The following is a 111,848-nucleotide window of genomic DNA, read 5'->3' as shown; positions in this document are numbered from 1 at the left end:
AATATTAAAACAACCCTAAAGATCATTGGCTTTAATACATATAGAAGCATTTACCGAAAAATTCAATATTTTCGTAGGGGTTAACTAATAGATTTTGAGAAAATTCAAAAAATTGAAAATTCTATTTAATGCATAGTTGCATCCTTCAATAACATATGATGAAGGCCAGAGGATTAGAACCTTTGTTGTCTCCGTTTTTCTAGAGAATAACGATTTTATAGTGGTTATTCAAACAATTTAGGGAGTATTATGAAGTTTTACTAAATAATTGACAAAAAAATTTTAAACGATGCCCTGTACCATGAATAGAGTTTAATATTCATTGGATAAAATGTAGAATGTGTTTAGAAAATTTTAAAACAACAGTAAAGATCATAGGTTTTAGTATATAGAGCATTTACCGAAAAAATCAATATTTTCGTAGGGGATTAACCCATAGATTTTGAGAAAAATTCAAAAAAATGAAAATTCTATTTAAATGCATAGTTGTCCTTCAATAACATATGATGAAGGCCAAAGAGAGGATTATACCTTTGTTGTCTCCGTTTTTCTAGAGAATAGCGTTTTATAGTGGTTAGTAGACCATTTAGGGAGTATTATGAAGTTTTACCTAAATTAATTGACAAAAAAAAAAATGATGCCTATGTACCATGAAAGAGAGTTTAATATACATTAATACGAATGTAGAATTGTTGTGAATTTTAAAAAAAAAAACAAGTAAAGATCATAGGCTTCAGTATATAGTGAATTTACCGAAAATTAAATATTTCCGTAGGGGGTTAACCCATAGATTTTGAGAAAAAAATAAAAAAAATGAAAATTCTATTTTATGCATAGTTGCATCCTTCACTAAAATATGATGAATATCAAAGACGTTTGGAACCATTGTTGTCTCCGTTCTTGAGAATAGCAATTTTATAGTGCTTAGTCAACCAATTTAGGGAGTATTATGAAGTTTTACTAAATTAATTGGCAAAAAATTTAAAACGATGCCATGTACCATGAAAGAACTTTATATACATTAATACAAATGTAGAATTTTTTTAGAAATTTAAAAAAACAACAGTAAATAAGCATAGGCTTCAGTATATAGAAACATTTACCGAAAAATTAATTGTTTACGTAGGGGTTGTTAACCCATAGATTTGAGAAAAAATTCAAAAAAATGAAAATTCTATTTTAATGCATAGTTTCATCCTTCACTAACATATGATGAAGTTCAAAGAGGTTTTAAACCTTTGTTTTCTCTATTTTTTGGAGAATAGGATTTAATATTGTTAGTAAACCAATTTAGGAATAATATAAAGTTTTACTAAATTAATTCGCTAAAAATTTAAATATGCCCATGTACCATGAAAGAGTTTAATATACATTAATACAAATATAAAATGTGTTTAGAAATTTTAAAACAACAGTAGAGAGTATAGGATTCAGTATATAGAGCATTTACCGAAAAGTTAAATATTTCTGTAGGGGTTAACCCATAGATTTTAAAGAAAAAATCAAAAATGAAAATTCTATTTTAATGCATAGTTGCATCATTCACTAAAATATGATGAAGTTCAAAGACGTTTGGAACCTTTTTTGTCTTCTTTTTTCAGAGAATAGCAATTTTATAGTGCTTAGTCTACCAATTTAGGGAGTAGTATTATGAAATCTTACTAAATTAATGGCAAAAAATTTAAACGATGCCCATGTACCATGAAAGAGACTTTAATATACATTAATACAAATTTTGAATTTGTTTAGAAAATTTAAACAACAGTAAAGAGGATAGGCTTCAATATATAGAACATTTACCGAAAAATTAATTATTTCCGTAGGGGTTAACCCATAGATTTTTGTGTAAAATTCAAAAAATGAAAATTCTATTTTAATGCATAGTTGCATCCTTCACTAACATATGATGAAGTTCAAATAGGTTTGGAACCTTTGTTGTCTCTATTTTTCTAGAGAATAGGATTTAATATTGGTTAGTCAACCAATTTAGGGAATAATATGAAGTTTTACTAAATTAATTCGCTAAAAATTTAAATATGCCCATGTACCATGAAAGAGAGTTTAATATACATTAGTACAAATTAAATGTGTTTAGAAATTTTAAAAACCAGTAAAGAACATAGGATTCAGTATATAGAGCATTTGCCGAAAAATTAAATATTTCTGTAGATTTTGAGAAAAATTCAAAAAAATGAAAATTCTATTTTAATGCATAGTTGCATCATTCACTAAAATATGATGAAGGTCAAAGACGTTTGGAACCTTTGTTGTCTCCGTTTTTCAGAGAATAGCAATTCGATAGGGTTTAGTCTACCAATTTAGGGAGTATTATGAAGTTTTACTAAATTAATTGGCAAAAATTTAAACGATTGCCCATGTACCTTGAAAGAGACTTTAATATACATTAAAAAAAATTTTAATTTGTTTGAAATTTTAAAACAACAGTAAAGAGCATAGCCTTCAGTATATGGAACATTTACCGAAAATTAATTATTTCCGTAGGGGTTAACCCATAGATTTTGAGAAAAAATTCAAAAAAAATGAAATAGTATTTTAATGCATAGTTGCATCATTCACAAACATATGATGAGGTCAAAGATGTATGGAATTTGTTGTCTTCGTTTTTCTAGAAAATAGCGATTTATATAGTGGTTAGTCAACTAATTTAGGGGGTATTATGAAGTTTTCTAATTAAATTGACAAAAAAAATTAACGATGCCATGTACCATGAAAGAGTTTATTTGCATTAATACAAATGTAGAATGTGTTAGAAATTTTAAACAACAGTAAAGATCATAGGTTTTAGTATATAGAGCATTTACCGAAAAATCAATATTTTCGTAGGGTGTTAATCCATAGATTTTGAAAAAATTCAAAAAAAATGAATTCTATTTTAATGCATAGTTGCATCCTTCACTAACATATAATGAAGTCAAAGATGTTTGGAACCTTTGTTGTCTTCGTTTTTCTAGAGAATAGCGATTTTATATAGTGGTTAGTCAACAATTTAGAGAGTATTATGAAGTTTTTACTAAATTAATTTGACAAAAAAAACTAACGATGCCATGTACCCATGAAAGAGAGTTTAATATACATTATACAAATGTAGAATGTGTTTAGAAATATTAAAACAACCCTAAAGATCATTGGCTTTAATATATAGAGCATTTACCGAAAAATTCAATATTTTCGTAGGGGTGTTAATCCATAGATTTTGATAAAAATTCAAAAAAAATGAAAATTCTATTTTAATGCATAGTTGCATCCTTCACTAACATATAATGAATGTCAAAGATGTTTGAACCTTTGTTGTCTTCGTTTTTCTAGAGAATAGCGATTTTATATGGTTAGTCAACCAATTTAGAGAGTATTATGAAGTTTTTACTAAATTAATTTGCAAAAAAAAACTAACGATGCCCATGTACCATGAAAGAGAGTTTAATATACATTAATACAATGTAGAATGTGTTTTGAAATATTAAAACAACCCTAAAGATCATTGGCTTTAATATATAGAGCATATACCGAAAAATTCAATATTTTCGTAGGGGTTAACTAATAGATTTTGAGAAAAATTCAAAAAATTGAAAATTCTATTTTAATGCATAGTTGCATCCTTCAATAACATATGATGAAGGCCAAAAGAGATTAGAACCTTTGTTGTCTCCGTTTTTCTAGAGAATAGCGATTTTATAGTGGTTATTCAAACAATTTAGGGAGTATTATGAAGTTTTACTAAATTAATTGACAAAAAAATTTAAACGATGCCCATGTACCATGAAATAGAGTTTAATATACATTGATAAAAATGTAGAATGTGTTTAGAAATTTTAAAACAACAGTAAAGATCATAGTTTTGTATATAGAGCATTTACCGAAAAATCAATATTTTGTAGGGATTAACCCTTAGATTTTGAGAAAAATTCAAAAAATGAAAATTCTATTTTAATGCATAGTTGCATCCTTCAATAACATATGATGAAGGCCAAAGAGAGGATTATACCTTTGTTGTCTCCGTTTTTCTAGAGAATAGCGATTTTATGGGTTAGTAGAACCAATTTAGGGAGTATTATGAAGTTTAAACTAAATTAATTGACAAAAAAAATAAATGATGTCTATGTACCATGAAAGAGAGTTTAATATACATTAATACGAATGTAGAATTTGTTGTGAAATTTAAAAAAACAGTAAAGATCATAGGCTTCAGTATATAGAGAATTTACCGAAAAAATAAATATTTCGTAGGGGGGGTTAACCCATAGATTTTGAGAAAAAAAAAAAAAATGAAAATTCTATTTTAATGCATAGTTGCATCCTTCACTAAAATATGATGAATATCAAAGACGTTTGGAACCATTGTTGTCTCCGTTCTTGAGAATAGCAATTTTATAGTGCTTAGTCAACCAATTTAGTGAGTATTATGAAGTTTTACTAAATTAATTGGCAAAAAAATTAAAAGATGCCCATGTACCATGAAAGAGACTTTAATAGACATTAATACAATGTAGAATTTTTTTAGAAATTTAAAACAACAGTAAATAGCATAGGCTTCAGTATATAGAACATTTACCGAAAAATTAATTGTTTACGTAGGGGTTGTTAACCCATAGATTTTGAGAAAAATTCAAAAAATGAAAATTCTATTTAATGCATAGTTTCATCCTTCACTAACATATGATGAAGTTCAAGAGGTTTTAAACCTTTGTTTTCTCTCCATTTTTTGGAGAATAGGATTTAATATTGGTTAGTTAACCAATTTAGGGAATATTATGAAGTTTACTAAATTAATTCGCTAAAAATTTAAATATGCCCATGTACCATGAAAGAGAGTTTAATATACATTAATACAAATGTAAAATGTGTTTAGAAATTTTAAAACAATAGTAAAGAGTATAGGATTCAGTATATAGAGCATTTACCGAAAAGTTAAATATTTCTGTAGGGGTTAACCCATAGATTTTGATAAAAAATCAAAAAAAATGAAAATTCTATTTTAATGCATAGTTGCATCATTCACTAAAATATGATGAAGTTCAAAGACGTTTGGAACCTTTGTTGTCTTCTTTTTTCAGAGAATAGCATTTTATAGTGCTTAGTCTACCAATTTAGGGAGTATTATGAAATCTTACTAAATTAATTGGCAAAAATTAAACGATGCCCATGTACCATGAAAGAGACTTTAATATACATTAATACAAATTTTGAATTGTTTAGAAATTAAAAACAACAGTAAAGAGGATAGGCTTCAGTATATAGAACATTTACCGAAAAAATAATTATTTCCGTAGGGGTTAACCCATAGATTTTGTGTAAAATTCAAAAAAATGAAAATTCTATTTTAATGCATAGTTGCATCCTTCACTAACATATGATGAAGTTCAAATAGGTTTGGAACCTTTGTTGTCTCTATTTTTCTAGAGAATAGGATTTAATATTGGTTAGTCAACCAATTTAGGGAATAATATGAAGTTTTACTAAATTAATTTGCTAAAAATTTAAAATATGCCCATGTACCATGAAAGAGAGTTTAATATACATTAGTACAAATAAAATGTGTTTAGAAATTTTAAAAAACCAGTAAAGAACATAGGATTCAGTATATAGAGCATTTGCCGAAAAGTTAAATATTTCTGTAGATTTTGAGAAAAATTCAAAAAAATGAAAATTCTATTTTAATGCATAGTTGCATCCTTCACTAAAATATGATGAAGGTCAAAGACGTTTGGAACCTTTGTTGTCTCCGTTTTTCAGAGAATAGCAATTCGATAGGGTTTAGTCTACCAATTTAGGGAGTATTATGAAGTTTTACTAAATTAATTGGCAAAAAATTTAAACGATGCCCATGTACCTTGAAAGAGACTTTAATATACATTAAAACAAATTTTTAATTTGTTTGGAAATTTTAAAACAACAGTAAAGAGCATAGGCTTCATTATATAGAACATTTACCGAAAAATTAATTATTTTCGTAGGGGTTAACCCATAGATTTTGAGAAAAATTCAAAAAAATGAAAATAGTATTTTAATGCATAGTTGCATCATTCACAAACATATGATGAAGGTCAAAGATGTATGGAACCTTTGTTGTCTTCGTTTTTCTAGAAATAGCGATTTTATAGTGGTTAGTCAACCAATTTAGGGGGTATTATGAAGTTTTACTAAATTAATTGACAAAAAAAAATTAACGATGCCCATGTACCATGAAAGAGAGTTTAATTTGCATTAATACAAATGTAGAATGTGTTAGAAATTTAAAACAACAGTAAAGATCATAGGTTTTAGTATATAGAGCATTTACCGAAAAATTCAATATTTTCGTAGGGGTGTTAATCCATAGATTTTGATAAAAATTCAAAAAAATGAAAATTCTATTTTAATGCATAGTTGCATCCTTCACTAACATATAATGAATGTCAAAGATGTTTGGAACCTTTGTTGTCTTCGTTTTTCTAGAGAATAGCGATTTTATAGTGTTAGTCAACCAATTTAGAGAGTATTATGAAGTTTTACTAAATTAATTTGCAAAAAAAAACTAACGATGCCCATGTACCATGAAAGAGTTTAATATACATTAATACAAATGTAGAATGTGTTTAGAAATATTAAAACAACCCTAAAGATCATTGGCTTTAATATATAGAGCATTTACCGAAAAATTCAATATTTTCGTAGGGGTTAACTAATAGATTTTGAGAAAAATTCAAAAAATTGAAAATTCTATTTTAATGCATAGTTGCATCCTTCAATAACATATGATGAAGGCCAAAGAGGATTAGAACCTTTGTTGTCTCCGTTTTTCTAGAGAATAGCGATTTTATAGTGGTTATTCAAACAATTTAGGGAGTATTATGAAGTTTTACTAAATTTATTGACAAAAAAATTTAAACGATGCCCATTTACCAAGAAATAGAGTTTAATATACATTGATAAAAATGTAGAATGTGTTTAGAAATTTTAAAACAACAGTAAAGATCATAGGTTTTAGTATATAGAGCATTTACCGAAAAAATCAATATTTTCGTAGGGGATTAACCCATAGATTTTGAGAAAAATTCAAAAAAATGAAAATTCTATTTTAATGCATAGTTGCATCCTTCAATAACATATGATGAAGGCCAAAGAGGATTATAACCTTTGTTGTCTCCGTTTTTCTAGAGAATAGCGATTTTATAGTGGTTAGTAGACCAATTTAGGGAGTATTATGAAGTTTTACTAAATTAATTGACAAAAAAAAAAATGATGCCTATGTACCATGAAAGAGAGTTTAATATACATTAATACGAATGTAGAATTTGTTGTGAAATTTTAAAAAACAGTAAAGATCATAGGCTTCAGTATATAGAGAATTTACCGAAAAAATAAATATTTCCGTAGGGGGTTAACCCATAGATTTTGAGAAAAAATAAAAAAAATGAAAATTCTATTTTAATGCATAGTTGCATCCTTCACTAAAATATGATGAATATCAAAGACGTTTGGAACCATTGTTGTCTCCGTTCTTGAGAATAGCAATTTTATAGTGCTTAGTCAACCAATTTAGAGAGTATTATGAAGTTTTACTAAATTAATTGGCAAAAAATTTAAACGATGCCCATGTACCATGAAAGAGACTTTAATATACATTAATACAAATGTAGAATTTTTTTAGAAATTTAAAACAACAGTAAATAGTATAGGCTTCAGTATATAGAACATTTACCGAAAAATTAATTGTTTACCTAGGGGTTGTTAACCCATAGATTTTGAGAAAAATTCAAAAAAATGAAAATTCTATTTTAATGCATAGTTTCATCCTTCACTAACATATGATGAAGTTCAAAGAGGTTTTAAACCTTTGTTTTCTCTATTTTTTTTGGAGAATAGGATTTAATATTGGTTAGTTAACCAATTTAGGGAATAATATGAAGTTTTACTAAATTAATTCGCTAAAAATTTAAAATATGCCCATGTACCATGAAAGAGAGTTTAATATACATTAATACAAATGTAAAATGTGTTTAGAAATTTAAAACAACAGTAAAGAGTATAGGATTCAGTATATAGAGCATTTACCGAAAAGTTAAATATTTCTGTAGGGGTTAACCCATAGATTTTGATAAAAAATCAAAAAAATGAAAATTCTATTTTAATGCATAGTTGCATCATTCACTAAAATATGATGAAGTTCAAAGACGTTTGGAACCTTTGTTGTCTTCTTTTTTCAGAGAATAGCAATTTTATAGTGCTTAGTCTACCAATTTAGGGAGTATTATGAAATCTTACTAAATTAATTGGCAAAAAATTTAAACGATGCCCATGTACCATGAAAGAGACTTTAATATACATTAATACAAATTTTGAATTTGTTTAGAAATTTAAAACAACAGTAAAGAGGATAGGCTTCAGTATATAGAACATTTACCGAAAAATTAATTATTTCCGTAGGGGTTAACCCATAGATTTTGTGTAAAATTCAAAAAAATGAAAATTCTATTTTAATGCATAGGTGCATCCTTCACTAACATATGATGAAGTTCAAATAGGTTTGGAACCTTTGTTGTCTCTATTTTTCTAGAGAATAGGATTTAATATTGGTTAGTCAACCAATTTAGGGAATAATATGAAGTTTTACTAAATTAATTCGCTAAAAATTTAAAATATGCCCATGTACCATGAAAGAGAGTTTAATATACATTAGTACAAATGTAAAATGTGTTTAGAAATTTTAAAAAACCAGTAAAGAACATAGGATTCAGTATATAGAGCATTTGCCGAAAAATTAAATATTTCTATAGGGGGTTAACCTATAGATTTTGAGAAAAATTCAAAAAAATGAAAATTCTATTTTAATGCATAGTTGCATCCTTCACTAAAATATGATGAAGGTCAAAGACGTTTGGAACCTTTGTTGTCTCCGTTTTTCAGAGAATAGCAATTCGATAGGGTTTAGTCTACCAATTTAGGGAGTATTATGAAGTTTTACTAAATTAATTGGCAAAAATTTAAACGATGCCCATGTACCTTGAAAGAGACTTTAATATACATTAAAACAAATTTTAATTTGTTTGGAAATTTTAAAACAACAGTAAAGAGCATAGGCTTCAGTATATAGAACATTTACCGAAAATTAATTATTTCCGTAGGGGTTAACCCATAGATTTTGAGAAAAATTCAAAAAAAATGAAAATAGTATTTTAATGCATAGTTGCATCATTCACAAACATATGATGAAGGTCAAAGATGTATGGAACCTTTGTTGTCTTCGTTTTTCTAGAAAATAGCGATTTTATAGTGGTTAGTCAACCAATTTAGGGGGTATTATGAAGTTTTACTAAATTAATTGACAAAAAAAAATTAACGATGCCCATGTACCATGAAAGAGAGTTTAATTTGCATTAATACAAATGTAGAATGTGTTTAGAAATTTTAAAACAACAGTAAAGATCATAGGTTTTAGTATATAGAGCATTTACCGAAAATTCAATATTTTCGTAGGGGTGTTAATCCATAGATTTTGATAAAAATTCAAATAAATGAAAATTCTATTTTAATGCATAGTTGCATCCTTCACTAACATATAATGAATGTCAAAGATGTTTGGAACCTTTGTTGTCTTCGTTTTTCTAGAGAATAGCGATTTTATAGTGGTTAGTCAACCAATTAGAGAGTATTATGAAGTTTTACTAAATTAATTTGCAAAAAAAAACTAACGATGCCCATGTACCATGAAAGAGAGTTTAATATACATTAATACAAATGTAGAATGTGTTTAGAAATTTTAAAACAACACTAAAGATCATAGGCTTAGTATAAAGAGCATTTACCGAAAAATTCAATATATTCGTAGAGATTAACCCATAGATTTTGAGAGAAATTAAAAAAAAAATTATATTTTAATGCATAATTGCATCCTTCAATAACATATGATGAAGGTCAAAGAGGTTTGGAACTTTTGTTGTCTCCATTTTTCTAGATAATTGTGATTTGATAGTGCTTAGTCAACCAATTTAGGGAGTATTATGAAGTTTTACTAAATTAATTGACTAAAAATTTTAACGATACCCATGTACCATGAAAGAGAGTTTAATATACATTACTACAAATGTAAAATGTGTTTAGATATTTTAAAACAACAGTAAAGATCATAGACTTCAGTATATAAAGCATTTACCGAAAAATTAAATATTTTCGTAGGGGCAAACCAATAGATTTTGAGAAAAATTCAAAAAAATAAAAATTATATTTTAATGCATAGTTGCATCCTTCACTAACATATGATGAAGGTCAAAGAGGTTTGGAACCTTTGTTATCTCTGTTTTTCTAGAGAACAAGATTTAATATTGGTTAGTCAACCAATTTAGGGAGTATTATGAAGTTTTACTAAATTAATTCGCAAAAAATTAAAATGATTTCTATGTACAAGGAAAGAGAGTTTAGTATACATTAATACAAATGTAAAATGTGTTTAGAAATTATAAAGCAACAGTAAAGAGCATAGGCTTCAGTATATAGAGCATTTACTGAAAAATGAATTATTTCCTTAGGGGGTTAACCCATAGATTTTGAGAAAAATTCAAAAAAATGAAAATTCTATTTTAATGTATAGTTGTATCATTCACTAACATATGATGAAGGTCAAAGAGGTTTAGAACCTTTGTTGTCTCCATTTTTCTAGAGAATAGGATTTAATATTGGTTAGTCAACCAATTTAGGGAGTATTATGAAGTTTTACTAAATTAATTGAGAAAAAAATTTAAACGATGCCCATGTACCATGAAAGAGAGTTTAATATAAATTGATACAAATTTAGAATGTGTTTTGATATTTTAAAACAACAGTAAAGATCATAGGTTTTAGTATATAGAGCATTTACCAAAAAATTCAATATTTTCGTAGGGGTTAGCCCATAGATTTTTGAGAAAAATTCATAAAAAATGAAAATTCTATTTTAATGCATAGTTTCACCCTTCAATAACATATGATGAAAGCCAAAGAGAATTAGAACCTTTGTTGTCTCCGTTTTTCTAGAGAATAGCGATTTTATAGTGGTTAGTCAATCAATTTAGAGAGTATTATGAAGTTTTACTAAATTAATTCGGAAAAAATTTTAACGATGTTCATGTACCATGAAAGAGAGTTTAATATACATTAATACAAATGTAGAATGCATTTATAAATTTTAAAACAACACTAAAGATCATAGGCTTCAGTATATAGAGCATTTACCGAAAAAATCAATATTTTCATAGGGGTTAACTAATAGATTTTGAGAAAAATTCAAAAAAATGAAAATTCTATTTTAATGCATAATTGCATCCATCAATAACATATGATGAAGTCCAAAGAGGATTAGAACCTTTGTTGTCTCCGTTTTTCTAGATAATAGCAATTTTATAGTGGTTATTCAACCAATTTAGGGAGTATTATGAAGTTTTACTAAATTAATTGACAAAAAAATTTAAACGATGCCCATGTACCATGAAAGAGAGTTTAGTATACATTGATACAAGTGTAGAATGCTTTTATAAATTTTAAAACAACACTAATGATAATAGGTTTCAGTATATAGAGCATTTACCGAAAAAAATTAATATTTTCGTAGGGGTTAGCCCCTAGATTTTGAGAAAAATTCAAAAAAACGAAAATTTTATTTTAATGCATAGTTGAATCCTTCAATAACATATGACGAAGGCCAGAGAGGATTAGAACCTTTGTTGTCTCCGTTTTTGTAGAGAACAACGATTTTATAGTGGTTATTCAACCAATTTAGGGAGTATTATGAAGTTTTACTAAATTAATTGACAAAAAATTTAAACGATGCCCATGTACCATGAAAGGGAGTTTATTATACATTGATACAAATGTAGAATGCGTTTAGAAATTTTAAAACAACACTAATGATCATGGGTTTCAGTATATAGAGCATCTACCGAAAAAGCAATATTTTCGTAGGGGGTTAACCCCTAGATTTTGAGAAAAATTCAAAAAAATGAAAATTCTATTTTAATGCATAGTTGCATCCTTCAATAAAATATGAAGGAGGTCAAAGAGGATTGGAACCTTTATTGTCTCCGTTTTTCTAGAGAATAGCGATTTTATAGTTGTTATTCAACCAATTTAGGAAGTATTATGAAGTTTTACTAAATTAATTGACAAAAAAAAATTAAAAGATACCCATGTACCATGAAAGAGAGTTTAATATACATTGATACAAATGCAGAATGTGTTTAAAAATTTTAAAACAACAGTAAAGATCGGTTTTTGTATATAGAGCATTTACCGAAAAATTCAATATTTTTGTAGGGATTAACCCATAGATTTTGAGAAAATTTCAAATAATGAAAATTCTATTTTAATACATAGTTGCATCCTTCAATAACATTTGATGAAGGCCAAAGAGAATTAGAACCTTAGTTGTCTCCGTTTTTCTAGAGAATAGTGATTTTATAGTGGTTAGTCAACCAATTTAGGGAGTATTATGAAGTTTTACTAAATTAATTGACAAAAAAATGTAAACGATGTCCATGTACCATAAAAGAGAGTTTAATATGCATTAATACAAATGTAGAACGTGTTTAGAAATTTTAGAAGAACAGCTTATCATCAAGCTCATCATCAAGCTCATCATCAAGCTCATGTGACAAAAAAAAAATTATATAGCTTATGAGATGATATCAACTCCAATATACATGCTCATCATCAAACTTCATTCTCCATTTGAGATGATATCACTAAAAATGGAGAATGATCTAAACTCCAATATTATTAGCTTATCATCAAGCTCAACTTATATTGAGAAGAACAGCTTCATACAGTTTCTCCAAAAAGATTTTGAAGAAGCTTAATTTATTCCCATAAGAAAAGTTACCCACAATAATATTCTTACGTACGTACATATCAACCAAACACATTTTGCTGAAAACGAATAAATATATATACACCGTTTTTAAAAAGGAGGGACCAGTCTCCACCGCACTTCCGTCGCTACCTCGCCGGAAACACCATGAAGAACCCCGCTGGAAGCATAAGGAAGGATGTTGCTGAAGAAAACTCCAAGAGAAACCTTCTATCTATGAAAGATTGACCGGCAACTAGCTGCTCGCTTGCTCTGAGATTCTGCTAAAGCATCTTCGTTGTTGCCTAAAACTTGCTCCCCGTGAGAATCAATTGTTTCGTAACGCCTTCACACCCCACCTCTAGGCTTTCCCAAAGACGCTATGAGTCACCGATACTCACGAGAGGAAAAAAAGAAGTGGGTCTCAGCTTCAAACCAAGCTAAACGTAAACCCCCGGTCCAAATCCCAGCAGCAGATACTACAGCTCTTATTGAGGAAAATAAGTTTACCCTTATTGGGAGGGTTACAAACCCATCAGTTCAGAACACAAAAGCTCTAGTTGAATTCTTTCTACAACATTGGAACGTCGCTGGACGCTTCACGGGAAGGGACCTAGGCCCACATATGTTCCAGTTCTGATTTGAAAATGAAAGGGACCTCCTAACCATCCTCAACAAGGCCCCTTTCCACTTCAAAAGATGGATGCTACTCATCCAACGTTGGGAACCAGTGGTTTCAGATAAATTTCCAGCACATCTACCTTTCTGGATTCAGATACATGGAGTACCTCTTCACTACTGGTATGATGAAGCAATAAGAGCCATCGGAAAGGAACTTGGAGTAGTGGAAGATTGCGACCCAACTCGAGCTCGGGTACGTGTACTCGTTAATGGCCTCAACCCCTTGGAGATGATAAGAGACATAAGTCTCCCAGCTGGTGAGATAATTCAAGTGGAGTTTGCCTATGATAAACTTGAAAAACATTGCTTCAGATGCTTTTCGCTCACTCATGAGAAAGATGATTGCCCCTTGGCTGGGAATACTCGGGAACAAGACAGAAGTCCTAGACATCTAGGCATCTCTCAAAGCAACACGATGGCTCGACTTGACGGAAAAAGAAAGAAGTACGAGGATAGGAGAAGGGAGAAGGCACCCTATATTCCAAAGTACAGGAATCATCCCTCTCGTTCTCAAGAAGACATGAGTATGATGATCGCAGAGGCGAGCAAAGGAACAACGCGAGATACCAACTGAACTACTCTCCAGTTACCAGTGAATTCCGTCGGGGAAGAGAAGCTCCCAGTCAAGACAGAATCTTCTCACGGAACCCTGAGGACAGAACTGATAGTAGAAGCAACCTCCGTAACGCTGATCTACAATCTGCGGAACCACCGAGGCGCCGCAGTGACAGAGACAGACAGGGTACAAGATCAGATAACATAAACAATGACAGGAGAGCCCATAGTCATGAATCAGGATCAAAGACGGTACAATCTCCGGTACTGGCGCTGATAATTCCCCATTCCTCAGACCTGAGAAGAAGCCTGCCGCAAAGAGAAGACGTAGAGGGATCTGGTGGCCAACTATCTGCTGAGAGACGTCCTACCAAAGAGAGATTGCGTCCACCGACAATTCCACATACCTCAGACTTGAGAAGATCTCTAACAAACAGAATGGCTGATGAGATGACAGGCGGGCAAGGGTCTGCTGATAGACCCCCTGCAAAAGAGAGACTCTCATTACCCTCTAATGGGAAAGCTAAAATTGGGCAACAAGTAAACTCCACTGGATCAAGTCGCCTACAAGATATTGAGATTCAGTATCTGGAGGAGATAATGGAACCCCAACAGGTGGAGAACAATTCCCATCCTTCAGGGTCCAGGCCCCCAGGAGCCCCTGTCTCATCACCGTATGAGCGATCACCAATAAGGACCCTCAGCGAAGATAGAAGACATGTTTCACTGCGCCTTGGACCATTACCAGAATCAAGTCAATCTGATGTCCCTATTCAAGCTAGGCTGTCTGGTGGGCCTGAAATTATTACGAGGAGTGTGGCTAAAAGGAAAGCAGGTACATCACCTCAGAGGAAAAGAATCAACAGCAGCACCCCTCATGGAGTCAGTATGAAGAAGAGGAGAGTAACAAAGCCACAAAGTTCACCCAAAAGGAAGCCAAGAGCTGGTATCACACCAGCTACAACTCAGCAGCGAGGTGCCCCGAAAACCAAACTCATTCCAGCTATCACGAAGAAGCAGAAGGATTTTCGGGTCAACCCAAGCGCTCTTCCTTAGCGCTCCTTAGCTGGAACTGTCAAGGGGTTGAGAGCATCCTGACAGGCCAGCGAATGAGGGAATTCAAAAAGAGAATTTCCCCGGAAGTTATCTTCCTTATGGAGACAATGAATCAAGATGAAGTGGTGCTCCGGATATTCCAAAAAACGGAATATACAAATCACTTTACAGTACCCCGTGTGGGACCAGTGGCGGCCTCTCGCTATCATGGAAAATGGATACTCAGGTTGACATCCTCTCTTCCTCTCCCAACATTATTGATACTGTTATCACTTTGCAACAAAAACCTATGTTTGTTTCCTTCATTTACGGTTCACCGAGAATGGAAAACAGAGCAGACTTTTGGAATAAGTTAACTGAGGTTGGCTTAGGAAGAGATGAGGAAGCCTGGCTGGTAGTGGGGGATTTCAACGACCTCCTGGATAACTCCGGGAAAGTTGGAGGTCCTTTACGGTGGGAAGGATCTTTCCTAGCCTTCAGAAGCTTCGTCTCTCAGATGGGTCTTTGGGATATCCAACATTCTGGAAACTCATTATCTTGGAGAGGGAATCGATACAGCCACTTCATCCAATCTCGGTTAGACCGAGCCATGATCAACTGTAAGTGGGCTGAAGTCTTCCCCTCTGGATGTTGTGAGTACCTAAGATTTGAAGGCTCGGATCACCGACCAATACTGATCCACCTCAACCAGCCAACAAACAAGAAGCACAGTTTGTTCCGTTTTGACCGAAGACTTAAAGACAAGCCGGAGATAAAAGAGATGATCGAAGAACATTGGACAACAGAAGCATATGAATCGTTTCTATCCAAGATAGGCAGAATCAGGAGGAAAATAATGGAGTGGACCAGATTGCAAAACAAGAACAGCAAGGAGGCGATCATGGAGGCGCAAATCAAACTGGAAGAGGCTCTCTCAAGCACAACACCAGACCAAGTTGAGATAGCGAATCTCACGCTGCAGCTGGAGAAAGCATACACCGAAGAGGAGCTCTACTGGAAACAGAGAAGCAGAATCCTTTGGCTCCACAGTGGAGACCAGAACTCTGCGTTTTTCCACGCTGTGACCAGGGAAAGGTGAACTATCAACAAGTTCTCTGTGATAGAGGATGGCAATGGACAAGCAGTCTTTGAAGAGGATCAAATAGTAAAGACCATTTCGGATTACTATAGTGATCTCTTCTCCTCCAAACCAACTTCCTCATTACAAGTGATTGACGAGGTTCTCTCCCCTCTTATCACTGAGGAAATGAATAATGCCTTAATTAGGATACCGGACAAACTCGAGATCAAGAGAGCAGTCTTCGCTATCCATCCGGATAAAGCGCCTGGCCCTGATGGCTTCTCAGCCTGTTTTTACCAAAGCTTTTGGGATATAATAGGTGATGATGTATCAGCAGAAATTGGGAGCTTCTTCACATCAAACACACTCGATGGTCGCTACAACGAGACCCACGTGAGGCTCATTCCAAAGACCAAAGGTGCGAAGACAGTTGCTGACTATAGGCCAATCGCATTATGCAGCACCCATTACAAGGTCATAGCAAAGGTGCTCACTAACCGTCTGCAGCCAATTCTTCAGACCATCATCTCAAGAAACCAATCCGCTTTCGTTAAGGGCCGTGCAATAGCGGATAATGTGCTCATTACACATGAAGTACTCCACTACCTCCAAACCTCCGGGGCCCAAGTCCGATGCTCCATGGCTGTGAAAACAGACATGAGCAAGGTGTACGATAGGATTGAATGGAGCTTCCTCAACAAAGTACTCGATAGACTTGGCTTCCACTCCAACTGGATCACATGGATTATGGAATGCATCCGATCAGTCTCGTGCTCGTTCTTGATAAACGGAGCAGCTCAAGGAAAAGTGATTCCATCTCGTGGAATTAGACAAGGAGATCCACTCTCACCCTACCTCTTCATCCTATGTACTGAGGTCCTCTCTAGACAGTGCTACAGAGCAATGCAGGATGGGAGTTTGGCTGGGGTCAAGGTGGCAAGAAACTGCCCTCCCATCAACCATTTACTTTTTGTGGACGACACCATGTTTTTCACAAAAACAAGTGTCGCCTGCTGTGAAGCGTTGAAGCGTGTGCTCTCCTTGTATGAAGGAGCATCAGGACAGTGCATCAATGTAGGCAAATCGGCCATAACCTTCTCTGCGAAAACGCCAAGTGAAGTGAAATCCCGGGTCAAGGAGCTACTTAATATACATCAGGAGGGAGGAACTGGAAAATATTTAGGACTCCCCGAGCATTTTGGAAGGAAAAAGCGTGACATCTTTGCAAATCTCATTGATCGGATCAGACAGAAATCGATAAGTTGGTCTACGCGATATCTCTCGAGTGCTGGAAAGCAAGTACTACTACATGCGGTGCTTGCAGCTCTCCCAACATACACAATGTCATGCTTCAAACTGCCACTCTCTATCTGCAAACAGATTCAAAGTGTACTGACCCGTTTCTGGTGGGACGCAAAACCAGAGACGCGGAAGCTATGTTGGGTATCATGGACAAGGTTAACTCGGCCGAAAAGCGCGGGGGGATTAGGCTTTAGAGAGATAGAGCAGTTCAACAATGCTCTGCTTGCGTAACTCGCGTGGAGAATTCTAAAGGAACCTCATTCCTTGCTGGCCCAAACTCTTATGGAAAAATACTGCCACAACTCCAGTTTCCTTGATTGCCTAGCCCCTGCCTCCGCCTCGCATGGATGGCGAGGTATCCTTGCAGGTAGAGAGGTTCTTAAAAAGGGTCTTGGCTGGATAGTGGGGAATGGAAAAGATATACAGGTCTGGTTTCAACCTTGGTTACAACTCGACAGACCAACAGCTCCCATAGGCCCTCCAACGCAACAAAACGTTAACCTCTTCGTAGCGGACCTTCTAAAGCCAAATTCATCCGACTGGAACCTACAAGCGATCAGAGAACATCTACCACAGTATGAGGAAACCATTAAGGCGATCACCCCTAGCGAGTGTAACATGAAAGATGAGTTAGTATGGCTGAAAGACAAGACTGGGGCTTATACTACAAAGTCCGGATATGCAATGGCCAAACTCAACTCGGAAGCGGAACCATCTGATAGCTTTGACTGGAAAAAGCGCATATGGCAGGTAAATACCTCCCCAAAACTGAGACAGATGCTCTGGAAGACTACAGCAGGAGCTCTGGCAGTAGGATCAGCTATCAAGAACAGAGGTATCGACACAGATGCGAAGTGTAAGCGATGTGGTGCTCATGAAACTGAAATTCACGTCTTGCTACACTGCCCGTACGCTTCAAGAGTCTGGCACCAAGTCCCCTGTCTACACTCACCAGCTTCGCTAACTCAGAGGCCCAACTCAGCTACGGCTCTACTCGATAGCTGCAGCAAGATCATCAACCTACCTCCAACAGGCTTAGGAGAAGTACCTATCTTCCTGTGGGTCCTGTGGACCTTATGGACGAATAGGAATAAACTCTTGTTTGAAGATAAAGATTTCTCTGTGGAGGAAACAGTACTTAAAATTTTACAAGATTCAAGAGCTTAGAAGGGAGCTCAAGAATCAAAAGAATACCAAAAAGTGCCACAGTGTCCCCTATATATATATATACCTTATAAGAATACAACACAGTACCGGCGATTTCAGATTTTCCTTACAAATAATGATAATCAAAACAACAAGTGCAGGTAAAGTGGCAAATACCCTCATCTCAGTTACCACGGCTTTCCGTCAAAACTAAACTCCACTCGGACGCCTTCCAAAACCGTATTGTTTCATCGTGAAACTGTTTTGGTCTATTTTTCTTCTCTCCAAAAGAGGTTCAAAATTTCAAACACACGTACACGTAACACCCCTAAGCATACGATAAACGATAATTTGCTAACCAAAAATGTTCTTAAATTAGTAACAAAATCAATAAATATGAGTTTTAGAACAATCCCAACAAAACGCTAGCTTGAGTTCCTATGTTTATCAAGGAAGGTTTAAAGGATAACATCAATGCCAATGGTGAGGAGCTCATGTTGGAGGAGGGGAGCACGTGCAAAGCATATGAAACAGATTTCATGTTTTTTGGTTTGCACGTGCTCTGCTTCTCCAACATGGAGTTTCTCACCTGCATTTCCAAGTATATATGTGAGCTTTTGTAATATGAGAGCTTTGGTTATGTAAGCTTCGTATATATAGGCCCCAAAGATTGCATTAATGGAACATTCATATACATACACATGAATATGAATAATGTATGTTGGCGTGAGTGTGTTTTACGAAAGGCAAAATGACAATGCCATGCCATGATGGCATTTCACGCAAAAGAAGGGCTGAGAAGAAAAACTAGTGAGTGAAGAGTGCTAAAAGAAACTAGCTTGGCCCAAAGCATTAATACCTTGTCTAATAATTGCAAAAGTATACTAGCTTTTATTTCCACAAAATTATCATCATTTCTTATTTTAAAACGTGGGGTTGTCTGTCCTTAATTTCACAAGCTCTACATATTAATTAGGTGTACCATATTTAGAGTGTAAGAGCAATTCCAGCGGAGAGTTCTCACAAAAGTTCTCAAAATGTTATAAATAGTATATATTAATAAAAGGTTAACTTGAGTATCTTAAAATCATGAGCAGTTTATGTCAAAACATCTCAAATAAGATATCATGACGTAGAATTCTCATGATTTTGAAACTCTTAATAAAATGCTAACTGGGTATCTTAATTAAAATCATGAGCAGCCTTTGTCAAAATACTCTATCTTACCTTTCCTTAAGCTATTGTGTATTTTTAATTGTCTTTAGACTCAGATATGGAACTATACATTTTCTCGGTGTAAAGTTTATGTTGCGTAATTGAAATATTAGTATAGTTTCTCTATATATCGTGATGATACATGCTAAAGTGTAGAAAAATCATTTGAATTAATAACATACATGCATGTGTACGAGAGAGAGGGATCAAAAAGGGGAACGTGGGTCGTCAAAGACTGTTGGGGCAAAAGAAGCGAGGAATAATGAAAGAGTGCACGTACGGCTTTGCGTGTTGGCCGAACTTTCTCTAACAGAAAGAAAAAGAAACGGTAAAAAATATGATGAAGTTGTAAGTCCCCTATGTTTGTATCATTCATCCCTCTCCCATTAGTTGTGTACATTATATGGTCTATAAATATAATAATCCTCCTCGCATGTGTAAATATAGACTCCGGACAGGGGAGTGTGAACCCTAGTTGTGGTCTTAGAACATCTCACGAATTCATAAGTTAAAAATGTTATTTTGATTGAAGAGTCTAATTGATTGAAGAGTCTAATTGACTCACAAATGTTTAAAGTTACGATTCATTAGAGCATTTCCAATCCATTGTTATCTTCGTCTCTATAATAACATTTAGAGAAAAAATTGCTCCAACCTACTTCTATTTATTTCTCTAAAATAAAGTTTTTTATCTTTTTCTTTTATTTATAAAGAAAGAAATAGAAAAATGTTATTTCTATTTTTTATTCAACATTTAAAGATTACTATTTTAGAGGAATACATTGGAACATATCTCATCTCTATTATGAAATTATTTTATTTTAGAGGTGAAAATAGCAAAATACATTAGAGATGGTCTTAACTATAAATTGTGTAAGAGTTCGCGTATCGTGAAAAAATATTAACACATGCAGTTTAGGTTGACACTGCAACATGATTCGATGAACAAATAGGCACTATTTGTTGCTGTCAAATAGTTTTTGATGCTTGTTGCTAACATAAATCAACATAGTTGAAAAACTCACAAATTTACACATGTATCTGCATCAAGCTTCGGCCGATTATTTCTTTTTAAAGATGCAACTAAGGCAAGAAGTGAGTGTGAAACAACAATTAGGTGGTGTTACCTAGAGATGAATCAGCGAAGAAATCTTTTGTCTTGTAAAAGGGGAGACAGAGAGTCAGACCAATGAAGTCATCACCAAATCTATAAAACACATTAATGCTTACGTGTCCGCATCACACTCGTGTTTCCTACTATAAATGTTCATTCATTTAATAGTGGACCTTCGTCTAATGAATGCTAAGTTTTGTTGTTTGATAACTTAAATGCACATGGAGTGTCGTAAAATCTCAAAAGAGTTTCTAGAGAAAAAGAGAGAGAGGGAGTTAGATCTCAGTTCTCTCCTTAACGCACGAGTGTTGACCTAGTAATCGTTGACGTCAGCAGCAACAAAGGAAAACAGCTACACAACAAAGACTTCTCTTTGACCAATCTAAAATCACATAATGATTGCTTACCTGTTTCTTCTTCTTGCTGCATACCATAACGTCACATATTCTTCATGATTGTTTGTTGTCGTCTCAAAACAGACGGGCTGAGCAAAGAAGGGCCAGTGAAAGCCCAAGTAAGCAAGTGATGTCTTGGCTTAGGAAGGATGGAGTTGTGCTTTCTGCTTGGAAAGAAGAAGATAGAAAATGAAAAGTAAAGCTTCAAATGGGTGACACAAATCAAACAAAAACACGGATCAAACAGAAACGCAGATCAAACAGAGCAAATGCAGATCATATAGATCAAGCAAAACAAATACAGATCAAACTAATTTAATAAATTAATGTAATTAAATAAATGTTGAATTTTTAAATGAAAACTAAATAACTTAACAAAATACAACTTATTATAAATAAGTTATAAATATATGTTGACAAAAACAAAAATAAATATCATCATTTTAATAAATATGGTTTAATTTAAAATTATATTAAAATTCATGACAATTACAAAAATTATAAAGAGTATTCTTGTTTTGCTCTTATTATTCTTGCTTTTCTCTTATTTTTTGTATTTTTATTCGATTTTTGATTTTTTCTTACCATTTGGTTCAAATATAGAAATAATATTTCAATATTTATATATGTTATTGTATCAACAAAATGTTTATTTAAAATTTTAAAATATAAAAATGCATACATGTATATGTAATAACAAAAAAGATATGTATATTTTATTGATATTAAGTAATTATGAATAACCATTACCATTTATAACTATATACAGTTAAAATATGAATGATCAAATATATAAGTATATAGCACAAAAATAATGTGTCTAAAAACCATTTACAGAAATTATATTAAATTTATGAATTTGTCAACTAAATATTCATAAGTGTTTACAAAAAATATTATACAATTTAATACATATATATATATATATATATCAAGTGCATACATTCATTTAAATGATTTCTATAAAAGTAACTGTTTAAATTTATAAATATAAGCAGTTATTAAAGTGCATAAATTCATTTAAATGGTTTCTATTAAAATATTATAAATTGATAGTTAACTTTTGTACATAACTGTAAGAGATTATTGGCTCAATATACATAAATATATCAGAAATTAGGAATCTACCCGAAACCAAAAAGAAACCCCAGTCACTGTAGCCACTTGTCTACCACGTTCCTATTTTACCCCTAACCCCATGACACCGTAAGCTAGAGATGAGGAGATGTAGATTCAGCGTGATCTTTTATAGTACAATTTTAGGTTTTTATTGAGATATAGGCCTGCAACTATATATTTCCCCTACCACTCATTTTTCCTTCTTAACTTTCCTAACAACAAAATTTTTTTATCTATTTTAATTTCTGTGTGTTGACAAATACTCTCAGATAATTTTTTTTTTCTTATTTTACAAAATATAGGATGTTATCTTTAATTGTATTCATACTTATCATGTAAGTTGTTAACTGGATCATAAGTGGTTACAGTTTTTACGTATTTGTGTTGATAACATGTAATGTTAGATGAAATGAACTTGCCACTGATATATATCAGCAATTCCTTCAAGGGTATGACAAATATAAATTTAATTTCGTCATACTTATGATGTTAGCATCTAATATCGATTGTTAGATGTAACAGCTATGTGTTATCATGCATCTAAAAGGTTAGGTAAATATATTGGATTCAATGGTAACTCTAGATTTATGGTAAGTTAGATTTGTGCCTTTTGTATAAGTACATGTTAGCATCTAACATCTTTTGTTAGATGTAAAAACTATGGGTTATCATGCAATACTTTGATGGAAATATATTGCGTTTTAGTATCATATATATATAATATATATTAGATGCTAATGATTTTTTTTTTTGTTACAATATTTGTTAGGGGGTATCTTTTATAGTATGGTTCGTGAACATTCACATCAAATTATTCAGAACATACATCTTTTTTTTTCTCATTAGCTTTCGTTTCCTTTCTTAGATGTTAGCATCTAATATCTTTTATTAGATGTAACAACTATGGGTTATGATGCAATATTGTGATGGAAATATATTGTGCTTTAGTATCATATATATATGTTAGATGCTAATAACATTTTGTTTATGGTACAATATTTGTTAGAGTATCATTTGAACTTCCATATCAAATGGTTCAGAGCATGCATCTCTTTCCTTTTTTCCTAGCTTCCTTTTCTTTATGTTTCTTCTTATTCCTAATTCTTGCGAGACCATTGGTGGTACGACAAGCTACAAACATCACCTTTTTGAAGACATGGCCATCACGTATAAGGCGAACCCTGTTGGTAACACGTTGGTCCTTGCTATCATCATCCCAACCCATATCAACTTCGTTTTAGGGAGTGTCACTTACATCATCTTTTATATACATTACATCTACCTGTGTGATGAAACAGTCCAAAAAGTAAATCTTTCAGAGATTGAAAAGATAACGTCCAACAAAATTAATTTACCCTAAAAAAACTGTTAGACTTTACAAAATATTATGGATTCGAACAATATATGTCAGTGGATAAACAACCCACTTTAGAAAAATCTACATTGTGCTAGCATCCCTTCCAACTATAATCCAATCAACCGGAATGACCAATATCTTATCAAATCTATATCAGTCGAGTTATTGATGACTGCATCAAAAAAGAACCATCTAAAAGAACATGTCACCGATAATACAACTCATTATACTTTACACAAAGGAGATATATGGATTTGTTTTGTTAACAAGATATATTAGATACAATCACTATATATTATGGGTAAGAATAAACTTATCGGCAACTTTTTCGTCTCGTTAACAACTATAATCGCATTTGATTCCAACAGATTCTCAGCTGTTGATATAATCATCCCAGATGGAAAGTTACGAAAAGACTCAATCACTTCAAGTTCCATAGCATCTAGATAAGATCTGATTCACAATCTAATAAACAGTAGAAGCTTTGGTTAATGTATATGATACAAACACTTAAGCTTTATTCCTAAACTTTTATGTTGATATAGTAATACAATCAGTAGCAACCTATACTGTCAGGCAGATGGGTGACCTACCCTAACATGAGGTGTGGTCACTAATTGTTTTACATGTTCATACGTGACATCTACTAAAAATCTTAGACGTTATATTCTAGGATAACATCCACATAGAACATAATTTTCTACTATAGATGCTTGAAGATATTTGAAGATTATAACTGAAATGATTAAGACTAAAAGATTATTAGGTAGCATCTACTTCATATCTTAATTGTAAATTGAAGAACTATTACTCTAACATAGTCACTTTAATACTACTACTGCTTGATACGGGCAAAATTGTTATTAACACACATAGATTCTCGAGAGGTTTATGTTTGTGATTACTCACCTTTGCTTCTTCATCTGGCTCTCGAGAATGTGTTTGATTCACACAATACTGAATAAATACGAGCGGAGGCGGTATGACTTCTCGCTCTTGTTTTTCTACTGCTTGGGAGTCATAGCACCCAGAATCCGACTCGCTATCTGAATCAATCAACACCAACGAATCCGCATGTGGAAATGATATTCCCAACCGTCGTGCGGAAGTCAATATCTTCTGGATCTAGAGGTAGATTATAGACCCAATCCTCTCCGGCTTGTGGTTTTGTTAACTCTTTCGCCAATCAATTCTTCTCTGGCTCCAAACATGCGTTCTGGAAGTGGAATTTGCTCCAAACCGTCTACTGTAAATTTTCTTGTTTTGGTCTTTGAAGAAGGATTTGGGGAATATGACTATTTAGAAATGGTTTAAAAAATCGAAACTGTAAATGATGGCTTTTAGTTTCTCTATTTTTAAAGGAAAAATATTTAAATTTAGATGAACCTTCGATACATGGCGTGTAATAGGCATGTCTAGTGATAGCTTCTGACACTCTATGTAGAATAGACTATAGAGTAAACATGTTTGCTTGTAGGGGTGAAATGGTATTAAATTAAGTTGGAACAGTTGCATGGTAGTTGCCTAATTTCTGTAAAATCTGTGTATATACGTCCTAATTTCTCTAACTGTAATTAGTTTGTTTATGTTAATCATCATCAATATAAAAAGTCAACTATAGCATATATGTTTTTTTATTTAAATCTTACATAAAAATTATTTAGTGTTGTTATTTGGTTTATCAACAAAACATAAAATTGTGTGTAGTATTCATAGGTAAAAAAAGATAAAAATCACCCATTAGGCCTCAGCATTTGATCAGACTCCTTTTTCTCTTATTTGCAGGACAATTTCTTTTTAAACACAACAAATGCATATAAAACTGCATGTCTAAATTTCCTGCATCTCTCATGTTTTTTTCCTGCATCATATTTACTCCCTAAATAAAAATACAAGGTAGATCAAAATACATAAGAAACTTTTGTAAAGCAGACATTTGAACTTTTAATTACTCTTCTCACGACTCACGCTATATCCGAGATTTTTGGCTCTTCATCATGTTTGGTATGCCAAAGATTGTCTGAAATACTGGTGTCGTTGTCTTCCAAAAACGGGCCTCTCTCTGATTGGTACTGTTAAGAAAGCTGGTAAGTAGTGTTAGTTCTTTTTTATTTATTTGTATTTGAAATGATTGTGAAATAACAATTTTTAAAATAAAATAAAGATGAGGAAAAAGTAAAGGTGAAAAAGGGGGAGGGAAGTGAGCTGGCCATGACTAGGCAAGATGATTGAGCTCGATTCGCTGTTACATCACGTAGTTACGCCTTCTCACGGTTAACAATATATAAAAAACTTATAGAAACGCTCGAGTATATATGATTCAAACTTAAAAAAAAAATATTTCATGATAAAAAACCATTAAGCTTAATAATATGTCTACTATTATCAACGATCAACGATGAAAAAAAATTTTGTTTGATTAATAAACATATATTCCTTTTTAACTAATAGCTGCGATCCTTCTTTACCTTAATAATAATATTCAATTTTCTGTAAAATCAATGGTTCATTTTCACAAATGTCCCTATTTTCAGCCTAACTCTTTGGTAAAATGGTATATAAAATAAAAGAAATCATTTGCCCTTTTCTTCGCTAACAATATCCTCTTAGCTTTAGTAAAGCTCAAAGTCTAATTAAACACATAAATCTCCTAAATAAATTTTAAGAGAAAGTGGTAATCTGAACTCTCGTTTAACTGTGAATCGATTATTTATTTATCATTTTTCCTTATTAGCTGTAAGTATTAAACTAATTGGTTCACTCACATATAATGGTTCTACATAATTTCAAATTTATTTTCATTGAAAGGGAACACAAACTAACTAGAATAAATAGAAATATTAAAAAGTCAGAATTTATCTAATCCTCTCCTCGTATACTAAAAGAACAACATAAATTGCATTTCACTGCAAAACCATGTAAACTTTAAAAGCTGGAAAAATATGAAATCCTTCTAATATTTCCGTATGTGGAGAGTTATCAATCATGGTTAACACAGAAACAAATATGATAAAAGAAAGAATATGATATTTTTAGATTCGCCGCAGGGCACATCACATGGGATGGGAGGAAGACAATAGAACTTTATATCAACTTGAGGAATGTTTTGACCAATTGATAATATTATCCTGTTCATAAATCATACTCACAATATCACCTTTTTCCCCCAATTGTAATTGGTTAGAATTATAAATAAAATAAAGTTACCCATAGATTCGCTGTTTCTATGGCCGCCGTAAGAGCAACCCCAGTAGATACAAAACCATGTGTACATCAAAATACTAATTAAAATATCACTTCACTATTAAATTCGGCAAATTTATTTAACGAAATTATAATAATTAATGGTAATGGTATTGAACATCGAGAAGCAAGAAAAGTAAGGAGCTAGAAGTGAGAATAAAAGGGGTAAAATGGAAAGAAAAGAAAAGAAAGGGTAAGGACAACTTATAACTATAAAAATTAAAATGATGTTCATGTACTAAGAAAATTTTTTTAACATACATTAATACAAATGTAGAATGTGTTTAGAAATTTTAAAACAACACTAAAGATTATAGGTTTCATCAGTATATAGAACATTTACCGAAAAACTTAATATTTTCGTATGGATTAACACATAAATTTTGAGAAAAATTTAAAAATATAAAAATATTGTTTTAATGCATAGCTGCATCATTCACTAACATATGATGAATGTCAAAGAGGTTTTGAACTTTTGGTGTCTCTGTTTCTCTAGAAAATAGCGATTTTATAGTGGTTAGTGCATCAATTTAGGAGTATTATGAAATTTTACTAAATTAATAGACAAAAAATTTAAACGACGTCCATGTACCATGAAAGAGAGTTTAATATACATTAATACAAATGTAGAAGTTTTTTAGAAATTTTAAAACAAACCTAAAGATCATAGGCTTCAGTATCTAGAGCATTTACCGAAAATTCAATATTTTCGTAGGGGTTAACACATAGATTTTAGAAAAAATTCAAAAATCTGAAAATTATGTTTTAATGCATAGTTTTATCCTTCACTAACATATGATGAAGGTCAAAGAGGTTTGGAACTTTTGTTGTCTTCGTTTCTCTAGAAAATAACGATTTTATAGAGGTTAGTCCACCAATTTAGGGAATATTAGTTTTACTAAATTAATTGACAAAAAATTTAAACGATGTCCATATACCATGAAAGATAGTTTAATATACATTAATACAATGTAGACTGTGTTTAGAAATTTTAAAACAACACTAAAGATCAAAAGCTTTAGTATATAGAGCATTTGCCAAAAAATTCAATATTTTCGTAGGGTTTAGGGTTTAGGGTTTAGAGTTTAGGGTTTAGGGTTTAGGGTTTAGGGTTTAGAGTTTAGGGTTTAGGGTTTGAGAAAAATTTAAAAATATGAAAATACTGTTTTAATGCATAGTTGAATCATTCACTAGCATATGATGAAGGTCAAAGAGGTCTTGATCTTTTTTTGTCTCCGTTTCTCTAGGAAATAGCAATTTTATAGTGGTTAGTACATGAGCGTCGTTTTAATTTTTTTTCAATTAATTTAGTAAAACTTCATAATACTCCCTAAATTGATAAAAGAGTTTAATATACATTAATAAAAATGTAGAATGTGATTAGAAATTTTAAAACAGCACTAAAGATCATATTCTTCAGTATATAGAGCATTTAGTAAAAACTCAATATTTTCGTAGGGTTTAACATGTAAATTTTGAGAAAATTTTAAAATATGAAAATACTGTTTTAATGCATAGTTGCATCCTTCAATAACATATGATGAAGGCCAAAGAGGATTAGAACCTTTGTTGTCTCCGTTTTTCTAGGGAATAGCGATTTTATAGTGGTTATTCAACCAATTTACGGAGTATTATAAAGTTTTACTAAATTAATTGATAAAAATTAAAATGATGTCCATGTACTATGAAAGAAAGTTTAATATACATTAATACAAATATAGAATGTGTTTAGAAATTTTAAAACAACACTAAAGATCATAGGCTTCAGTATATAGAATATTTACTGAAAAACTCAATATTTTCGTAGGGGATTGGGTTTTTTTTTGTCATCGTAGAGGGTTGGTTAACACCTAGATTGTGAGAAAAAATCAAAAATATGAAAACATTGTTTTAATGCATAGTTGCATCTTTCACTAACATATGATAAAGGTCAAAGAGGTTTGAAACTTTTGTTGTTTCCCTTTCTCTGGAAAATAACAATTTTATAGTGGTTAATCCACCAATTTAAGGAATATTATGAAATTTTATTAAATTATTTGACAAAAAATTAAAACTTTGCACATGTACCATAAAAGAGAGTTTAATATACATTAATACAAATGTAGAATATGTTTAGAAATTTTAAAACAACACTAAAGATCATAAGCTTCAGTATATAGTGCATTTACCGAAAAAAATAAAGTTTCGTTGGGACACATAGATATTGAGAGAAATTCAAAAATATAAAAATAATGTTTTAAATTTATAAGAGAAAAGAAATTATTTAGATAATTTTTTATATATTGGAAGAATTTTTGGACCCATGTTGTGTGTGTGCGAATAAATATTTGATTGTATACCAGGTACTTTTTTATATGAAAATATAGTAATCATCTTAAATCCATTGAAGTTTTAGAGTTTTGTACAATTTATTTTACATATAATATCCCATGAAAATATCATATGTATTTTAATATTTGTACACCAATGTTATTTAAAGTAGAATCAAGACAGAAAAAGGCATAGAGCATTAAGGTCGTTATCAATTCATAAAACAAACTAGAAAATACCAACGAAAACCTAAATTACATCCTCTTCACGACAAAACTCTTGTTAGGTTCTGATGTGTAAACATGGTTTTAAAGTCGTATTTTGAAAATGAATCAAACAAAATAATTAAAAGCTGCATTTGACGTAAATATATAAATAAGAAAATAAATATTTATTTTCTTTTTCTGAGCAACCAAATATTTATTTTATAGATAACGAAAACAAGTGCAAGATCCATCAAAGCAAAAGGAGGGTCTAAAGATTGAGACAGTCTCTTAGCATCTAAGCAAGCATACTTTAATGATATGCTTCTGTATTTGTTAATACAGTTATGATTTTTTCTAGTTCATATATATTAATAAATCAGGCATGTATTTGCTTTTTTTTGCTAAGAATTTATTTGCTTCATCAGTGTTTTTTTGCCATCCATAAATAAAATTGTGCCACTGCATAGTTCTTCGAATTTACGAGATACAAGCCATCGATAATAATAGTTCTAGAAAAAGAAAAGAAAAAAGATCCAAGAACTCACAAAAGACAGTCATATTCATATATGGATGCTCAATAGACTGAGAAGTCACAAGTGGGTTAAAGAACTTGTCGAGTTTCTTTAGTCATAGGACAAAGCTCTTTGATTATGAAGGAAGTGCACACTTTTCTGTTTTGACCCAAAAGGACTTGTATTTTTCAAAACTACTTACAATATCTATATGACAAGTCAACTTTCTATTGTAAACATTATCATATAAAATATATGTTCATATACATTGGTTGTCAAAATGACATTAAATTATTACAGAAAAAGTCAAAAGAAAAGAACAATTTCAGAGACAAGGAAAATGATCTTGCAATTAACTACAATAAACAAATTATTCATGTAGAAAATCTGTGTGATTTATAGCAGAAATACAAAAAAAAAATTATTGTTAAAATGTATGAAACTATTTTTCTATAATATATACATATATATATATATATATATATATATATATATGAAAAATTATGTAGGGCATGGGTAAGATAGTTAATAGCTTATTAAAGCAAAATAAAAAATATCATGAAAATTTCATTTATAGTATTTTTGTATTTACAATACTCGACCGATTGATCGAATATGAGTCAAACATTTTTGCAAAAAAAAAAAGCATCAGCAAAGAAACATAAACAAAATAAAATTTAAATGAATATGGACCCACTTTATGTTTTTTTAAATATGCCCTAGCCTATATATAGATAAGGGGTTCTGAAACCCATACACATAATAGGCAGCTACGAAACTTTCTACTCTCTGCCATAAACTTTCCTTTTTTCCTCTCCCTTTAGTAGAAATATAAAACCACTAGGTAGTAACCCGCACTTTGTGCGGGATGAGATTATTAATTTCGTTATTTTTAAGATAATAAAACATTAGGTCTGCTTAATTACTTTGGATATCGGTTCAGTTTTAAGCTTGTTTTTTGGGTTTTAATCTCCTATTTTAAAACTACCATTATGAATCCATATTAATTTTCGTTTCTTCGGTTAAAATGCTTGAGGTTTTTCGTTTTTTGGTGACAAACCAAAGATTATTATTATTTATTTTGTTTCATGTTATATACATTTTAGCAAATCCTAATGTCAACCAATCGTTTCATATTATAATTTTTAAACGCATGCAAAATCAAATCAAATCTAGATAATAGTTCAAGAAAAAAAACTATAAAGGAAAATAATTTCGTTATAATTTGGTCAAAGGTGACATGAAGCATTAAAAAGAAAGAATATTCCAAATTCCTATAGAATTATAATCTTCACTTGCAGTAAATATTTAGTTATACAGGTACTCATTTCAATGTGCATTATGTATGTGTATGTAAAAATATAAAAAGTGATTGATAAATATATAAAGATACCGTTAATTATTATTAAAAAATAATTTTGTTGAATATAACAAATGAAGATAAAATTCTTAAAATAAAACTAATTAATAATAAAATAGGCTAGACATTACTGAATATTTTATTTATCATATAAAAAGAAAATCTAATTAACGGTATTACTAACGTATATCAGAATACTGCTTCCACAAACGTATGATCTTCACCCTAATCGTCCACATTGATTTGAAACAGAAACATAAGTTATCGCATCCATTATAGGAGAATGAGTTTAGTTTCTAAGGTTTTTGGTTTATGGAGTGAAAAAAATGAATGGGAGTCTAGGTATTATATAGGTTCAATATATGCTCATCGAAAGGATGTAATTAATTAGCATATATTTTTAACTTGCCAATCAGTCTTCGATATATATAATGTCATAACGGAATAATGTGAAATATTTTCAATTAATAGCATTATTTTATCTTGACAATCACACTCCACCAAATTTTTTTTCAAAACCCACATGATCACCGTTTATTTCGGCATGTGTATACCCACACGATCTCAGATTAATTAACTTAATCATAACAATATCATTTTCGACTACGACCAGTGATCCTTTTCAACTTAAAAACGGGCATGAATAAACAATGACATAACTATTTAAATTTAAAAATGTGCATGAATAAACAATGATGTAACTATATAGAAAATGTATAACATCAACCAAATTGTGCATTAAGGATCCTAAGAAATGACACAAAGAATGTATTTTTCCTAGGCCGTAGTTTTTTTTTTTGGGTGTAAATGTTAAGAAAAAAGGTGTTTTCACCTTTTTGCCGGGAACCCAAACAATGTAAATAGTCTTTCCCAGCGCAAATCAAACCCGGGTAGCGGAAGTTACAGCCGCAACCCCTTTACCACACCAGAGCTGACTCGTTCTGGTTCTTAGGCCGTAGTTGTTACAATATATATATATATATATATATATATATATATATATATATATATATATATGTGAGCTTTTAGCCGTTTTAGTGAAGTTGATGACACCATCTGATGTTGCTCGTAAGAAACAGAGCATGCAAGTCCCGTGTTGCCAGTGATGGCTGTGAGATGGATCTCTCATCAGCTAAGGATCCTAAGCAATGACACAACCATTGTCTTCTTCCTAGGCTGTATATGTAACAATATAAATATGAGCTTTCACCCGTTTTAGTGAAGCTGTTGACTCCATCTAATGTTGCTCGTAAGAAACAGAGCATGCATTGATATCGTGCTTCTGTGAGAGCATGATAGATATATAAACAGAGCATCAACATTGTGCTTCTGTAAGAAACAAAGCAAGCATAGATATCATCTTCTAAGGATTATCATCATAAGCATATATCTAGTTATCAGGCTTCCACGAATCGCAAGATTTTTACAGTGCTCTCTCTTCTGTCAACGTCTTCGTGTTCACGTGAGATTCAACTCAGTCTCATGTTCAAGTGACAACCAATACAATTGAAAAAATCTATATTATTTTTTCAATTATCAACTTCGCTTGTTGACAATAGACAAAGAACGTCGAAATCGTTATGAACAAAAAAATTAAACAACAACGTGCTTGTAATAAACAAAATAGGAAACATTTTTTTTTCCTAAACGATTTTTTGTGAGGAGTTCTATTGGAGCGACACGTCAGCACGCTAAGTTTCAAAGTGATGTGAGACTGACACGTGGCAAATATAGTGTGAACGCATTTACTGAGAATGCTTCTCTTTTAATATATAAGGGATGGGAATCGCAGAAGAAAGCAGCAAGCCAATGTGGGGTAGCGTGAGCCACACGTCTCCAGGTCCAGGCCACTCTCTCAACGGCAAAATCATGCTCTCCTCCGTAATCATCCTCTTCGCCGCCGTGCTCATGATGCTCTGCTTCCACAGCTACGCCCGATGGTTATTCCGTCGTCAAAACCGTCGCATTCGCCGCCGTATTCGTGCTCACCTCCGCGCTCTCTCCGCCTCCACCATCTCCTCGACCTCCCTTTCCCCTCTCGACACGGCGGTTCTCGAGAAGATTCGTATCTTCGTTTACTCCTCCGAGACTCATCATCAAACGCCACTGGAGGAGTGCTCCGTTTGCTTGTCGGAGTTCGAAGAAGAGGACCAAGGCCGTATCCTCCCTAAATGTGGCCACGCTTTTCACGCTGACTGCATCGATACTGGGTTCCGTTCCAGATCCACTTGCCCTCTTTGCAGAGCTCCGGTTCAACCCGAAAGTCCCTCGACCCGACCCGAATCAGCAGAACAAGCCGCTTCGGTTAAACAACAGGTGGAGGACATAGAAACAGGAAGTTCTTCTTCCTCCTCCTCCTCTTCTTCGTCTTCGCCGTTGAGATTTCCGATGGAGGCGTGTGAGAGAGAACCAATAGATTTAGTCGGTGTCATGGTGGAGACTCCCCACATAATTTGAAGGCTCTAATAATAACAATCCGGTTCTACCCAACAGCCATAACGGATCCACATTTCCGGGTAATCTGGTTGTATCTTTGAAAAGACTATGGAGCATCTGGAGAAGCGTGCGGGCAAAGCAAATGATATTTTTTTCTTTTCTTTTTTAAAACCGCATGAGATTTTGGACACGTAGCAATAATGCCAGCTCACGTGGCATTAACGCTGGTCCACGTGGCCGTTACTAGTGGACCACGAGAGCGCCTACGTTATCATCCACCACCACTGAAACTGCCACAAGCCTGGTGGTCTACGGAGAGCTTCTTACATAAAACTTTCATTTGTGTAAATTTATTATCACAAAAATCGTAGCCACTGTGGGAATTGAATTAGCTTGGCACCACTAGAATTCACAATTATTTATTTTGAAAAAGAACACATGAATGACATCAAATGTATAGCTTAGTGACATGTTATAGTATAAAGTTAAATTATGCTATCAGTCCACCGACGAAAGGCACCCCGGTTTGTCCAATCCAACCCTCGCCAACAAGGAAATTTGTGACCGTGAAATTGGAAGCATCAGTAGCGTTAGTGATGTCATGATAACCGGGCCAAGTGACTCTGTTTGTTGTGTTAGAGCCGGGTCCAGTATTATTGTATTCCGCATAGTAAAGTGTGCTCAATGCGAAATCTCCAGACCATGCGTTCCAGCCAGTCGGGTCAAGAAACCCGTCTATGTATGTCTGCATAACAACAGTTCTCGAATATTCCTTCCACGGCCGACCAAGATAAGTTTTTACTGTATAGTTGCTGGAAGCCAAATCATCCGCGGGTCTTATCGTACACCCATGTAACACAGTTCCAGTGTTCTGGTTCGGGTCGGTGCGACCTTGAGCTGTAACCTCGTTCGCCTGACCTTTACGGGGCTGACGTGGATATAAATTACAGTTTTGTAACACCACCGCAGCATTACCGAATATAAAGTCAACCGTACCATAAACATCGCATTCACGATAGAACTGTCTGAGAGAATGCGTATATAAGGTATCTTGATAGGCTTCAAAACTACAACTATAGAAGACAGAGAAGTCTCCACCGCTCCTCAATGCGACGGCTTGATTCTTGGTTGGTCCTGCCGTGTTGCGGATTGTTATGTTTACGCCAATAAAGTTGGTACCTGATAGAACTGCGATTTATGAACAAAATTTAGAGTTAGTTGATTATTTTGGTAAAACAAACCTACAAGTTTCCAAAAATATTAGTATTACTCTATTAGTTAAAAGACTTAGCAAATAATGAAAAATGTGAGAAATATTATAGTTTCATATTAGGTTGGTCGGCGCCAAAAAAGGTTAGTCGAGAACACGACGAATTGACGTGGAGTCAAGACTTTAAGGTGGACCAAGCGAGCAAGTCGCCTTCGATTGCATGGGAAAAGTCTAAATTAAAGCTAAGTGGACTAGCAATAGTTTTTTTTTCTTAAAAAAGAAGTTTTTCCTGGTTAAATTATTGTCTCGGAATAGTTTTTCTTTTCTTTTTCTAAAGGTGTCTTAGAATAGTTATGTTTTAAAAGAATAGTACAACGCACTTGCACGAAGAAGACATGTTTTGTGCACATGCCTTGATCATATTTTCAAATAATCGTTTACTTTGTGGTGACAAAAACTCGGATGCTAATATATTCATCCAATCTAAACCGTATATTATGTTCGGCATTTTGCACGTATAACTCATATGTTTTAAAGAATAAAAATGAGTACTTTCAAAATAGAGATTGGGTTTGCTTTATGTTTTATGAGATTATATATGAGAAATGATGAGGTACTTACTAAATGTGGCTGAGTTGAAAGTTGTCCATCCATCAACGACGCTCCGGTTTCCGGTGATAACAGTTTGGTTAATGCCGTCACCGATCATCATCACATACCTCTTGTACTTCGGAATCTCCACGTATTCCTCGTACAATCCCGCCGTTACATAGATCAAGAAATAACCGTTACTACCGTCAGTTTTATTAGGAGCCGCTGCTACGGCTTCGTTTATGGTCGTGAAGTTTCCCGTCCCGTTCTGTATCACCGTCACCATATCGCTCACCTTAACAGCGCCTTCTTCAGTTTGAAGAAGCTTTCTCCCAGACCTAGTCACGGTGTTATAAACAGCACGAGCCCTTTCCGACATCTTTATGGGTAATCTACCGTTACGGAAACCACCGAAAAACTTTTTGAAGCTGGCTTGTCGGTTCCAAACAGGCCTCGACCTTTTCCTTATTGGCACCCAGCCTACAAAAGTCAAATAATATCTAAGAATGCGTAGTAACTGTAGAATATTCTTTTGATAGATCAATGGAGTAATCATTTTTTAAATAAAACACTATACCCATAAGCATGTGAAACGAAAAGAGCCGGGTATGTGTGTAAATTAACAGTTATTTCAACCAGTGTTTCAACTATCAAATCTCGTGAGTTGGTTTTCTCATCATTTTCTCTTTAATTAATGAAAAAGCATTATTCACGAAAGCAAGAATTGTAGAAATGAAATGCGGATAAGATGCAGATTTCATGCAGCGTTATTGGTAAACGTACTAATTAAGTATGTTAAGATAAATGGAAAATACGTACGTGCATGCTTAAATTTTTAATTTTAGGTATTCCTATTTGTAATATACCTTTGGAGAAGAGGGCAAGAGAGACCCCATAGAGTTTTGTATCGTTGAAAAGATCACCGGAGAGACCATTTTCAGAAGCCGTGGATGTAAGACCTTCAAGACAAGTCTGTTCGTTGGTGATTGTAGCACTTAGAAAAGTTTGAACATCCTCAGCCCTAGAAACCGACAGAGTTTTGGTGGCATCGACAGTCTGTGAGCTACTAAGGAGGAAGTCCATGGTCTGGCTGGCCAGGAATTTGCAGTCTTCGAGTGCCCGAACGGTTGATTTAGCAGCCACTTTGCCTTTCCGGTTTAGTTGATCGTCGATCAGTGACATGAAACGCCTGGCACGTGAGATGGACTGTCTTAGAGAGGAACGACCGTAGGTGTAAATATCTCCCGGCTGGTTTGGGAGAACCGATCTACAGTAAGATGGATCCGGCGCGAAGCGACATACATCTGACGGCGACGTCGCATTTCCGGTGGCCTGAAATTCAGCGGCGAGAGAAGGAGATGACAATAAAGAGAAGAAGCTAAGGGCGAAGAACATGAGAATTTGAGACATCTTTTGGTTTTTGTTTAGAGCTTAATTGTGTGTTCGTTCGGTTTGAGAATTTGTGTCAAGTGTGCTGGATTATATATAGGGGTTTCAAGAACGTTCAATTTGGAATATATACAAGTTCAAAATCAATAATATATTAATGTATATATGTGTACATCTATAATTGTGACGGTGTCACAAAGTTCAAACATATATATATCCGTCTCTCATTAAAGACTACAAATAATAACCCTGACTTAGGCGTGATTTAAACCCCCCCCCCCCCCCCCCCCAACCCCCCCCCCCCCCCCCCCCCCCAAAAAAAAACTAAGGCGTAATTACACTCCATCCTTGACAATTATAAATTGCATGGTGTTCAAGTTGGAGATTAATAGATCTTTCTATTACTTGAAAAGTCAATTATTGACCAACTTTTGATTCACAATTTGAATTTGTATATTCAGGGAGGTTTTCACAATTTATAATTGTCAACCAACGTTACGCCTTTAAAGAAAATTTTCGATTATATATAACTTGTTGGTAAAACAGCACATTACCCATCAACAAAAAGTCAAGAGCTTCACATTATAAACTTTGATAGACTTCAGACCATTGCAAAATAGAATTCGCTTAAAAGACTTCACCTTATGCTGGGAAGTTTCCATGCATGTGAGAATAAATAAGATAAATAATAATAATTCGAATGGAATGATATTTGACAACACGTTTTGGGATCTATATATAACTTTGTCAAACGAATATATATATATATATATATATATATATATATATATGTTTTGTTGCCAACGAATGGGATTGTTTATTTATTTTTTATATATAGTTGTACCAAAATCAATTATTTGATCAACTAACTATCTTTTTTTTTGACGAAAGGCTTAACTAACTAATCTTGTTGCATTTAATTGGCTGGGTATAGAGCTTTTGTTCTTGGGTTAAGACTTAATTAGACGACAGCCAAGAGATACGAATTTGGATATCTTTGTATACATAAATACATAATGACACATGAAATCAAATCAGTTTGAACAGAATGTATTAGATATTGATATATTTCTATTTTCGCCACCGATATTGATATCTTACTTAGTTCATTGACTACACTTGTATGTGGCCGTAAATTCGTTTCAAAATATTAATTAAAATTTATTAACATGTTATACATTATATATCATTATTTGGATGTAGCCATGTAGGATTTAGGAGTTTTATTTTATTTGATGGCAAACAATGAAAATAATGTCCACTAACTTTGATTTTTAGATTAATATCTTGAATTTTTAATTTGTATCACATAACATTAGTAGAGGGTATCTCTTCCAGTGTTGTCTATGCATATGTGTTTTATAACGCAATTTGTTTTCAACTGGTAAAGATTATGTTTACATCTATAAAATAATTTATTTGTATTTTTATATTGATGAATTTTAACAGTGTAAATAGTTATTTTCTAACTTTGTAATCAGATATATAAAAATAACAAACACAGTAGTAAGAGACAAACTATCACAACAACTATATTTATATCTTTTATTTAGTTTTCGGAGTCGAGTTTAATTGTATTTAGTATAACTATTGCTGGTAAAGTAATTTTTATCATCTTAGTTTCATGGCGTTGAATGTTTATAATTTTTATTTTTGAAAATCATGATTGACATATGTATTAACATTTTTAATTTGAACTTGATCAATAAACGACAAATTACATTTAATTTCGGTTATTAATTTGAATTCCACTTGTATGTTTTGATAAGTGAATATATCCGTTAATAATCATCAACCACTAAATCGTATTTAATATCTGTGAAACTAATATTTTCTCTATTTAAATAAATGAATTTGTTAGTTTTTCCCTCACAAAAATAGATTTTGAATTTGTAAACTTTTTTATTTGTTAATGATGATATATTATAAATTTCATAAATAATTCCCCCTCTGTTTTTAACACTTGATTTTTAAAGATTTTTTTTGGTTCCAAATTGGATGACGTTTTAAAATTTTAATGTAAAATGTATTAACCTTGTATATTGTTTGACCATTTATATAATAAAATCTATTTTTATCGGTTGATTTATGGTTAGGTAAATACTTAATGATGTTTTTATATAGAATATATAAAATATCATCTAATAAATATCCGAGGGAGTAACAATGTATACAATTATTATTGGTCAAGAGTGATGAGACATTATTTTAAATGATGTATTTATAACTAAACATTAAAATTTAAAATGTGTGAAAATTTTAAAGAGTTTATCAATTAAAATGGTGAGAAATATAATTTTCTCGTTTGGTTAAATTATAAATGTAAAACGAAATGAAAGGGAACTAGATTTGGTAGGAAACTGACGGTGACTTATAATAAAACTAAATCATGTCTCAGTTGTCAAGTTTGGTTCCCACCCAACCTTTTTTTAAAGAAAGTCTTAAATCGGCGACGTTATTCTCATACAACGCGTGAAGAAGTCCATGCAATGCCAATAAAAAATGCCATTAATGGAGTTCAACTGTTTGCATAAGTAAGAAAATATAAACGACTTTTGTAATGAAGTATAAGCTCATTTGTATTTTTAACCAGCTAATTTTCATTTATTATATTGTGGTTTTTACTTAAGCAAACCCCACTAGCAGTAGTAGTTGTTCGAATTAAGCGGATAGAGCATGTGCCTTCTTCATATTTCATATTCAAGGTAAGTTTCGAGTTGTGTATTTGACAATAAATATCCGTTTCCGCCGTATTTGCCGGTTACTTGAGAAATGGAGTAATAATGATCACTACTTACTGGCGAAAAAAAAAAATACAAGTATAAAAAGCACTTCTCCTAAGTGTAATAATTGGGTATACGATAAACTCATTATCGGGTTTTTATAAACCAAAAAATATTACAATAAGCGTAAAATGTGCAAGCTGCATCTATATATGTTTATCATCATAATAATTTCTTTTCTTTCTGGGTAAAATGTTTATCACATTTCGAAATGTCGAATATGTTGGATTTTGCACATCAAAGGTAGCATATGTATGACTACTTACAACTATGTTTTAGGTCTCACTAAAAATTTAAAGTCGGAGTAGTTATCTTATCAGTATCGTTTTTTGGAAATTAGTTAGATTTCAACTCTGATATCTGTGATTAATAAATATTTTATCCATTTCATAATGTAAGATGTTTTTTTTTAAAAAAAATGTTGTTTCAAAATATAAGATATTTTAATACATTTAAAATAATTTTATTTTTATTAAAAATTGTTTAACCAATAATATTTAGTAACCAGAGAATAGATTTGTCCTGAATTCTTCAAGGGAGAACACAGAAAGGGTCAGCGTTGAAGAGCTTCATCTTCTTAAGCTTATTTCTAGGAGATGATACTTATGGAGAATGGCTTCACTTACTCCAGCCAAAAAATCAAACTGAAATCCTTCTCTTAATATGTATTGATTGATACCCGAGAAAATGAAGTTCTATGAATGTTCCTGCTCACCCACATATACTCTAGTAAATACCGTATGTGTCTTCGAGCTTTGTTTGATATATGAGCTTTGTGTGAGATTGGAGTATAAACGAACTTGTGTGAACTTAAGCAAGGGGCAGTTTCAGTAGGTTGTAATTTTGATTGGCTGATCTTTACTTTACTATTGAAGGTTTGAGTAAAAGCAGAAAATATTATTGATGTTGCTATGTTATAAAGGCCAGCTTTGTCAACTGCATAGCCACGACCAAAGGTGGTACACAGGTTGATTATGTGACCCGCCAAATCACATACTACGTTGATTACTTTTTTGATTATGTGAAGGAGATTCTCTGGCTATTCATCAACTCTGATTGTAAATCCCTTTTTTGATTCTCAAAGAAAAGAAGCACTAAACTCTTGAAGGATGCAAATTTCGTTCTACATTCATACTTTCAAAAATTTACTGATGAATAGCCGTAAATTTTGGAAATAGTTACAAATTAGTTAACCGCGTGAGTGTCTAATATTTTCATAGTTAAGCGCTTTAAATTTCAATAACCTTTTTTAGCCTGACGGGCATTAGATGAGAGATGATCACCCAAAATATATTGATGAATATATATAATTAATTTTTCAGTATTGAGTATATATATAAATGTGATATAGCGAGTATCAAAGTAAAATCTTGTTGTCTTCTGGTTTGCATCTTATTCTTGCTAGGAAACTAAGGTTTAATTTGAATTATGTATTGTTATTCAAAATGGCAAACATGGCCAGGAATCAAAGAACGAGAATAGATTACAGTAAGAGCGAACAATATATTATATACAAAAACATATTTAAAACCGCGGTCTAATGATCGATTATAATTCTTAGTAAACCGGTTTGGGAGACACTGGGCTAGAGAAATAGAAAGGTTCAAGGGTGTATAGGTCCAAATTGTCGCGGCTAATGAACTTGGAGCTGTCAGAAGAGAGTGTAGCTCCGGTGACACCTTTGTTGACATTTGTTGGAGTCTTACACGTGGAGACCGGAGAGCTCTCAAGCTTCACTTTGCAGCCGTTGATGCTCTTCACCTTGTGGGAGAGTCCGTATGTGATGAAGTAGAAGTATCCTTTCAAGTCCGTTGGGTAGCTCGAGAGTGTAGCCTTAGCCACTAGCCTTCCGTTTGAGTCCACAATAGGACACACAACATTAACCTTGGCCCCTGTCAAGTACATGACATCACCTGTTTGATTTAGAGTTTCAGACTCAATCTACGTATGCAAGAGTAAGCCAAAAGCGAGCTTGGACGGTGATATGGAATATTTTTGCTAAACTTCAGATAAAACAAAATATCACGATTTTTTTTTTTAAAATAGACCTCCAGTTTTCAGTTCTAAATTAATGTGAATTTTAAGTTGCATTGGATAAAAAAACGATTAACAAATTAGTAATTACTCAGCTTCTCCCCCCCCCCCCCAAAAAAAAAAAAGCTTATATGTTTTTAAATGGGAAATGATATGATAAACTGCACCTTGGAGAGGGTAGGTTTCGTTGCCAGATTTACAGAAGATGAGACCTTCGATGGCGATTTCAGTGTTTGGTTTTGGCAAGTATGGAGTCTTAACCGGAGATGTGAAGGTGGCGGGCGGGACGTAAGGTTGTGAAGGAGTGTGCGTGGTTGGTGGTGGCACGTAATAATCAGAAGTGGCCACAACCATCACCAGCGCAAGAAGGAGGAGGAAGGAAGCGCCGGTGCCTGAGGATGTCATTATCAAAAGCTTTTCTTGATTCGGGCGTTGTTTCGTTGGTAAAGGTTTTGATCTCAAGACATGACGTTAAATATATAGAACAAATGTGACAGAAATATTTTTAAAATTAGTATAAGATACGTGTCCATTAGAGGCTGAAGGGAAGAGACTTGATTGGGTGCACGTTTAAATTTGTGTCAACATAGTACTATTCCGGTGTGTGTTGAAGGCTTAAAAAAGTGTTATATAATTATGTGATGATTTTAGAATCTTTTAGTCGGAAATATGCCATGTAATAACATCTTCATAACGGATATCCGAAAAGGAAGATATCTAAAAAATATGTAGATATTTGCGGATATTTACGAATACTAACGGATATATCCATCAGTTTTACTTACTATAAATAATCTAAAAAAATGAAATAAATTTGTTTTTCAAAATATTTTTACATGATATATAAAATAAAAAATAAAAGAAGCACTGAAACTATATGTTTGTAAATTTAAAAGGTTAGTTTTAAGAAAGACAAACTTAAGAAAAAGTTATAGAGATCATAAAAATTTTCTTTTCTTTTTTGATTTAATAAATCATATGTTAAAAACAATTATATAAACTCATACATTTAAAAATGTACATTCAATCAATATATATATATATATATATATATATGTGTGTGTGTTTATATATATGTCGGAGCGGATCAGATATCCGCTTATTAAAATTTTAATATTTGTGATTTACTTCATTTTTAACGAATATTGATTTTTGCTATTTGATCTGTTCCGAAACTTTGTGGATATCCGGATTTTTTGGATCAAATCGAACCAAATAATAGACCAAATCAAATTTAAGGGATAAAATGTCATTCTCTTTCTCCGTGCATTAGTTTGATTTTGTAATGAGATCTCCGATCATAATGGGCTATTAATGTCGATTTTTGTTTGTTAGTCAGCCCAATTTATATAATCAACAGCCGGACGATCAATTGGGCTACTGTGGGATTGAGCATTTTGCGGATTTTAAATTTTTTTTGGAAAACTAATGTTGTCTTTAATTTGATTTGTACTAAAAAAACTCAAGAAATAAAAACTCAAAAAAAAAAAAGTTCTAGAAGAACTTGGTAGTCAAGCAAAAAACTGCAACAGTGTAAAGCCTTCCTCTGACTTGTCTCTCTCTATAAAAGGGCCAATTACCTCTTAGCAAGGAATCATTAGTCTTTTCTGTTCCAAAGAAAAACCTTGAATCATCTTTTTCCTATAAACCCTATAATAAGCAAGTTCTCTTTTTTTATTTTTTTTTGGTTTCCCTAGAAAGAAGTTAATTCTCTGTTGAGATATACGTTACCCATTTCAAGAAGAAGTATGTGTGGAGGTGCCGTCATTTCTGATTTCATCTGGTCATTGAGACGACCTTCGTTTGCTGAGCCAGATCCGAGTCAACTCGGCTACGAAGGCTGTGTCTCCATCGAGAAGCGTGTCTGCTCAGGCTCAGGTACACTCCCATTTTTTTTCCGTAAATAACTCAACTCTCTCTCATGAGTGGCTGGGTAATTTACTTTTATGTCGACCTGAACTGAACAGGAAAAGATGGGACTGAGAAGAAGAAAGAAGGCAAGAATAAGAGAGAGAGGAAGAATATGTACAGAGGGATAAGGCAGAGGCCATGGGGCAAATGGGCGGCTGAGATTCGTGACCCGAGGAAAGGTGTTCGTGTCTGGCTTGGCACTTTCAAAACCGCCGAGGAAGCTGCTCGAGCCTACGACTCTGCAGCCATTCGAATCCGTGGCGGCAAAGCCAAACTCAATTTCCCAAACGACGATTCCACCAGAAGAAACTGCATCATCAAGAAGAATAAAGAGGTATGTGGTGATCATTTGATGAATACTTGCGATCAATCTCCTCCTCTTTCTCCACTGCCTCCTCCTCCTAAAGACGACAAGGAAAACCAAGAAGTCAAACAGTTGTCGGAGGAGCTGATGGCGTTCGAGGATTACATGGGATTCTATCAGATTCCTTATCTCGACGGCCAGTCTGCGACGGAAGATGTTCCTCAGCAAATAAGCCTCATTGGTAATCTCTGGAGCTTCCAAGACAACGTCTAAGAATTTATTTTCCCGGTTTATTATTCCTTTCGAATTCCGCTGGTTTGCTCATCCAATCATTTGTTTCTTTGTTATTTCCTTGTTGTTTTATATTCACATTTCAAGTGTAATAAATTAACAGTTAAATGTTACTTTGTTTCTATCTTAAATGTAAAGCTTCGATTCACTTTCAACCAAATAAATTCTAGTTTCAAAACATTATACCTCCTCTGTACGTGACCACTATTTGTTCTGAAGATAAAAGTTGGCAAATGATAATATTAAAGATAAACTCCGACAATAAAGTTATTGTCTCGGAGAAAAACTGCGGTGACGGCGGCTGCTGAATCTGTTGGCCTCTCTGGCGTGCCGAACATGGTTTTCATTTCAACGGTTCAAAGGCGTCTGACCCCGTTTTGCCACGTCCTCACTTCTGTTCCGTAAAAGGCCCAGCAAAGAAAGAGTCAACAAAGTTTATTCTTTACAGCCCAAAGACTACTAATATACAATTTAAGAAAGGATTATAGTCAAAGGATCTACAAGTCCCAACCAACTGGCTATGATCATTTTCAGGCCAACAGGGTTGAGAAATAACTTGTTTTGATTAAAACACACACCAAAAGCAAATGTACGTATCTTGTTCGTTACTCTTATTCAACATAAATAATTGGATACAAAGAGAGACAACTCTCCAAAATCTGAGGAACAACGTTGCCCTCCTCCCAAGAATATTAAAATTTATAGTTTCTTTCAGGATTTTATCATTTATTACTGGTCAATGAAACTTTGGCTCAAAAAAACAACAACACATATCAATCAGAGGGACCGATCATCTTCTCGGGAACAACAAGCGTATCAAACTCTTCTGCCGTTAGAACACCCAACTTCAGAGCCGCTTCCTGTACAATCAAATTTATAAACTCTCAGATTTCACAGACTGAAACAGACAAGGACATGTTCAGGGTCATTGATTTATGTTCTGCCCTTGAATATCCAAAAAAAAATCCAAAATATATACTGCTAACATACTGATACATCTCTTGTAGCTTTATCACTTTTCAAGTATGTTTGAATTCAGGATGAAGAAGGATAAAGAGTTTCTTGTGTTTACACCTTCAATGTAGATCCTTCTTTGTGAGCTTTCTTGGCAACTGCTGCAGCATTGTCATATCCGATTTTCTGGTAAAATGAGACAACGAATTCGTAAACTTAGCATACATGTAACTTCATTTGTAATCCTAGTGGGAAAATGGATGACGTAAAGGCAGATTTTAATATCTGGAGACTTACCGGATTCAATGATGTCACAAGCATAAGGGACTACACAGAAATACATACCAAGAAGAAAAAAAATTAGTTCCCGCCCGTGATCATAAATTCACACCATGTGGTTACTACTATTAAGACCGGCAAATGAAGGAGAAGAAAAGCTTACCTCATGCAACAGCTTTGAGATCCGTTCTCTGTTGGCCTCAATTCCCCTCACACAGTTTTTCTCAAACGAAGCTGAAGCATCTGCTACCAATCTAATGGACTGTCAAAGAGGCGAGATCCAAAGGTTCAGATTGACAATATTTTATATACAATAAAACAAAATAGATCCACAACGGAAAGAGCTTAACGTACATGCAAAAGAGCGCTTGCGATCACTGGCTTAAATACATTCAATTCGAAATGACCATTTGACCCACCAACTGTCACAGCTACATGGTTGCCCATAACCTTCAATTTTGTAAAATGCAGCTCAAAAGAGTTAGGAAAGAACTTAGATCTCTATATAAGTAAGCATGTACTGATGAACAGAACTTACCTGAGCACAAACCATAGTCAAGGCCTCACACTGTGTAGGATTCACCTTCCCCTGAGAGAGAGAGAAAAAGAGATTCAAAATCATTTGAGTCAAAAGTAATGAAAACGATAGAAGAACAAATTTGGAAAACTGCATTCATACAGGCATGATGCTGCTTCCTGGCTCGTTTTCAGGCAGAACAAGTTCACCAAGACCACATCTTGGGCCACTATACGAAAACATGTTTAACCCATAAGAACATATAGTAAAAAATATTTTTAAGAAAAACGAGTGTATACATACATACCTTCCAAGAAAACGTATATCATTGGCGATCTTCATCAACGATGTGGCGATTGTGTTAAGTGACCCACTGGTTTCAACACAAGCATCGTGTGCAGCCTGGAAAAAGCAGAATAATTAAGCAACTGATTTCATATATCAACCATTCAAAAGCATCTTATCTCGTTCAGAGGCTAACCAGAGCTTCAAACTTGTTTTCTGCAGTGACAAACGGCAAATTTGTTTCTTCGGCAACTGCAGCAGCTATCTTTACGTCAAACCTATACAGATATTACCAACAGTTAGACTAAGAGGAGATGAACATGGGATGTGATAAAGTTAGAAACGAGATATACCCTTTCTTGGTGTTTAATCCTGTTCCAACAGCAGTTCCACCTTGTGCAAGCTGGCCAAACATTTCTACAAATTAGAGATCAGTTTAAAATAGGACAAGTACAGGAAAGATATCCTCCAAAGATATCATTTTGCCAAACCTGATAGAGGCGGGGTAGAGTGCATGTGACCCTATGAAGCCCATACTTAACCTGCGATCATGCGATTCAAAATTTGAAATTGCATGTCATTTTGTCTTTTACAAGACAAACACAAATTTTCTGAAGAAACAGCATACTTGAGTAGCATAGCCACCGAATTCTTGTCCTAGCGTCAAAGGAGTGGCATCTTGAGTGTGAGTTCTTCCAATTTTCACAATATCTTTGAAGTCGAAGGACTGCCATAACAAGATAAGTTTGAGAAAATTAACAAACGCAACAGATATGTGAAGAGGACTACTACTACACATATGTCTAGAAAAGCTGGATTGATTAACAACGTGTCAAAGTTAAAAGATGTTCCTTAAAAATAATGGCAACATTTAGAAAGCAACTATCAGATACAAAGAAATAAAACCACACTGAACTGAGGTCAGAAGTAATTTATGATACTATTTAGTGCAAGTATCATGTTGAAATTAAGCGAGTAGAAGAGAAGAGAGGAGAGACCTTAGAGTGGAGAGTGGAATGCAAAGTTTTCAAACTAGGGATGAGCCTTGAATTAATCTCGGTTGCAGCTGCAATGTGCATGACCTAGACAAAACCAAAACAAAATGAGCGACAGTAGGAACAACAAACAGCGCAAGCAATTGAAAGGGAAAGCTTACAGTAGGGAAAGTGTCGTTAGAGGATTGAGATCTGTTGACATGGTCATTAGGGTGGACACATTTTTCACCACGTTTGCGACCAAGAATCTCAGCTGCTCTGTTAGCAATGACCTAAAAGAGAAAATCATAAACACAACAATACAATGAGAGATGCTAAGAAACATATATATATAGATGTGGCAAGAGAGAAAGTGACCTCATTAGCATTCATGTTACTCTGAGTGCCACTACCAGTTTGCCAAACAACAAGGGGGAAATGATGATTGAGCTTTCCCTCAGCAACTTCCTGAGCAGCTTCCATAATCGCTTTCCCAATCGTTGGATCAAGTCCATACTCCATGTTAACCTAAAATCACTCAGCTCATTAGTCATCACTCATCACCCAAAGCAATTAGATGCAAAAACCTATAATAGGTTGGTTACCTTAGCAGCGCACTTCTTCAAGACGCCAAAAGCGCGGACGATAGGCTCGGGCATTCGCTCGCGCTCGCCACCGATCTCGAAGTTCTGCAGCGATCTCTGCGTCTGGGCTCCCCACAATCTGCATCATCAATTAACACTGAACTAAGCAAAGTCTATGTGTCAAAATTAGATGAGAGAGAGAGAGAGAGAGAGATCCCCAACTTATCGGAAGGAACTTGGATCGGCCCGAAGGTGTCCCTCTCCTCCCTAAATGACGACGTTGAATACGATCTCATAGCACGCAGCGCTGTTCCGCTGGAGAGACGCCGTGACGCCACGTAAATCGCCATGGGGGGGGGACGAAGGTGGAGGAGAGTTTCGAAATGACGACGAGGTTGCTGAGAAAAATATAGGGCAAACTCAAAAACACTTTTTATAAATAATAAAACGATTCAACTCAACTTGATTGGTCGATTTTTTTTTTTTTTCCCTTCTGGTCAATGGTAAATGATTTTATCATTTTACAGCAGTGTATACATATTTTCTATTTTTTAAAACTTTTTGTTTCGAGTGGAAGATGATCAGATAATAGTATCCTAGCCAATGTTGGTAACAAAAAACGATCAAGCAAATATTATTACATACAAAATCTTTCTAATTTTTGTCGCGTCATCATCATCATAAGAGAAAAACAATCTAAAATACAGAGCTTTGCTCGGAAGGTAAGAGAGTTACCAGGAAACGATGAACCATTTCGAAGCTAGTGAATGTGATAGCTGCAGCAGGAGTAGGGAGATTAGTGACACATCCTCTTTAAAAAAACCCCGAGTATCGTTTCTCACTCTTGAAGCCTTGCTCGCACAACCTCGTGCGGATAGGTTAATGTGAAAGCAAATTGAAGAGGCAACTGCTACATCACGAGCATTCAGATCATCCACTGATTTATCACCTGGATGGCAACGTGACTAATACCAGCTAGTGCAGGCACAAGTCCACTGTACACCCGCTCTCATTCCTTGTGTCTGGTGGAGGATTCAAAGACAACAGATTATCTTATTGTTAAGCAGGGCAGGGTAAATACTTAACGTTCCTTCTTTGATTGCATAAATCAAAGCCAAGAAGAATAAAAAGGGACCTGAAGACGAGTCTTGACAACCCAAAGAGGATGATTAGTGGCAATGGTGGTTGCAGCTCCAGCACCAGAGGCAGCCATTACGTTAGCACCAACCCCGCTGAGTTTGTGATCCTCATCTAATGCATGTGAGAAGATTAACTCCCATTGTTTGTTTAAGAACACAGGAAGCAAAAACAAAGAAAAGACTAACCATTTGAAATTAAAAAGCTCTTGAGTTGGTCCTACATTGTGAAATAAACCTGCCAAAAACAAAAGGAAAAACTTGTTTAGAACAAGCAATCTACTTCCTTTGCTCCAGGATCAAAGAAGTAGTAGAACAAGTTGAACTCACTCACCGCCCAATTTCGAGATAAGAGCCATGACGGTAGGGGAAAGACCACGGTATAAGCCACGCATGCCTTCTTGCTTGAAGATATGCTCAAGACTCCCAACATATAACACTACCTGACCAACCAAAAAGGCACATAAACATAACAGATTAGCAATTGAAATCTATTGGCGGGTGACAAGAAAGACATAATAGAAAAAAGGAGAAACCTTTGATGTTGGCCACGTGACCAAATGTTTCATAATCCTAATATCAGCTCTCATTCTCAAGCTCCTCCTGACCATCTCCAATCTCACAAGCTTCTTCTTCCTCATCACATGATTGCACGGAAACAAACAAACATGCACATCATCATCACATGATTGCAAACAAGCAATTTTTTTTAAAACGTTTAAAACAAGAGGGGAAAACTGTATATTGCCAAGGATTGATAGGAATAACAAAGTGATCTCATAAGTGTAAAAGTCAAATGGAACCTAACCTCTCTAACAATCATTCAAATAGATAGGATGCTAGTTCCTAATTGTTTCTACATTATGAATATACACATAAGCTTCTTCCTTTTCAATCTAAGAAAATATAGAATATTGCCAAGAACTGATAGGAATAACAAAATGATCTCATAATTGTTAAGTCAAATGGAACCTAACCTCTCTAACAATCAATCAAATAGACTGGACGCTAGTTTCTAATTGTTTCCACATTATGAAGATACACATAAGCTTCTTCCATTTTCAATCTAAGCAAATATAAAATATTGCCAAGAACTGATAGAAATAACAAAATGATCTCATAAGTGTTTCCACATTATGAAGATACACATAAGCTTCTTCCATTTTCAATCTAAGCAAATATAAAATATTGCCAAGAACTGATAGAAATAACAAAATGATCTCATAAGTGTTTCCACATTATGAAGATACACATAAGCTTCTTCCATTTTCAATCTAAGCAAATGTAGAATATTGCCAAGAACTGATAGAAATAACAAAATGATCTCATAAGTGTTTCCACATTATGAAGATACACATAAGCTTCTTCCATTTTCAATCTAAGCAAATATAAAATATTGCCAAGAACTGATAGAAATAACAAAATGATCTCATAAGTGTTTCCACATTATGAAGATACACATAAGCTTCTTCCATTTTCAATCTAAGCAAATGTAGAATATTGCCAAAAACTGATAGAAATAACAAAATGATCTCATAAGTGTTTCCACATTATGAAGATACACATAAGCTTCTTCCATTTTCAATCTAAGCAAATATAAAATATTGCCAAGAACTGATAGAAATAACAAAACGATCTCATAAATGTTTCCACATTATGAAGATACACATAAGCTTCTTCCATTTTCAATCTAAGCAAATGTAGAATATTGCCAAGAACTGATAGAAATAACAAAATGATCTCATAAGTGTTTCCACATTATGAAGATACACATAAGCTTCTTCCATTTTCAATCTAAGCAAATATATAATATTTGCCAAGAACTGATAGAAATAACAAAGTGATCTCATAAGTGTAAATTCAAATGGAACCTAACCTCTCTAACAATCATTCAAATAGACAGGATGTTAGTTTCTAAATGGTTTCACATTATGAATACATAAAGCTTCTTCCATTTTCAATCAAAGTAAATATAGAATATTTCCAAGAACTGATAGAAATAACAAAGTGATCTCATAAGTATAAATTCAAATGGAACATAACCTCTAACGATCAATCAAATGATGGGACGCTAGTTTCTAATTGTTTCCACACTATGAATATACACACAAGCTTCTTCCTTTTTCAATCCAAGTAAATATAGAATCTCCCCAAAAAAAAAAGATTTGAAAAAAACAGAAAAAGAACGAAATTAATTAGATACCTTGAGCAATGGGATTCTCATCTTTTCTTCCACCATCTATCGCTTGAATCTTCTCGGCAGACTTCTTCCTCTTTCACCTTAACTCTTTGCTGCAGAGACACAAAACACCAACCAACAGTCAGGCCTCAGTCAATTTCTACAAATAATCCGTAAATTTTTCAATATTTTTGATCAGAGAAACTCATACCTCTCAGTTCTGAATTTCAATGAAGTGATCTTAACCTGCTTCTTCTTTGATTTTCTGCTTCCTTCCCAGGACCGAAAATCAAAGAAAACTATAAACCGGCTGCTGTCCCCAGGACCGAAGCATTGGGGTCAAAGACCAATTCATTTGGATTGTAATGGAGTGTAGTGTAGACTTTCTCGTTTAGATGGAATGAAGAAGAAGATATATATAGATAAGGAAAAATAATGTTACCGTTACTAATTAAATGGCTAGAGTCTTTTGGTTTTCCCTTTAAAATTATTTATTTTGTTTTTATATGTCCGTTGGATGATAAATGCAATTTAAAGAGAACATTAATTTTTTTTAAGCATACTAGTTTACTCGATAAAAGTAAATCCTTTAACACTAGCCCTCGGATCAAAACTTTTGCTTGATAGAATATGCTTATATTTCTAGGGATACTGTTATTAAAGATTCATCCTTGTGGGATCTAAAGGAATGTAATGGCTAAGAATTATACCTGGGATCTAAAATATATCAAGATGTGAAATGCATAAGTATTTAAATGTGAACTGTGAATGGTAAAATTAAATTTTAAATCCAAAAAACAAAGTTAAATATTAATCTGTAATAATAGATTATCGATAACAAAAATAAACTAATACCGACCAAATTACAACAACTAATTTCGGTTCTCTTTATCATCGTTCACTTCATTTTTTCAAACGGCATAGATCTTCATCAGAATCTTAAAAAACCACAAATAAATCACAAATTAAATAGTGTAAATGAGATTCACGAAAAAATCAAAAAAGAAAGAATGAGATACATAGTCGACATCCAACAGCAGAAAAAGATATTACTAAAATCTGAAAATCTCACTTTTTAATGTGAATAAAAATAAAATTTAATAACATAATTAAGAAATCTAAAAAAAAAATACTTATTGGGTTAGCCAGTGTGGTTCAACCGGTTGATGGGTTCTGGGTTTTTGCGGGTTTTACTGGAATTTTAAATAATGAGTAATGAGTTTTTCATAAAACCCAAACCGGATTATATTCGGATCACCGGGTTTATTGGTTCAACCGTGGATCCGAATCGGGTTTCAAAACACTGGTTTAAACTCATAAACATGTTATTCGAAAATAATAATTTGTTTTTTTTCATTTTTTTACTATGTAAATAATTGTATAAAGTAATGATATAAAGATCTTTTACTTTTTTAATGAAACTTATTTTGGTCATTATCTCCTTGAGAATTTTTTTCGTGAACAACCTATTTTATGGTTATTTGTGAGAAGGGCTCATATCAAAAATATAAGCATATGTTCATTGAAATAATTTTATCTCTTACAACGATTACTTTTCTTTATATTATTATATAATAATATACATTTTAAAAAATAGATTTTATCTTCGAGAACTCTATGCAACATATATTTAGTATTATGTTTCTATTAATTAATATGTCATGCTCCCTTCATTTTCGGTCTAATTTTGATTTAGTATTTTTTGAGAAATCTATGCAACACATATTTTGATTTAAATAATTTTGATTTTAATATATGTTGCATATGTTCGAGAACTCTATGCAACATACATTTAATTATTTTCATATTTTAGATTAGAATATGAGCAACTCACTTTTCATTTTTTCATATATCATCATTCTCTTCAAGAATTTTTGAATTAATGTTTTAGATTAATTTATTTTAAATATGAATTATTTACATAGGGCTGAGAATAAAAATTTAAGGTTTCCAATCGTCTAAGTAGTTACATCTCTTAGAATATCCACTTCATTTCCTTATTATAACTTGATAAACCTAACAAATTGTATAAAACTTTATACTATTGCATCAGTCGTCTGCTATTTAGTCTTTAATAAAAAAATTATTTTTACAGCGGCAAAGATATATGTTATAATAAAAAAAATCATATCCAAGAAAATCTTTCCGGTAAAAAAGGTCAACTTTGAATTTTTTATTATATATATAAATGGATTCACACTTTCTTCTTTTGAGTATCTAATTTTGTCAATATTTTGTTTTTGTGTTCATAAATCCTTAACCTGATCAGTATTTTAAAATTAAAAATTAATGTAAAAATAATTCAAATTAGTTTTGTATATATGTATAGTATATTTTATGCATAGTAAAAATATAGTTGATAAATGTGAAAAGAAATGAAACACAAATAAATATGTTTTAGAAAGTAAAAAAGATATAGTTATAAACTATATATATTATTAAATTAAATCATTTAAATTTCTAATAAAAAAAATTAATAGTCGGCGCGAATGCACGGATTTGTATACAAATCTTTCTAATTTTTTGTTTTAAGTTAAGCTTTGCTCGGAAGGTAAGTGAGTGACCAGGAAACGATGGACCATTTCGAAGCTAGTGAATGTAATAGCAGCAGCAGGCGTTGTTCTCAGGAGATTAGTGGCACATCCTCTGTAAAAACCCCTAACACCATCTTTCTCAAACACTTTCTTTATGCAGTCTCTTACCCCCGAGTAACGTTTCTCACTGTGGTGTCCTTGCTCTTGCAGCCTAGCTCGCACCACCTCGTGCGGGTAGGTCAATGTGGAAGCAAATATCTTTGCTATAGAAGAGGCAACTGCTACATCACGAGCATTCAGATCATCCATCGACTTATCACCTTTGTTGGCCAGGTAGATTTTGACCAGCTCATAAGTGGGAAACTGAATGGCAACGTGACTGATACCAGCTAGTGCAGGCACAAGTCCACTGTACAACCCGCGGATTCCCTCCTCGTAAGCTATTCTCCTTAAAGCAGAGAGTGTACTCTTGTATGGCACTACTCCCGCTCTCATTCCTTGTGTCTGAATCAAAGACAAAAAGATTATCTTATTGTAAGTAACACCACAATTGTTAGGTAGGGCAGGCGTGTACTAACTAACGTTCCTTTTTTGTTTTTTCCCCTACTTAATCGCATAAATCAAAGCCAAGAAAAAAAGAAACGGACCTGAAGTCGAGTCTTGACAACCCAAAGAGGATTAGTGGCAATAGTAGTAGCAGCTCCAGCACCAGACATTAGCACCAACGCTGAGTTTGTGATCCTCATCTAATGCATGTACACATAAAGAAGATTAACTCCACTTTTGATAGAAAAAAGCGGAAGCAGAGGCACGTAATTAAGCCATAAAGAAATGTTTTTGGACTAACCATTTGAAATTAAAAGGCTCTTGAGCTGGTCATACATTGTAAAATAAACCTGCCAAAAAAAAAAAAAAGAAAGCTTACAACTTGTTCAGAACAAGCAATCTACTTTGCTCAAGGATCAAAGACGTGGCAGCTTCAAGAAGAAGTTGGAACTTACAGCCCAATTGGAGAGAAGGGCCATGACGGTAGGAGAAAGTCCACGGTATAAGCCACGCATTCCTTCTTGCTTGAAGATCTGCTCAAGACTCCCAACAATCAGACTGCCTGACCAACCAAAGGACAAGACAAAAACATAACATATATATATTTAGCAATTGAAACCTTTTGGTGGGTGGGTGACACACTGACAAGAAAGTAAAGGAGAAACCTTTGATGTTGGAATGAGCAAGGTTACGGAGGCCATGAACCTGAAACCTCGTTTTTATAACATCAAGAGGACACACAAACGTTGCCGCAACTACCCCTACCAAAAAAAAAAAAGAGTATCATTATTCAGCTTCGTAATCGAGAGAGATAAGTTTATGCGCAAATTCGTAAGGGAATTTACCGGCGGCGGCAGCATTACAGAGGACAATTGTGGAATTATTAGGAGGAGGATGAGAATTAGCGGAGGACATATCTCGGATCTGAGCGGAGAGGAGCCTTATGGAACAAAAATGGTGGTTCCTCTCTTGAGAGGGATTTGGTGGCGAACGAGCGTCGCATGGCCGAGAGAGGAGGATCTCTAGTCAGATATTCCCGAGGCCGTGTTTGCGTTTGTGTTTGTGTTTTTCTTTTCTTTACCACGTCCACGAGGGAGGTAGGGTGTCCCTTTTTTATTTGTTTTTTCATTATATTTACTTTTTAAAAAATGTTTTTTTCTTACTCAACAAATTGATTATACGTTCCTTCTCAGCCAGACGAATTAAAGTCATTAGACCAACCAAACACCAAACTATGGTCCCCCATCATCACCATCCCGTAATTCCTATTACCATTTTTATTATGCAAATACTAACAGAAGATTTCTCTTTTGTGACGTGTGAGCCAGGCTGAGCTTTATGGACCTCACATCAGCAAGTTTCATACAAACCACCTGGCCCCTTTTCAATTATATATATAGTTAACATGGGCCACCGTAGAATCCAACTTTAACGTCGATGATTAAGATTATACCGAATCTCTAATAATATATTTAACACAATTCACAAAATCATCGACTGACTCCGCTCTATATGATGTAAGCAATGACAGTTTTGACGCGTCACCTACTTGTAACATGTGAAATTGCTCGTTTCACAAGATCATAACCACAAATAAAGATATGATACAAAGCGTAGTTTGTCAAGCAAACAAAAAAAGTCAACCAAATAAGTATATATTACGGTTAAATATTCTCCATGCCAACACGTCCCTGTGAACTAAGAATTTAACAAGGATCAAAAAGGGTAGTTAGATGTTAGGACGTAAATGCAAACCATTTCTTTATGTATGGGTGGATAAACCATATATATCCGATTAATATATTATTTTATAGTTTCAGGAAATGTAAGTTTAACACAGATTACAATCACAACTCTTAACATCGATGATCCACATACATATGTAATTACCTAAGCTGTGAGAGTACATGCAATAGAATCAGAGGAAGGTTTAGGTGCATTGCGGTGAACCAGAGTCCCCTGCGCCATCAACATGGATTTGTAAATCTCCACCAGCTTCTTCTCATCATACTCCTTCTTCGCTAAACCCGACCCGCACCCATAGGCCTGGGCATAAAATCCGGAACCCGAAATCCAAACCGAACCCGAACCGAAAAACCCAACCCGTTATCCGACCCGAAATGTAAAAATACCCGAACGGGTCTTGTAGGGTGGTAAAAAAATATCCGAACCCGAAGTGTTATTAACCGAACCCGAACGGGTAACCCGAAAAATCCGAAATTAATAGTCAATATATATATTTTGAAATATATATAAGTATTCCAATTATTAAATTTAATATTTGTGGTAATATTATATATAATAATAAATATTAAAATTCTAATAAATGCTTTAAGTACACAATTAGTTATAAATAAGAATTTTATAATTTACTCATTGAAATAAAAAGTCTACTCTCTATAAGGCAATACATATTGTTTACAAATGATGTTTGTTTTCATGCTTGATTTAACATTTTATTGTTATTTTATCAATTTTATATGTGATAGATTAATTTTTATTTAATTTGGATGTTTTTCTTTATGTTTTACTTCAAAAATTTTGTTTTTTATTTTGGTTATATCCGAACCGAACCGATATAACCCGAATCCGTACGATATATGATTACTTTATGGGTTTTATGATGCAATACAATTTTGAACCGAACCCGAAGTGTTATTATCCGAACCCGACCCGTACTAATAAAATTTTAGTATGGGACCTAGAAGCGTAAACCCGAAAATCCGAAAACCCGAAAAACCCGACCCGAATGCCAACGGGTACCCGAACGCCCATGCCTACGCACCCATATTCACCGTAGGCGAATGAAGACCCTATGGCCGGAGAACTGGCGAGGCGCACCATCATATTGACGTAAGAATCTCGAAGCCGCGTTAGAAGCTTCTTAGGGGACGTCTTTTTCAAGACCCTCAGCTTCCGCACTATCTTGATCCTCTTCCAAAACCGTCTCTTCCGGGTCGGATCCGAGTTGGACTTCTTAGTCGAGCCGTCAAGCCTTTCGTATCCTCTTGACCTCCGCCAGTACCTTATCTTCATCACACTCTCTCACTCAGTGTATATATCTCTTATGTTATCTATAGATCTAGAGAGAAAGAACGAGGAGTGGAGACTTTTAGTTAGAGAGAGATGGAGACTTTTTGGTTTGTTTATAAAGAGCACGGATCTATATGCATTATTCGAGTACGTAAATATCATGCGATATAGTTATTTTATTTATCCTGAAATAATTAAAAATGGTTCACGTAGGAAAACATTAAATTTAGTAAGCATATTGAGTTTCTCATCCGACAAAACAACGAAATGATGATACTATCCAGAATGGAAAAAGTCAACACTCAAATTTAAGAAGCATACAACAAAGATTTTTTTTTAGGTCATTCTATTAATCAAACTTGAGGTGGTCTGGGTAACCAAACCGGAATAAAACAACAAATAAAAAGTAACTCCCTATGGAAGGATCTAGCAGTCTTAGCTAAAAAATCTGAAATTTGATTTCGCGTCCGTGGACATGAATAATGCTGAAGTCCGGGAAGCATATATGTAGCGTCTCTATCCTCTCCAATTCCGTTGCAAAACTTGGCCACGCCTGAAGGTCCTTTATCATTGCAATCAGCTCCTTACAGTCCATCCCGAAGCTCTGACATATTGAGTGTTGAAGCATATTCTCCATCGCCGATCGCAGTGCTTCCACTTCCGAATGCAAGGCTGATTCGCGTCGAGTGAAATTCCTTGTTCCCATAAGTTGAACGTTCCCACCACTGTCCATCCATACCCATCATCCGCATCCACTGAATTGAGCAGTAGATGTCCAAGATTCATCTAACAAACAGATATTACTCAAGCTTATGATTTGAGAAACCTCAGGGTTGTTATCTTGTACCACTGGTTGTACCACTTCGTTAGCGTCAAACCAGATTTGACATTCATTTTCTGCATGTCGAACTAACTGCAAAAAATCTCGATCTATATCCCTAAAAAGTTTGTCATTTCTACTCTTAAGGATATAACAACAAAGACTTGGTTAATTGCAATTTTTTGGTGAAATAAATAAATTCATTAAAAAAAACGCAATGAGATGCGCGTTAACAGCGAGATGATTGCTGGTTGCAATAAATGTGTCGTAATACCCTCAACCTCCCCCCTGAAAGAATCGTGAGCGTTGGATCTCTTTTTCTCCCCCTCTCATGTGAACTACACTTTTATTGTTGGGAAAAATACAACTTTCAGTTACAAAAAAAAAAAAAAAAAAAAAATACAACTGAGTTTTATTCCTAGGCCTTTTGAAGTGTGGACTGTAATTTCTACGACCATAACAATGTGTGTTTGGTGTATTTTTGTTTAGATGATGTTTATGATTGATATTAAAAAGGAAATAACAAGTTTAGATTGGTGTATTCTTAGAGTATGACTAATCTGGACTCTTAATTTGGAGTTCTTAACTTATGATTTGATATTTTTTTTACACTAAGAACCGGCTCTTATAACTCTTATGAGACGGTTCTTAATCTTTTTTTGTTAAAAGCTAAGAAACAGTTTTTAGACGAAGCTAAGAACCCCAACATAAGAGCTCTCATGGCCTTATTACTCCCACATCTTTCTCCGACAAGACATGAGGTTCTGAACATTGTCGTATTATTAGTCATCAGACCAACAAACTAAAACTAATCTGTTTTTTTTGGGCCTTCGAGCATGCGCAGTGGCAGAAAAAAGAAAGTCTCTGAACATAGTTAATATTAAAAAAAATTAAAAAGGATGAGAGAGATTGTAGAAAAAATGAAGAACGTTTTTTCTTCGAGAATCGTTCGAACAATTCTCATAAGCTCTTCTGCCACTTGGCAATTTCTGAATGGTTAAATATCTTTTTAACATTTAAATTTAAATATTCATGACAAATAATCATACTTATACTAATATAATAATTATTAGAGACTTAGATTGAGAGACTATACACTAATGATGCTCTTAATAGGCTTTCTATTGATATTTTAAAACTTGATATATATATATATATAGATTTAAGTCAACAAGCCAAAGAAATTTTCTCACCTGAAGAAAACATTTAAGCTTCCTTTTTTATGGAAGAAAGGTGTAGGAGATTGTATTTGTATTTTCTGTTCTGTATTTCCCTTTCTTTCATGTGTTTTGGGTATATTCAAAATTTCTACTTGTGATTTTTTTTTGGCACGCAGAACACATAAAAGAAAGGGAAGTAAAATTAGATCCCTTTTTGTGGGTAAATTGTGGAAGATGAGATCTTGATATATAATAATAGTACATGAAATTATGCAGACATGATTATATCCTCTAGTCCCCTATATATTATTTGAAAAGCATTACAACTTCTTTTTGTAGCCACGTGTCATCACTAGAATGATTCTTAGAATCATTAGAGAAATATGTTGGTTCATCTAATTATATAATAAGCTTTTTATTAAACAAACAATAAATTCATCATTAATGTACTTTATTATTTCCTTAAATAAAATTTACGGAATTTTCTAATGTGGCTAAAGTATATATGGCAATTAATGATTTTGAATAATAAAGATTTGATAAAAAACAGTGTATCTTCTATCATATTTGTTTAATTTTAAGCTATTAAATAAATTAAATAACCACAATAACCATATAATAAAAATATAGATTTTTATGTATATGTTATATTTTTAATTTTTACAAACGGGTATAAATTACTAAAACTGTTAAAAGTCTTACATTCAAATTTTATGATCCATGGTTTAAAATTTTTGTTATGAAAAAATACAAACGATTACAAAAATTATATAAGTAAAAAGTCTAATTTAATTAATTAATAAGATTAATATATATATATATTGTTTTAAATTAAACTATAAACCTTATAAAATACAATATTTTAGTTTCAAAATTTGCTTTGAACAATTTTTTTGAACGATCATTGACAACTTATTTTTTTTTTAATTATAAATTACTAAAAATATTAATCCCACAATGAAAATTTTGTTATCAGTAATATAAATTTTTTACTAAAAAGATACAAATGATCAAAAAAACTATATGAGTATAAATCAGTATTTAATAGACATTAATATTAAAAATATACTAAAATATATTATCTATGTTAGTATCATTTAAATTTAATAACATATCCTATCAAATAAAAAAAAATTTTGGATTAATACAATTGATTTATATGTTTGCACCAATTTAATTATATTTTTAATAGTTACTGATTTTTAATTATTTAATATATATTTATTATTTTATAATATGTAAAAATATTTAATACATAAAATAATTTATATATATAATGTTGATCCCGCGTAAGGCGCAGATCTTAACCTAGTGTTAAATTTGAACATTTATTTTCGATAGTTAACAAGAGTAATTGAATTCACAAGGGTTATATAGCCGTTCGTTTCTAATTTCCCGTCTTTTAAAGTTGGTTGAAATACATAGTCCACATAAAAATGTACACCTACACTTCGTACTCATTCATTAAATTTCTCGGAAGTGTACCGAGAGAAAATATAAGAGAAATTGAGCTGTATAGCCACATAAAATATCATAATTAACTATCTAACAAAAAAATTTCCCTCCATTATTTATAAAATATATATTATATTACCATTCTTAGTTACCGGTTAATGAAAGAAAAAAATACACTTTTTTTTCTTTGATTATCAACTACTCACCAATCTTCTTCCCTTCTCACCGCCTTACTTTCTGTCACCGTTATGATACGCTATCACTAACTTCACACTGTGCGTTGTATTTATTGTGTCTTTAATCACCATCTCTTTTTCTATCATAATCATTTCCTTTCGTTATTAACCAGATCTGTAATTTTCGATTTTATAGTTTTGCCATTAGATCCTTCAAAACAACCACAATCTTCTTGATACCAGTCTCCACTTCTTTCGCCGTAACCACCACCACTTGTATATACTACAAGTTGCCGGTTGTACTATTCTACTTGAACAATATGTATTATGCTATTTCGTTGTTACTATATTATTTGGATCTGCATATTTTGATATTTGAGTTAGGGTTTATATTTCTTTTTAGGGTTTAGTGATTAGTGTTTTAGGTTTAGTTTGTTGTAGGTTTGGATTGATGTTGGGGTAAGCATTACCTCACTCCCTCCAATCATTAATATTTAAAAATTTAAACAATATGTACTATGCTATTTCGTTTATTACTATTCTATTTTGATAATATTTAATATTATGTACTATGTGCATATTTTGATATTTAGGTTAAGATTTATATTTTCTTCTAAGGTTTAGTGATTAGTGTTTTAGATTTAGTTTTTGAAAGATTTGGGTTGAAGTTGAGTTTAATTTTATTAATTTTGGATATGTATAGTATATAAATATATTTAAATCATTTTATAATTTCATTACCATAGACTATACTATTTAGCATCGTCTATTATATTTATATACTATCACCGTAATCAACGTGGATGCCATAACCAACACTACTCTAATAACATTTTTATTTACTTTTTATTTAAATGACAAATGTTTTTTTAATGTTATTACCGGCAGCTGACTTAAAGAAAAGAAAGAACCGGAAGAAAAAGAATAAAGTGCTATAAGATCTAATAATGTCAAATCATATGCTATATTCTTAATTTTGTCTCCAAAATTGGCTATCTCACCGATAAGCCCAAAATATAATAGCTCCATTTTTTCCTATAACGATGATGATAAGTTATTTTAACCTTACAAGGACTCCCGCCTTTTATTACAAACACATATTTACTACTACAAAATACTCAAACTTAACAGATTTATAGAGTAGTTGAGATTATAAAAAGAGAAGCGAACCTCTCAGGCCCGGTTCCCGATATGCGCCGCTTGGATGGATCTGCTCCGCTCCATCACCACCGTTTAGGTTTCTCCTCTGAAGAAGCTCCCTCCTTGATGTTTCTGATGGTAACTGCTCCTCTCCCGCCACAGTTCAGGCCTCCTCCGGATCCACCACCGTGTAAGTTTTCCCTGCTTGGATCTATCTCTCCCATCGAGCCGCCGGAACCACCAGACCCTCCAGATGCACATGCTCTTCTTTGTTTCCTCATCACGTTCTCCAGTTTATCTCCTCGAGCGTTGGCCCAATCTCTAGATCTGGATTTCCCATTTTCGACATCTGAGTCCAGAAGTGCTCATAATGTTCTTGTAACTTGTCTCTGTTCCATCACTGCCAAGTACGTGGTTGCCGCTAGACTTCCCTCGCCAGAGACACCATTGTTACCTTATACTTCTCTATGCGATAACTCCCATCCAACTATTGGGTCCTTTATGATAGTTGAGTCCATCCTCTACTCTGCTATAGAGTGTTCACTGCCTATTACTTCCTTCTACTCTGTTATAGAGTGCTCGTTGCTTATTACTCCTCTTTACTCTGCTATAGAGTGTTTGCCTACTACTTGCTGGTTTCAGATCTTGATTATCACCACTCTTTTGAAACCAACTTCAACTTCCCTATTACCATGGTTTTTGTATTGTTGCTGCTCATGTGTTGCACGGTCAGACTTTGGATTGGAAGATTACTTTACAGATGATTCGCTCTCTGTACTATTCAAAGGCTCAGCATCTTGGTGTCATAGCGCCCTTGCTATTGTAGCCAGTGTTACGATTGTTAGTCATGCACTAGTTGCACTACCAATCACAAACATTAGATCACTAAGTGTGTTCTTTGTTGCTTATGGCGTCATTCCACTGCTTAAACCTAGTGTTGTCGAGATACGAGGACGTCTCTGCAATGTTAGATGTTTATGTATAATGATTGCTTCTATCTTTGTGTTTCTGCTTGCCTTTTGTTGCAGCAAATTTGTTAGCCAGTATGGCTTTGTTATCATCTTTGTAAACACTTCTTCTGATGGAGATTAGTTATCTATAAAATCTTGTTTGATCAAAAAAAAAAACAGATTTATAGAGTATCTTCAAGACAGAAGCCAAGCGACCAATGCATTTTCCTCGTCATGATCCAACGGTTCTCCAAAATTTTCGCAGTTAGTTTTCCCAACTGTGGCATCATCATCACCGTCCAAAAGCCACGACACCATTGAATCAGAACCCTCTTTCTCACCGCAAAGGCTATTCCTATTACCTTCATGCCAATCTATACACTCGTCCATCGACGGATCGGTAGCTGGATGCTCGTAGTTGATTAACGACTGCACCGATGGACAAGGCTGAAGACAGTCGGGATTCCCTTGGTTAATCGAAGTCTCCGAGAGCCCTCTGGCTACTTCAGAGTCCCCTAAATGACTCAACTCTGCATCACCACCACATGAAGTGAGCACGTTGCATGCATCTGCCTCGTCCAACAAAAGATCCATGATGTTATCATCGAACGACAAAACTAAATTGTCGCCGTTAGTGCTCATGAGATTATTATTATTATTATTGCAACAATCTCCTCCTTCATGATAGGCTCCATAGTAGTCACATGGTCCTAGCTCAGCCTCTGCTCCACTTAACTCCATCATTATTGCTTCTTCTCCCGCCACCTCTTTAACCGCTACGTCGGCTTCTGGCTCCGGCGGTGCAGACGTTCTCTTCGTCTTTCGAGTTTTGGGTTTCATGGCGGATCTGCTGGTTCTCCCTGGTCTACGTTTTGATGGTGGACGCGGTGACGCCGGTGGAACGTTCATGATTACGGCGGAGGCATCGTGAGAGATCGACGGCTTTCTGATGATGAAGTTGTGGAGTTTACGGCGGAGATGAGAGTTCCAATAATTTTTTTTTTCGTTGTCTGTTCGCCCTGGTAGATGACCAGCAATTAGTGACCACCTACATTATTAAATACAAAAGCAATTGTTATTATACCTCTATGTATTACTAATATTTTAGAAAATTAAATATTCCCCCGGGAATAAGGAGAACTTCGTGGCCTGATTGGAATCAATACTCAATAGTCAATAGTAGAGTGGTCAGACCAGTTTGAAGTTGACTTTCTGACCTAACCATGCTTCTAGAACTAGGTTTCTTTATTAATAGCAATGCCAACATATACTAGAAATGAGTCGAATGACTCGAGCAATGTCATTTTAAAAATATTACTTTATCAACTTATAGAATAAATGGAAACACACATAGATTTGTATCACTATCATCGAATTGAAGTTTAATTAATAATGATAGTATCAGTTATCAACTTATCATAATTGATTTTTCTCAACAAAAAAAACTTATCATAATTGATCTTCAATTATATATTTGTATCATATATTGATAAATTAATAGTTTACAATTTTGTGATACTATTTAATCGATGTAACTTAACATATATTTTTGTAGGGAAAGTACATTTAGTTTGTCTCAACTCAAAGATAAAAACTTATGACAGCCAACAACTAAACTAAAAAATTTGTGAAATCATCAAGAGGGAGACCCACGACTAAAAAAACAGTTTCTTTTACCACCGTCTTTTGTAATCTACTGTAAATGTAAATTCCCAACCACAGAAAAATGCTCACAAATAAGTAAACCGACGTGCAATCATGATATTATATGTGCACTGAAGTCAAACCTAAAATGGAAACTATTAAAATAATACAGTACCTATTTCCCAAAGTGGAATGCAAATTAACAACGAGTTCTTCTTCTTCTCGGGTTATGTTTCCACGCTTGAGGTCAGATCTAAGATAATTTATCCATCTCAATCTACAGCTCTTTCCACACCTTTTTAATCCTTTTTAACAAAATAAAATAAAAACAATTAACAAAGTAATAATACATGTCAGATTTAGATATAGCCATATAGCTAAACATCAAAGCTATCCGTCTGTTTGTTTTTAGTACACATTCTTAAAAATATGTTAAGACAGCTCACGAGATTTTTATTTCAGGGAAAGAAATAAGTAATTTATGGGGTCTCACATAAGACTGCTCACGAGATTTTCAGCATTCTGATAATTGTTCTTGTATATCATATGCATACACAACTACAAAAGATCTCAACTACTAATCAATGCAGTGCTTAAGAGCATGATTAATGTGTGTACTTAGGATCATGTTCTTAACAGAATATAGAAACCGTTTCTTAAATTTTAGTTAAAAGTTAAGAAACAGATTTTTATATTCCGCAAAAAATCAATCATAAGAACTCCCATTAATTATGTTCTAAATCGAGTTGGCGATCAAGTCAAAACTAGTCGTGTGATTTTGATCTGATTATTAAAATGATATACAAAAAGACAAAATATAACTACGCATCTATTTGCATTCCTTTTGAACATAGTCCATAAACTATATAACTATATATATATATATATATATATATATATATATTTTTGATCAAATAACTATATATATATATATATATATATATATATATTTTATACTTGAAGCATACACTTTTTTTTTTGGTTAACCGTGGGGATCCGGCAACCGAAGTCAACCGACTAATTCCACGAGGTCCGCAGCAGCCACGTAATTTCCTCCCCATGAATTAGCAGGAAGGGCCCAGGTGACCAACGCGAGTCGAACCTGCAGAAGCGTATTGGATTTTCTTCCTCAACTACCAAAAGCATACACTTGGCAGCACTTTATATACGTACACCCACAAGTCACAAGTCATAAGTCACAACCCACCGTGACTGTGACACTGACAAATAACCAAAAAGATTGAAATGAAATCGAGACGAGATTAGGGTTGAGATTAGACTTTCTAACTTGCTAAATTTTATCCTAAAGAGTGTGATTTGGTACATATATAGAAGAGGAAATGAGAATAAATGAAAAAGTGAAACTGAGTGGAAAATGTAAAAGATAAAAATATGAGAGAGAAAAATATCTAGAGTAAAATCATATATCTCTAGTATAATCAAGAGTAATATTTAGTGTTTTTTTTCCTATTTGTGACAGTACATGGAGTAAATAACAAAAAACTTATGTTCCACTTGATTGGTAACATTTTAGCTCAACCTAGAGTAAATATTGATCTAGAGTAAACTTTTACTCTATTAATACCTTTCAGTCACACCAAAGTATAACTAGACAGATAAACCTCCATAATTCATGAAAGTCACGACAAGAGCCATGATCACTTCTCTTCACTATAGCACAATGTCATAGCTTGACGTTCGTGATAGACTTACATATGCATGATAATATTGTTGTATTTGTAATCTATATATCACTTGATAAGAAAAAATGTGTAAATATTATTACCAGCATTTTTGGGGAGAGATTTCCAAGAGCCTTCACCGTTGGATTGAATATAGCTGGAGAGAATATGGTCTTCCTCCGCCGTCCATCGCCCTCTCTTTATTCCGACCTTCTCGCAACACGGGGCTCTTCCCATTTTCTTCTTCTGTTGTTATATTTTATGGATCTATGATTCTCTCACTGACCACCAAAGTCGAGCAATGGGGAGAGAGAGGGCATGTATGAGTGTACGCCAGTGAGAGGACAAGAAAGAGAAGTAACTGAGTGCCTAGACAACGTAAGGAGAAGAGACTGATTTGGTTATTTATAGCGGAAGATGGAAAATTAATTACAAAGAGGATTAAAGAGCTCGCACGTTCGAGAGGGAGAAAGAGATGATGACACGTGTGTGGTTTATGAAGCGCCACATTTGTATAGGAGAAGACTGAAGTCGTGGCTTATTCACGGTCGAGAGACTCGCGATCGGTCCGTGCAGGCTCGTCGTGGTTCTCTTGGAGCATGATTTTTAGAGTTTTTAAGGTGGGGTTTTTAACGGAATATAAAAATCCGTCTCTTAATTTTTAATTAAAAAGATTAAGAATCAGTTCTTAAAACTCTTATTTAATAGTATGTTCTTACCTTCTTTAGTTAAAAGTTAAAAAACGAATTCTTATATTCCGCTAAAAATCTCATCTTAAAAACCTCCAATAATCATGCTCTTAGGCGCTAATTCTAGTATGTGCTGAGATCATTGACTTTACTTCTCTTTTCGAATTTTGTTTAATTTGTTAAATCAAATATTTTAAGCAAGATAAGATTTTAGTTATTCATGGTCACATTAATACGTAGATCATATAGTAATCGCAAATTATGAATAGTATATAAATACCCGGATCATGGTCCGTTGACCAATGTATTCTTATAGGTCTTCCTCTTGTAGAATCACAACCCGTTAGCTTCTATATGTAGTAGCTGCAAAAAAATGTACGAACTACATATAAGTTATAACAAAGTGATCAAATGTGGTTGGTGTGTTTGATCCTATTTAATCAAACGAGTTAGATAATTAATTGGTTAAACATCTACAACGCAACAACTGCTTAAGTTGTATCGTCGGCCGTATGATTTGGCACTACACATACTGAATTTAGTTTCAACGGAATCTTATGGGAATCACAGGAGATATAAATTTGATAAGTTTCCTTATCAAACACAATACACGAAAAATATGAATTCAACCAGCAAAATAAGTTTCCCATTTACTTCTCATCATACTGTTGGGCCTAATTATTAAGCCTAATGGCTCAAATAATATATGGCAAAATGTGAAAATGAAATGGGCCTATGGGTTCTTACAAAAAGCCTTGTTGGCTTTAATGAAATGAAGTTAACAACATCCCACATTGGTTGGGAGAGTTGATTTTGAGGAATATATATATGTCTTCATGACATGAGAGGTTAAACAGCTCAGAGGAAGAGAGAGCTCCCCACGCGCGCCGCCGCCGCCGTCTGGCTGGGCTGGGCTGGAGTTGGCTTGAGTTGGCTTTGGCCCGATAAGAACTATTCTTTTTGGACCAAGTTAAGCTCAACGTTTTGCCAGTTATTTCGGGAAAAAACAGCATACAATTTTATTTAAAACGACAAGTAGTTTGTCTAAAAAATAAAAAACGTCATGCATGTTATCCTTTCGATTAAAACGAGATAAGAGAGAGTCTTGAGGAAGAAGTTTCGGAACTCAACTTCCCTCGATCTCCGCTAGATTCTCGCCCACGTGCAGCAGCTGTTGCGGGAAGTGGGTCTTCTCCGGCTCTTTAAAATATCGTCTCTCCTCTTCCTTCATTTGAGAATTTTTTTTCCCTGATCGAAATCCAACAGCAAAAAATCCCTCTGCGTAAGTCTATATTGCGAGAGTGATTCGTAGAGTTTATAGTTCGAAAGGGCGATCACGAGTGAGGCGTGATTCGTCTGCCATGGTTGTATCCTGGGACTCTATATTCGTACAGTCCCGTCTCACTAACGGAGCGAATATTTTGAGTTAAGGAAAGAGATCATATCTCGCCTCCATGTCTATTTGCGAATACGGTTTCTTATCGTCCTCGTATTCGTTTTTTTATATATTCGTCTATTTCCTTAACTTCGCTTTTATTATATCGTTTACATCGGTCCGGTTTTCCGGCTTCTACAATCTTAACTCAAAATCGCTTTATGTTTAAAGCTTTAATCGGGTTGATAAACTATTAATAGAAACGGGTTTTGGAACCGTGTTTGCGATTTGCTTTCTAGCATTTCCGCGAAACGTTTTGTTCTTATCTCACAACGATGTTTGCGATTAGCTATACGCTTATCCGCGAAACGTTTCTGCCTAAATGTGTTTGCGATTTGCCTTAGAGCACTTCCGCGAAACGTTTCTGGTTATTTCATTACGCTTTGCGGATTGCTTTCTAGCATTTTCGCAAAACGTTGATACATTCTTCAAACTTTATATACATGAATCGTTTCAGTAACCGTTTTCTTAAGCGAGTTTGTGAAACATTCTAAATCTATAAAAATGGTTTCTGCGAACGCTTTTAAGCGAGTTTGCAAAACATTCTTTCCAGACTTATATCGATATGATTTGGTTCAAATACCAAAAATGAACATCGATTTTAGACTATTATTTTCTTTAAAATAATATGTCATTTGTTGAATGGAGTACTAATCCGTTTTTTCATGTTTTCTCTACAGAAAGTTTCCGGCTTCTACACATACTACATGTTCTCCACATGTCATTATTGGCCATTTTGTACGTATTGCATTGGCACTTCCCTTGGTAGTTATATTGGACAATTTGAGAAAGACCATAGTACGTACACAGTACGCAACTATATATATATGATCACTAGGTTCCATTTCCATATGATGTGTCCAGTGAAGTAATTAATCCAACAACTTCGAGACCATCATTTAAAGGTATTCCTAGCTAATATACAATACGTGTGTTGCAAAAAAAAAAAAAAAAAGCTAATATACAATACGTTCAATTGTCAAAACATCTTCAACCTAAGTAGATGAAACATCACAACGTCCTAGTTTTGGAACCAACTGTTATTTACAAGGGGGTGGATATCAGAGTTAAAAATAAGCATGCAAAACATAAAATTTATGCCAAAACCGCATAAGATTCATAAACGACATCCCCTATATATTAATTGAAGAACATTTGAAAAGATGTAACCTCAATTTTGTATTAGTTAAAATAGGCCCCAATGCATAGGTGGCACTCAATTAGGTAGTCAATTACATTCAATTGAAAAATAAGTAGGTCCACATTCGATTTTTATATGTTGTTAGATACATAAGTTGGTCAAACTATATGATATAATGATATGATATGTTATTTTCTTTCCTTAAATCAAACCTACGGAATTACCATAAATGACTAATATATATATGACAATTAATGATTTTAATAATAAAGATTTGATAACAATTTATATCTCCTCCATCATTTTTTGTTTAATTTTATCTTATTAAAATAAATTAAACAATCAAATTAGCTATAAAAGTAAAATTTAGATTTTTTCGTATATGTTATATTTTGAATTTTTAAAAACGAAAATAAATGACTAAAACTATTAAAATTATTATGTTAAAAATTAATGATCAATGGTTTAACATCCCCATATATTAATTGAGGAACATTTGAAAAGATGTAACCTCAATTTTGAATTAATTAAAATAGGCCCCAATGCATAGGTGACAATCAATTAGGTAGTCAATTACATTCAATTGAAAAATAAGTAGGTCCACATTCGATTTTTATATGTTGTTAGATACATAAGTTGGTCAAACTATATGATATAATGATATGATATGTTATTTTCTTTCCTTAAATCAAATCTACGGAATTACCATAAATGACTAATATATATATGACAATTAATGATTTTAATAATAAAGATTTGATAACAATTTATATCTCCTCCATCATTTTTTGTTTAATTTTATATTATTAAAATAAATTAAACAATCAAATTAGCTATAAAAGTAAAATTTAGATTTTTTCGTATATGTTATATTTTGAATTTTTAAAAACGACAATAAATGACTAAAACTATTAAAATTATTATGTTAAAAATTAATGATCAATGGTTTAACATTTTTATTATAAGAAGATACACATGATTTTAAAACCATATGAGTAAAAAATATCATTTAATAATAAAATAAATATATATATATAGATTAAACACTATATACCATAGGATTACATAAATATTTTAATATTAAAAGTTTCAATGAATTTTCAAGAACATTTATAAATTATAAACTTATTAAATATTTCAGATTGAAAATTTTGTTATCGATGATTTAAATATTTTGTTATAAAATGATATGAATGATCATAGAACCGTATGATTATAAATTCTTATTTAATAAATAACTATATAAAATATACTATTCTTAGAAAAATAGGTTGGTCCATCTTAACTTGTATTACACTTTTTATTAAACTAACTATCGAATTGATAAATAACGTACCAAAAAATGTTTTGCACTTTCCTTAAATAAAAACTACGAAATTACCTAATATGATTAACATATATGTGAAAATTAATTATTATGAATAATAAATATTTGATAACAATTTTTGTATCTTAGTTCTTTTTAAAATTTTTATATTATTAAAAGATATTAAAAATCACATTAAATATATAATAAAAAACATTTATATTTTTTTATATGTTATATTTTGAATTTTTTAAAACGTCTATAAATTATTAGAAATTTGAAGATCACCACTCTTAAAATTTTGTGATCAATAGATTATTTTTTTGTCATAATAAGTTACAAATGATCATAAAATTGTATTAATATGAACTTTTATTTAATATTATAAGAAGATACACATGATTTTAAAACCATATGAGTAAAAAATATCATTTAATAATAAAACATATATATATATATATAGATTAAACTATATACCATAAGATTACATAAATATTTTAATATTAAAACTTTCAATGAATTTTCAAAAACATTTATAAATTATAAACTTATTAAAGATTTCACATTGAAACTTTTGTTATCGATGATTTAAATATTCAGTTATAAAACGATATGAATGATCATAGAAGTGTATGATTATAAATTCTCATTTAATAAATGACTATATAAAATATACTATTCTTAAAAAAAATAGGTTGGTCCATCTTAACTTACATTATATTTTTTATTAAACTAACTATCGAATATTCAAATTGATAAATAATCTACCAAATATTGTTTTTGCACTTTCCTTAATTAGAAGCTACGAAATTACCTAATATGATTAACGTATATATGAAAATTAATTATTATGAATAATAAATATTTGATAACAATTTTGGTATCTTAGTTATTTTTTTAATTTTATATTATTAAAATATATTAAAAAAATCACATTAAATATATAATAAAAACATTTATATTTTTTCTTATATGTTATATTTTGAATTTTTCAAAACGTCTATATATTATTAAAAATTTGAAGATTCTCACTCTGAAAATTTTGTGATCAATAGATTATTTTTTTTGTTATAATAAGTTACAAATGATCATAAAATATAACGCATATGAATTTTTATTTAATAAATATTCAAACTAAATAATATATATATATATATATATATATATATATATATATATATATATATATATATATACTAATGATTTAAAGCAACAAGATTGGCTAATCAATTTAGTTGTCCAGTTGAAATCTTTCAAAAGTATGTGAAAGACTAAAGTCAAAGTAAATATGGATTTAGAATAGTAGTTATATTTTACTAACCAAAATACGGAAAAAAAACCGAACCGAATCGAAACCAACCCGATATCTGGATTGAACACTCCTAATCCAAATGAAACCAAACTATTGTTTCATTCTCCAAAATATAATAAAAATAATAACTTAATTCCGCACAAGGCGCGGATCTTATCCTAGTTGTTTGTATTCGCTGATTTGGTAGAAAATGAACCGGAATTGGATGGTTGAACCCAGCCCGGGTTAGTAGATTCCCAACAGCCGCGAGATCTCCTTGGTACGCATTGGAATTTACCGGTTTCGGTTGAGTATTCTCGGTTATCTTAGTTTTTTTCCACTGCTTTTAGTTTAGTGAACCCGGTTATCTTAACCAAACCGGATTTATCAACCGGTTTGCGTTCTTCAGTGTTTCTACATGTTCGCCCGATCTCTAACCGAATCGACGTCGTCCTGATAGGTGAACTCAAACCGAAAGACGAGGCTCGATCAGACACAGCAAGAGATGAGCTCGATCCAGCTCCGATCAAACCGTAGTAATCAACATTCCCAGTTTCTCCGTTATATAGCCCATGAAATGAGATAGGAAATAATTCTGAAAGGTTAAAGCGATAAATAATAAATGGTTGTTTTTGGGTAGGTGCAAAGGGGGACGGGAGTGTGGTGGGACCTCAACACATGTCCGGCTCCGGCTGGTGTTGAGCCTCGTGCGTGTATAGAATCTGCGTTGAACAAGGAGATGGGTTATCGTTCTCAAGTCCACATCTATGCCATCGTCAACCTGGAAGAATACTTGTTACTCACGCCCCCTGCGGTAAAAAAAATCCTCTATCAATTTGTTTACTCTTTTAAGTGTGTTTAAAGAGAGTCTCATCCCTAATTTCTTTCTTTCAAGGTGGGAACACGACTTATTTTCTTTATTGCTCGAATGGTCTGAGCATGACCCACCTCCGGCTACCCTCATGCTGATATCTACTAGTCATACGATGGTTGATCCTTATCTTATGTTCAAACGTAAGGATACATAATAGATTTACTAGTAAACCAATGGTTTCAATCATAAAGCCAAGAGATGTGAAAGAAACTAGAAATTCTGATTTGATCATTTGTTATTACCATTGATTCTTCATCTCCTTCACCTAACCGTAGAGCCAGATCACACATCGCTTGTGTTGTGGACTCTACTTTCATTGGCTTACCATACGATAATCTGTGCTTCTGAAAATCAGTAAAGAAGCTGTCAATAACATCAAAAATCTTTTTACACTGTAAGGAACAAAAACAAACGAGAAAAAAAAAAACCTCACTTGAGTCTCAACTCTTTCATGCTCGACAAGATCAAGTGCATCAGCAATTATACCACTAATGGCACAACCAATATGGTCATCAATTTCCATAATCTTCTCCACACTGCTCGGCTCCTAAAAAAATAAAATAAATAGTATTAACTTTGAGGAGAAACAAAGATTCAATGTAAACAGCCAAACCAGTCAACACGAGGTGATAAACTTGTTTTACATAAACTGATCTTGTTCTCAATACGATTCAGTGTAAGTAGTTTTAACATAGACTGAGATACCTTAAAACATAGAATGCTTATACTTCATCTTATCTAATGCAGCAACACCAGAGATGCAATTCACTAAATCAAAGAGAATTGATCAAACGAGAAGTTTAAGAAACAAAGAGATCAAAGGTAAGAAGCAAACCAGTAAAGGCGAGGTGAATCGCTTCTCAACAGCAAGCACAACTCCCTCTTTTGTCTTTACTCCAATCGCAGTAAAACCAAGACTCATCAGAGACAATTCAACCAAAATATCTGCAACTGCTTCCGCTTGACGGTTCCGCCTATTTTTCCATTTTCTAACCATTTTGTTTTTGTTGGTGAAGGGCATAGTTAACACGCAGCGCCAATTTTTTTTTTGCTTAAAAACCGCTGATGTACTGACTGACAGGCTGCAATTTGTAGAATCGCAACCTGTAAGGTCAACACAAATATCTATATCAGGCACACCATGCGTAATGAACACAATCTGCATCCCCTTCCTTCTCAGATTCTCAATGTGGCCGTAATATCCTTTATCACCTGACAATAAAACAAAACGTTCTTCATAGTGTCTCTGATCCATTTTTGTATAAAGGCTCAGCAGACAGTCACCTATGGAGACATCTGCAACTTGAAGTTCACGATATTTTGTTCCTGAACGGAAGGGAATTTCTGCATCTGAATCATAAACCTTATGGTAAACAATTTCAGCTTGATTCTGTAGTGTTCTGGACTCCCAACAAAGATATAGAATTTTGGCGGCTTGAAGGTTGTCAAAGTACTAGTCTGCTCTATGGCCTCGCTAATACGACGAATAGCTTATTCAGTAGACAATTCTCCCTTGATTGGATTATTCTCATAAATATTAAAATTTTCAAAATAAAATAAGATTATTTTGATCAATTTATTTTTGTGATAAGAACTTAAAAATGGATATTTAAGTAAATTGCCCATAGTTTTTTGGGTTTTAATTATAGCAGATCTAGTTTTTAGTACAATCAAGTTTTTGTAAAAATACAAGGAAAACTAATAATTCCTTTTATAAAAATCTAGTAACTTATATAAATAGGCCATAAGTTTTTATCTCATGGGCTATGTATAAAAACTCATGGTTTAGGGTTTCCTGCATTTTTTGTGCATACGCCATATAAATAGGCCATAAGTTTTGTGCATTCTGAAAGGTCGTCGTCGTCTAAATAAATAGATCTCTCGCTCGGGAAAAAGTTGCAGGAAACCCTAAACCGATCCCAAATTCGTTGCGGCTGAGATATCGATTCGATATGGCAGGAGGAGGAGGTGGGTAGTTTTGGATTTCGATTACTTTTTTGTAGATTAAAGCGGATATTAATGGTGATTGATTTATGTGGTAGGTGATGCGGCGTTACAAAGGCGGACGGGAGTGTGGTGGGACCTGAACACGTGTCCGGTTCCCGATGGTTTTGACCCTCGTCGTGTGCGTGGGTGCATAGAATCAGCGGTGCACAAGCAGATGGGTCATCGTTCTAAAGTCGTCATCTATGCCATGGGCAACCTAGAATACATCTCTAGTGACCTCTTGGAAGAGATAGCTTACTCTGGAATCGTTCTTGTCCACGCTCCCTGCGGTATTAAAATCCTCTCCTCTCTGGAATAATAATAATTATTATTATATCGATTTGTCAGAGAGTAATATCTTTTATTTCTAGGTGGGAACGACTTCAGAAAGTTACTGGGCGAATGGTCTCAGCTTAACCCATCATCTCCGGCTTATACTGTCATGCTCATATCCTGCAATTATACGATGGTTGATCCTTATCTTTTTCGGCCTACTCGATTCACTGCTTTTTGTCTATATCCAAAAGATAGCCGGCCAGTTACCCTTGACCAGCAGCCAGTAGCTCAGAATGTTTTTGTGGGAGAGTTTGTCTGGGAAACTTTATTGAATGACAACATCACATGTGAGATGATGACCGTGAATGAAGATGAACCTCTCTGCATTTGCGACATATGCGATGACACTTTCGAAATATGTGCCCAATTCATCACTCATCTCAAGAGTGAAGAACACATAAAGGAGGTAAGCGAGCGAGCCTCCTCCTCTTCAGCTTTTGTATCATTGTCATGTAACCTCTGTGTGTGTGTGTGTGTGTGTGTGTGCAGTTGTCTGATATAGTGCCTAGAGACTCCTGGTACGGTAAGCCTATGCATTTTTGCCATGTTTGCAATTATCCCGGCTACGACGAATATAACATGCTCCTCCATAACCAAAGTGAAGATCATCATCGCAAGGTAAAGCATCCTTGCCTCTTTGCTCCTCTGACCAACTCTTCTGTATCAATAAAATTTGATCCCGTTTTGGTTTGTTTTCAAGCAGAAGAATCTGGCTGAGAAAATGGCTCAAGAAGAGGATTGCGAGAGCAGGAAGAGAAATCCACAAGTAGATCTCTTTTACGAGAGAAACAAGAAGCAATCTCTTTGAACGAGGCAAACAAGCTAGAGCGTGTGCATGCCCCATGGGGTCTGTGTTAAGTTTACTTTTGTCGATTAATTAAAATGAAACTCTCAAAGGGGGATTGATGATGATTGTGTTCTTGGCGAAAATTATGCGAGTGTGAGAGACAAGCCTTTACCTTTTTATCTCTTTAGGAAACTGTAGGGGAAGGAAACCAAGAAACTGTTATTGTGTCTCATATGGACTAAACATATTTTTGGCCATCTCTACTGACTGAGTTGCAAAACTCACTACTTTTTAAACGGAACTGCTTACATCACTAGTTAACAAAAGAAAAAAACAATGTCGCTTCTTTTAATGGGCACAAATAAAACCAGACTTGTTATGTCACTCCTGTGACAAAAGAGTGCATTTCTATTACATACATGTTAGTCTCGTGGAACTAAAGCTGCCCCGATCTATAGCATAAACCTTGTGCCGGGTGTGTGTGACTCACTCACCCAAACGTTTCTTTTGTTCCCTAAAGTGACAACTCTTACATTTTCTTCGCTATATATAATTCTTATAGAAAAAAATGGCCACAGCCTAAAGGAGGAGTTTAGAAAACAAACGTACTATATCATCATCAACAACTATGTGAAACCTTTCTCAACGTTTTTGTGATTTTATCTCGGAGCCGCTTTATCTTAGAACGCATATGTGAGTTTGTACCAAAATAAGATTCAGCGTTTGACAGCATTGCATCCACGTCGTGCTTAAACGACCCCATACTTCTGTAGTACCGATTCTCTACTCTCTGGTGAATCAGCTCTGGGTATAAAGGAACTGGGAACCTGCAAAAAGGATTTTAAATGTAACGAAGCTGAGTTACATATAAGGGAATCATATTTAAAGAGAGTCAGATTGCAGCAGAGAGCAAAGCGTACCTATTGCAGAAATCCATCTTTTGAGCAGCTTCGTTTAGCTTTTGGATTCCATAACTATCCTGAAGAATAATATTATAGTAACAGAAAAAAAGTAACGGTTATTAGGCAAGCAAAGATAAAAAAAGGTAGAGAAATGACCGGGAGAGAAGACAAAAAAAAAACCTGATGCTTGCTGATTGACTTCACTAGTCCAGCAAATAAAGAAAGTAGTTTCTCTCTTGGCTCTTCGTCCATGGTAGAGTTTTCCCAAGGAAACTGGGGATTGTCAAACTCCCAGGGGCTGTGGAGATTCGTGTCCCCAGTTTCATAGACAACTTTGTATCTCTCCCATGGACTGTCTGGGAAGTTAGGGGACTTAACCTGTGAAGACTCGATCCTTCCATCCCACCAAGCACCGCCTTCACTGGACTCGTTTCTCCACCACACACGGCATTCATCCCCGACTTCCCAGTTTGTTTTCATTGCAGCATCGTATCGAGTCTTCTCCACAATAAAATCCGGAAAATTAATGAGGTCAGGCAGTGTTAGTTGGAACTCTTTCCGAGAGGCATGCGATGAAGAAGAATCCAGAACCCTGAGAGTCATTTTGCAGCAGCTCTCGCCAGAACCAGGATATGTATCGTAGTTGAGTTTCTCGACTTTACAAAACTCTACCGCTCCTAGGTTTCGTGGAAGGTACCTTGATCGGTCGCTGTCATTTAATTCTCTACTTTCAAGGAACTCTTTATGTCCCTGAGAAACGACAACCAGAGAAAGCTGTCATTTAATTCTCTTGATCTAAGTAATTAATACATGAAACTACCAGCCAAAAGAAAAGGACATACCTGCTTGAAGTAAACAACTTCATCCCCTAGCTGGGGTATATAGCGGCAGCTTTCCTCGTGTTCTGACAACATCAACCATGAGACTTTCCTTGACACATTATTCAACCTTATCCCAGTATTAAGACTTTGTTTGCTGGTACTTGCAGACCGGGACCTTGAAGTAGAAGGCCATTCTTCAAGTGAGGCACCATCATACACGCTTGTGGAAGGAATTTCTTGTTTCTTTACTTTATCTATTGATGCAGAGCCTGACCTCAAACGTAATACACTGTTTCTTGCACTAGAGTGACTTGAAGTGGCCTTCAGTCTCATAGATCTCTTCCTACGTATCACATCGGCTGTAGCTTCTCCAAACTCAGCGTTGTGAGCAGGAGAGTTTCTAACATTATCTCTCACAGGTTCAGAATCCATAACAGGATTCATGGAAGAGGGAGCTATGGATGCAAGACCTTCTCCACCATCTCCAAAATCATCTGCTACCTCATCAGGCTCTATTTTTAGAGGACTGCTGGGGTGCCGAAGCTTTAATCTCAGTCGTCGAACTTTCTTTGGAATAATCTCCTCGGCTTCCGTGGAAGTATCTACATCACAATGTCTTCGCTGAACAGAGAATGGTTCAACAATTGACAAATCATCATCATCCCTGCAAGAGAGAATACAAGGAATTAGATAGTGGGAATTTTATATGAGCATAGATTTTCTTAGTAATCATAACCAGATTTCCCGTACCCATTAGATGTTTGAGCTTCTACAATGTTCTCAGACTCGGTTAATTTGGTGGATTCACAAAGAGGAATCTCTTCCCTCCACTTGCACATATTCTGGTCCTGATCTGAAGATTTAATCAAATGATTATTGGCCTTTTCTCTCTGTGGCGTACTCATAGAATGGGGCATATCCTGACACCATGACGCACCTTTTGCATCTACAGAACTTGACCCAGCTTCTCTAGAGTATATACCAATTACTTTGTGATTATCCTCCAAAGATTTCGAAGAAACATGCTCCAAATCAGCTTGACTCATTACACCTCTCTTGCTTTCCACAGACTCTGTTGGCTTCTTAACCGAGATCTTTACAATCAATCTTTTCTTTTGTTTGTCATTTGAAAGAGATTCCAGCTTCTGAGATGGCTTCTCCAACTGTTGCAAAGGTGATGCGCTTCTATCAGAGTCACTACTGGATGAATCATCAGCTTCATCCGAAGAGCTTCCAGAAATCTTTGAAAGCAAGGACCGAGCATTTTGCGCGGCTGCTCTTTGCGGTCGTGATTCCTTGACATCAGAATATCTTCTTTTTGAAGCCTTCACGCCAATTCTTCGGTTTTTGATTCTCTTTTTTCCAAATTCGGAGCTATCAACCTCATCCAAAATCCTCTTATCACGCCTTCCAGATGAAGTAGCCACATCAGCCTGAGAAAACGGGAGTTAGTCAATAGATAACAAATAACAAAATCGCATGAGATGAACAAAACATACTCTAGGATGTTGTCTTCGTCTTTTCCGATTATAACTATTTTCGTAAATATTTTCAACGTCACTGTCCTCGGAACTGCACTCAAGCTCATTTGAAGAGTTGGAACATGGGCTTGCCTTAGCTCCATCAGAGGAAACTTCAGCATTGTACTCCGAATCATTGTCATCACTCAGAACTTCATGTTCTGGTTCCCAGTACATAGCATCTATAAACTCAGGCAGTGGCTCGATCAATCTATCCAGATCTGCCAAAGGAGGCATAATATAGTCTTGACCTAGACTAAAATCAGGGCCAACAGAAAACTTAATCGAGGAAGGACGCCATTCGACTCCTAATGCACCCAGTCTGCGTTGCTGAAACATTGTCTGGTCAGGTTCTGGATACGGAATCATACCTGAAAGTTGAATATGTGCCATGAATAACCAATATCTTGCATAACTGACATAAATATAAGCTTTTGGATACAAACTTGAATCACAAAGAAGATCTTGAAGGTTCCTCCGATGGGGAAGAAGCTGAGTCTCCTGCACCATGGAAATTATAGCTTCAAATTTAGTCGACAATGAAACTGCAAGGATATCTCCGCCTTTTTTAATTCGAAAATACATAAAAGTGTGCATGGTTCGGTGAGCCCTCTTAAAAAGAACGCAACAATAACTAGAAACAAAACAGGAGATACAAGTATTTGAAACCAACCTGATCAAGAACATGTCCATTGGTATCTCGAATAAGAGGACGGTAATCACCAAGGAAGAACTTACACAAGACAAGACAAGACAAAGGATCAAAAAGCAATAGAGAATCACTAGAAACTGCAGCCATATATAACAAAATGATTATGCATTTGGGATGCAAAATATACTAACCTGGTCGTATTTAGCAGCTTTTTGAGACTCTCCTTGTCCCGTGTTTAGAAAATATATCTGGCCAACTTCATCAGAAAGCACAATAGATGTCCCATCTCTACACAGTGCCAAGGACAAAAACATCATAAGTAATTGATTCCATACACTTCACTCGACTAAATAAATTTGTTACAAACAGATGTCTTGCTAAAAGAAATATGAATATTGTATATCACACTGGAAATGCATAACATGACTATTTCCTCTAGTTTCAGACTCAAGAGTCGAATGCATGTGGTAACAGATAATATTGAAGATCTTATTCTGCATGTTCCATCAGTCACTTACTGTGAAAACTTTCCATCAACCAACTTAAATCGCCCGATATCGTATACTTTGATTGGTATACCCTCCCATATCTAGAAAAAAAATATCGGAGGTAAGTGATGCTACTAGTAAGATCAAGGACTATTCTTTGCAAAAAAAAACGAAACTCACATCCCAGATGATTGTTTTCCCATCATAGCCGGCGCTCATAGCAATCCGTGGATTGAAAGGGTGGACATCCAAGACATAGGACTACCAAAAGGACATAAGTAAGACAGATCATATACCATATCAGTAATTCCCAAAGCAAGTTGGGGGCTAAACTGAAAACTTGAAGATCAACGCAATCGAAAGAATGGACATTCGGAGAAGTTCAACATCAAATGAGAACTACAATAAACTACAGTGAAGCATACAATTTTTTAAAAATAAAAACTAACATACATCTGGCCCCAACTAAGATATCAGGATAAGAATTAGAAATTTATGTGACTATTACCGATTCACTGTGACCTGTTAAACAATGCACTAAGCTACCATCAGCAGCATTCCAAACACAAATCCTGCAATCTGAATAGACACCAACACGTTAATGGAAACAGAAAACCGTAGTAAGTTCACGTAACACAAACAGGTGGCCCGAAAACACCGCTTTTAGGTGCTTTGTATTTAACTAATCAACTGAAACAAAGTGAGACCGGGAGAAATTCATCAAAACTGAGAATCCATGCATTATAATATTTCCTCAATGATACTTACCCATGATAGCGGCAAGTACGAAACGATTATCCAGGCTCCATATAATCATATTGACACCCCGTGGTGTTGGAAGAAGCCTCTGGCGTGGCCCTCCTCGAGGAGGTTGTGGAGGAAGTGGAGGAGGTGGAACCTTCAAATGATATCCTTTCGTCCAGCGTCCAGATTTCCCCTGAAAATGTAACATAGAGGAGGTTGTGGAAACAGACGATGGAGGAAACTGATGATAGGATCACAAATATGCTGTCATGTGAAAAGCACCATTTCATTCCGCCATAGATTGAAAAAACTTACATGGAATTTACGTGATCTTGGTGTCCATATAATTGCACTACCATCACGAGAGCAGGTTACTATGTTGTCATGACAAAACCTAGTTAATGAAACGTATTAAACCTTAACCAGATCCAAAGTAAAAATAGAAGGACGATAGTGCAATGACTATAGGTCCAACACAATGAGAAACAAACCAGGAATTCTTAAACTTTGGGTAACTATCTTCCCTCAGAGTCTCAGTTGTAGAAGATCTTGGAGCCACAGCACAGCCACTACAGAAAAAACACCCTTTTAGATTTTTTTTTCTTGTTTTCTAACCAACAAAATGCATATTTTAAGAAAGGCACCATGATCACTGGAAAAATACCTAAACTGCACATAGTTGACATCATTCTCATGGCCACGTAGAACATCCAGCTCATGAGTCGGCTGTTCAGCATCATCCAAGTTAGATTTTGAGGCACTCCAAACCTGCAAGATTATGGAAATACTGACAATCAGGACTAACAAGCAAACTAAAACCAAATACCACCTCCACAGTTTCCACATCACGAAGGAGGATAACTGTAGTTAGAAATTTAACACAGACCCTCGCATTGCTGTCAGAGCTACCCGTGACGAAAATGGTTCCATTCGCATTGTACGCACAACATAGTATTTGATGACTCTTTGATGCATTGCTTGTAGATGCCGCGTTAGAAGATGGAAAATTGCTTTTTCCTAAGAGAAACTTCCAATGAAGTCTATAACCGAACATTTTATAACATTGAACAAAACATAATAGTGTACGACCTCCTTACCAGTGCCAGCATCCAACGGATTTGGAACATAGATTCGAGGAAGCCACTGAGAGTACCTAGCATCCCAGATCCGACAGGTTCCATCATCTGATGACCTACAGAGATAAGAAAAGCACAAATAACTGATTACCAATGTACGAAGCAGTATGAAACATTCAAACTAAACATCCAGGGGGTGGTCTTGAACAGATAAAAAGAAGTTCGAAAGGAACTAGTTAAAATATAAACATATTAAACAGAACTCACGATAAAAGTTGGTAAACCGACGCCTGTCTGGGACTGAATGCAATCGCAGTAACAGCTCCAGTATGTCCCCGCAATACAGAAATTGGCATTCCATCAGGCAACCTCCACTGTCAAAAAAGCAATAATATCTAACTGACAAATGAATAAAAACTGTGTAGACATTATAGACTGGAAAATTGTATTCTTACAACTCGAATCACAAAATCGTTTGACGCTGATGCAACCAAAGCATTGTTTGAACTAACGGCCAAGTCTGTAATGTCACCCTACAGGAAATATGCATAGGCGATAATTAATTTTTATATACTGGTCAATAATTCTTGTCTTAAAACAATGGAAAACAATGGCTCACTTCGTGGCCGCGGCAGCTAGCCAAGCAAAGCGCAGTTTCCATTGACCAAATTTTGACAAGCCGGTCATCGGAACCAGTGATAACATATCTTCCAGAACGATCAAATATAGCTGTGCAATAAGGAAAAAAAGCCATAGTGTTATCGTTCTACCCAACAAAAACATTCTATAAAAATAAATGGTGCTCCTACGATGGACATACTGCATTGTGACTTCCAGATACTATAACAAGATTGGTATAAATTTCAAGGTTGCACAAGTAACAAAACAAAATATGAAATCATACCGCAGTAAACAGCATTACGATGTCCTCTGAGCTTCTTTATATTTTGCATCTTCTGAACCATTGTTGATGGTTTTGCAATTGCATGACATGCTGAAATAATGGACGGAGCACGGTGGTGTTTTCTGAAACCTCCTCCAATTTCTCTAAGACTTAGGCCACGCACTTGATCGGCGTGCATATGCGGCCAACGTAAGTATGATGCAACATGGCTAGCTTTTTGAGACTCTGTAATTTTATCTTCACAAAGAAAAAATAAGGATTAGAAAATCAATGGCCTAGTGTAAGAACTGGAGAGGTTAAAGAGGCTTTCCAAGTTAAAACATTCCTGACGAGAGACTTAATCTCTCCTGCATGAGCTACTTCAGCAAAAATCAAACTATAAGTCATGTTACCTAGGAAAGACTATCAAAACCAGAAGAAAAAAGTTCTAATATCCCCAATCCTAGAGCCACTACTAAGTTTTATGCATTTATGAAATTCTTTCCAAGTCCCAGAAACAAAGACACGATCCATTCTACAAACAAAGTGAGACCGGAATAAAATCAACTGAATAGCATGAAAAAAAAAAAAAAAAATCCTGTTTTCCATACATCATGTGGACAAAGAACCATGCTTTTGATTGTTTATTCTTAATTTAATGGATAAGCATATCAAATCCAGACAAAAAAGGGTAGAAGGATAGGAGTTACTACTTACGATCGACAAGTGAAAAGGAGCCAGATCCCAATAGCGTAGGAACATCAGCAGCATTGAGAGTATTTCCTTCAACTCTCAGGTGTGAAGGAAAAGGTGGGTTTAAAATGAGTTGTTTGAGAAGCTTCACCAAGTGATCCTTTTCAATATGGGGATACCTGCCCGGAAAACAAACATGATGACAGACAGAAGTGATGGAAGGACAAAATACAGCATGCAATATTCTAATGGACCACACACATGTTACATGATGACAAATAGCAGAACATTTCAAAAAGGTATGGCAAGGCAGTATATGAGTAAAAGAAGAAGAAGAAAACTAACTAACCTCTCTACTAAGTTATCATAACTCAAAGGGAGCGAGATGCCATCATCATCATCAACGTCAGCACGGGCAGTGCAAGTGCCACTTCTTGACCACCAGGAGTGATATCTACGTGGCAAAAGCCCCTTTTCCAAAATTTCATCTCTCAGATGCCCAAAGGTTCGATCGCAGGGGCCGTTGGAAAGAAAATGCAGTATAAGGAAATAGACTTCCCTAAGGTCCATATCTACATCGGCTGGCGAAGAATGGCAAGCAAGTCTATCCTGTCGCTGAAGAGGAGGAACATTTGCTGGAACAGAACTGGAAGTGTCCAAACAAGGAGTAGATGATTTGTGAATCCAATCCATGTTAACTCGTGGTCCTGTGGAGGAGGAGGACACACAACTTCGTCAAATAAAAGATAACTGGAGCATGCACAACAGTAAATATAACTAACTAACTAACTAACTAACTCTTTTCAATTGAGGAGATGATGATCAATAATAATATACTGAGAAATTAACCCTGAACAAGAGAGAGAGATTTCCCTAACCCAGCGAGGAGAGAAAGTTGGATCGAAGATAATTTACTCGCTCCCCTTTGATGTATTCTATTCTCTATCACTAATCTCGATTCGCGAATCAAAATCCCTAAGATCGAAAGCACAAATTCGCATTTGGCAGCTAAAAAAGAATAATAACTAACCTCGTACAAGCTAGGGTTTAGTTATGTCGAGCTACCCTCCCACGAGTTGCTAGAGATATGAATCTCGATTTGAATCACGAAAAGCCAGAGAGATGATTCCGATCGTACCGAAAACGAGGGAGACGAGAAGCAACAACGTTACATTCTACGAATCGTCTGCGTCTCCTCCTGGTACGGCATCGCCAGGTCTAAGCGAACCAAGGAAGAAAGGCAGTGAACCCTTTTTTTTTTTTTACTGGGTGATGCAAATTTGGGAAAATACAATTTTTATGACTTTTTTTAATAAAGAGGAAAAAGAAAAGAAACTCGGCTACGCATGTGTTAGAAGACAGATACACCCCTTACTTGCTGTGGCATCTTCCTTAACTGTATGAAACTTCAAGGGTATGCATGACTTTTCGTAGTTAATGACGGACGTCTGGGCCAAAACATATATGTGCTTATCTTTTCTTAAAATTCGTTTATTACTTACTTACCCATAACATTTTTTTACTGAACTGATACTGAGACGGTACCGATGCAATTCCCGTTAATCTCTACTTTTCTTACCGCCAAAAATATATAAATGAAACCAATTCAAACTTTCAGATACAACACAAAACCATGAACACAAGTATTCACGCCTCTTTTGAGTTTAAAATATAATTCATAATTCATAATTCATTTGGTTTAAACATCATATATTTTAACAAAGAAAAAATTGTTATAGATTTTTTGTTACATTTCGGTTTTTCAAAATTCAGTTTTTGTTAGATCACGATTTGCTTCACTTAATCCTTGTGTTAATGTTTCTTAGAGGTTAGGACCGTGGGATGGCCTTGAACATGTTCTATATGCCAGAATAATACATCGGCCCATGTTTAACAAAGCCCAATATATTTGCGGAGCCGATAACTGTTATCCATTAACATTCGGCATCAATATAAATCAATCGTTAAATAAAAAACATTTCCTCCAAACGCAATATGTCGGTACATTGCACAATCTCCTGTATGGATGATTCTTTATTGCTTCCACGGCTACTTGTTCTCAAGTCGTATTACATATCGACTTATCTCACGAGTCTTCACGAGCCCAACATGATTTCATTCGGAAGTTACTAGACCACTTGTACTTGACCATGATCCGTGTTACAATTGGCCCTTTTTCTGTTCAAACTACAAATATTTTTTGCTTTATTTTTGTTCTTGTAGCTATTTTGTTATCATATATTTTTTTTTTTCCATCAAGTAGATTTCATTAAAATGTTGCACAAGGTAAAACACTACTACAATCTTAAAAACCAAACATCTCCATAGACTACAACATATCGATCCCGCAAAGATCTGAACAAACAAACCCATTCAGGGCATAAACAGCAACACGAGCAATACTTAGAGGATGCTTAGAGGGACCGATATTCATTAACAAAAAGCTCACCTAGCCAAGAAGGATGACCAATGGCCACATACGATTGACTTCTGTTTTGTCTCGTTATGCTTTGAGCAATGAACGACGCCCCTCTGTTTTCCTCTATCGAAACCTTCTTCAATTGAAACTCCTTCATTCTTGAAAGCAAAATCCTCATCTCCTCTACCTGAAATCTAAGAGACGGCCATTTATGTGGATTTTGGAAAGCAAGGAAAAGCTCTTTAAAATCTCCGGCGAAGACCATTCTGTCATAGCGCATGCTCATCATGCTCTCTAAAGCCCATAACAACGTCTTTAATCTCGCATCATCCAAGGATCCAACCCGAGAAAAGGCTCTTCTGCTGTGTGTCAATACAACTCCTCTATGATTTCGAACAACCCATGCTCCTCCAAGACTATGTGTATCCTTGTTCCACTCAAAGGCAACATTACACATTAACCAACTCTCCTCTGGAGGCAACCATCGTTTCTTGGCTCGCACATCATTCCGCGTTACTTCGAGTTCCACTTCTTTGTCTACTTCCTGCGCTAAAAACCAAACATCAGCCTCATTTTTTGCCTTCACCACAATCTCCATTGGCATCCATCTCTCTCCATTAAAAATAAAGTCATTTCTACTCTTCCATAGAAACCATAAAACCCAAGGCCAAGCTCTTTTCTCCTCCATAGAACCCCACGACTGTGCCTTTAGGTTCATCAGATAGTTGATGTTGGAAAACAGATGACCTTCCTGCATTTCAAACATAGGTTGGGGAATACCCGACAGAGCCCACACCTGTCTTGCTACTGCACATTGAAATAGCACGTGTTGAATCGTCTCACCTTCAAGTCCACACAGTTGACATCTTTCATCAACTTTCATGCCTCTTTTTAAGATCAGATCAGCTACCGGGATAGCTTCACTCAAGACTTTCCAAAGGAAAATCCTGATTTTTGGCACAGTTGGTATCTTCCAAATTCTCTCTTTTATTGGGTTGAGAGAAGGGATAGCTAGCACCTCACTGTGACATTCCTTGATCGTCTCTTCTCTAGCTAAACCATAAGCTGACTGAACCGACATCAGCCCATTTCTGTTAAACTTCCAAGTAAAGGAATCCTCTCTAGAAACAATAGGCTGGGAAGCCGCAATCAACTGAACATCTCCAGGAACAAAGATCTCCTCTAGTGCCTGCAGGTTCCATCTGCGAGTCTCGCCATCAATCATAGCGCTTACCTTAAGATTTACATCAAAAGTATTGTTTTTGATCCAAGGAGCTCTCATCCCAACCTCCGGGTCGTGCACCCACTTATCCAACCACACTCTTGTATTACGGTCGTTTCCTATCTGCCATTTCAGTCCTTTCTGCAGGAGCTCTCTGCCAAAAAGAATGCTTTTCCAAGCAAACGAGGGCCTATACCCAACCGGAGCATGTAGAAAGTCAGAGTGAGGATAGTATCTACTTTTAATGAATCTTGCTAGCAGGCTCTCTGGTTGGTTGATGAGCCTCCATCCTTGTTTTGCTAACAGTGCTTGATTAAAGATCTCCAAATCTTTAAACCCCATTCCACCAAGCTCTTTTGGAAGACACATTTTATCCCAGGCCACCCAGTGGATCTTCTTCATGTGAGAATGAGAGTTCCACCAAAAATTGGCCATCATACTTGCCAGTCTCTTGATCACAGTCTTTGGCAATCGGAAACATGACATGGGGAAAACCGGAAGAGCCGAGGCTGAAGTTTTTAAAAGTATCTCTTTCCCACCTTGTGACAGCTTCCTCAGATACCAAGTCTCAAGTCTGCCTTGCGTTTTATCTTTGAGGTACGATAACGCGTTGATCTTGGAGCCAGAGAAATCTTCCGGGAGTCCTAAGTATTTACTCATCCCTCCCTCATTATAAATCCCCATAATATTCTGCAGCTCACTTTTCACCTCCACAGATACCAAGTGTCCAAAAGTAATCGCCGATTTCTGATAATTGATGCACTGTCCTGAAGCTTCACCATAAAAGCATAGGATCTTTTTTAGATTACGACATTGGTATGCAGACGCTTGACAGAGAAATAAGCTATCGTCTGCGAAGAAAATGTGATGAATGGATGGCCCGGACACATCAAAACTCATGCCTTTCAGAAAACCGTTCCTTTCCGCAACATTCAGTAAGTGCGACAGCCCTTCTGTGCAGAGAACAAAAAGAAAGGGTGATAAGGGATCTCCTTGTCTGATCCCTCTACTCGGTGAGATAAGGCCAAACGGCTGATCATTCATTAAGACTGCAAAAGACACCGACGATACACACATCATAATCCAAACCACCCATTGCTCGGCAAAACCTAATGCCTTTAGCAAGTCTTCTAAATATCTCCACTCCACCCTGTCATAAGCCTTTGACATATCTGTCTTGATCGCCACGCTCTCAGCAGCTATCACACTGTGAGTTTTGAGTGCATGTACTGCTTCATGAGCTATAAGGACATTATCTTGTATCAACCGCTCGGAGATGAAGGCAGATTGATTCACTGACACAATCTGACTGAGAAAAGGTTGCAACCGTTTCACCAAAATTCTGGAAATCGCTTTGTACAAAACAGAACAGAGACTTATGGGTCTTAGGTCTGTCATGTTTTCAGGATTCGCAATCTTTGGGAGCAAGCATAGATATGTGAAGTTCCAATCATCCGGAAGAGTACCTTTCACAAACACCTCCTGAATCTCTTTGGTAACCTCTTCTCCAATAGTTGGCCAAAACTTCTGGAAGAAGTGACCAGTCATACCATCAGGTCCCGGCGCACTATCTGCCTTGATGGAGAAGATTGCCTCTCTTACTTCTTCCTTGGTAACCTTCGCCGTCAAACACCTATTCATACCTGGGGTTACTTTAGGTATCATGCTCTGAAACACTGCTTCATATGAGGGAGGGTTTGAGGAAGTGAACAGCTCAGAAAAGTATTCCACTGCCACCTCTGCTTTTGCTGCATCAGACCATTGATCTTGGCCCCTTTTATCTTTAAGTTTAAGAAGATACAATCGAGCTCTATTAGCCTTGACTGAGAGATGAAAGAACTTAGAGTTCCTATCACCAAGTCTTAACCATTTTTCTCTGCTTTTTTGGCGCCAGAACATCTCCTCCTCTTTGTATGCTTGCATCAACTCTTTTTTGATTGTGTTGATTACGAACCAGCAAGGATATGACTTGGATTGAAACCACTCAAGTCTTATCTGCAATTTATTAATCTTATCCTTGGCGTTAAAACTTTTTTTCCTTCTCCAAGCACTCATTATGCCCCTGCATTTCCTTATTTTGACTGCAATAGATGCATTTGCCCTTACACTGCTCCAAGCCCCTTTCACTGCACTCATTGCGTCCGGATGGTGCAAAATCCTTTTGTCAAATTTAAACTGGCCCCTTTGCATCTCTGGATTTGCGCGCAGATTCACCCAAACGGGCCTATGATCAGAACCCCTTTTCTCCAAGAAAGATTGGTTGGAGCCCGGGAAGGTATCACGCCAAGCTTTATTACCAAAACATCTGTCGAGACAACATTGGATCCACTTCTTCCACCTCATACCTCCCCATGTAAATCTATCTCCTTTACTGACCAGTTCTTCCATATTGCAAGCTGATAACATGTCAGCAAAGTATTTAAAGGACTCTTCAGGCCTCATCGGTCCCCCCGTTTTTTCTTCATTACATAGAATTTCGTTGAAATCACCAACCATGCACCACGGTTGTGATCTCCCCAATCCTAACCTTCTCAATCGTTCCCAAACTCCACTTCTCCCATCGGTGGCTGGTTCCCCATACACGCAGGTTAAGTAAAAAGGTAAATCACCAAACTGCACCAAAAGATCCACCATATTCTTGTCTGAACTCTTAACGCAGACTTTTACATTTTTTTTCCACATCACAGCTAAACCACCACTGTATCCAATAGGATTCACAGTGTGTACACGCTCATACCCTAACCATACTTGAAGATCTACTACTATATTCCGACATTTTTTTGTTTCCATTAAAAATAAAATCTCCGGGAAATGGTATTGACGCATCTCCCGTAGTCTTTGAATTGTCAAGCCTTGAGGCCGCCCCAAGCCTTGACAATTCCAGCTCATGAAGCTCATTGGGCATTGGGCAGTACCTCTTTTGGGACTACCTTTAGGCAAACCGCCTTTGTTATCATATATTCTTCAACTACAATTCATAAATAACTCTTTAAATTCTCTTCTACGGTGTATCGAACTTTTATACGTTCAATAATATTTGTATCTGTTCCACATCATTTTGTTTGATACATCACTCTCCAAGCGTGTCGATAACCACGCAAAATATGGGTAAAAAGACATGCAAACACAAATACAAATGCCTCGGAACATTACCAACTTCAACTCAAAAAAATAATTATTTCTTACTCAACTCCACAGACTCGTAGAGATCTACGAAACACCTCATATGTATTGTACTATTCATCATATTAATTATCATATTACAAACATCAAACCAAAACAAGAAAGGTGACGACAACAACAAGAAAGATGGATCTGACACAGTACCTAAATTTTCAAACATGTTTCAGTTATCATAAGTACGACACTCATCGGTCTCAGGATTATCACTGCAATATTCTTCCAAAGGATCTGATCCACCAGCCTTCTTCTTGTCCCTGGCATGACTCGCCGCTGCACTCAGCTCCTCCACCTCGTCCCACGCTGCCACACACTCTCCGCTCACCGGATCGTCGGCGCAAGTCTCCTTAGCCTCCTGAATACTCTTCTCCACCTTATCCGATATCCCTCCCTCAGATGTCGCCTTAACAGACATAACCATCCGGTTCATCGAACTGAATTTCCACGGGTAGTTCAAACGGACCGGAGCAGATAGTCGAGCCACCGGTCGAACGAACGCACTTGGAGTTGCGACGTTGAGACCGGTTGCAGCTATGGTTGCCATCGCCGGAGGACTTAGGATAGAGGAGAGAATTTTTTGACGCAAGGAGAAGAGAAGAAGATAAATACTACTGCCTCTTGTTATTATTGAGCTATGTGAACACAATCCGCTTATCACTTAACAACCAACCATACTACGCCGCGTGTATTTAGATATTTTGAATAAAAATAGTTCACCAAGTGTGAAAATAGTTTATTTTCCATATTAATTTTCCCTGCAAAAATTCAGCCTTATGATATTTTACAAAAAATGCACAGAGGAAAAGAAAAAAAAGATGATATTTTACTTTTCGCAAAACTGTCGAAGGAGTGTTAAATCCGGTAAAACCGAACAAATTAATACAAAATCAAACCGAAATAGAGAAAGTGGTTTGGATTTGGTAGTACCGAATAAACCAAATGGACCGCAGTAGTGTATATGTATATGGTTCGGTATATACTGATCCAACCGAATAAGTCGAAGAACCAAATTAATTAAAATATATTAGTATACTTATATATAAATTTTTAATAAAATTAATAACATATACATAATTAATTTTATTAATATGATATTCATAATTAAAACATTGATTTTTATAATTTGTTACTTTATTTTAATTCAAAATGTTGTTTTTCTCATTTTAATAAAATTAAATAAAACATGATTTTTATTTTTATTGGTAAGTATTTGTTCTAAATATATTTATATAATAACATTATGATATTACTATTTTCTTATTTTTCTTTTTAATAGTTAATTAAAACAAAAAATTTAATATTTAAAAGTTAAAATAAAATATATATATTTATATTTTAATAAATCTGATTTCTAATCATATAAACTAATTTATCATCAAATATGATATATGTATATGGTTTTTTGATATAAAACTGAAAGCCAATGATATAAAAACCAAATCAAATCAAATTATATATGCATGGATCTAATATGGTAACTAATTTTTATAAACCAAAAAAATTAAAAAAACTGAACCGGATTGGAATACTTGTTGGGCCATACTCAAGAAAAGAAGGGATAGTTGGGCCACAGATGAGACCCACATAAGCAGTGACGTTCTCTAATATGGTATGGCTGTATCTTTACCCTTGCCTTTACCGATATTTTCATGTTAATGATTATTGATTGGATACGATAATATTGACAACCGTCGAATCATCAACAAAAACCATCGCACTTTAAAAAAAGTGAGAATAATACAAAAAAGAGAGAGAGAGAGAGAAGATGATGCGGTTTCAAAGAGCTTGTCATCGTTTATCCCTCTCGCCTCTCTGCCATTCATCTCCGCCGTCTTCTTCTCTCCTTCTCCTATCTACCAAGCTCTCCACGCTCCGTTGTTGCGCAAGAGTTCGACGATTCTCCGGAACTTCTCTGATGTCTTCTCGTGCTGCTTCTAGGCTTCGCTGCCTCGCATCCGTATCTCCCGGAGCTGGAGAAGACGCTGGTGGTAGCACCTCTAATGGCTCAGCCTCACTCTCCGCTACTGCAACTGACGATGATGGTAATTGCTCCATTTCCGCCGATTCAAATCCGATTCATGAACATGAATTATATCTGATATTGAAATCGAATCGCTTATGGTTGATTGTTATGTAGAATTGGCTTTAGGCACTGGTTATCGCCTTCCTCCACCTGAGATCAGAGATATTGTCGATGCTCCACCCGTCCCAGCATTGTCATTTTCGCCGCACAGGGATAAGATCTTGTTTCTCAAGCGAAGAGCTCTCCCTCCCTTGGCTGATTTAGCCAGACCTGAGGAGAAGCTTGCCGGTGTTCGAATCGATGGATATTGCAACACCCGAAGCAGAATGTCTTTCTACACTGGTTTAGGTATCCACCAGCTATTGCCTGATGGTACATTGAGTCCTGAGAAGGAGATCACTGGCATTCCTGACGGTGGCAAGATCAACTTTGTTACGTGGTCTAGTGATGGTAAGCATCTGGCTTTCAGCATCCGGGTCGATGAGAACGGGAATAGTAGTAAGCCTATTGTATGGGTTGCTGATGTTGAGACTGGGGAAGCTAGACCACTGTTTAAGTCGCAAGATATTTATCTGAATGCGATTTTCGAGAGTTTTGTTTGGATTGATGATTCCACTTTGTTGGTGAGCACAATCCCTTCATCTCGTGGAGACCCACCAAAGAAGCCTTTGGTCCCATCTGGTCCCAAGACTCTGTCAAACGAGAAGCAGAGTGTTGTCCAAGTTAGAACGTTCCAGGATTTGCTTAAGGATGAATATGATGCTGATTTGTTCGACTACTACGCCACATCGCAGCTAGTATTGGCTTCTCTGGACGGTACAGCGAAGGAAGTTGGGCCACCTGCAGTATACACTTCGTTAGACCCGTCGACAGACCATAAGTACTTGCTAATTTCATCACTTCACAGGCCATATTCCTTCATTGTACCTTGTGGTAGATTCCCAAAGAAGGTGGAAGTCTGGACCGCTGATGGTAGATTTGTTAGACAGCTATGTGACTTGCCCCTAGCCGAAGATATTCCCATAGTCGCCAATAGTGTACGGAAGGGAATGCGTTCTATAAATTGGCGAGCTGACAAGCCGTCAACCCTCTACTGGTAAATATTCGAGATTCAAAGTGATTTCACATGTTTCAAAATGTGATATAGAAATAATTAATTCACAACTCTCTGAGATATGTAGGGCAGAAACACAAGATGGAGGTGATGCCAAAGTGGAAGTTTCACCGCGTGATATAGTTTATATGCAGTCTGCGGAACCACTGGCGGGAGAAGAGCCAGAAGTTTTGCACAAGCTTGATCTTCGCTATGGGTAACTACTAAAAACGCTGCAAATGTTGTTGATTATCAGTGCCATCTTCTTTTAGCCAATTGGACTTACTTCGTGGATGCTTTCTATGTCCTGCAGAGGCATTTCGTGGTGTGATGATACATTAGCTTTGGTTTACGAATCATGGTATAAAACGCGACGGACAAGGACGTGGGTTATCTCTCCTGGATCTAACGATGTCACTCCACGCATCTTGTTTGATAGATCATCAGAAGATGTGTACTCAGATCCTGGCTCAACCATGCTGAGGAGAACCGCTGCTGGAACGTACGTAATAGCTAAGATAAAGAAGGAAAATGATGAGGGAACTTATGTCTTGCTGAATGGAAGTGGGGCTACGCCACAAGGAAATGTACCCTTCCTTGACTTGTTTGACATGTAAGCCCTTCTTGACAAAGGCTTCTCTTTCTTATTGATTTTTTCTCTTGGTTTTATCGCCATAATGTTGTAACAAACGGGGAATGTTGTATACAAAATTTATCTAGAAACACAGGCAACAAAGAACGGATATGGGAGAGCGACAAGGAAAAGTATTTTGAGACGGTTGTGGCATTGATGTCTGACCAGAAAGAAGGGGATTTGAAAATGGAGGAGTTAAAAATTTTGACGTCAAAGGAGTCAAAAACTGAGAACACTCAATTTTCTCTCCAACTTTGGCCTGACAGGAAAGTGCAACAGATTACAAACTTTCCTCATCCTTATCCCCAGTTGGCGTCGTTACAGAAAGAGATGATCAGGTATCAACGAAAAGATGGGGTTCAGCTTACTGCAACACTATACCTACCACCAGGCTATGATCCATCAAAAGACGGTCCTCTGCCTTGTCTCTTTTGGTCTTACCCTGGTGAGTTCAAGAGCAAAGATGCTGCTAGTCAAGTCCGTGGCTCTCCAAATGAATTTGCAGGCATTGGTTCAACTTCTGCTCTTCTTTGGCTTGCTAGAAGGTATAAGAAATTTTCCATTTCTATGCTTGTTTAGCCATGATACTGTTTTTTGCTGGAGTCTATTTCGTTGCGCTAGTTGATCGAGTGTCAGCTTATAACATATGGATTCTTCTGCATTGTGCAGGTTCGCTATATTATCTGGACCTACGATACCTATAATTGGTGAAGGTGATGAAGAGGCTAATGATAGGTACTATAATATTTACTTTTGACAAGCTGGTGGCTAAAACATGGAAACCAGCGTCATTTTCTTGGTCAATGTGTCCTGCAAATATAAGAAGATTAATTAAATGAAAGGCAGTGACATGCTTGGCATAAAAAAAAAACACTTAACCCGAGATGTGCTCAGACTTTGACAGGTTCTAATGTGGTCTCCTTGTTTAGGTATGTAGAGCAGTTGGTTGCAAGTGCCGAGGCTGCCGTAGATGAAGTCGTCAGGCGTGGAGTAAGCATTGCTTGATCCTAATTCCATCATCTTGCTATTGTATTTACCACACAGAGTGTTAAGACTTAGTATTTTCTTGGTCTTCCATTTTTTAAGGTGGCTCATCCAAGCAAAATTGCTGTTGGGGGACATTCCTATGGGGCGTTTATGACTGCAAATCTCCTTGCCCATGCTCCTCATCTTTTCTCCTGCGGAATAGCTCGATCTGGGGCTTATAACAGAACACTCACACCCTTTGGTTTCCAGGTGCCACCATAACCATTTTCTTTCTCGTTTTATTTTCTGCTTTCAGGTAGATATTATCTTTGGTTAAACTTTAACTATGCCTGAAACTTTACAGAACGAGGACCGAACACTGTGGGAAGCTACTAACGTCTATGTCGAGATGAGCCCATTCATGTCTGCTAATAAAATCAAGAAGCCAATCTTGCTCATCCATGGTGAAGAAGACAATAACCCAGGAACTCTAACAATGCAGGTAATAATAACTTCCAACAGAAATCACCGGAAAGGATTAGATTCCACACCCATTTTCTTTGCGTTGGTTCTCTCTAACTATTTTTCATTTCGTATGCTTTGTATAACAGTCTGACAGATTCTTCAACGCACTAAAAGGCCACGGTGCTCTTTGCCGCCTTGTGATTCTTCCTCACGAGAGCCATGGGTACTCAGCACGGGAAAGCATTATGCACGTTCTCTGGGAAACTGACCGCTGGCTTCAAAAATACTGTGTTCCAAACACATCAGATGCAGACACAAGTCCAGACCAGTCCAAAGAAGAATCAGATTCCGCAGACAAAGTAGCGACTGCCACAGGTGGTGGTAATCCGGAGTTTGGTGACCATGAAGACCACTCCAAGTTTAGGAGATCACTTCTCTGGTAAGAATGTCTCTCTCACCATTCCCAATCAGAAAACAAAACCACAAGATTTCAAGATTAGCTGACTCAGTTTGTTGAATTGTTATGCTTTTTTCAGAGTCGGCAACCATAGGCAGATACATCATTCGAATGCACTTGCAGAAACAATGCAACACCAACTATATTTTTTTCATAAAACATTCGTATCGATAATAATGCGTACAAAAAGGTGTTGGAAACTAAAAAAATCACAAAGCTGGAAACACTTTCCATGAATAAGGTTCCATAATATTCACCTTTTACAGTTTCTTAGACAAGAATACAAAACAAAACAAGAGTGATTATGTCTGAATCAACCATTACATTTGAGCATGTTTATGATCTTGCAAACCCCATTCACAAATTTGTTTATTTTCTCACAAAATTCAAAATCATCACCAGAGTTATTAAGAAACAGAAAAAAACAAGTATTCAAAATCATCCATCGGTCTTGCAGAATGAGTCTCTGTGCAGCTTTTATTACTCTTCGGCGGCAATAACATTGATCTCACCTCTCTCAAGCAAGTCATAGAAAGCTCTGGTTTTCCTCTGTTCGTTCCAATGGTGCATCTTCCAAAGACCACCAGCAGCTAAACCGAGTGCCAAACCGATGATTAGCTCCTTGACAACGCTTGGACCTTTCAATGTGGCATGTGCAACCCTGTGTCCTGCCATCTCTTTTTTCTTTCTTTTTTTTTTTCACAACCCCAAAAAGACCAAACATGAATCAGTAGTCTCTACAATCTTCACTACACCAATGCAAGAAACGTAATTCACAACCAACTAGATATATTCTCAAGAAATGTATCAAACACAATCACAGATCAGTTTATTCTCAACGAAACAATGATACTGAGAACTAGATATAGAAACACAGTATAACCCCCACCCAACGATCAAACATGAAATGATAGATTAGAGACCATACATACAATGTTCACTAAGAGAAAGCTAGAAACGTAAATTCATATATAAGACATAGACTAACTCTCTTCTTTATCAAAACAGATGGACGTATAAACAAACCTACACATTATCATACAAAAACGAACAGTTTCGTCTATGGATCTTCCTTCTTGAGACAATCACTGATTAATGACATTATCCACATTTACATCCTTTAACCATAAAAGTATCTCCTTCAAACGAAAATGATTTGATCAGAAGCATTATTAAAAACCCATCAAAGCTAACCAAAACTCGCGCAAAGAAATCAGGGTTCACTAAATAGATTAGAATAATCTAAATTAGACATTTTATAAAAAAAAAATATCTAGAAGAAGAAGAAACTGCAAATAAAACAGAAATGCTGATAAATAAACAGAGAGGTGAAGAAATATGGATTTGGGGGATTTACCGAATTCTGAGTGCGGAGGAAGAAAACGACGGGAACAAATGAAAGGATTCTTCAGGTAGGTACGACGGACACTACTTAAAAAAAGTCTACTCTAGTGAATTCTCCCACTGGCTCATTGGGCTCACATTTTGTTCGGCCCATCATTTGTTATCAACAAGTTTTAGTTTATCACAACATCTAATTTTTTAGTCATATGATCATATCTGATGTTATAACCAACTGGGAATTTGCAGCAATTTAATACAACAACAACAGTTCCTATAAAGTAATGCATTAAAGTGAAGACAAAACAGTCCCAGGATATGTACAAATCATTGTCAGTATTGAATTCTAGATTCACTTTCCGGGCCCATTATTACATTAAACGGGCCACCAAATTAGCCGGCCCCACATTAGGGCTTGTCTTAATCGAACGTGTTCGCTTACCAACTTTTTATGTTCCACACTTCACTTAAAAGTCTTGTTCTCTCTTCTTACCCAATCACCAACTGTCTCTCTTCTTCCTTTTTCAAAAATGTCGCCGTCTTTTTGCTCCGCCCGTTTCTCCGTCGCTCTCTTCCTCGTTATCTCCGCCGTCCCCATAGCTTACCTCATTTGCCTAGAGCGAGCCGCTCCTTACACGCACGTCTTCTCTTACCACAGCTCAGGCTTCTTCCGCGAGTGCGCTAAATGGGACGACGCAGGTCGGAGATTCCTCGTCTCCTTCATGGACGGAGGCGGAATCGGCGAGGTTGTTCCTAGGGACGGTGACAGCGACGTTCTTGATGAAGTCACTGTAGTCAAAGACGCTGACCTCGCCGGAAACGCTTCTCTCGGAATCGCTATCGACCGAGACAGGAACCGTCTCCTCGTCGCTGTCGCCGATTTGCTTGGAAACCGTTACAGCGCTTTAGCTGCCTATGAGCTGTCCACGTGGCGTCGTATCTTCCTCGCTGAGCTTAGCGGCCATAGTAAGCTCTCTCTGTGAGCTTCGTTTCGTGTCTTGTTTTCTAATAATGTTTTGATGAATGTAGGTATAGAGAAATCGTTTGCAGACGATGTAGCTATTGATGCACATGGAAATGCTTATGTAACGGATGCAAAAGGAAGTAAAATTTGGAAAGTTGATGTCAGTGGAGAGCTTGTCTCCACCATTGAAAGCCCTCTCTTCACTCCACCTGGATGGTACAATAACCTGGTGGCTCTTAACGGCATTGTTTATCACCCTGACGGTTTCCTTATCGTCATCCACACTTTCTCCGGTCTCTTATACAAAATCAACCTAACCGCCGATGGGGATGATGGTAATAAGGTCAGTGTCATTCAAGTTGCTGGTGGCACTTTGAGGTTTGGTGATGGGCTTGAGTTGTTGTCTCCCACCAAGATTGTTGTTGCAGGTAAGTCTTTAAGTTCTCATTGCATTTGGATTATAGAGTCTTTTTAAAAAACTATTTGTTGTGTTTTCAGGTAGCCCTTCTGCCAAGTTGATCGAGAGCTCAGACGGGTGGCAGACGGCTACTGTGACAGGTTGGTTCAACACCGGTATGGTTCACCGGATAGTCTCGTCAGCTACTGTGAAGGAAGGAAAAGTTTATCTAAACCACATTGTTGGGTTTGGCTCTAAGAAGAGACACATACTTGTAGAAGCTGTGTTTTAGACCTTTTTAGTGTTACATCTAATATGATTCCTATTGAAATGTGATGTAAAGCCTGTCTTTATCAAATTTTTCATATAATCTATAGTATTAGATAAAAATATTTATTAGGAGATGTTTAATATCCTTCACATAATCACATTACAAATAACAACTTGAACCTTTGTATTAGGTGTAAGACCAAAAAAAAGAAGAGATTTTTACCTCTAAAGACAATTTCTCACATATCAATTACACTACAACACACTTACCATTTGAGACACACTTTCCCTTGTAGAAATGACTCTTATGACCTTAAACTAAAGAAAATAAGAACATTTCACTTTCTTTCCATCACACAAATTTCTCTCCTCTTTTTATTTCACTTTATTGTTTTTCTTATCACACCTTATGTTTTCATTTACTTTTATGTCAAATTCTAAAATAGATTAAACAAAAATAATTATCATAATAAATTATATATAAAATTCTCTATCTTTTAAGATCCATTTTCATATATATAGTATATATATATTAATGTGCAAACAAAATTAAATGTGGACGTGCACACCAAAACGTGGATAATAGAATTATAGATTAGATGTGGACATGAACATCTTAAAACGAAGGTCGTTGGTTGATACGTTTAAAAGCTTATTTCTTTGCTATAGTCTTCCGAAAGGAGGAACCCACAAAACCATGTTTCCAACGTTACTTCCCACTGTCACCCATCGAGTTCCAGTTCTAACTCAATAAAGATCTCATATTTTGAACTATTGTACACCGATTTGCTGGAGACTTTCCACGTGACCACATCCAATCAAACGCAACTAGCTCTCGATCTTCGATAAGACAATTCGATTAAAGTTATCTTATCCATTGGAGCTCGGTCACAGTTGTCTTATCGGTGATCAAGAGCTAGTTGTGTTGGATTGGATGTGGTCATCGGGGAAGTCTCCAGCAGATCGGTGTACATCAAATCGAAAGATAAAACCGTTAGAGAGTTGGAACAAGAACTCGATTGTGGTGGTGATGACGGCGGTCCTCTGAAACTCGTGCTCACCACTCCAATCCGCCGCGGTTCTCCTTCTTCATTGTGTCGAGCTTGGGATTTCAAGCTTCGTTGTTCTCTGTTCAAACTCATCAAGAAGATGTGATCTCACATCTCTTATACATAAATTATTATATTTTAAGTTGAAAATATTGGTTATTAGCAGATGAAAAATCATCAACAAATTTTTTTTCACATTATAGAAAAATAATGTCCACATGAACTTGTATCCATATTTATATCATCCACATTTATGGGTCTACTTTTCCAATGACCCGCATTTCTTTGTTCACATTTTCACTAACCCACATTTTTAATTTTTTTAATTTTCCTATTCATCTACATATTTTGCGTACATGTCAAATTTCTTTAAGATTTCAAATTTGTAATAGTAGAAGTAAACCACCATACATATTCTTTGCTTTTCTTTGATTTATATGTCCACAAGTTACTATTCATCCACAATTCGTCACAACTTGTCATCCACAATTCGTCGTCCACAACTCGTTATTTTCCACAAGGGCAAATTTGTCAAAAATACGCCTAGGTCCCACCAGAAAGTGCCTCACATGTGGGAAGTGACTCTCAATGTAAAGAAAATACAAAAAGTGTTCTTATGTGTAATCAACTCAAAAAAAAAAGCATTCAACTTACACTTTAGTGTCACCTTCATCTTCACAATGAACAGAAGAAGTTGTAGAAACAGCAGCAACAACAGTAGAAAGTTCACGTGGATCTCTTCTACTAACTTGTTCGAAAAGCAAGACCATTCCAAAACCTAAACACCCTTTAACGATCCTAACCATACCAATCGTCACAATCATATAGTATAACCACCAGTTCACAAAATCAACCGTTCCCACACCCAAACCAACGTTGACGTTACCATCTATTGGTAATAGCAACAACAATGCTCTTTTAGCCTCTGCCACACCAACCAAAGCCTCTACCTCATCCCGAAGCTTCCACCACCACAACGTCCCACAGCTGACTGCCAAAGCCACTCTCTCCACCACCGTCTCTTCTCTCCTGTTCCGACCGGCGTCTCCTCTGATCAACGTGCTGTCCACCACCGGTCTAACGATCACCCTACACCACAGGAGCATTACCTCGTGAATACCAAAGAAAAACACTAGCCTGCTCAAGAAGTTACGTTCGCTTCCGTTTATTAAACCGTCAGGACTCGTTACTTGGAGGCCTAGACCGACGGAGACTTGAACAAGGAAAAGCGTTAGCCATGCTATGCTGGTATGTGGATAGAAAGGAATCAAACGGTTGGGATCTGTAGCTGTGATCTTGGTGGTTAGACCAAGAACTAGAGTGTAAACGCTTATCAACGACACGACCGCGTACAAGATCGCAGGATTGGTGTAATGGAAGATAGAGAAGAAGAAATATGAATCCGTTGGCGGAGGAGATATGAGCAAGGAGAAGAGGAAGGAAGCTGAAGAGAGACGGCTAAGGAGAAGGAAAGAGAGAGGAAGGAGGAGGCTGAGGAGAGTTGTTGTTACTAGCCTGAAAGGCTTAGCCACCAACTGCTCTGCCTCTCTCCGCCACTTTCCACCGCCGGCCATACTCGTTTTTATCTAAACGGAAAGTCTGAAAGGAGGTTGACAAGTTAACAAATGACAACACATTCATATAAAGATGTTAGAGGTTTATGTTTGAAGGAAAGATGAAGGAGTGGGTGCCATGTCTGTAATTTCAAGTTAGGTTGTTTGATGAAAACGAATCATTTCATATAAAGATATAAAACATACGTTGATACATTAGCATACTAAGAGATTACTTGCCCATTATTTAAACAAATAGAAGACTGATGATGAGAAAAATAAGCCAGCAAAGACAGCTAAGAAACGACGACGTACTGCGTCTCCATGAAGCTCTCTCTCGCTCTCTTCCAATAATAGAGAGAGCATTTTGTATCACGTCTTCTATATGTATTTTATTATTAAACAAATAACGATACTGAGCTAGCCGTTGGAGAAATTGTTATTGTATATATGAACAGCAATGATTGTTTGGTAAAAACCAATGGATGGTCATGATCTTGTCTGGTCACAAAATAAAACGAGCTCTGATCAGACAAGTCCGAAGAAGCAAAGTAACATTAAGACCATGATTAACCAAGGTTTTTAGGGTGAGGTTCTTAGTTTCGGATAAGAACCGTTTCTTAGTTTTTTTTAGTTTTTAACTAAGAAAAACTAAAAACCGTCTTTTAAATAAGAGATATAAGAACATCATTATTGCAAGTCTTTGTGCTTAGGTCCTTAATATATATATATGCATATATATATATATATATATTATATACGCATATATAATATATACATATATATATATATATGTATATTAATTATCCAAACACAAGGACTTGCAATAATGATGTCCTTAGGCCTCTATGTAAATAGATAATAAAGAACGCAACACATGTTTTATAAACAATGAAGAATCTGTTTAGTTAGAAGAGAAATACAAATGTAGGGAGACCAACACAATTAGTATTGTACCAATAAAACCCACGACGATGGTGTATCGAGAGAAGAACGTTAAACGTTGGGCTTTGTAAGTATTATGCAGGCCATGAATTAACGCCACGAATGTTTGGTCCATATAATAATTCCCATAGAGTTATCTGCTTGAATTAGTCCGACAAAATATTTTAGGAATAATTTAGCGCCTTCAAACTTAATTTTCTTTTAACTCTCTCTCTATCTTGTTGGGTTAGTGGACTATCAAATTAAGCTAGGTGGATTGTTCAATATGGGAATATTGAAACTCCTCTCAACACCTTTTCCTCTTAGTTTTGCTTACTCTCATCTTCATGGGTCTTGCGTTAAATGCTGCTTGTGTGTCTTTGTTTTCGATATAGTGCCTCAACCACAGTGCTTCTCTACGAAAAACTATAATCTTGATGTTATATGCAGTTTGACATTAACCAAAATAGCCATATTTAAAAACTATGATACCATGTGATACAAATATATAGTACATTTTAAGTTACTTGTGTGTGTATTGAGACCAAATTAAGGACACGAATATATATGTGAAAAAGTTAACAAAATGATGTTAGTACCTATTAGTTAATGCCTAGACATGATTTTATATGAATCGGCATTATGTTTGCTGCGGCGATTAACAAATAAAATAAGATCCCAAAATGCGTTTACCTTAACTTACCCATGTGCGTATACCAACACAACGTTTATTAATTAACTATTTTTGTTTTAACTCATTCACAGCTTCATTTTAGTATTGTAAAAGATCTTAAGTGAGTCAACACATGAGATACGAGTTGCGTTTTGAGTATTTCCTTTCAATTAAAATAGCAAAAAGGCATTCAATTAGGGATTTGATTGCTACTTGTGAATTCACGAGACAAAAGTATCCATGAACAAAAAAAACACCGTGACATATCCCTTGATTCATGCCTTCTCTACTCCTCTTGAAGGGTTTCTCTTGATAGAGAACACATCTTATATATTAAAACAGAAGTCACACTCTTAATTCATGTGTGATTTTTTTTTAAATGGACATAATGGATCTATTCCTATGAAAATCGTGTTACATTTAATCTCTAATCTTATCATTTAAATTTTGGACCTACCAGAAATTTTTATTGGATCATCAATAATTGGATTTAAAGAATAGATTCATTAAATTTATAGATAGTATAAATTAAATAGATATAATTTAATGTTGTAATACTATACCTCCATATGTTAAATATTTAAATATTTGTCATATGTTAACTTTTAAAATTATAAAGATTTTTTTTAAAAATAACAAAAATCATATTATCTAACAATGATTAATTTTTACTACCTTAAACCAATGAAAACAAATTTTAAACTATATAGTTTATTTTAAAAATTAAACAAAAACTAAATATTTAATTATTTACTCGATAATATAAATCTATGAAGCGAAAAGTTTAATTTTTAAAAAACTTTTCAAATTTGTGAAATGTTACAATATCTTTGAATATGACAATAAAACAATATTTTACTAATCTTTATATATATAGTTACGATTTTAATAATGAAATAATAATCCGAAAATATATATATAGAAAAACATACAAATACATGTGAAAGTTTAAAACAATCTATTCAATGAAAAAATATACCGTAAACTTATTATGTTTTAAAAATTGATAGACACATATATTATAATATATACCAATTTAGAATTGAAAACAAAATATTTATATAAAAATAAATGTAAACAAAAACCGCGCGGTTGCGCGGATCGAGATATAGTTTAGATTTAAATACATTATATATGATTTTTAAAATGCATATATAGTCACGTATTATGTACATTGTAGTGTTCTACTTTATAATATGACGTATGATATATTAAAAACAGCGGATGAAGTAATTAATAATAATTTGAGACATACGTGAATAAGTTGTAACATATTATAAAGTTCATCCATATAATTTTTTCATTGAGAAAGTAATCATCCACATACAGTTCTTTCGACGCCATGTGCACCAGAATACCAAATTTGTTTTGTGTGTGGCAATGGGTATGTATAAATTAATATAAACACTAAACAATAATATATATAGGTGTCTATCTATATAGTGGAACGTGAAGTATTAACTTTTAAATTCAAACTAGATTTTTAACCGCGCTTCAGCGCGGAATAATTTTTCGGTAATTTCTTTTATATAATCGCACTTTCTTTTCATTTAAAACAGGCATGGACATAAAATCCGTAAACCAAATTTCATACCAAACTCAAACAAAAAAAAACTGATCCGTGCCCATTCTGAAATATAAGAAATTTCAGAATAAGTCTTGTAGTGTGTACCACATATCCGAACTCGAAATGTTATTAGCCAAACCTGAAGGCAACCCGAAAAACCCAAAAAAAAAACCCAAAAATCCAAAAACCCAATCCGAAAGTCCAAATTACTCGCAAATATAAATATTTGAAACATAAATATTTACTTCAAATATTCAATTCTATATTTATTTTGAAATTATATCTGAAAATAAGTATTTAAATATTCAATAAGTACCTTAAGTATCCAATCCTATATAAATAAGTTTATTTCTTATTTTTTTGCTTTTTAATTTTGGATTTAATTTTGGATATATCCAAACCGAATCCATATAGCATGAATCGGAACAATATATGGTTACTTTATAAATTTTAGATGTGATACAATTTAGAAGCAAAATCGAAGCTTACATCCGAACTCGATCCGTACTTACAAATCTACTAGAATGAGGCTTAGGATGTGATATAAATTAGAACTAAAATTCCAAATACCCAATCCGTATCGTTACGGGTACATGAAGGCTCAAGCCTAACTTAAAATATGTTTTATGTTTTGTTCGATGAGTTTTATATTTGATAAATATTTTATGTGTTGAAATAACCCGTGAAACTATACTCATAAAATTATCAATAATAACATGTTTCAGCATATAATTAAATATTAATTAATATTACTATGTATTTTATCATACATATATATATATGTATCTCTAGTTTAATCCCTTTAATATTAAAGTAGAAGCACTTTTAGAAACTAACCTTATGTTCATGTATTATTAACAAGAATGACATTTCCTACGTGGTAACACCACATTCCTTCTCAGCCTCTTTAAATAAAAACCCTCTTTTTACTAGACTTATTACATTCTTTGCCATTACACATGAATTATATCTTAACATAGTGTTTTAGTCATGTTAATTGGTTACGTGCGTTTATATGGGAGATAATTAAGGGGATCCGGTAGTTTGTACCTATACACTACACACGTATAAACCGGTTTATAAAATGGTATAACCGAAAACGATTGTAAATAGTAGTGTTTTATTTCCAAAACGATGTCTTTCTATAATAAATGGATCTTTATAAACCGGTTTATAAAAGATAAATAAAATGGTATAATCGATATAAAAATATATCAAAACGGTTTATTCAAAACCGGTCTATATCTTTATAAAATATATGAAAACAGTTTATTCAAAACCGGTCTATAACATTATATTATAAGATGTTATGTCTTGATATCATCAAACGATCCATTTATTTGCAACATCCACTATGTATTAATTGTAGACGTGCATGGCGCAGAAATGATATATTGACTACCTTATTTATATTTTTTTAATTGTTAAAATCTGCAGTAAAGTTGATATATAAACTACCTTATTTATATTCCTACGTTAATTAGTTGCAGCGATTCGATTAAATTAATTTCAAAAGATCAAATATGAATTGTAAATCACGTATTTACTATTCCAAATTAGGAATGTATAATATTTGAAGATGACACTAATTTGGTTAACACTAATTTGGTTATATGTGTACTCATTAATAACGGACGATTTTGGTAATGGCATTGATAATTCAAATCGAATCACATATCAGAGTTTAAGTAAATGAGTGCTCTGATTTTAACCGAATCACATTTCATATAGAAACTATATTTCCGCTCGAAACTAAATTTACTTCAGGTCAAATTTCAAATGCATATGTAATCGTCACTGATTGATTTTCAAATTTAATATGATTGACCATATATCCTCAGTTTGTTTCCTATAATATGGCAAAAAAATCGCACGCCTTAATAACAAGGTAACTAATATATTCAGTATTAACTTAGCATCACGAAATATCATAATGGCGATTTATGATATCGAATATACCCTAAACCTAGGCGCCTTGCATACACTGATGGTTTTTCTCAAATTTTCTTTGAGCCCAATAATTTTCCAGAAATCGATGCTTTCCGAATGAGATAATACATTTCGTTCACAGATTTTGTAAAATAATGTGTTTAATTTTGCACGGTGATATATATTTTTATTTCGCATAACAGGATTGCAAACGAAGAGTTCTGAAGACAATATTCACGATAGTTGTTTTTTCTTAATTTTTATTTTAATTTTGTTTTCTTATATTTTGTTTCTTATATATTTTATTACTCTATTGCTTATGTTGCGTTTTATCTTATATTTATAATTTATTCTATGAAAACAAATATTCTATTGCCTATGTTTTGTTTTATCTTTACTTTATAATTTATTTTATATTAGTATTTTGCTTACTCTTATTGATTCACTTCCATGAACTATACTTCAATTAAACAAAACTAATACATATGTTTAAAATAAAACCGAAGCTTAATTTATATTCACATACTTAATTTCGTTTAAACACTTATTTTATAACATGTAGTATTTCTTTCTATCACTTTACTTTTATAATGTCTATAAATTCAAAGTAATAATCTATTTAAATCTACTCACTCCGCGCATAACGCGGGTTATCACCTAGTACTTTATCTATATGATATATTATTATGTATTTGGTGATGGTTTTAAAGAATTTCTTTCTTACATTTGAATTAAAGTACAGTTGTATACATGAATTAGTAGGTATATTTAATTCTTTTTATATTAATATATTTAATATAATAGATTATTTACTTAAAAGCAATGTTAATATAAATTGAAATCATTATTTAAAATAATAGATTAGTTATTTAGTTCCTTAATTTTAGGGTAGGGTATATATTTAATAATAATTAAGTTAGATATAAGTAGAAATAATAGGAAATCTAATTAAATGTAATGGTCCAACCTAGACTAGTTATAAGTAGATAAAAAGTAAGACTCTAAATTAATAGATTAGATAATTAAGTTAGATATAAGTAGAAATAATAGGAAATCTAATTAAATGTAATGGTCCAACCTAGACTATTTATAAGTAGATAAATTAATAGATTAGATATAAACCGCCTGACTATATTATATGATATATGTCCCAATATTCTAAACTAATGTTTTATGAACCGCGGCAGCAATACGTGGTATAGTGGAAGACTAGTGACTAGTGACTCGTGACCGGAGTAAAATTTAATATATATAACAATTATAATGATAATTATCAAATTATGTATCTACTTTGAATGTAGTAGCTCTTTTAAAAACTTTAATTCCCCTTATTTCTCCTATTATATCTATCTACGACGCTTTAGAGATCCTAGACGTATCCAAGAAGCAACCTTTCTGTAAAAATAAATAAATAAATTTATCTTCATCGTTCGGTGATGCTAATCGACCTTTTCTATCATTCTGTTTATATATAATATCGTTATTTAAATTGCACCTTTGGACCTTTTATTTCACGTCCATCTAAAATTTGTATGCGGATGAAGGATAAAAATGGGCCACTGGATTTCTGGCAGGTCCCAGGTGGAATCGTAGGACAGACGAGCCGACAAACGGGATACGTGTAATATTTGCAATCGCAGGAGTAACATACGCCAACATCAATGTGCGCAACCCAAAGCTAACACCGAGCCCCGCGTTTTACCAATCTTGATTGAAACCCTTTTCTTCTTTTCTAAAACGTTCCCATTAACAAATATCTACTCAAACTTCATACTCATACAAAATAAATGGACACTGTATAAGATTAATGCGAAAACACAACTAACAAATGTTGTAGGTTAGTTCAATATATAGGTAGGTAAAACTGATACTATAAGGCTATAAGCCTATAAGCTACATGCATCGGATAGAGACAAGAGAACTACATGACCCACGATTGTAGAAAATAAAATTTATACTAAAAAACAAATATAATATAATATAAATAATAAAAAATATAAAACGAAATGTGACTAAATAATTATTTATCAATTATAAATAATAAAAAATATAAATTTTTAAAAATTGAAAACATCAAATAATATATAATATTACATTTAATGTAAAATTTAGTGTAATTGTTAGAGATGACAAAAATATTATGACACCAAAACATCAAATTTGGTGTATTATTGTTAGAGATGCCCTGACAAAGGGGAAAACAAAATCATGGAAGCCTGCAAAAGAAGAGCTAGGTTTGCAAGCAAATTATACGGGAGTGAGTCACTACTCATTCTTCCCCCATGGTACACCACACGTGCATGCTTCTTCGTCTTCTTTACTTTTTTTTTTAATAAAAATGTAAAGATTATTATTACCAAAATTTTTTGTTTTTGCCAGAATTACTGAAAATGACAAAAAAATAGAGAGAAAAAAAAATTAAAATCCTAAACACAAACTCTAACAAATCTTTGCAGGGGCAAACACAACATACACAAAACCACTATTTTTTTTTGGTAAAAATGTAAAGATTATTATTACCAAGATTTTTTGTTTTTGACAGAATTACAGAAAATGACAAAAAACAGAGAGGAAAAAAATTAAAATCCTAAACACAAACTCTGATAAATCTTTGTAGGGGCAGACACAATATACACAAAACCGCTATCCAGAGGCACGACTAAGTCTTCTTCTTCTTTTTCCCATTGAACAAAAAACAAGTAACTTCATTCTTGATATAAATTTACAAAACCTAGGTAAAAATTTAGAAAGGATAAAGCAAATTCTGTTTGGAAAATAGGTAAAGAAACAAAAAGAGAAATTCAAATCATGACTTTTCTTTTACCTTTATCTTTTTCTGTCATAGGGATCACCGCTGGTTATAAACATAAAAAAAATTCATGAAGCATGCAGGAGTTATATAAATCTGGGCCCTTAAGTTTTATTATATTCCGGATTTAAAAAATATATATATATTCCGGATTTGCTTTGGACCCACCAATTTTTATAATTAAAATAATTATTAAGTAGCCATTTTGTATATATACACAAGTACATCAATAATTGGTGCTACTAATGTATTAAAATCAAACTTACTAACGTGATGAGAAAACGCAAATAAGTGTGTATCCAGATACCTTGGGTTATAACAAAAATTGAAGTTTAAAATAAATTCAGGACTCTACAGTCTCTCTACCTACCTTGAGAAGTTCTTTAATTTATTTCGAAATTTTTAAGGCAGGAACGCCGTATACGTGTTCATCTACCTTAAAATAAGCTTCATATTCTTTTCAAAAAAAAATAAAATAAATAAGCTTCATATGTTTTTGTTTACATAAATTTTTGTCTACATATATTCAGTAGATACTGTTTCGCAAGATGGAAAATATACAATATACATAGTGAGGTAGTGACGTTATATTATAGTTCTACACGTTTTGAGCGTTATTTGGATAATTTTCTTAAGACTGAATCCCTTTTTATCTTTGTTGTTTTATAGCATTAATTCCACCATATATACGAAGTTGTACAAGAAGAAGAATATAGAAGGTTCTCTCTCCTTTTTCTCTGTTCCCTCTCTAAGATTTTTCACAGGGAAAAAGTGAAGAGATGAATCTCTTGTTCCCACCGGTGGTGTTCCGGTGGTTCTCCGGTTTCGGTATCACCGACCGGTCTTGACTCCGGCGTCGCATCTGCCCCTTCGATGGTCGTCCGGCTTCTGCTTCCGGTGCTCTCCCTTTCATTTTGGTGATGAGCATTCGGCTTCTGACTCCGCATCTCATCTTTCTCAGGTGTTGATGGCGGCACATACGGGGTTTTTTCCTGGATCCAGTTGAATCTTCGCTTCTTCTACTTCATCTCTGTGATTGTCTCTCCTTCTTCATCACTGGAAATCATAGGTGATTGGATCGATTGACGACGATCTCTTCCTTGAAGCGATAGATGTGGTTGTGTTTCGATAGATGTGGTTGTGTGCGGTGAGGATCCTATTCCGGTGGCTTCTGGCGAAAACGAAGCCAAGGTTCCGGCGGTGTTCTTCATCGAAGCGGTGAATGCGTGGGGTATTGAGCAACACGTGTTGCCTCATTGGCGAGGATTTCAACACGTGTTAGTTTCAAGCTAATACTTCGGCACGTGGCACGAGTGGAGAATCTCGGGATATCTGGATCGAGTCTAACGGGTTTATGGGCGTCGACTTGTGTGACGCAGTCCGGGTTGTTTGCTTAGGCTTATGACCCAATCGGGTTCTGTTAGTTGGGTCTTATGTGTTTTTGGGCTTTGTACGTGTGTTTTTGGGCGTAGACCCTTTAATAAATAATAGATGGCAAAAAAAAAAAAAAAGTTGTACAAGAAGAATATATTAGCTGCGCTGCAGGCTTTTATCAGTTTTTTTACATATAATCAATCACATTCCAACGGACAAAAAGAAGATGTGAACACGCGGTCCATTAAATTCGGCCTTTTTCCATTTATATGATACGAATTTTCTTATTGTCCACCATTTTATTATTATTATTCATTCTTTTTTTTTTCTCGTCTAGAATTTTATTAATGGGTCGAAAGCCCAAATAAAAACCAAGTCCGAGACTACAACAACCATAAATAAAAAGCACAAAGACAAACCGATCACTTGCAAAGCCAAACTTGGCCCTAAAGCCCACAAAAAAACTCATTACC

At 34.7% G+C, this 111,848-nt stretch overlaps 16 protein-coding genes and 1 pseudogene across 22 annotated transcripts; 5 read left to right on the top strand and 12 right to left on the bottom strand.

Moving 5' to 3' along the window:
- Positions 1-32,493: 32,493 nt before the first annotated feature.
- LOC106381168 (RING-H2 finger protein ATL5-like) lies at positions 32,494-33,902 on the top strand. The gene has a single exon (XM_013821037.3). It carries the CDS (start codon positions 33,225-33,227, stop codon positions 33,900-33,902), a length of 678 nt encoding a protein of 225 aa, XP_013676491.1. The 5' UTR covers positions 32,494-33,224.
- A 377-nt stretch (positions 33,903-34,279) lies between these two features.
- LOC106394341 (probable pectinesterase/pectinesterase inhibitor 20) lies at positions 34,280-37,310 on the bottom strand. Its single transcript, XM_013821036.3, has 3 exons — positions 36,549-37,310; positions 35,713-36,162; positions 34,280-35,069 (listed from the first exon to the last, which is right to left on the bottom strand). The coding sequence occupies exons 1-3, from the start codon at positions 37,090-37,092 to the stop codon at positions 34,372-34,374; spliced, it is 1,692 nt and encodes a 563-aa protein (XP_013676490.1). The 5' UTR covers positions 37,093-37,310; the 3' UTR covers positions 34,280-34,371.
- A 3,362-nt stretch (positions 37,311-40,672) lies between these two features.
- LOC106380298 (proline-rich protein 3) lies at positions 40,673-43,299 on the bottom strand. Of its 2 annotated transcripts, none has more exons than XM_022714844.2 (2): positions 42,056-43,299; positions 40,673-41,767 (listed from the first exon to the last, which is right to left on the bottom strand). In XM_022714844.2, exons 1-2 carry the CDS (start codon positions 42,291-42,293, stop codon positions 41,412-41,414), a joined length of 594 nt encoding a protein of 197 aa, XP_022570565.1. In that variant the 5' UTR covers positions 42,294-43,299; the 3' UTR covers positions 40,673-41,411. The 2 variants fall into 2 exon arrangements, with proteins under 2 accessions (XP_022570565.1, XP_013675533.1); XM_013820079.3 differs by having other exon boundaries at positions 40,673-41,746.
- A 147-nt stretch (positions 43,300-43,446) lies between these two features.
- Positions 43,447-44,525, top strand: LOC106379385 (ethylene-responsive transcription factor ERF071). Its single transcript, XM_013819351.3, has 2 exons — positions 43,447-43,766; positions 43,856-44,525. The coding sequence occupies exons 1-2, from the start codon at positions 43,637-43,639 to the stop codon at positions 44,374-44,376; spliced, it is 651 nt and encodes a 216-aa protein (XP_013674805.1). The 5' UTR covers positions 43,447-43,636; the 3' UTR covers positions 44,377-44,525.
- A 457-nt stretch (positions 44,526-44,982) lies between these two features.
- On the bottom strand, positions 44,983-48,439 carry LOC106381166 (fumarate hydratase 1, mitochondrial). Its single transcript, XM_048755344.1, has 17 exons — positions 48,210-48,439; positions 48,009-48,126; positions 47,782-47,931; positions 47,586-47,696; positions 47,428-47,511; positions 47,058-47,156; positions 46,921-46,971; positions 46,783-46,832; positions 46,626-46,707; positions 46,452-46,546; positions 46,307-46,373; positions 46,166-46,216; positions 45,982-46,077; positions 45,791-45,889; positions 45,646-45,675; positions 45,469-45,534; positions 44,983-45,254 (listed from the first exon to the last, which is right to left on the bottom strand). Exons 1-17 carry the CDS (start codon positions 48,335-48,337, stop codon positions 45,168-45,170), a joined length of 1,464 nt encoding a protein of 487 aa, XP_048611301.1. The 5' UTR covers positions 48,338-48,439; the 3' UTR covers positions 44,983-45,167.
- A 158-nt stretch (positions 48,440-48,597) lies between these two features.
- Positions 48,598-51,941, bottom strand: LOC106379384 (nicotinamide adenine dinucleotide transporter 1, chloroplastic-like). Its single transcript, XM_048755345.1, has 5 exons — positions 51,514-51,941; positions 49,660-51,415; positions 49,458-49,566; positions 49,123-49,361; positions 48,598-49,009 (listed from the first exon to the last, which is right to left on the bottom strand). The coding sequence occupies exons 2-5, from the start codon at positions 49,762-49,764 to the stop codon at positions 48,953-48,955; spliced, it is 510 nt and encodes a 169-aa protein (XP_048611302.1). The 5' UTR covers positions 49,765-51,415; positions 51,514-51,941; the 3' UTR covers positions 48,598-48,952.
- Positions 51,942-53,718: 1,777 nt separating this feature from the next.
- Positions 53,719-55,627, bottom strand: LOC125585728 (annotated as a pseudogene).
- Positions 55,628-56,126: 499 nt separating this feature from the next.
- On the bottom strand, positions 56,127-58,495 carry LOC125585729. Its single transcript, XM_048755346.1, has 2 exons — positions 57,168-58,495; positions 56,127-56,420 (listed from the first exon to the last, which is right to left on the bottom strand). Exons 1-2 carry the CDS (start codon positions 57,416-57,418, stop codon positions 56,273-56,275), a joined length of 399 nt encoding a protein of 132 aa, XP_048611303.1. The 5' UTR covers positions 57,419-58,495; the 3' UTR covers positions 56,127-56,272.
- Positions 58,496-63,245: 4,750 nt separating this feature from the next.
- On the bottom strand, positions 63,246-67,186 carry LOC125585727 (transcription factor MYB12-like). The gene is made up of 3 exons (XM_048755343.1): positions 66,547-67,186; positions 64,936-65,065; positions 63,246-64,164 (listed from the first exon to the last, which is right to left on the bottom strand). Exons 1-3 carry the CDS (start codon positions 66,677-66,679, stop codon positions 63,312-63,314), a joined length of 1,116 nt encoding a protein of 371 aa, XP_048611300.1. The 5' UTR covers positions 66,680-67,186; the 3' UTR covers positions 63,246-63,311.
- A 7,800-nt stretch (positions 67,187-74,986) lies between these two features.
- On the top strand, positions 74,987-76,550 carry LOC106452188. Of its 2 annotated transcripts, none has more exons than XM_048755341.1 (5): positions 74,987-75,146; positions 75,221-75,454; positions 75,536-75,906; positions 75,990-76,118; positions 76,204-76,550. In XM_048755341.1, exons 1-5 carry the CDS (start codon positions 75,131-75,133, stop codon positions 76,306-76,308), a joined length of 855 nt encoding a protein of 284 aa, XP_048611298.1. In that variant the 5' UTR covers positions 74,987-75,130; the 3' UTR covers positions 76,309-76,550. The 2 variants fall into 2 exon arrangements, with proteins under 2 accessions (XP_048611298.1, XP_048611299.1); XM_048755342.1 differs by having other exon boundaries at positions 74,990-75,137.
- Positions 76,551-76,604: 54 nt separating this feature from the next.
- Positions 76,605-85,342, bottom strand: LOC106451892 (PH-interacting protein-like). 3 transcript variants are annotated; one of them, XM_013893913.3, is made up of 25 exons: positions 85,097-85,342; positions 84,416-84,773; positions 84,091-84,245; positions 83,395-83,631; positions 83,110-83,219; positions 82,946-83,023; positions 82,758-82,864; positions 82,512-82,606; positions 82,301-82,431; positions 82,079-82,182; positions 81,906-81,983; positions 81,730-81,808; positions 81,439-81,607; positions 81,179-81,249; positions 80,851-80,931; positions 80,701-80,771; positions 80,374-80,470; positions 80,204-80,263; positions 79,977-80,031; positions 79,510-79,901; positions 78,761-79,443; positions 78,032-78,674; positions 77,370-77,939; positions 77,208-77,266; positions 76,605-77,114 (listed from the first exon to the last, which is right to left on the bottom strand). In XM_013893913.3, the coding sequence occupies exons 2-25, from the start codon at positions 84,757-84,759 to the stop codon at positions 76,907-76,909; spliced, it is 4,677 nt and encodes a 1,558-aa protein (XP_013749367.2). In that variant the 5' UTR covers positions 84,760-84,773; positions 85,097-85,342; the 3' UTR covers positions 76,605-76,906. The 3 variants fall into 3 exon arrangements, with proteins under 3 accessions (XP_013749367.2, XP_013749438.2, XP_022550147.2); XM_013893984.3 differs by having other exon boundaries at positions 83,395-83,619; XM_022694426.2 differs by having other exon boundaries at positions 85,205-85,316.
- Positions 85,343-86,480: 1,138 nt separating this feature from the next.
- On the bottom strand, positions 86,481-90,341 carry LOC106354086. The gene has a single exon (XM_013793941.2). It carries the CDS (start codon positions 90,339-90,341, stop codon positions 86,481-86,483), a length of 3,861 nt encoding a protein of 1,286 aa, XP_013649395.2.
- Positions 90,342-90,864: 523 nt separating this feature from the next.
- LOC106451801 (calvin cycle protein CP12-1, chloroplastic-like) lies at positions 90,865-91,638 on the bottom strand. The gene has a single exon (XM_013893809.3). The coding sequence runs from the start codon at positions 91,429-91,431 to the stop codon at positions 91,054-91,056; it is 378 nt and encodes a 125-aa protein (XP_013749263.1). The 5' UTR covers positions 91,432-91,638; the 3' UTR covers positions 90,865-91,053.
- Positions 91,639-92,524: 886 nt separating this feature from the next.
- Positions 92,525-96,798, top strand: LOC106451561 (probable glutamyl endopeptidase, chloroplastic). 2 transcript variants are annotated; one of them, XM_048755339.1, is made up of 11 exons: positions 92,525-92,929; positions 93,025-94,006; positions 94,092-94,220; positions 94,317-94,616; positions 94,724-95,182; positions 95,307-95,372; positions 95,567-95,627; positions 95,724-95,873; positions 95,968-96,105; positions 96,215-96,507; positions 96,605-96,798. In XM_048755339.1, coding segments are annotated over exons 1-11 (2,856 nt in total). In that variant the 5' UTR covers positions 92,525-92,652; the 3' UTR covers positions 96,606-96,798. The 2 variants fall into 2 exon arrangements, with proteins under 2 accessions (XP_048611296.1, XP_048611295.1); XM_048755338.1 differs by lacking the exon at positions 96,605-96,798 and having other exon boundaries at positions 96,215-96,511.
- LOC106451658 (probable cytochrome c oxidase subunit 5C-1) lies at positions 96,778-97,928 on the bottom strand. 2 transcript variants are annotated; one of them, XM_013893720.3, is made up of 2 exons: positions 97,883-97,928; positions 96,778-97,209 (listed from the first exon to the last, which is right to left on the bottom strand). In XM_013893720.3, exon 2 carries the CDS (start codon positions 97,198-97,200, stop codon positions 97,006-97,008), a length of 195 nt encoding a protein of 64 aa, XP_013749174.2. In that variant the 5' UTR covers positions 97,201-97,209; positions 97,883-97,928; the 3' UTR covers positions 96,778-97,005. The 2 variants fall into 2 exon arrangements, with proteins under 2 accessions (XP_013749174.2, XP_013749103.2); XM_013893649.3 differs by having other exon boundaries at positions 96,778-97,213; positions 97,883-97,925.
- Positions 97,929-98,174: 246 nt separating this feature from the next.
- Positions 98,175-99,597, top strand: LOC106370107. Its single transcript, XM_013810180.3, has 3 exons — positions 98,175-98,832; positions 98,896-99,258; positions 99,329-99,597. Exons 1-3 carry the CDS (start codon positions 98,397-98,399, stop codon positions 99,517-99,519), a joined length of 990 nt encoding a protein of 329 aa, XP_013665634.1. The 5' UTR covers positions 98,175-98,396; the 3' UTR covers positions 99,520-99,597.
- A 1,519-nt stretch (positions 99,598-101,116) lies between these two features.
- Positions 101,117-102,728, bottom strand: LOC106370096. Its single transcript, XM_013810169.3, has one exon. It carries the CDS (start codon positions 102,118-102,120, stop codon positions 101,197-101,199), a length of 924 nt encoding a protein of 307 aa, XP_013665623.1. The 5' UTR covers positions 102,121-102,728; the 3' UTR covers positions 101,117-101,196.
- Between the last annotated feature and the right edge of the window lie 9,120 nt (positions 102,729-111,848).

This window comes from Brassica napus, chromosome C4 (genome assembly GCF_020379485.1).
Source record: "Brassica napus cultivar Da-Ae chromosome C4, Da-Ae, whole genome shotgun sequence".
In the NCBI taxonomy this organism is placed as follows: Eukaryota; Viridiplantae; Streptophyta; class Magnoliopsida; order Brassicales; family Brassicaceae; genus Brassica; species Brassica napus.
Note: the sequence above shows the minus strand (reverse complement) of the source record. Positions and strands in the feature narration are given on the sequence as shown.

What these genes read in the sequence shown, in the direction of transcription:
- LOC106381168 (XM_013821037.3), top strand. Translation starts at nt 33,225, where the DNA reads ATGGGAATCGCAGAAGAAAGCAGCAAGCCAATGTGGGGTAGCGTGAGC.
- LOC106379384 (XM_048755345.1), bottom strand. Translation starts at nt 49,764, where the DNA reads ATGAGGAAGAAGAAGCTTGTGAGATTGGAGATGGTCAGGAGGAGCTTG. An exon ending in TCACGTGGCCAACATCAAAG is followed by an intron (nt 49,567 to 49,659) that starts GTTTCTCCTTTT and finishes TTGGTTGGTCAG; the next exon opens with GTAGTGTTATATGTTGGGAG. An exon ending in TTGTCAAGACTCGTCTTCAG is followed by an intron (nt 49,010 to 49,122) that starts GTCCCTTTTTAT and finishes ATCCTCCACCAG; the next exon opens with ACACAAGGAATGAGAGCGGG.
- LOC106380298 (XM_022714844.2), bottom strand. Translation starts at nt 42,293, where the DNA reads ATGACATCCTCAGGCACCGGCGCTTCCTTCCTCCTCCTTCTTGCGCTG. An exon ending in CGAAACCTACCCTCTCCAAG is followed by an intron (nt 41,768 to 42,055) that starts GTGCAGTTTATC and finishes TAAATCAAACAG; the next exon opens with GTGATGTCATGTACTTGACA.
- LOC106451561 (XM_048755338.1), top strand. Translation starts at nt 92,653, where the DNA reads ATGATGCGGTTTCAAAGAGCTTGTCATCGTTTATCCCTCTCGCCTCTC. An exon ending in AAGCTTGATCTTCGCTATGG is followed by an intron (nt 94,221 to 94,316) that starts GTAACTACTAAA and finishes TATGTCCTGCAG; the next exon opens with AGGCATTTCGTGGTGTGATG. An exon ending in TCACACCCTTTGGTTTCCAG is followed by an intron (nt 95,874 to 95,967) that starts GTGCCACCATAA and finishes GAAACTTTACAG; the next exon opens with AACGAGGACCGAACACTGTG.
- LOC106370107 (XM_013810180.3), top strand. Translation starts at nt 98,397, where the DNA reads ATGTCGCCGTCTTTTTGCTCCGCCCGTTTCTCCGTCGCTCTCTTCCTC. An exon ending in CGCTGAGCTTAGCGGCCATA is followed by an intron (nt 98,833 to 98,895) that starts GTAAGCTCTCTC and finishes TGATGAATGTAG; the next exon opens with GTATAGAGAAATCGTTTGCA. An exon ending in CACCAAGATTGTTGTTGCAG is followed by an intron (nt 99,259 to 99,328) that starts GTAAGTCTTTAA and finishes TTGTGTTTTCAG; the next exon opens with GTAGCCCTTCTGCCAAGTTG.
- LOC106354086 (XM_013793941.2), bottom strand. Translation starts at nt 90,341, where the DNA reads ATGGTGGATCTTTTGGTGCAGTTTGGTGATTTACCTTTTTACTTAACC.
- LOC125585727 (XM_048755343.1), bottom strand. Translation starts at nt 66,679, where the DNA reads ATGGGAAGAGCCCCGTGTTGCGAGAAGGTCGGAATAAAGAGAGGGCGA. An exon ending in ATCTCTCCCCAAAAATGCTG is followed by an intron (nt 65,066 to 66,546) that starts GTAATAATATTT and finishes TTTGTTAAAAAG; the next exon opens with GATTAAAAAGGTGTGGAAAG. An exon ending in CATTCCACTTTGGGAAATAG is followed by an intron (nt 64,165 to 64,935) that starts GTACTGTATTAT and finishes TTAATAATGTAG; the next exon opens with GTGGTCACTAATTGCTGGTC.
- LOC125585729 (XM_048755346.1), bottom strand. Translation starts at nt 57,418, where the DNA reads ATGAAGATAAGGTACTGGCGGAGGTCAAGAGGATACGAAAGGCTTGAC. An exon ending in TTCGCCTACGGTGAATATGG is followed by an intron (nt 56,421 to 57,167) that starts GTGCGTAGGCAT and finishes CCAGGCCTATGG; the next exon opens with GTGCGGGTCGGGTTTAGCGA.
- LOC106452188 (XM_048755341.1), top strand. An exon ending in TCTTGTCCACGCTCCCTGCG is followed by an intron (nt 75,455 to 75,535) that starts GTATTAAAATCC and finishes TTTTATTTCTAG; the next exon opens with GTGGGAACGACTTCAGAAAG. An exon ending in GTGAAGAACACATAAAGGAG is followed by an intron (nt 75,907 to 75,989) that starts GTAAGCGAGCGA and finishes GTGTGTGTGCAG; the next exon opens with TTGTCTGATATAGTGCCTAG.
- LOC106379385 (XM_013819351.3), top strand. Translation starts at nt 43,637, where the DNA reads ATGTGTGGAGGTGCCGTCATTTCTGATTTCATCTGGTCATTGAGACGA. An exon ending in GCGTGTCTGCTCAGGCTCAG is followed by an intron (nt 43,767 to 43,855) that starts GTACACTCCCAT and finishes TGAACTGAACAG; the next exon opens with GAAAAGATGGGACTGAGAAG.
- LOC106370096 (XM_013810169.3), bottom strand. Translation starts at nt 102,120, where the DNA reads ATGGCCGGCGGTGGAAAGTGGCGGAGAGAGGCAGAGCAGTTGGTGGCT.
- LOC106394341 (XM_013821036.3), bottom strand. Translation starts at nt 37,092, where the DNA reads ATGTCTCAAATTCTCATGTTCTTCGCCCTTAGCTTCTTCTCTTTATTG. An exon ending in TCTTGCCCTCTTCTCCAAAG is followed by an intron (nt 36,163 to 36,548) that starts GTATATTACAAA and finishes TGACTTTTGTAG; the next exon opens with GCTGGGTGCCAATAAGGAAA. An exon ending in TTTCAACTCAGCCACATTTA is followed by an intron (nt 35,070 to 35,712) that starts GTAAGTACCTCA and finishes CATAAATCGCAG; the next exon opens with TTCTATCAGGTACCAACTTT.
- LOC106451658 (XM_013893720.3), bottom strand. Translation starts at nt 97,200, where the DNA reads ATGGCAGGACACAGGGTTGCACATGCCACATTGAAAGGTCCAAGCGTT.
- LOC106451892 (XM_013893913.3), bottom strand. Translation starts at nt 84,759, where the DNA reads ATGGATTGGATTCACAAATCATCTACTCCTTGTTTGGACACTTCCAGT. An exon ending in CTCCTTTTCACTTGTCGATC is followed by an intron (nt 83,632 to 84,090) that starts GTAAGTAGTAAC and finishes TTCTTTGTGAAG; the next exon opens with ATAAAATTACAGAGTCTCAA. An exon ending in GAAGCTCAAACATCTAATGG is followed by an intron (nt 78,675 to 78,760) that starts GTACGGGAAATC and finishes TCTCTCTTGCAG; the next exon opens with GGATGATGATGATTTGTCAA.
- LOC106451801 (XM_013893809.3), bottom strand. Translation starts at nt 91,431, where the DNA reads ATGGCAACCATAGCTGCAACCGGTCTCAACGTCGCAACTCCAAGTGCG.
- LOC106381166 (XM_048755344.1), bottom strand. Translation starts at nt 48,337, where the DNA reads ATGGCGATTTACGTGGCGTCACGGCGTCTCTCCAGCGGAACAGCGCTG. An exon ending in ATTCCACTCTCCACTCTAAG is followed by an intron (nt 47,157 to 47,427) that starts GTCTCTCCTCTC and finishes TTGTTATGGCAG; the next exon opens with TCCTTCGACTTCAAAGATAT. An exon ending in TTGTGACATCATTGAATCCG is followed by an intron (nt 45,535 to 45,645) that starts GTAAGTCTCCAG and finishes TCATTTTACCAG; the next exon opens with AAAATCGGATATGACAATGC.